Genomic DNA, 144,179 nt, shown 5'->3' on the forward strand with positions numbered 1-144,179 from the left:
CTCACATCCATACATGACTACTGGAAAAATCATGGCTTTGACTATACGAACTTTTGTTGGCAAATAGTGTATCTGCTTTTTTAATACGCTGTCTAGGTTTGTCATTACATTCCTCCCAAGGAGCAAGGGTCTTTTTGAGTATTACATCATTTAACTCTCACAACAACCTGGGGAATAAATTTTTTTTTTTTTAATGGATGAAGAAATGGAGGCTCTGAGAGACTGAGCAACTGTTCTTGAGCTCATGCAATAATTTTGGAGTGGGAAATTTTGGGGGACATGCAGTGTGTTGTGTGGCATGCAGGATCTTAATTCCAAGACCAGAGATTGAAACCGTGCCCCCTGCATTGGGAGCACATAATCTTAACCACTGCACCACCAGGGAAGTCCTGTCTCTGGAGTGGGATTTAAATCTAAGTTGTTACTCCACATTCAGTATTCTTTTCAGTCCACCGGAGTAAGTCTTGACTTAATTCCTGGTATGTTACTTGAGAGGAGTAATTTATTAAGCTGTAATTATTATTTTCTTGGTCTCCAAATCACTGCAAATGGTGACTGCAGCCATGAAATTAAAAGACACTTGCTTCTTGGAAGAAAAGTTATGACCAACCTAGACAGCATATTAAAAAGCAGAGACATTACTTTGTCCACAAAGGTCTGTCTAGTCAAGGCTATGATTTTTCCAGTAGTCATGTATGGATGTGAGAGTTGGACTATAAAGAAAGCTGAGTGCCGAAGAATTGATGCTTTTGAACTGTGGTGTTGGACACTCTTGAGAGTCCCTTGGACTGCAAGAAGATCCAACCAGTCCATTCTGAAGGAGATCAGCCCTGGGATTTCTTTGGAAGGAATGATGAAGGTGGGAGGAGAAGGGGACGACAGAGGATGAGATGGTTGGATGGTATCACTGACTCGATGGACATGAGTTTAAGCAAGCTCTGGGAGTTGGTGATGGACAGGGAAGCCTGGCATGCTGCAGTCCATGGGGTCACAAAGAGTTGGACATGATTGAGTGACTGAACTGAACTGAAGTGCTTATGGATATATTTTCAAGAATCATAAGCCATTAGAGGTGGGAAAATTAGCTGTTCTAATTCCACATTAGCAAAAACACTTACAGCTTTTTCCAGATCTCCAACTCTCATTTCTTCTTGTCTCTTGTATTGGTCTCATTGGCTCAGGCCCCTTCAGAAAGCAGAGCGTATGGTCACCAGGCTCCTATTTTTCCAGTTCCCTAGGGACCATGCATGAACCCCAGGGAAGGACTTTGAGCAGGCCATGGTCACGTGCCTGCCCCTCTCCGGAGGTGGTATTAAAGAGCTTGCTGTAGTTGAAAACGTCCCTGGAGCCACAGGAAATGGGTTTGGGGGAAATTGTCCAAGCTACTGAGAGAGCTGTTTCAAAAGATAGATAAAATAGTTTCTGAGCACAGACTGCTGGCCCAGGGTAGGTGTCTCAGGGAAGGTCTGTGGGCAGCTGGGGGACAGGAGGACCTCAGTGTATGATGGTTATCAAAGGAGTGAGGAACACAGAAAATTAACTTCACTTCTCTAACTCCTTTCCTGGGAGTCAGGCAATGAATGTAACCAAGAGCGAGTGTAGGAAAGACCCAAAGAGTCGAAGGGTGTTAAGTCGATCTTCAGAAATATCTTATAAGATACTTTTTGGCTACCAATATAACAAAAGCCAAGCAAAACTAAGAATTTTAACTTTTCTGGACAGTGTAGGGCCAGTCCTGCCAGTAAGGAAGGAGGTGTTGCAGAGAAGAGCCAATTCTGACTCCATGCTGCATCTGTTTCTTTGACTTTGACCTTTGCTTTTCCTTGCTTTTGCTATTATAATCATACATAATGACCTGCCTCAGAGCACTCAGACCCTCTGCCTGACTGTAAAACTAAAGTGCCTCTGTTCAGCTCAAAGACCCCGCCCAACTGTGAATGGCTGCAAGAAAGAAATGTGTGCTAAGTCCCTTCAGTCCAGCTCTTTGCGATCTGTCCATGGGATTCTCCATGTTGACTTAGGCACCGATTTAAGTATCTTTTGTTAATGATATAGGTGTCAGTTTTGGAACTTAAGAACACTTAGTAGATTCTTCACACTGTATTAAAATGCAAAGTAAGAAGCATTTCCTTAGGAAGTTATCCTTTTTCCCCATGAATACGTTGGGTTTATTCCAGAAACGTGCAGGTTAAGAAGTAACAGAACTGAACTGGTTCAAAATTGGGAAAGGAGTACGTCAGCGCTGTATATTGTCACCCTGCTTATTTAACTTATAGGCAGAGTACATCATGTGAAATGTTCAGCTGGATGAAGCTCAAGCTGGAATCAAGATTGCTGGGAGAAATGTCAATAACCTCAGATATGCAGATGACACCACCCTTATGGCAGAAAGCAAAGAGGAACTAAAGAGCCTCTTGCTGAAGATGAAAGAGGAGAGTGGAAAAGCTGGCTTCAAGCTCAATGTCCAAAATATAAGATCGAGCCACCACTTCATGGCAAATAGATGGGGAAAAAATGGAAATAGTGACAAGATTTCTTGGGATCCAAAGTCACTGTGGATGGTGACTGCAGCCATGAAATTAAAAGATGCTTGCTCCTTGGAAGAAAAGCTATGACAAACATAGACTGTGTATTAAAAAGCAGAGACATCATTTTGCAGACAAAGTTCTGTCTAGTCAGAGCTATGGTTTTTCCAGTAGTCATGTATGGATGTGAGAGTTGGACCATAAAGAAGACTGAGCACTGAAGAATTGATGCTTTCAAACTGTGGTGTTGGAGAAGACTCTTGAGAGTCCTTTGGACAGCAAGGAGATCAAACCAGTCCATCTTAAAGGAAATCAACCCTGAGTATTCACTGGAGGGACTGATGCTGAAGCTGAAATTCCAATACTTTGGGCATCTGATGCAAAGAGCTGACTCATTGCAAAAGACCCTAATGTTGGGAAAGATTGAAGGCAGTAGGAAAAAGGGACAACAGAGGATGAGATGGTTGGATGGCATCACTGACTCAATGGACATGAGTTTGAGCAAATTCCTGGAGATGGTGGAGGACAGGGAGGACCGGTGTGCTGTAGTCCGTGGGGTCGCAAAGAGTCAGACACTGCTTAGTGACTAAACAAAAACAACGCATTCCTCTACACTGTGCTGTGAGCAAAAAAGTGAGAGCCTGAGAGACTAGGTGAGTGCTCTGTCCCGGCCTTGTTCTCTAAACATTCATGGCTCTGGTTTCACATCTGCTTAAGGTCCCATGTGTGGACACTCAGCTTCACTGCCTTTCTCTTGCCACTTACTCAAGGATAAACCCAGATTTTCTGCTTCAGTGTCATCAAAGTTTTGCAAGTATGCTTGTATGGTGCTTATTATTTCTTTTTCTATTATTCCTTGCCATTGCTCTAAGCGGGCTTCTCAGGTGGCGCTAGTGGTAAAGAATCCACCTGCCAGTGTGGGGATGCCACAGACGCAGTTTTGACCCCTGGGTTGGAAGATCCCCTGGCAACCCACTCCAGTATTCTTGCCTGAAAAATCTCATGGACAGAAGAGCCTGGTGGGCTACAGTCCAAGGAGTTGCAAAGAGTTGGACATAACTGAGCACAACATGGCATTGCTCAAAGTATGAAATGCGAAGATTTCATCCTCCTGCCAATTTCTCTTCAAATGGCTTTGGATGAGAATGTTCTGGACTGATTTACATGATTCTATGTTCTGCAGAGGGTGGTTTCCAGACCAGTGACATCAGCATCACTTGGGAGTGTGTTAGCAATGCAGAATCTCCAGACTCTCTCCAGATTTACCAAAGCAGAGGTATGAAAAATATGGCCTTTTATTGCATTTTAACACACTGTATTGAAAATACTTGTGAAGCTCTTTCTTCCTTTCATTAGAATAAAATTTCAGTAAAATTTCAGTTTGGGAAGGAATCTGTATTGTCTAGCTTTCCATTGAATATCCAGGACCTAGCATAGTTCTTGGCAGATGGTAGGTGCTCAGTAAATGTTTGTTGAATGATAAATGAATGGATATCTGCAGAGTAAGTCTTGTTTGCTTAACCTAGTTGTTAAGTAACCAATGTGTTTAGAAGGGCTCAGTGAAAGAATAATGCTAACAGTGCAGACAAATGAGGTGTGTAATTAACACCTCTGGTCCTATTGTTTCCTAGAAGAGATTTTCTGCCCAGTTGACTGTGATTAAGGTAGGGTTGACAGTCTCTAAAGTGGGAAAAGGATTGGCCTGTCTGGCAAAGAAGATGACTCTTGCTGTCTTCTACTACTGTATCCTCAAATTATGAGACTGGTGATCCACTCCTTGGCAATCTGAAACTTTGCAGTATTTTGATTTCAAAAGGTCATATTCTAGTTAAATATACTGATTTGTCTGTCCTTCTATTTTACCTCTGAAATTGAACATCTCCCCACCTTCCCTTCCCCCTCACTTTTTTTTCTTCTTTGGTGCACACTTCCCCTCACCACTCTCTGACTATTCCAATATCTGTCTACCTAGTCTCCATTCTCTTCATTCATAAAGGCTTTCCAAACTGTGGGTCTGGTCATGTTCTCCTTTGGTTAAAATCCTCAGGCATTTTTCTGCTGCTTGTAGGATTAAATCCAGCATCCTTAGTGAGGCATTTGAGGCTCTTCATGGACCTGGCTGTCTGACCAGCCTCCTTTCCTGTCACTCTCCTTACTAACCTACACTCTGACCACCACTTGCCACTTCTCTAAGCCATGTCTGACTTTTGCGACCCCATGGACCATAGCCCGTCATGCTCCTCTGTCCATGGGATTTCCCAGGCAAGAATACCAAGTGCATTGCCATTTTCTTCTCCAGGGCATCTTCCCAGCCCAGGGATCAAACCTGCATCTCCTGCATTGGCAGGCAGATTCTTTACCACTGAGCCACCAGGGAAGCCCTGACTGTAACGGTAACTGCTGTTAAAAGAGAGACAGGAGTCTCTGGAACATTCTTAACGCTAAACCTCAAGGATCTGGAGTACAGTTTGGGGACCGGAAGGCTGTCAGGAATTGTAGGAGGCAGCTCTTGGTGACAGATGACACTGTTGGTTCCTCGGCAGCAGGAATTAATTAAGCTTCATTCATGTCCTTTGCCATGGATGCCAGTTGCCTACTTGTTTTTTTTTTTTTTTTTCAGCCTCCCTTTACTTATCTTTCTACTCCTGCTTCCCCTGACAGTGCACCGTCTCTTCATACATTTTTCATTCAAAGTCTTGAGAGGTACGACTGTCATCACTGCAACTGATTGCTTTCTGTTTGAGGGGAGCTTCTATACCAGGCCACCCTATTGAACATAGCCAGGTGGTAGATGTAGCTGCTCTTGGGTCAGGTGCCAGCTGGCTGGATCAATCAGTGGATGACTGATAGGGGTTAGGGTATCATGTGGTACTATGTGGTGGACTATGGTTCAAGAACGACCTACAGCAGCTTTTCTTAGCAGGGCCTGTGTTTTATAACCTACTTAGAAGGAATTTGTGGGCAGGGTAGGCATTCTAAGGCAAGATATCTTCCACATCGACATATTTTGAAAATTCTGATCATGATTTCTCCTAGGTATTCCCAGTGAGGCCGATATTCTCATAGCCTCCTTTTCCAATTTGTATTGTCATACACAAAGTGATATGTGTATAAATGGTGTACCTGACATTACAATATTATTTTGCCTCTTAAAATAGTTTACTGAAATTCCAGTTTCAGCTTTTCAAGATTGCAGGATACCTTCAGGATTGCTCAGTAATAGCTTCAGTCTACTCAACTTTGTGATCCTTCGTTTATTCATTTATCCATCAAACATTTCTGGAGTGCCTATACTAGGGAATGGTTGTACAGAGAGAAATAAGACACAGTACCCACCTTCAAGGATCTTACAAACTACCTAGGGAGTCTGACATATAAACTAAATTAATATGGTTATTAATAGCCTGTTACAGGAATTTGTTGAATGCAAAGAGACAAACTATCACTATTTTTTTTAATCACTTCTCAAAATACAGCGCTGTTCTGTCTTCCCCCAGTCTCCCATGCTCAGCTCATCCCATCCCATCCTCTCTTCTCTCATATACAACATGGTGTTTCTCACTGGACTCTTGTAACTATTCAACAAATGGCACATGCCTATATCAAACAAACCTTTGCTTTCCTTACTAGGGTTGAGGACATTGTTTTTCTTTCTGTGGGTATGCGTGTGTGATTAGAAAGGGAAGTCAGGCCTCAGTTCTTCGTCATTGAGAAACTGATATATAAGAAGTATTCAAGTAAAGTTGCCAGGCAAGAGGACGCACGCTGCCTCAGAGGTTTTAGAGTCCACGTCAACACCATTTACCGTATGGATATTCTCCTTGTTCTCTATGAAACACCTCTTGCCGCCCCCACCTGCAAAGTCCAGCTAGAGAGGGGGCTTTAGCTTGCAGCCTCAGCTCTTTTGTATCACTGTTTCATACCTCTGAATGTGTATTTTATATATTCCCTGAGTTGTTCTCCTTAGCCATCCAAATACCAACTCAGGCTTGATTGCTTAACTGAGTAACTGATTTATTCATTTGCTGGTTCCTTACTGAGTGCTTAACCATGAACTGGAAACAGTTGGGATCACTGGTCTGCTCATTATTAGGCTGCTCAGGAGTCTAAATTTTCCTCAGAGAACTGTCTCCATCCTCATTCCTTTGGGTGTCTTCATGAAGTAGCTTTGCCTAAATCATCCCTTGACATATGACTACTTGATACCATACAAAATGGACAAACATGCCAACCTGATTTCTTGTATCCATGTTGTTTATCCATTTTCTGAAGGACCATTCCTTCTCCTCCATTCTTCAGAGCCTCTGGTATGACCTTCCTTTCCCCTGAGAATCAGATGAGCAAATGCTCTCTGCTGCCTCATCCCTTCCTCATCCTCTTAGCAAAGGCAATGCTTAAAATCCCCTCTAAAATTCTGTTTTATCTAATGGAAAATAAATATGATCAGATTTCTATAAATCTGCCCTTAAGACCAGGGTCTCATACATATATTAAGTTAACCTCTCTCTTGGTAAATGTCACATTGCCCTTGAAAATATGTGGGCTATTTTCAAATATTTTTGATGTTGATTTTTTAACATAATTCCACAATGATAAGAGAACAGACTCTATATGATTTCAACACCTTGAGACTATGAAATTTTTGCACTTTGTTTTAAGTCCCTGTATATGTTCCACTGTTTATCCTAGTTTATGGGAACTTGAATAGAACTTCTGTCCTGCTGTTGTGTGAAAATTGTATAAATCTTAATTATGTTGAATTGGTTCATAGTGCCTTTCAGGTCTATTATATCCTTCTACTTTTTATATATTCATTCTATTAATTTTTGATAGTTTGATATTGAAACTCCAACTAAAAATTTTAATTCATCTAGTTAAAAAATAATTGCAATATATGGTAGAACTATATGTAACTTTGTTCTATATTTTCTAAGTCTCCTGTAAATGTGTTATCATATTTTAATAATGTAAAAAATAAAAAAGAGAAAAAGTGCAATCCAATATACAGTAGGTACAGATTTTTTCAAATATTGTTTGATTCTGCTTATATTAGGTACCTAGAACAGACAAATTCATAGAGTCAGAAAGTACATTGGTAGATGTCAGAGATGAGGGAATAGGATAGGGAGGAGGAATGGGGAGTTGATATTTAATGGGGACAGTTTCAGTTTAGGAAGGTACAAAATTCGGGAGATGGATGATGGTGAGAGTTGCACAACAGTGTTAATATACTTAGTGCACTGAACTGCACAGTTAAATATGGTTACAATAGTATGTTTTATATTATGCGACTTTTAACACAATTAAAAAAAAAAAGCTTTAAAGAAAAAGACCAGTGTCTCCTAGTTTCCCACCTGGATTATCTTCCCTCTTTCCCCTTTTGTTTTCTTCTTGCAGAGCTCCCAGCACTTAGGTAGATGTCAAATTCATGCCAGATTCTCACTTGGTGTTTGTGGACCCAAAACCAACACCAAAATTATCTTCTGACGTCTGCTCTTTCTATTGCTGTAGTCTTGCTTTCTTCATGTCACTGCTGTTGTCCCTTTTTCTTTTTCAATTAAAAGTTTCCATTATCTACTCACACCCATAGCAGGTGGTCAATCAATAATTTTGATTACCTAAGACTCTGTTGATATTATTTCCCAGCTCCTCTTGTCACTGTTCCTTTTGTAGCATCAGTGTCCTGATGCCTTCTTTTTTTAAATACATGTTTGACAATTCCACTTCCTCATGAGAAGGTACCCTCCTTACCCAGGACATAGTTTCTAAATTTCTTGAAGCCTGTAATCAATGTGTTCACTTCAATTAAGTTCAACAGACATATAAATTATATATATTGAATACTACTATGCACCACCCTCTGTTCTGGGTGCTGGAAGCTTCCAGAGAGGCAGCAGATTACTTACTTTCCTGAAGCAAAGGGAGTTTCAGAGTGATTCCCTTCTATTCTGAAGGGAGGGATTTCAAACCCATCCCCCACCACCCCACTTTTTTTTTGGCAAGGCTGAAACCTGCTGTGTACTTTCTGGAGTTTATGGAGAGAAAAGAGGATGATTTAGGGACATTGTATGATTTAAGTGTCCCAGGAACATCCAGTATCTTCCTTCCTACCATTTAAAATTAGCTCCTCCTACTGACAGGTATCTGAAGCCCTCTTTTAACTTTTTTTTTTGTTCACACCGTGCAGCATGGAGGATCTTTGTTCCTGGACTAGGGATCCAACCTGCATCCCAAGCAGTGGAAGTGTGGAGTCTTAACCATTGGACCACTAGGGAAGTCCTCTAAATCTGAGGTTCTTAGGTCAGTCTATATTTAGTCTTCAAAAACCTTTTCATCAGATAAAGACATGAGCCAGTTCTGTCAAATAACAATACCTCCTCTGTGATGATAGACATTTTATTGGGTCCCTCTTCTGGATGATCTCTATCACTGTCATGGGAAGCTCTTTACCCATTGTGTCTGTATTTGTTGGCCTGACCCTCACTTTGATATTGAAAAAGTGAAGATGAAAATGTTAGTTTCTCAGTCATATCCGACTCTTTGTGATCCCATGGACTGTAGCCCGCTAGGCTCCTCTGTCCTTGAAATTCTCTAGGGCAAGAATACTGTAGTGGGTAGCCAATCCTTTCTCCAGGGGACCTTCCTGACCCAGGGATCGAACCCAGGTCTCCTGCATTGCAGGTGGATTTTTTACCATCTGAACCATCAGGGAAGTCCCCACTTTGTTATTGGGCAGATTTAAATTGGTCTTAGCAGTCCCTTGGACTGCAAGGGGATCCAACCAGTCCATTCTGAAGGAGATCAGCCCTGGGATTTCTTTGGAAGGAATGATGCTAAAGCTGAAACTCCAGTACTTTGGCCATCTCCTGCGAAGAGTTGACTCATTGGAAAAGACTCTGATGCTGGGAGGGATTGGGGGCAGGAGGAGAAGGGGACGACAGAGGATGAGATGGCTGGATGGCATCACTGACTCTATGGATGTGAGTCTGAGTGAACTCCGGGAGTTGGTGATGGACAGGGAGGCCTGGCATGCTGCAATTTATGGGGTCGCAAAGAGTCGGACACGACTGAGTGACTCAACTGAACTGAACTGATGACTTACAATAAAATTCATAAGCAACACTTTCATGAGGTGTAGTCTTTAAGTTCTCAAATATCCCCAAGCCAACAGCTGAATTAATTAGGCTCCTGAGTATCCCGCATTCCTGCTGATATACCTGGGGTTTCCAGGAGGTGGTGATAATGGTATTCTGGGTGGCATAATTCTTTACTGAATGGGACTGTTTTTTGTTTTTAATTGCAGGATTTAGCCTCTTTTGTCTCCTACCATAAAATGTCACTGGTGTTCTCTGCTGAGATTACTACATGTGATCACACACATTCCCAGATACCTCTTAGAACTACTGTGCAATGCTGGGACATCTCATTAATTACTTTCCCTTATTTCCTGATAATTATAGTTGACAATTTAGGCACAGGGCCTTTTCACCTGTTGTTTATAGTGTCCCCTACAAACTCAACAAGATTTCATCCCATTCCCATATCCAATGACTGTCATTGTCTCAGCAATTTTAATTTAAAAATTACCGTTATTTGTATTTCTATTGTAGTCATATACTCTTTCTTGCTATTTTTTCTAGTGTTCTCACTGTTTTTGCAAATATTTACAGAATGAAGTTATCTGTAGGAGATCTTAAAAATTTAGCAAACACTGCAAACACACGAGTCGATTAAGATCAATGTGATAGCTGAAACTATTAACAAATGACTTGTGCTGGTAATCTGCACAGTTGCTGGGTGTTGCTCTGGGTGTATAAGTATCAGTTTGCAAACTGAAGTTCATAAGTGTGGGGTGCCTATAGAGTTATCCAAAGCTGATAGTAGTATTATATTCTTACTGACACTAGTTTCAAGCAAAGCATCAGGTCTCCAGTGGAGTGATATGTCCAAGAATTCTTTTACCAAGTACACAAGCCCCAAAGTCCTAATTTATTAGTTAATGGAGGTGAATGAAATGTGACTCCTGGGGTTTACTTTTAATCTGCTAATGTTTACCCTAGAAGCACCGACCATATCAGAAGTTACTATTATTTCACTCAAGCTTTAATTTAAGGGGGCAACAATGGTCAGTAGCAACTCACACTATCAGTTAAAGGAGTAAATTGAACAACAGACTTTTTTTAGCAGGTTTGATTTAGGCTAGGAAACATACATGGACTCTTCTTTGCTAAGAACAGAGGTAGGTATGAGAAAGCATATTTAGTTAGGATCTATCTAGTAAGCTGGAAATGAGTTAGTAAGTGAAAATTAGTTATGCATATATTTTTTGTGTTTTTATTTACTTAGACTTGTGAAAGTTTTAAACTCATAATTGCCAAGAATTTTCAATGAAGACTTATGGAGGGTGATAAAAAAAGCAAGCAGACATTACAGTCATGATAAATACTAGATTTTCAGCATAGGGACAATCTTAGTTAAATCACCCATAACTTAAACCTCGACATCCTGGTACATAGGTCACCATTGACTGGACAGCCATCTGGCTTGCCCTGTAATATTTGAGCTGCACATGCAGAAACCAATATTCTCTTGTAGAAGGGATGGCTCACTGGCCCCTGGTATCCATTCTCTCCTTCTTCCTTTTATTTTGAAGTGCTCATTTTTGGCAAGGCACATGGTTGCCCAACAAGAAATTCACTCTTAATTCTCTTTTACAGTTTGGTGTGTCCATGTGACTAGTGAAAGTGAAAGTTGCTCAGTCGTGTCTGACTCTTTGTGACCTCATGGACTATACAGCCCATGGAATTCTCCAGGCCGGAATACTGGAGTGAGTAGCCATTCCCTTCTCCAGGGGATCTTCCCAACCCAGGGGTTGAACCCAGGTCTCCCTTATTGCAGGCGAATTCTTTACCAGCTGAACCACCAGGGAAGCCCATGTGACCAAGTTATTGCCAATGGAATCCAAGGAAAAATGATGTGTATAATTTCCATGCAACTTACTTAAAAGGAAATTGCTTGGTCTCCATTTCTCTCTCCCCTTTTCTATGGACTGGAACACGGATGTGATGGGGAGTCAGCTTTGGCCATTCAGAAAAGGACCAGCCTTGAGAGGATGGCAGAGTCACAAAATGTAAAGACCCAAGTCCTTGAAGAACACTGTGGAGCAGAGTTTCCTGCTCACTCTGGGCTCCCTCCTACCTCCTGACTGTCATGTAAAAGAGGATCTGTCTTGCTTGAACTGCTGTATTTGGGGGTCTCTTCTTTGGGAACAGCTTAGCTTGAATCCTAACCAATACAGGACATTCATTTATGTTCAGCGGCATGAGAAATTAATTTTATTCTCATGTGGAAGCATTCCTAGCAGTTTTTGAACAAAGCTGGGATGAGAGGGTAAATATTAAAGAAAAAGGAAGTGTGTATTGCATCATGAGATTTTAAGTTTGGTTTTCTCACTGAGAGAACATTGCACACTTACACTTTTTTCTGGGGACATAATTTCATTCACATTAAGAGATATTTATTGAGTGCCTACTGTGTGTAAAACACTGTTGGAGTTCTTAAGGATACAGAGATAAAACAGACACAGTTCCTGTCCTCAAGGAGCTCACAATCTACTGGGGGCAGACAGCAGAAATACACAAATGCACAACAAGATAGGAAGCACTTATAATAACAGAGGTCCCCGTGAGGTTCCAGGGAGCACAGACCCCAGAGAGAGGAATTTTATGGTGATAGACAATCTTCTCACGAAGACTTTGCAGAAGAGATTGTGTTTGTACTCCATGATGAAGGATTGGAGGAAGAAAGATGGAAACTTATGGGGTCAGGTTTCTGAAGCAGTGGGGGCAAAATGTTAGGAAGGCTCAGAAAACACAGGAAATATCCAGATTTTTCTGGAATATGATGGGAGTGAGAAGAAGTGCTGAAACTTAGCTTTGGAAAGGTGGCTTGAGGCCACATGGTGAAGAAGCCTTGAACGTTATATTTAGGAATTTTAATTTATCTTATACTGATGGGAAAATAGTGGGGGATTTTGAGTGCTGTTATTAAAAATCAACAGGACATTCTAGGAGAGTGATTATTAAATGTTAGCATGCACCAGAGTCTCCTGGAAGGCTTGTTAAGACAGAGATGGATGCCCCATGCCTTGAAATTTCTGACTTGGTAGGTTTTCAGTGGGGCCCTAGACTTTGCTTTTCTAACAAGTCCCCAAGTGAAACTAACATGGCTGGTCTGGAGATGTTGCTTTGAGAACTATTGCTGTAGGAAGATGTATATCTGGAAGGTGAGCAGGGGCAGAGTTGTAGATGAGGAGTCCAGAGGTGGGTGGATCAGATAAGAAGATTGGTCCAGGGGAGAGGACCAAGTTATTGAAGAAGGAGGGTGCATATACAAACATTTCTACAGAGATAAATGGGTAATAAAACTTTTATACTGTATGGATGTGAAAGACAAACCGCAAAGAGAGAGAATCTCATTTATCTAATGTGAATGATAAAATGAATGGCAATTCTGTTGTCTGGGACTTCCCTAGTAATCTAGTGGTTAAGAATCTGCTTGCCAATGCAAGAGAAATGGGTTCAATCCCTGGTCCGGGAAGATCCCGTGGAGCGACTAAGCCCATACACCACAACTACTGAGCCTGTGCCCTAGAACCTGGGAGCCACAACTACTGAGCCCATGGGCCACAACTACTGAAGTCCACACACCCTAAAGCCCATGCTCTGCAAGAGAAGCCATGGCAATGAGAAACCCACACACCACCACTAGACGGTAGCTTCCTTCGCCACAACTAGAGAAAGCCCACGTACTGCAATGAAGACTCAGCACAGCTCCCTCCACCCCAAAAAAAGAAAACAAAAAGAAAAAACAAATGAAGAATCTTCCTTCCAATGCAGGGGATGCAGGTTCGATCTCTGGTCAGGGAACTAAGACCCCACATGCCTGGGAGCAAGTAAGTCCATGAACTGCATCTGGAGAAAGCCCATGTGCTATAATAAAGACCTAGTGCAGCCCCCAAATAAATAAAACAAAATCCTGTTGTCTGAGACTGAGAAGGTAGAAAGGAGAAGGTTTGAGTGCAGGAAAACGATCATGAGTTCAGTTTAGAAGGGCTGTGTTTGAGGCACTGACAGTGTTCACAAGGAGATGTCCACCAGACTTAATTCATGGGTTATGGTGTGAGAACGAGACAGATCACAATCAGAGAAACATATTTTAGAGCCTCAGGCAAGGAAATATTTGTGGAAATGATGGAGGTTGGAATGGAGTATGAATATACAGGAAGTAAGAACTGATGGTTAACTCGCAGAATGAAGAAAAGGAGGCAAAGAATGAGAAGGTAACTAGAGAAGTGAGAAAGTAAAGGATCCTAGAAGGCACGGGCTTAAACAAGAAAGGGATGGCTAACTGTTTGAACTGATGAGAACAGGAAGTTAGATAAGGACAGAGGGAAGGTCACTAGATTTGCCCATTGGCAAGTCCCCAGTAACCTTTGGGAGATCAGTTTTGGGGGAATTGGGACAGGCATACCCAGATGGCAAAAGAGAGAATAGGCAGTGGCAGGTGAGAACTGGAGGCAGAACAAATGGGTGGATAACTGGAGACTCAGGTGGGAGAACGAGGAGAGAGATGAAGGAGCATAAGGAGGTACTACAGGTGGAGGACTCTGTCCTAGTGCAAAAAAAGACTCGAGCAAATTGATGGCTGAGAGTAAAGAAGAGGGGGGAGAGGAAGCGGTGATGGGAAGGAGATTGAAAGGGAGAGGGAGAGACTGAGAGAAAGGGGCAAGATTATAGAAAAGTTGAGAGGGGATGGAATTAAGGAGTAAAACATGGAGGTGCAGATGGTTGAGAAACCAATGTCTTCTCAACAAAGAAGAGATGCAATCTGGGGGATGTGAAGAAGTGGGAGAGGTCGTGGATGAGAGGTGGGGAGCCCAGCTCTACAACAGTCACTTACTGAGGAATGTGCAAGAATTTACACACTTTCAGTCCCTTCTGTCAGCACTCTTGACTTAGCGGTGAGCTCCTCCAAGGGACTGGAGCCATTGGTCCTGGTCAACCACACATTGCGTGGCCTTGGGTCTTGCCTGCAGCCTCCTGGACCCACACAGCAGTCTGGCACGGAAGCCACTGGGGTTCCAGGAGACACAATTTCATACTCACTTCCTGCTGGGTGGTTTCTGCTATAAACATAGATGTTTCAGTGTTTAATTTTTTTTCCATATGCACAACTGATAATTTAATGAGTAACTTTCTCCAACAAAGTTCTTCAGGTAATGTATTCCCTCATCTGATCAATACATCCCTTAATGGGTACAGTAGCTTAATGTTGCTTTAAAAGTTCTCCAGTTTGGCATGTGCTCCCATTTTAATCCTGCTAGAATGGGAGAGTGTATCTGAAGTTTTGCTGTGATGCTTCTGAGAACTAGAGGAGGCCCGATGTGTCAACAACAAAGCGACCAGTTTTGATAATTGTTTCATAATATTATTTGCTTATGTTTCACATTCATAGTCAAAGGCCTAGGAAAGTATTAGCACATTCATTCTAGGTTCTTTTTAGAGAATGAAGATGCTTATTTAATCGTGAACTAAGAGCACTAAGAGGCAGCTATACTGCCAGAAAGGTGCAGGCCATGTAGTCATAAGGAATGACTTCAGGTCAGATCTGCAAGCAGTAGATGACACTGCACAACTTAAAAAAAAATCCTTTATGTTATCATGCAATACCCAATGGAATTTTTAAGCGTTTGGATCCATAACCTCAGAATTAATGCCACACACCAAGGCAGGTCATCATGTATTTGATACATAAGTAATAAAGAATTCTGCAAATGAAGATTTATTTTGGCATTCTTTAATTGCTGGGTTAACTGAAATGGCTAAAGAAATAAAAAGTATGTACTATTTCACCTTATTATTACTGCTATGAAATTTCTGTTTTTGTTTGATAGTGTTTATTTGAAATTATGTACCACAAATAAGACCAGAGGTAGAAAACAGCACATGAAATAACAAAACAGGAAAAGAAAAAAAAAAGACAAAACAAGACCACACGTACTCACAAACTCTCCTGAACCAACTATGTTCAAGAATTAATAAGCTATATCCCTTACCCTTGTGCACTCACGAGGCTGCTAAAAGTCAAGCCTTCTGAGTTTTTACAATCTAAGTATGTTCTCGGCACCGAATAAGCTTTTTAAAAGCCAGTTTAAAGTCTTCATTGAAACTTGTGTAGAGCAGAGGGTTGATCAGAGAATTCACATAACCAAGCCAGGTCAAAAAATCAGCCACTTCGGAGGACACAGCATAGGTGCTCAGACCTACGATCAACTCTTTGATGAAGAATGGCAGCCAGGATAAGATGAACGCACCCAAAATCAGACCCAGGATTCGTGCTGCCTTGCGCTCCCTGGTGCTGGAGATTTGTTGGCGTTCTCCTGGGTAATCTAGGTCATTGTCAAAGGGAGGAATCCTAATGGAGGTGTGGATCTTCTCAAACTCTGTGGTAGGGTCTGAGGTGGAGAAGTCAGACACACAGAACGTCTGTGTCAGTTTGCAACTGGCGAACGAATTTTGGCTATCTGTGCTTCTGTTGCTTAAATGCCGGCTTGAACCTCTTTTCTGGTAAAGGCTCTTGGCTGCATGGTAAATCCGGTAATAGAGAATCAGTATCAAAGTCAAGGGAATGTAGAATGCCCCAAGTGTGGAGTAGATGGTGTAGATGACGTGGTCGTGCCGGATGGTGCACTGACTGGGGGGCGGGCTGAGTCTGCGGTGGCTCCTCCAGAACAGAGGGGGCATGGAGATGAAGATGGAGATGGTCCAGACCGTGAGGATCATCAGCCCGGCCCTCTTGGCAGTCCTCTTCCTGGCGTACTCGATAGCATTGGTGATGGCCCAGTACCTGTCCAGGGCGATCACACAGAGATGAAGGATGGAGCAGGTGCAGCAGGTCATATCCACACTCAGCCACACCTCGCAGATGAAGTACCCCAGCTTCCAGCTGTCCATGACAATGTACATGATGCTCAAGGGCATGACAAGCACAGCCACCAGGAGATCCGTCACGGCTAGAGAACAGATCAGGTAGTTGGCAGGCTGGTGGAGCTTCTTGGTGGTGCAGATGGCCATGATCACGGCGGAGTTTAGCAGCATGGTCAGGGTGGTGATGATCACCAGAGTCACAGAAATGAGCATCTTCTCCGTAATGGTCTTGGGTCTCACAGCCACACTGGCTTCCGGGGTACAGTTAGTGATGTTCATTTTCCCCTGTTCTAATCTATGCTGTGGAGAAGCTGGTGGTTATTTGTTTCAGCTGAAAACTACGCAGACTTGAATGTCTTTCATTGGTAAAGACTCTGTAATTTCCTCAGCTGTGTCGTCTCTTGGGTTCCATTTTGTGTGGGTAAATAGAAAAACCACAGTACTGTATGCTATAGTCTGAATGAAAAAGCCATGTTCTTTCACCTGGAAGACAAATGACAGTATTTCAGTATTCATAAAACCTTTACATGTTTTTGATATATATTTTTTCTTCTCTGAATGTAAACTCCCTCTTTTTAAAAAATGGAAGTATAGTTAATATATAATATGTTATAAATGTACAATATGGTGATTCACAATTTTTAAAGGTTATACTCTATGTACAGTTATTAAAAAGTATTAGCTGTAGTCCCTGTGCTGTACAATATATCCATGCAGCATTTAAAAATTATTTATTTATTTATTTATTTTTGGCTGTCCTGGGTCTTCATTGCTGCATAGACTTTTTCCCTAGTTTTGGCAACCAGGGGCTACTTTCTAGTTGTAGGGCATGGGCTTTGCATTGCTGTGGCTTCTTGTGTTGCAGAGCACGGGGTCTAGGTGTGCGGGCATCTGTAGTTGTGGCTCCTGGGCTCTAGAGCACAGGCTCAGTAGTTGTGGTCATGGGCTTAGTTGCTCTGTGGCATGCAGGATCTTCCTGGACCAGGGATTGAACCAATGTCTCCTGCACTGGTAGGTGGATTCTTTACTGCTGAGCCACCGGGAAGCCCCCTGTAGCTTTTTTTCAAAAAGGATTAAAAAAAAAAAAAAGGACCATTTAAAAACTATTGAATTTGTTACAACATTGCTTCTGTTGTATGTTTTGGTTTTTTGGCCACAAATCATGTGGGATCTTACCTCCTTGACCAGGGATTAAACCCTCATCCCCTACATTGGAAGGCGAAGTCTTACCCTGGTCTGCCAGGGAAGTCCCTATCCTTGTAGCTTATCTTATATAATAGTAGTTTGTTTGGTATCTCTTAATCCTCTACATTGCCCCTCCTTTATTCCTTCTCCCCACTGGTAACCACTAGTTCTCTATATCTGTGAGTCAGTTTCTTTTCTGTTATGTTCACCAATAAACTTCATCCCTATATTATTATTCAAATGCTACTTTTTTAAGTTCCCAAACTCTTTCTGAGGGCGACATTACAGAATTTTAAGTCTATCTTGCCACCCAGATGACTTTCTCATTTATCTTTATACATCTTTTCACACTTGGAACCATATAGTCACATAATACCATGCTTTAAAAATTCTGGGACAATTACCTTTAAAGAAAAAATATACTGTTTATAATAAGCATCTTTCAAACCAGATTTTAAGGTTTCACAGCAAATATTCAACTCCAGAGATATTTTAGTATCACAATGGGATTGTGCAATTTTGTCTAATTATTTCTGACATCTTACATATCCCACTGTGCGTTTCTTTGAAGAAAAGAGAGAAAAAAACATATAACATTCCTTTGATGTTTATGGCTAATTATTCTCAGAGTAATACAGTAAATCAGCTGTGAAACAGCATTATCACCAAGCCCAGAGATGTCTATATTTAAAAAGATGTGTTTACTTTTGGTTAACATTTGTGTTCTCTATTTATCTCTTTGTCTCTCTATCTGTCATCTGTCTACTGGATAGCTGTCATTAAGCTGGGCAGTAAATAAGATAGTGACATTTATTGAATACATAGCTGTAAAGTTAAATATAAATTTGTATTCATGACAACAAGTCAATCAAAATCTGCATAGGAATATTCACAACTGATGACTACTGGTTAGAACAAAAATCAAATCCTCTGACATGACTCTATGACATTAGGTCCAATAAAAACCAGTGTTTCAGCAGTTTTAAGAAGGGTTGAAGATTGATGTGGATTAGACCCAACAGACATAATGATTTTAGCAGAGGACGAGGGCAAGAGCCGGTAAAGAGTGATGGTGAAGGTCTTTGGATGAAGTGGGAGTTGAAAGGCAGAGAACAGGAATCTAAATCTCCAGCTTGGATAAGATTTAGCTCTAAATTTACCTTCTCCTGCATATAGCACAAAAACCAAGAAGAGAGGAAATGAGCATCATTTATATTTTAGATACAGAAAATAAAAGGAAATGATAATTTCACTAACAATCAAATGGGGCAATTATTCCTAAGATAGTCTGTATCTTCCTTTGGCATGTGGGATCTTAGTTTCCCTGACCAGGGATCAAACCCACGTCCCCTGCAGTGGGAGTGTGGGGTCTTAACCTCTGGACCACCAGGGAAGTCCATGGATGTGCTCGCTTTTAAATGTCTTGTGTTTCTCTAGTTCTTCCAGGGCACTTGTGCCATCAACAACTCCCTGGTTTTTGTAAATCAAATGTTTTCTTACCCACGGGTACCTTACCCTCTTTGTATAATGTTTAAATATGAATTTATATTTGAGACCAGGCTATAATACTGAAAGAGTATGGGCTCTGGAATTAGACAGACCCGGGTTCAGATCCCAGAGGAACCATCTACTAGCTGCTTAGGGAAACCTCTCTACATTTCTCCCAGTGTCCCATGTGTTAATCTCTACATTTTGACCCCTTCCTCTTAAATAAAATGAAATAAAATTGTTTTTTTTCTTCAAATATTTATCCTTAGATATGTGTTTCTTGGGTTCTTGAGGTTTGTGAGATAGACCAAGAAAAAGGCTTTTCCATTCCAATTATAAGATTGGGAGCATGAACAAGCAACAGAAAACTTTAGAAATTTCAATCTGATTACAGAGACAATTAGGAAATGCATTAATTTTGCAAGTGTGCAATAAAAAAGTCAAAACTAATTCAGCTTCATCAAACTTTTAAGAGATGCTCTATTTATCTGAGTTTCCATAAGTCCCAACTGTCATTTCTCTGGCAACACCATTTGTTCCTTATTTTGTAACTATTTATTTTTCAACCCCCTCTCCCCCCAGCAAACTATACATTTCTGGAGGGTAAGATCTATACCTCATTTCTTTTTAATTTTAAATTAAATTTAATTTCTAGTTAAGTGAGTAAAAACATAGTTTTCAGGGACTGCATTGTTAGCTCTTTTTTAAAAAAAAAATCGATTTAATTTTTAACTGAAGGATAATTGCTTTACAAAATTTTGTTATTTTCTGTCAAACCTCAACATGAACCAGCCATATATATATACATATATATATATACTTCTATATATATATATCTCCCCTCTCTTTTGAACCTCCCTCCCATCTCACTCCCCATCCCAGTCTCTAGATTGATACAGAGCCCTGTTTGAGTTTCCTGAGCCATACAGCAAATTCCCATCGGCTATTTTACATATGGTAATTAAGTTTCCATGTTATTCTTTCCATACATCTCACCCTCTCCTCCCCTCTCCCCATGAACATAAGCCTATTCTCTATGTCTGTTTCTCCATTGCTGCCCTGCAAATAAATTCTTCATTAGAGCACAAGAAAAGCTCTCAAGGTGGAGGAGAACAAGGAGAGAGAATTCTATGCCACGACCATGTAAAGAAAATGTATTAAGTAAGACAGTGTGACCTAAATACTGGCTGGGCAATCTGGGTGACATCCATGGCCTTGACAAGAGGCGTTCAGGTGCAGAGATGGAGATGAAAGGCAGAATGCAGCAGTTTCAAGAGGAAATGGGAGGAGAGGAAATTGAGACATCCAATAAAAGCAATGTTTTCCAGAGTTTTACTGAAAAGGGGAGCAGAAAATTAAGGTGGTGACTGTGGAGGGAAATGTGGAGTCAGGGTTGCTCTCTCTTTAAGATGAGAGGTGTTTTTTTTAAACTGGGCTGTTTATAGTTTCCTTTACTGCTACACTCAATAACTTTTATACTGGGACAGGGAGTGTTTGTGGACTGAGTGGAATGTAAAAGAGGAAGCAGGAAAGCAGTCATGGAGGAGGTCGAGAGTCAGGGGGCCTGGGGACACGGGTAAGTAGCAATTTAAGAGATTACATTGGGGGTGGTGAAGAGGCTAGAGCCTTACTCAGGAAATGATCCAGCCTCAATTGTCTTGGCTTCCTTTACCTTCTTAAGAAAAATAACACCTGTTTTAGAATCACTACCAACTCCATCCTGGAGAAGGAAATGGCAACCCACTCCAGTATTCTTGCCTGGAAAATCCCATGGACTGCTGGGGATCAGCCCCAGCTGATCCAGGGTATTCGAAGGAGAGACAGCCTAGGCGACTATTTATATGCTAATTAGAGATATAGAGAACAATAGAATGAGGATAGCTCAGTAGGAAAATTCAGTGGAGAAAAGAAGCTGAGTAGCTTGGTTTACGCGGGAGACCAATAAAACTTCAAGACAAGAAGTTTGCACCACTTACGTAGGCCGCAGGCGCCCTCTCGAATAGCGGAAGGTGCCTCACCCTAGACACCTTCTCGAGTGGGTCTTAGAAGCCCAGGCATAATTAGTAAGCGTGGTGGGTTCCGCGCTCCAGATGGAGACTCAGCTGGAAGTTCAAGGGAAGAATGACATGGGGAGACCAAGCATTGGTGAACAAGGCCCGTAGCTTTATTTTTAACAGGGGCTTTTATACCCTAAGTTACACATAGAGGATAATAGGGGATGCAAAGTCAGCAGTCTTTGATTCTTATCAAAAACCAAGGTTTCTTTCCTGCAAATTTATCGTATACAAATGGTTTAGGTGATTTACATCATCTTCTGGCCAGAAGGCCTACTAACATTTTATGACTCTTGACAAGGACTTATCAACAAAGACTTATTTTCTCTAAGAGTAATTATTTTAAGGTTTGGCACCATCTTCCAAAGATAAAATTGCATTCCTATAGGGCGGATGTGTAATGGGTTTACAACAAAGGAAAGAATTTATTACCTTAAGGGTCTAAAGTTACTAACACCAAGGCCACTACTTATTTTTTACTATATACCAACTATTAATTAATACACATTCAAGGATACAATTCAGGGGATGTGAAAACTTGGCAACAAGCATTGACTCATCAATGAAATCCTTTACTAGTTTATTCTGACAGTTTTTAACTCTCTGAGAGGCTCAAGCTATTTGAATATCTTAAGCTTCCCGGGCCTCTGGAGGCTAGGAGACTGTAAACAATCGTATGCATAGCTGCAGGAGTCCGGGTAAACTTGTCAGGCGAGTTAGAGAGCCATCTGAGGGGTTTGGATTTAAACACTCCTAATTGCCCAGGAACTTTATTAATTGGAGCTGTAAGTTAACTCTTTGACAGAGAGAGAGCGAGATGGTGGTAGGGGACAGCCCCCAGTAAAGTCAGAGGTGAGAGCACAAAGCAATAAAGTAGGCAGACTCTGGTTTTTGGGGGGAAAATGCTCGAGAATATCCGGGCGGACTCCTGAGGCTCGATCCCGCCTTTGCGTATGCCGAGCCTCCTTCCTCATGACCTTTGTCACGAGCGGAATGCCTCACCGGCTCCCGGCATCGGACAGAGCAGCCTGGTGGGCTATCGTCTATGGGGTTGCGAAGAGTCGGACACAACTGAGCAACTGAGCACTGAATCCATAGGAGGTAGTACGATTTCTAATTAGAACAGAGCTGGTTAAATAGCATCTGAAAATCTATTAAGTAGCTTTAGCTTCACACCTAGTAGGGGAGGAGGGGCCATAGTAACCCTTAACTCAAAACACATTTTGCAGAACCAATGCAAATACTGATAGCAACATACCAAACTTATATTAGTCTTCTGGAATGGAAAATTGACTGCAATAATCATAACTAAAAACAGACATATCAGGAGTTGATGCAGGAACATCTTGTGGGTGGTTTTGTAACTTTGTTTCTGCTCTAATCATGGCATTGAAAATACCAGTGCAGTATAAATCCATATCTATTAATAAATTATTTTTCATTAGAATTACCAATAGAAAAGAATTAGTCTATACCAACTGGCTCAGTGCATGATGCTCCCATTCCCATTTACCAAGATACCTCAGAGCCTCTGGTTTATATTATCCCAGTGATGGTCAGAGCACCAGGCACCAGATGAGGTTATGAGCATACTTAAATATTTTTTAATTTCACCATCTTATCTACTATCCTATTGGTTTTCATAACTATTAATAATTTACCATAAATACAGTAAAGTCACCTACATACAAACCTTCAAGTTGTGAACTTTCAAAGATGAGAACATGTGTTCACATATCCAGTCATGTAAGTTAGTTCACATATCTGTAAGTTACTGTACTGTAAGATTAAAAATGTTTAATGTTTATTAAAAATGTTTAATGTTTTATTTTTTGTGTTGGTTTTTTATGTAATATTTTTGTGACAAGTATTATAAAGCTATTACCTTATATAGTACCATGTAGCCAATTGTGTTAGTTGGGTACCTAGGTTAAGTCTGTTTGACTTATGGACAAATTGGACTTATGAACAAATTGGACTTATGAACATACTCTCAGAACAGAACTCATTTCATGTTGGGGACTTACTGTATTCTTTAATCTCTTCTTTGTTTTCATTTTGCCCAAGTTTTTCTGAGCTGTTTTAAAAATGTGTGCCAATTTCTTCTTTTCATTATTGCAGGAGTGGCAGCTTGCCCTCATATTAGTAATTTTATCTCCCTATTTGTTAAATCCACTTCCTCAGTCTTCATAAAGACTGTTCTTTGCCTGTCAAGGGAAAGAAAGGGTGACTAGCAGTGTGTTTCTCAATGTGACTTTTAGTGGGAGCAGAGGTAGATGTAGAACAGATACTAGAGTGTGGGGTTCTTCATTCCCATTTTCTTATTTGTTGACTGATTGAAATTGTGATTGGGACATGAAATGTGGTCATTATGAGGTTATTATATCATAATAACAGGACAATATTATCATTGTAAAAATTCAAACAAAACAGGACATATTTTCAGGAGATGTTTACATACTCTAGACACAAGTCTTCTGTCAGAACAACGTTTTGTGAACATTTTCTTCCACTCTGTGGTTTGCCTTTGTATTTAAAAAAAAGATTTTTTTTTTTTTGGCCACACCACTTGGCATGTGGGATCTTAAATTCCCTGACCAGGGATCAAACCTGTGTCCCCTGCAGGTTAGGAACCACAGACTCCTAACCACTGGACCACCAGGGAATTCCTTGTCTTTGTCTGAAGGCTTTCGATAAAGCAGAAAGCTTTAATTTTGAGAAAGGGTAAGTGATCCATGTTTTCTTTGTGATTAGAGCTTCTAAGAAGATTTTTTTTTTTTTTTATAATCTCAAAGTCACCAGGATACTTTTCTGTATCTTCTTTTAGAAGCTTAATAGTTTTAGGTTTTATGTTCATCTTAGGGGAGGTCACCCAGAGGGCATGACTGCCAGCTGACCCATGAGCTGGAACAGAGCAAAGGGAGGCTCCTCCATCCCTCTCCGGTCTTTAGAACATATGTTCTGCTCACAGTTCCCATGGTGGGAGCCGTTTTCAAGGATGCAGCCTTGAGAAATTAAAGTATTATTGAGATCATCTGGACAGTATATGTGGCTGCATCCAGTTAAGGCCTCTACATAAACTTTAAAGATTCTGGCAGATGGATGCAAAGATGTATTCATCTGGTGGCTGCTTAAGACTAGCCTCAGATACAGGTTCCCTTGCTCAGTTAGCCTCCCACCTACCCATCTGGAGTGGTCTGCCTCTTTCTTTGGTCTCTCTTTGCTTTCTACATTTGAGGGCCAATTTCAGATTTCACTCTGGAAATTTCTGAATTTGAAAACCAAAAAAATTAGGAGATTGGAGAAGTGGGTTTTGGGAAAGAGATGTCCGTGGGAGAAGTCCTGAGTTGGCTATTGACCTTTATGTGGGGGAAGGGTGACCTATGTATTAAATGCTCATGGTCCTCTGTGTGTGTCTGTGCACACCCTGGAACCCTGGCTTAGTGAGCTTGTTTGGGGAACTGTACGTGGTGCACTGCAGCAAAGAAGGGAACTGAAGGGCTGGCAGTGGGCTAGTCTCTAGTGCGGGCAGGTGGGAACTCGAGTTAGAAGTTGTAAGAAGAGCTGAGGTTGGAGAAGGATGTCCGTGGCTCTTCCAGCCTGTGGGCTGACAGACAAGGTGGGAGAGCAGGGTAAGAAGTTAGAGACCTTGGTGCACTAGTTTGCAAAGCTAGAAGGCCACAAGCTGTTGAGGATTAAGGTCTAAGTGGCGGAACAAAGCCTGACTTGGCTGCTAGGACGTGGAATCCCTGGGAAAGAGATTCAAATGAAGAAGAGGATGTTATGGTTGACAATTAAATGGATGAAATGCTCTGTGCTATTTGACCCCAAATGAAAAAAGAAAACAACACCACCAGAGAGTGGGTCAGCCCCCGATTCAGGAAACACAGCGAGAGAATGTACTCCTGCTGAGCTTACTGATAAAGCTGCCAAGTTCCAACAAAAGGCCAGGGAAAATATCCCCACCTGGTTGGTATGGCTGTGAGATCCAGGGAGTGATGGTGGTTCTCTGAACAGTCAGGAAGCGGAGAAAATGAGCAACGTGATCACATACCACCCCCCTGCCCCCAGCAGTGCCTGCATAGCACCTAGGGGTTCAGGGTACTTACTCCCTTACAGGTTGGATTATTCTATCCTGCAGGGAGACCTGGCCCATTGAAAGGGTTCTCCTTGGGCATGTGGATCTAGGCAGTAGGTAAGTAAATTATTAGGGAGTTTGGTAAAACAGGCCACCTACATCCCTGTCTTTGAGTCCCGAATGGGTCACATTCACTGCAGGAATGAAAGCCAAGATACCCCAGTCCGCCCCTAGCACCTGATATGAGATACTGATATCCATGCTAAACCTGGTCATAAAATAAGACAATTCATGATGTTGGGCAACTCATTGATTGGAGGAAACTGACAAATTCCAGATACAGGTTTGGGCTGCAAGAAAGCCCCGAGACAGGGCTTCCCTGGTGGCTTCATAGTAAAGAATCTGCCTGCTAATGTAGGAGACATGGATTCCATCCCTGATCTGAGAAGATTCCACCTGCCATGGAACAACTAAACCTGGGCTATAGCTATAGCACACTGTAGCTACTGAGCCTGTGCTCGTGAGCCTAGGAGCAGCCCATGTGTCTCAGCTTCTGAAGCCTGTGCGTCTGAGAGCCCGTGGTTCGCAACAAGAAAAGCCCGCACACTGCAGCTAGTAAGCAGCCCCCACTTCCAGCAACTAGAGAAAAGCCTGACCCAGCAGAGCCAAAAACAAACAAACAAATAAACAAATAAATAAAATTATTTAAAAAATAAAGTCTGGAGACAGAGAAGAAGGTCAGAAAGCCGAAAGGCTATCTTACTTAGCTGGCTGTGAAAGTTACCTAGTAAAAGTAACCTGTAAACGTGGTTTTACCTCCTTGCTGCCAGGACCCCATCTAAAAGGATAGACCAGCAACCCAATGCTCCACTGGCTGGCCTATGGAAAGCCTTAAAACCTGAACAGCAGTTCAGACCTGCCCCACCTGCCCCAACCAGCCCTGGTGCCCTGCCAGCTCCAGTAGAGGCCTCAGGGATACAGTCCTATTTGGAATGGTGCCTCACTCCCCAGGTATAGCATGCAGGCAAGATCATATCCAGATCAGGGCCACTAGAGGCTTCCTGTTCTGCTCACTATTCACCGGTCCCCCCAAAATGAACTAAAGGAGACAGTTCTAGTTGATACTGGAGCCAACTGTATTTTAGTATACATGGGCACCCTCAAAAGTTTTCTGGCACCACCTTGGCACCACTGATGGTGGCAGGGGGCAAACAGTTATAGTCAGGAAGTTCCCTTTGATGTTTCAAATTGGGTCTTCTCCCCACATCAATAAAATGGGCCCATTCCATTCCATTCATGACTGAAGCAGCTGAGTATGGAGCAGCACATTGATGATATAATGTTAATAATATATGAGGATTTGCCTTGCTGCAGGACACTCTGTAGACTTCTCTGGAACGTCTGAGAAGAGAATAGATCAATGAACTCACAGAAAATTCAAGACCCAGGCACTGCCATAAAATTTTTGGAAGCCATTTATTTGGGTAAAATGTATATTGTTCCAGAAACTTTGACTGATAATGTACAAACCTAGCCAATCCCTAAGAACATGAGAGGCATTCAAGTCTGCCTGGGGACTTGGGGGTTCTGGAGGACTTTTACTTCCCACCTGGCACAATGTGCCAACCCTTATAGTGCCTGATAAAGAAGGGCATGCATGGGACATGGCTTCTTAAAGTCCAAGCCACCATTGAGAAGGTAAAAATGAAAGTGAAGCTGCTTAAAAGTCTGGGTATGTCTCAAACAGACCTACCACTGGACTTAGACATGCATACAAGTCTGGAAGGTAGAGGCTCGGCACTGTGGCAAAGACAACAGAAGGAAAAATACCCCTAATATATTTGTCCCAGTTCTAAAAGGGGGAAGAAACCTGACATAGCTCCATAAACCAAGAGCTCCTAGCAATATATTTATTTCTCAGGTAGAATCTCTTAGCACACATGGTAAGAACTTCTATTCCTATCAAGGGGTGGGTTAGGATACTGTGTCCCTTCTCCCATAATCCTGCACCCCAGTCCGGCAGAAGTGACTCCTGCAAAGAAGGGTGCTGAGAAGAAGGGCTGGTCCACCATCAACGAGGTGGTGACCAGAGAATACACTATCAACATTCACAAGCACATCCATGGAATGGGTTCCAAGAACTGTACCCTTCAGGGCATTCAGAGAAATCCTGAAATTTGCCAAGAGGGAACCCCAGATGTATACACTGACACCAGGATCAGCAAAGCTGTCTGGACCAAAGGAAAAAGGAATGTCCAATGCTGGATCCATGTGCTTCCTGGGTGGCGCAGTGATAAAGAATCCGCCTGCTAATTCAGGAGATGCAACAGAGGTGGGTTCTATCCCTGGGTCGGGAAGATCCCCTGGAGGAGGGCATGGCAACCCATTCCAGTATTCTTGCCTGGGAAATCCCATGGACAGAGGAGCCTGGAGGGCTACAGTCCATGGGGTCACAAAGAGTTGGACAGGATTGAGCAACTGAACACACACACACACACACACACACACACACACACACACTTCTATCTATGTGCGGTTGTCCAGGAAACGTAATAAAGATTAACCAAACAAACTCTAAATGCTGGTGACCTGTGTACCTGTCACCGCTTTCAAGTCTCCAGACAGTTAATGTGAAGGAGAACTAACTGCTGATTGTCAAATAAAGTTATAGAAACACCTTTACATCTTAATTTTTCTTTTCTAATTGCAGCATAATAGGCTTGTATGTCTTAAAGCAGTTCCCAATTATAGGATTGTTTGGAGAGCATTTCCTAAATACCATGCCTGGGCGCCTTCTTCCCAGTCCCTGGAATTTCTGAATATTTGGACAGGGCCTAGGCAGGTAGGTGTTCTAAGGTGGTTTTGAAGTGCAACCTGGCTTGAGAGTGACTATTTTGGTAGTTGGGACATTGAGGGTTTAATGTTAATGCTTTTACATGCATGTTTTGTTAATTCTAAGATAAATATTTTTCCAGAAACTGGAAAAAAGAAAGGGGAATTATTTTTTCCCCTAAAATATGGGATGTTTAGTTATTTCAGCCCTTTTTGTGGGACAGACTTCCTTTGCCCTTTGAAATGCTTTGGTGCCTTTGTCCAAAAACACAGTTGACTCTGTATGTGTCAGTCTGTTTAAGACTCTGTCTTCTGGTCCACTGATCTACATTTGTGCCAATATAACAGTATCTATACTACTTTAGATTTACAGAAATCTTCAGATCAGGTGGTATGAGGCCAACTTTTTTCTTTTTTTCAAGATAGTTTGGACTATTCTAGGTTCTATGATTTTCCACACAAATTTTAGAATCAAATTGTAAATTTCTAAAAAACCCTGCTGGAATTTTAGTTGTGATTGTATAGAAATTATAGACTAATTTAAGGAGAATTTAAATTTATCAACATTGTATGTCCTCCAGTCTGTGAAGAAAATAGCATTCTCCATTTATTTTGATATTTAATTTCTTTTGTATTAGTTGTAATTTTCAATATAGAGGTTTGCACATATTTAACTTGATCTCTATGTATTTTAATATGTTTTTGTAAATAGTATTTGTAATTCAATTTCCATTTTTATTGCTTATATAGAGAAACACAATGAATTTTTGGATGTTAATTTTGAATCTGTTATCTTGCTAAATACTCATAAATTTTGCAGCTATTTTATAGATTCTTATGATTTTTTTTCTAAGAAACAATCATGTCATTTGCAGAGACAGTATTCTTTTCCAGTTTTCTTGTTCAATTAAAAAAATCACTATATAATAAGCCTATTTGTATCAGCATTTTTTGCACCCATTTCCCAAGCTCAAGAGTGATGCACACTTAGTGAGTGTATTATAAGTTGCATACTGAACTAGGGAGCCCAAATCTTTTATAATGGGCAGTAAGCATCCTGCCCCCTACTCCGAAAGGAGGCATACTAGACTAAACATGCTTTCCTTTTCCAATCTCTATCATCCAAGGCTATTTTCTATACAACCATTCTTGGGATGATAGTCTGGAACAAAGGCAATCCCAAGACTTTCATCAAAGTGAGAAACCATACACCACCCACAGCAAGTGACCTAGTGGGAGAAAATCAGTCAGTTAAAGATATGGCTAAGTATCAACCTGAGAGTCAAAGCGAAGGATAAATGTGTATGTGTGGCAGAAAAAGTATATGTTCAAAGTTAAAAATAGAAAATTGAGAGCAGAAAATGTGAAAGTAAATTTGAAAAGTAATAGTGTCATGTAAATGTCAAGAATTCTTGGCATTTTTATTGGGCATCAATAATACATTTTTAAACATAATTTCCCTCAGACTAGAGGCTACTTCTCTTGGAACTGAAACATAAATATATGCACATAGCCTTCTTTCGGCCACCATAAAATTGTAGCATAAAACTCTAGGGTGTTAGACCTAATAGATGCTCAGAAATAACTAAGGACTAATTACAGAGACAGGGAAGTGGATGTGGAAGTGTTAGTCACTCAATCATGTCCAACTCTTTGCGACCCCATGGACTGTAGCCTGCCAGGCTCCTCTGTCCATGGGATTTTCCAGATAAGAATATGGGAGTAGCCATTCCTTTCTTCAGGGGATCTTCCAGACCCAGGGATCAAACCCAGGGTCTCATGCTTTGCAGGCAGATTCTTTACCATCTGAGCCATGAGGGAAGCCCCACAGATGGGGTAGGGAAACTGAGACCCAAAGGCATGGAGCATCTTTTCAGAGCCATACAACCAACCATTGATAGATCTGAGGTGCATTCACAGGACCTAGGCAACATACTATTTCTTGTTTCTCAACCTAAAGAATTGGGTTGGCCAAAAAGCTTGAGTTTTTTTCCATACTATCTTACAGAAAAACTAGAATGAACTTTTGGCCAATCCAATAGGTTGAGCAAAAAAAAAAAAAAAAAAACCCAACATGGGTACCTACCAGTGTCCCTCTTATAAACATGCCCTTGGGGGCAGCTGGAGTGGAGCCAAGTGGTCTGAGACAACAATACTTCTCAAGGTAGAAGCTCAGTAGGAAACCTTAGCTCAGTGGGGCAGCTTAAATGCTCATTTCCTTGAGTCTGGTACAAAGGCAATTGTGCTGCAGAAGATTTAAAATAAAAATATGTGCACAGAACAGGAAGGAGCCCAGATCATCTCTGATGAATTGAGTACTTCAGTTGTGTCATTAAGCTGGGTCAAAAAAAGTCATGTCACTTCAAAAAAAGTATGCCAATACAACCTCAAGCACCAGCTAGCTTAAATGACAGGCACTTCATAAAGTTCATTTTTATTCTCAGCTGAAAAGCAAATAACACTTCTACAGGTACCCTTCATATTAAAAGGCTTTATTTGCCTACAATATAAACTGTCTATTAACTAAAACCTTATCTATACTTCATAAGACAGATTGTTTTTCCCTATCATCTTTCAAAGAGATGTATCCAGTCCATAGAGGACAAGGGAAAATAGTCTGATAAAAGAGATGATTCAAGAGCCATTAACTGAAAGAGCTCCTAATGAGAATGACTGCAAGAGCTGGGACAATTTGAGCAGTAAAACAAATAGCGTAGTATTGGATTATAAACAAGAGAAGAAAAACATTCAAGAGTCCATACTGATATAAATAAATAACATATATAAGCATCAATAGCATTTTTTAAAAAATTGGAGTATTTTTATTACATATATATAATATATTTATTTATTTTTATCTAATTAAAAATTGAAGTATAATTGCTTTACAATGTTGTATTAGTTTCTGCTGTATAACAAAGTGAATCTGCTTATATATACAAACATCCCTTCCCTCTCATCCCCCTTTCCACCCCTGTAGGTCATCACAGAGCACCGAGCTGAGCTCCCTGTGCTATGCAGCAACTTCCCACTAGCTGTCTATTTCACGAATGCTGCTGCTGCTTCTAAGTTGCTTCAGTCATGTCCGACTCTGTGCGACCCCATAGACGGCAGCCCATCAGGCTCCCCTGTCTCTGGGATTCTCCAGGCAAGAACACTGGAGTGGGTTGCCATTTCCTTCTCCAATGCATGAAAGTGAAAAGTGAAAGTGAAGCTGCTCAGTCCTGTCCAACTCTTAGCGACCGCATGGACTGCAGCCTACCAGGCTCCTCTGTCCATGGGATTTTCCAGGCAAGAGTCTGGAGTGGGGTGCCATTGCCTTCTAGTATATATATGTCAGTGCTACTCTCCCAGTTTGTCCCATCCTCCCCTTCCCACCTTGTGTCCACAGGTCATTCTCTACATCTGCATCAAAGTAATTCCCCCCAAATGAAAGGCTACTGTCCCCTTAGGAATGACTTATGGGTATATACACATATAAATTGTTGAATAAGTGAATACATAGTGGAGAAGAGACAAATCTTCTTTAAAGAAGAATTCCAAATAATATATATACATATTTCCCCCTCCAGGAAGTGGAGCTTAATTCCCCACCCTTGAGGGTAGACTATACTTAATGACTCATTTCTAAAAATAGAGTAGAGAAAGGGAAAAATATTACTTTGCAGAGAATAATCCTGGCAAGCACTACCTTAACCAAGTGATGAAGGTTTATTCCCAGGGTTATTATGTAAATATGATATGCTCTGATATGTTGTCATGAGAAGGGCACTTCCTCATTGTATTCTTTCCCCAAACCCATAACCCCACTTTAATTATGAGAAAAGCATCAGACAAGAAGGTTGTGGTGGAAGGGTGCTTCCCTGGTGGTCCGGTGGCTGGAACGCCATACTCCCAATGCATGGGGCCCAGGTTCAATCCCTGGTCAGGGAACTACAGCCCACATGCCACAACGAAGATCAAAGATCTCTTATGCTGCCACTAAGACCTGGAACAGCCAAATAAATAAAGAAATAAAAGCAACAAAACTGGGGTTATTCTGCAGTATACCTAGTCAGAACTCCTTCAAGAACATCAAGGTCATGAAAAAGAAGAAAATGGTGAGAAAGCGTCACAGGCGAGAGGAGATGGGAAATGTGACAACTAAATACAATATGATGTCCTGGGTTGAAATGGAAAGAGGATATTAATGGAAAAAATGGTCAAATCCAAATAAAATCTGGAGTTGGCAACAGAGACAAGACTGGGGGGGACAACTAAGCCTCATCTCATGTACCAGTGGTTGCATTTTAAGGCTGCATCCTGGCTCAGTGTGATAATGCTGTGAATGGGAAGTGATATTTGCTGTGGGTGTGGGGAGGGGCTAGAGAGCATGTATCCTATGCATTTACCTTTTTTTGGTCATATATTTGTTTGTTTACTTTGTACTTGACTAACTTGCCTCAAAAAGGAAATGTTTTGATTTTCCTATAGTTATACTGTCTGACTCCCAAACTGATAATATTTGTCCATTTTTGCCTCCTTTCTTTATTCCTTCATCAATATTATGGTTATTAAGGGGCCAAGGGAACTTTGTGTGTTTCTTTTTACCCCTGATGAACCCTCTTAGTTGCTAAGCTATTATCTGCCACAGTCCCTTCTAGAACACAGTTAATTAGATTTCACTATTTTCCGGCAGTGTTGAAATTGTTTATAGGGATTAGTAGCACTAATTAGAATTTAAAAGGGCAGGATATCCCTGCAAATATTATAGGATTATATATTTTATTTTTAAACTGTTATAGGTGAGGTACTTCAGAGTTAATAGGAAAAGCAAGTAGCTTCACCTCATATAAACTCCAACTCATAGGTCCTGGCTGTGGGAGTTTGGGCTGAAGATCCAGAGGTTGTATCTAGACTCAGCAAAAGAAGATTATGACTGATTAGTAATCAGTCACTAGTAACTAGTCCAGATTGGTATCTGAAAAGCTAAGATTTTCCCCCCCTAGAATTAAAAAAATAGTCATTGTCCTTCCAAATGGCAGCAAATATCTTGAGGACTATCATTTTGAGTCAATCTAATTTCGATCCCAGTTCCACTTAGAGAAAAATAATCTCTTCTAACTGCCATGTTCATGAATTCCAGTTTTTATGAGAACAGTGATAGAAATGTGACCCTCTATGCTACTTTTAAAAAATTGTTTACAAGAAATACAGCAAGGTAGTGATCAAACTTTCCCCCCTTCTACAACTGCATAAATAATGAATAATAGCCCTCTAGATGTTAGAAATAATAATCATGACCAGAATTTCTTCTACAGCATGTGAAGAATGTCACCATGAATTTTTAACTAACAGTTTTCCCAATACTTCAGATGCTTAGGATGAATAGAATAGATAATGGTAGTTTTCTGGGATGAAGATTAAGTGACAAAACAGATCTAATATTTACTGCACAAAGAAAGAAGTGATGGCAGAAGGTGAAATGTACAAAGAAAATATTCCAGTAAATATAATTTGTGATACAAGTAAGGAGCATTCCAATCCTAGACACATAAGAGCACTCACCTTCCCATCTTGATCCAACAATATATGTTTTTTAAATTACTTTCATTTATTACTTAAAAAATTATGTATATATTTATTTTTGGCCATGCTGGGTCTTTTGCTGCTGCTCATCGGCTTTCTCTAGTTGCAGAAAGCAGGGGCTATTCTCTGGTTGCAATACACAGGCTTTCACTGTGGTGGCTTCTTTTGTTGCAGAGCATGGGCTCTAGACCCAAGGACTTCAGTACTTGTGGTGCACCAGCTTTCTCTCATTGTGGTGAGCAGGGGCTATTCTCTAGGTGTGGTGCACAGGCTTTCATTGTGTTGCAGAGCACAGGCTCTAGGCATGTGGCTTCAGTAGTTGTGGTACATGGGCTTAGTTTCCCCAGGGCACGTAGAATATTCCCGGACCAGGGATTGAACCTGTGTCCCCTGTGTGGGAGGTGGATTCTGAACCACTGGACCACCAGGGAAGTCCTCAATCTGACAATACATGGTTTTCAAAGTCAAGATGATTAAAAAGTCTCCCGGTATATGTATACCATAGATATGTATAGTTATGTCATCTATACCATATACAAGTGGATGCACATATTCAATTGTATTTAATTCTCCCAAGCTGGGCAAACACCTAGAACCGGATGGATACTACTGGAGTTAAAGGCTGACTATGGTTCTTGCCTTCAGGTGCTCACAGTTCACCAGGAAAAATAGACCCGATTTCTCGAAATCATAGCCTGAGTGAGCCTAGACTACGACAACCTTTCCTGCCCTCATGTTAATTGATCATTCCCAGCCATAATGGCGCCCCCTTAAAGCCCATCTCCTGACCAGCACTACTCAAGTTCCTTTGGCCTGCAACACCTTGCCTTGTTCGTCTACTTTCCTCATTTGAACCCTATTCTTTTTCCAAGGACCCAAATCCTATCCCATTTGTGAGGTCTTTTCTAAAGTGATTTGTTTAAATATTCAAGACCAAGTTGATATTTTAGAGGGCTTAGGCATTATCAGACCTAGTGAAGGTGATGGGATTCCAGTTGAGCTATTTCAAATCCTAAAAGCTGATGCTATGAAAGTGCTGCACTCAACATGCCAGCAAATTTGTAAAACTCAGCAGTGGCCACAAGACTGGAAAAGGTCAGTTTTCATTCCAATCTCAAAGAAAGGCAATGCCAAAGAATGTTCAAACTACTGCACAATAGCACTCATCTCACACGCTAGTAAAGTAATGCTCAAAATTCTCCAAGCCAGGCTTCAATAGTATGTGAACTGTGAACTTCCAGATGTTCAAGCTGGATTTAGAAAAGGCAGATGAACCAGAGATCAGATTCCCAACATCTGTTGGACCATCAAAAAATCGAGAGTTCCAGAAAAAACATCTACTTCTGCTTTATTGACTATGCCAAAGTCTTTGACTGAGAGGATCACAACAAACTGAGGAAAATTCTTCAACAGATGGGACTACCAGACCACCTGACCTGCCTCCTGAGAAATCTGTATGCAGGTCAGGAAGCAACAGTTAGAACTGGACATGGAACAACAGACTGGTTCCAAATTGGGAAAGGAGTGTGTCAAAGCTGCATATTGTCACCCTGCTTATTTAACTTATATGCAGAGTACATTATATGAAATGCCAGGCTGGATGAAGCCCAAGCTGGAATCAAGATTGCTGGGAGAAATATCAATAACCTCAGATATGCAGATGACACTACCCTTATGGCAGAAAGCGAAGAATTTTCTGATGAGCCTCTTGATGAAATTATCTCAAAAGCTTTTTTTTAGAGAAAAAGGAAATGGAGAAGTCTCTTTTCTCATGTTTCTGCAATGAAACCCTAAAAATGTACTTGATTTCCTTTGGGGGTATTCTAGAACTGCTCACCCCTATCTCCTACACAGGATTGGGAACACTACCCTATTTCCCTGGTTCACAGCCTAGCAAGTAGCACACAGTAGAAATTCGTCTTTTCCCTTTTTATTTATTTTATTTTTATTTTATGTTGGAGTATAGTTGATTCCTAGTTATGTGTTAGTTTCAGGTGTACAGCAAAGCGATAGTTATACATATATCAGTTATTTTTCATATTCATTCCCCATATAGGTTATTACAGACTACTGAGTAGAGTTCCCTGTGCTAATCAGTAGGTCCTTGTTGATTATCTATTTTATGTATAGTAGGGTGTGTATGCAGAGAAGGTGATGGCACCCCACTCCAGTACTCTTGCCTGGAAAATCCCATGGATGGAGGAGCCTGGTGGGCTGCAGTCCATGGGGTTGATAAGAGTCGGACACGACTGAGCGACTTCCCTTTCACTTTTCACTTTCATGCATTGGAGAAGGAAATGGCAACCCACAGTGTCCTTGCCTGGAGAATCCCAGGGACGAGGGAGCCTGGTGGGCTGCCGTCTATGGGGTCGCACAGAGTCGGACACGACTGAAGCGACTTAGCAGCAGCAGCAGCAGCAGGATGTGTATGTTCATCCCAACCTCCTAATTCATCCTCCTAAAAAAGAAGTTCAGTAAGAATTTGTTGAATGACTGAGTGAATAAACTGTAGTTAATTACTGTAGTTAATTATTGTCACTACACATATGTTGATTATTAATGTGGTGCATTTGGGCTAAATCACTTCAGTCATGTCTGACTCTGCAACCCTATGGACTGTAGCCCTCCAGGCTCCTCTCTCCATGGAATTCTCCAGGCAAGAATACTGGAGTGGGTTGCCATGCCCTCCTCGAGGGGGTCTTTTCGACCCAGGATATTAATGTAGTATCCAGAACAAAACAGGTGTTAGTCAATTGTTGTTCAGTGATGCTTGTGGTGGTAGTGATCAGCTACACATCAAACTTGTGTTTCTTGTTCTTTAGTTTAGGTTTATCACTGGCAAGTTGCCATCTAATCAAAGACTATATTTTCAACACTCCCCCTACCCCTGCTCCTGGGTTTGATTTTGTGATAATTTCTCATCACTGAAATGTGGGCAAAAGTGATGTGTATTACTTTCTGGGCCACACTTTAAAGAAGCAGGGGTGTTTCTCATGCTTTCTTTTGTCATTGGGTATAGAAGATTATGAGGCCTTGAATGGCAGGACCAAAAGACACAAGAGGCTGTCTAAAATCATCACATGAAGGAGGGCTACCACTCAATCAGGGGTTCCTGAGTTGGACCATTATCTGAGAATGAACTCCATTTCTGCTGCGTCAAGCCACTGACATGTCAGGGATTATATGCTATACTTGGGGTCACCCTAACCTGTAAAGGCATGTAATTAAGTACATAAAACTAGTGTCCCTGTCTTTTCTTGTTGGTGGCTCACTCTTGCCATCGGTTAAGGGCACAGTATTAAAGTTCAAGTCATGGGTGAACTCCTTGTGAAGGCCATATAATTGCTCTAAACACTGAAACTCAGGGCACTGTGGTTCAGTTTGAAGAAAGACTGGTTGAGAGACTGTGGATTGATCAAATTCATTTATCTACTTTGTGAAAAACATCTCAGAGCCCTGGATTTCCCGGTGAGAGCAGAATTATAGACCCTTTACCTTGGAAGACAGTTTTATATTTTACACACGTGTATACTGAAACTGGGCTTCTCCCGTAGTGGTGACAGTGGTAAAGAATCCACCTGCCATTGCAGGAGACACAAGAGATGTGTGTTCAATCCCTGGGTCGGAAAGATCCCTTGAGAAGGGTATGGCAAATAACTCCAGTATTCTTGCCTAGAGAATCCCATGGACAGAGGAGCCTGGTGGGCTACAAGCCATGGGGCCGCAAAGAGTTGGACATGACTGAGCAACTAACACACACACACACACACACACACACTGAAACCACCTCTGCTTTTGTTTCTTAAGTCTAAAGATGTAGCCTTTGAGTCTTAAAGACATTTGCCTGAGGCTTCCCTGATAGCTCAGTTGGTAAAGAATCTGCCTGCAATGCAGGAGACTCTGGTTTGATTCCTGGGTTGGGAAGATCCACTGGAGAAGGGAAAGGCAACCCACGCCAGTATTCTTGGGCTTCCCTTGTGGCTCATCTGGTAAAGAATCTGCCTGCATTGTGGGAGACCTGGGTTTGATCCCTGAATTGGGAAGATCCTCTGGAGAAGGGAAAGGCAACCCACTCCAGTATTCTGGGCTGGAGAAGTCCATGGGGTCGCAAAGAGTTGGACACAACTGAGTGACTTTCACTTTCAGACATAGGATGTATTAGGGAAGTGAGGCTTTACCTTAACAACTAAAGCCACTGAAGCAAAGGTTGCAGCAACCAAGATTCAACTATCCCCAGGAAATGGATCAAATTGGAATTTCTTACAGCAATAGGAAGGATGGACTATGTTAATAAGCCCAATTTGGAAAAAATTTTTATAGTCTTTCCAAAAAAAAATGAGTACAGGCCAATATAAAGTTGAAGTTAATCAGGGAGATTGATCAGGAAAAACATTCATTAAGTAAAAGTTAAATGACTCTAGAAGTATATATATTTAAATAACTATATTTTTGTTACAATTCAAGGTATGATCTCTGACTTTTTAAAAGTTTTATTATTGGTTATTTTTGAAAGTTAATTACTTGGTGGGATGAGTAGATTTATTCAATCAGAAACAGAGAAAAATTTCATTAGAAACATTTTTCATACTACTGAAATGCATTTCTTTGATGATTTCTAAGCTTTTACTACACTGGTTATATTGTCATGGGCAGTGAAATGATTTAGAACTATATGACTGCAATAGTGGATACAACAGTAAAACTAAACAAACTCACTGAAAACCAAAATTAAGGTGGGTGAGCAGAAAGGATGCTCTGGTTCTAGAAGGGTTAGTGGAAACAACTTCTGTTGATCTTAAACCCCAATATTACATACTTAAATCAGGTCTCTGAACAATAACCTTAACAACAGACGATCAAATAAAAAAAAGTAAGATTTCAAAGGACACCAAGGAAAATCTGTCCACAGGAAGTGGAAGACGTATGAGCTGGATGTCATTATCTGAAGTAATTACTGGCTTATTCAAAACTGAAATGATTTTTCTCATGATTTTATGAGGTCTTGAAGTTACTTAACCTTTTTAATTTTTTACTTGATTAGGAAGCATTACAGCATAAACAAAAGGTATTCGGCTGCCACAGACATGATAACAGTGTCCAAAATTGGCAGAACTTCTTGGGAAGAAGAAAGGACATTTTTAATTCCCTTTCCACTCCACATCTCAAAGTCTACTCTAATAAGTTATAGAATCTCTCATTATAATTGCGACTGGAGAGCTTATTGGCAGAAGAATAGTTTAAGAGATCAAAGGCTGAATGAAAGATTAGGTATTAAACTCTAAATTATCATCGTGGAGTTCTTAAAAAGAACTTTAGAAACACAGTGAATCATTCAAACTGGTTATTAAGAAACCCACAAAATAAATTACAGGAAAGACCTTCCTTAATGGCATTAGACTGATAAGACCTTTTCTTAGTGGAAACAGGTAGTCAAATTTATTCGGACTCTGCAGTTTAAGTCTGTTAATAGGCAATAAGGTAAATACTGCATGAACTAGCTCATATTAATTATGTGTATGTACTTACTGGTAAGTAAGCTAACAGGTGCTTTCATATTTGGATACCTGTTGAATGAAGACTGATGAAAATACATGTAAGAGAATAATGAGGCATCTGCTCCTGACTCTGATGTTTGCCAAAGCAAAATATTAGTGCTTTTGGCACAATTGATAACTCTCTAAACCGAAGATCTTTACTGTATTATTCAATATAGTGAGTACTTATTGAGTATTGGAAGTGTAGCAAGGTCAAAATGGGGTCAACTTTTAAATGTGCTGATGTAAGATGAAGCACAGTTAGATCTTTTCCTTTTTCTTTTTTGCTGTTCACTCCATCTCTTCACTTGGCTCAGAAAGAAGTGGTTTGAATGATATGTTTTCAGATCATGTGGCAAAAAGTTGTGGGAAAAGGAGAATCTGGTTAAGGCATGAGAGCGTTTCTAGAAGAGTGTTCAAGAGTTTTGCCTTTCAGGTCTCACCAAACTTATCTGAGTGGAAGGTTTCCAGTGTTCAGTAGAGCAACGCTCCTCAACCTTTTTGGCACCAGGGCTTGGTTTTGCAGAAGACAACGTTTCCATGGACCAGGGGAGGGGGAATTTATTAGGATGATTCAAGTGCATTACATCAATTGTACACTTTATTTCTATTATTATTACATCAGCTCCAGCTCAGATCATCAGGCATTAGATCCCTGAGGTTGGGGACCCCTACATGATGGGGACAATCATCAGAGTGCTAGGACTCAAGATCTGTCTTTGCTATTTGCCTTTCTTTGATGTGGAGGAAGCTTCTAAGCCTACTTGATCCTCAGTTTTCCTCATTTGGCTGTTGGAGATGTTGGGGGTAGGATAGCCTGGGACACTCACTTTCCTCCCTGCAGTTTCCCGTGGAGGCACAGAGGATATCTGCTTGACTCCCCAGGAGAGAACAGCATCATTTTCAGTAACAATTTTCTGACCACTGAAAAAACTTTCTAGAGGTGGGTGGAACTGAGGAAAGTCTGAAGTTTACATATTTAGGTTCTGTTAGTAAAAAAGACCCCAGGACACACAAGCCTATTGTAGCCAGACCTCAGTTCTGTCTGTTTCAACTGTACTGCAGGACACTGGGTGGAAAAGTGAGAGCAGTCATTCCCTGACTATCTTCAACTCAGGGCAGAGGGACAAAAATTGTAGTTTTTACATCAGATTGAAACTGAATTTGCCAATTCTTAATAACTTTAGTAAAGCAGATGCCTTGGTTCCTATTTGGAACCTTGTCGTTGTTGTGAGTGGGAAGTGAGTTAACATGTGAAAGCACACAGATAGTACTTGGCACAGAAAGAAATACTCTTTAGGTGCTAGCTATAATGATTATGTTCTGTGCTTAGTTGCTCGGTCATGTACGACTCTTTGTGACCCCATGGATTATAACCTGCCAGGCTCCTCTGGCCATGGAATTCTCTAGGCAAGAATACTGGAATGGGTAGCCATTCCCTTCTTCAAGAGATCTTCCCAATCCAGGAACTGAACCTGGGTTTCTTGTATTGCAGGCAGATTCTTTACCTTCTGAACCACCAGAGAGCACATTATATATTAATGATGATGACGTAGCATTTAGGGTCTTTATGTGACTCCACTGGGTGCAGTTCCTTACTTGCCATGTTCTCTTGTCTCTCCTGAATTTTTCAAGATCATTTCAATCTCTTGGTCTGATAACACAGTTAAGTATTACAATTAAATCAGTAAGTAATTTGTTGACTTCCCAGCATGAATAATTCATTTTAAAGATATTTCATAAGCCAGCTTCCTCTTAATTCTCTATTGAAACAAAATTGTCATGGTTCTGGGCTTATGCCTGTTGTTCTATTTTAAAAGATTTCAGAACTATGTAAAAACCTAAGATTGTGGAAAGAATTTGGACAGATTTCAATAGAGTGTTTTAGTGTTAATCCAAATCTGGATCGAATCCATTTGCTTTCAATACCTGCTAGTTCTCTTTCTAAGACAAAGTATGGTCACTGCATGGCCAGCGCCAGTTCTTGTATTTTCTCCTAGTCCTCACTAAACTTGTCCTAATATATTAATTCAACAGATATTCACTGAGCACCTATTCTGTGTCAGTTACTCTTCCACTTGTTGGGGACATGGTGTAAAAAACAGATAAAAAACTTTGCCTTCCACAGATTTATGTCCTATTCCTAGAATAATTTATTTAAAATGAAATATTAATGATGGCTCCTTTAGAAACAGACTTGGAAAGTGCTTTTAATATAATTCTTAGGACACTAAAAATTATGAAGACTATTTTACCTATATACATGCATACCTCTTTATTCTTTATATGCAAACATTCCTCAAAACTTTAGAGTAGTTATTGAGATATTAATGTATTTGATCATATTAGCCTAAGAGCATAATTTGCAATGTTTACTATTTCATCTCTTACTAGGACAAAAGTAAATAATTGTTTTTAGCATAGATAATACCACCAATGTGTTTGACTTGATACCTTTAACTTAGAGCTTTACATTTTCCTCAACATCTTTTAGTCACTGAAAACCCCTGATCACAGAATCTGAGGCATATATATATATATATTCTTTTTTTTTTGAAAGTATATCTTTAAAGTTTGACCAGAAGAACCTAGAAAATCTTGAAATCTATGTTCCTAATTTGTGTGTATGCTCAGTCACTCAGCTGTGGTCAACTCTTTGTGACCTCACGGACTATAGCATGCCAGGTTCCTCTGTTCATGGAATTTTCCAGGCAAGAATACTGTAGTAGGTTACCATTTCCTACTCCAGAGGATCTTCCCTACCCAGGGATTGAAACCCATGTCTGTGTCTCCTGCATTGGCAGGTGAATTCTTTACCACTGTGCCACCTGGGAAGCCCATGTTCTTAATTTAACAGCTGCTACATCAACATTTTGTATAAATTAATTATGTCTTAGGAAAGGATTTTCTTTTGGGGTTTGGCTACATTCAATTGAAACAACATGTTAAGTTAGATCTAAAAAGATGATTCTCTCTGTTACAAATTTTAAAATACTCAAGTTCAGGGAAGACGAAAGGGAAGGATATTCTTACTAAGGTTTAAGATAATCAAATCCTCTTTATTTATAGAAACCAAAAGATGAATTTGCATCATTTTGATCACATATTAAAGATGTTTCTGAATTTGCAATGCCTTCTGTCATCCTTAACTAAACTCTGTTACATGCTCCCCTTTGCCCCTGTCTCTCTCTCTGTTCTCTCTAATCAGATAACATGGACCTCACACAGGAAGTTTCATGGTATACAAACTGCATGGTAGATAGAATATAATTGTGTGGCTTGATGTTGAATCAGTAATATGCTATATTCCACATAGATTTGACTGACTTTCCTTCAAATCTTCCAGTTTCATTCTATTATTTTTAGAACTTTCATATTTTATAATCTTCCTTTGTTCCATTTATTTTCCCAAGAGAGAAACCCTTTGTTGGGAAGAGAAAGAGATAATTACACTGAAGACACAAATTCAGTTCTCCAGTCTGATGGGATGTAGTGAGCACCATGGGGCTCATCCCAGACGCCTCTTGAGAGCTGACCTACTCCTGGGTTCACCCTTCCTCAGTCCTTCTTTCTTCACTTACTTGCAGGTGAATCTCCTCAGAGGACTCCCCAACCAAGTCTGCACACAATTTTCCATCTTGGTCTGTTCTGAGGAGATCCCATTTAAGACAGAAAGGGTAGGGCAGTGTCTCCAATACTTTTTTATTCCTCCAAGACCAGTAAAGGTGTAACATCTTCTAAAGCACATTTAGAAGGTAGGTATTTTCTAGAGAGAACTGAGTCAGGGAGTAGGTTATTTGGACAATTGGGTAATTATGGTGGAAGTAGAGAGGAGGCAGATACTTATGGGAAAAATGTGGTCTATAATTAAGAATAAAAAGAGATAAGGCTTTTAATGCCTAAAGACAAGCCTCCTTGGTGAATCAATTGCCTCTGATACAGAACTTGAGTCTGTCATACAGGGTGAAGTAAGTCAGAGAGAGAAAAACAAATATCATGTATTAATGCATATATTTGGAATCCAGAAAAATGATACAGATGAACCTATTTCCAGGGCAGGAATAGAGACACAGACATAGGAAAGGGACATTTGGACACAGTGGGGCAGGGGAGTGGGATTGAGATTGACGTATGGCACCGCCTTGTGTAAACAGATAGTGGAAAGTTGCTGTAAAACACAAGGAGCGCAGCTTGGTGCTCCATAATGACGTAAGGGGATGGCATGGGGGAGTGGGAGGGAGGTTCAAGAGGGAGAGGATAATTATATGCTGCTGCTGCTAAGTCGCTTCAGTCTTGTCCGACTCTGTGTGACCCCATAGACGGCAGCCCACCAGGCTCCGCCGTCCCTGGGACTCTCCAGGCAAGAACACTGGAGTGGGTTGCCATTTCCTTCTCCACTGCATGAAAGTGAAAAGTGAGAGTGAAGTCGCCCAGTCGTGTCCGACTCTTAGCGACCCCATGGACTGCAGCCTACCAGGCTCCTCCGTCCATGGGATTTTCCAGGCAAGAGTCCTGGAGTGGGGTGCCATTGCCTTCTCTGGATAATTGTATACATACAGCTAATTCACTTCCTTGTACAGCAGAGATTAACACAAGATTGTAAAGCAACTATATGCACATCACCTCCCCCTCTCCCCTGGCAAAAAAAAATGAAGGTATCAGCTCTAGACTATGAGGGTCAAATCTCAGTTCCACTGCTTACTAGGTTGTCTTTGGTTAAGTTACTTGACTTCTCTGGGATCAGGAAATTGGACTTAATATCAAAGAAGAGTTGTGAGAATTAAATAGTATATGTGACACATAAAACAGCATGTAGTATCTTTTCATGTGTTTGTTAGCCATCTGTACTCATTATCAGAGAAATGCAAATCAAAACCACTATGAGGTACCATTTCACACCAGTCAGAATGGCTGCGATCCAAAAGTCTACAAATAATAAATGCTGGAGAGGGTGTGGAGAAAAGGGAACCCTCTTACACTGTTGGTGGGAATGCAAAGTAGTACAGCCACTATAGAGAACAGTGTGGAGATTCCTTAAAAAACTGGAAATAGAACTGCCTTATGATCCAGCAATCCCACTGCTGGGCATACACACTGAGGAAACCAGAAGGGAAAGAGACACGTGTACCCCAATGTTCATCGCAGCACTGTTTATAATAGCCAGGACATGGAAGCAAACTAGATGTCCATCAGCAGATGAATGGATAAGAAAGCGGTGGTACATATACACAATGGAGTATTACTCAGCCATTAAAAAGAATTCATTTGAATCAGTTCTAATGAGGTGGATGAAACTGGAGCCTATTATACAGAGTGAAGTAAGCCAGAAGGAAAAACACCAATATGGTATACTAACGCATATATATGGAATTTAGAAAGATGGTAACAATAACCCTGTGTACGAGACAGCAAAAGAGACACTGATGTATAGAACAGTCTTATGGACTCTGTGGGAGAGGGAGAGGGTGGGAAGATTTGGGAGAATAGCATTGAAACATGTAAAATATCATGTAAGAAACGAGTTGCCAGTCCAGGTTCGATGCACGATACTGGATGCTTGGGGCTAGTGCACTGGGACGACCCAGAGGGATGGTATGGGGAGGGAGGAGGGAGGAGGGTTCAGGATGGGGAACACATGTATACCTGTGGTGGATTCATTTTGATATTTGGCAAAACTAATACAATTATGTAAAGTTTAAAAAAAAAAAAACAGCATGTAGTAGGTGTTAAAAACAAAGTAATTATTTCTTTGCCTATGTAAAGAGTGCCAGCTTGCATGGAATACTTCAGCCTCTTCTGTTCTAGGACACAGGAGAAGATATAAAAGATATTAAGAAGGATTTCTTCAATGGAACTGAATGACAAAGCATGGATCATAAATGATAATTTATGAGAACATAAATTATCCTCTTCATTTCTCATAGCTTTGTGGAGTCATTACTTAGGCATGTAAATATTTACTTGTGAAATAGTAAACATAGTTTCTGCAATTCAGGGAAATGCCAAGGCTCATGGGAGGCTAGAGCTGTTAGACTCTCAAAAAGTCACTGAGGATTTTAATGTCATCTGTTTGTTTATCTACATTTTAATTTAGAGTATTTAGCATTCTTTATATTGGTTTAAAAGAAGCCCTTTCAGAATCCCACAATTTACATGGGAATGTAAATGTAAATTGTGTAGCCTCTATGAAAACCAATATGGATGGTCCTTGAAAAACTAAAAATAGAGCTACCATATGATCCAGCAATCTCATTCCTGGGCATATATCTGGAAAATATGAAAATTTTAACTAGAAAAGATACATGCACCGCAGTGTTTATAGCAGCACAATTTACAATAGCCAAGACATGGAAGCAACTTAAATGTCCATTGACAGTTGAATGGATAAAGAAGGTGCTATATATATACATATACACACACACATATAAATATACTTATAATGGGAATATTATCCACCTATAAAAAAGAATGAAATAATGCCATTTGGAACAACAAGGATGGCCCTAGAGATTATCATACTAAGCAAAATATGATATGAGACAAAGACAAGCTTGATATCACATATGTGGAATCTAAAAAAAGTGATACAAATGAATTTATTTACAAAGCAGAAATAGAACCACAGACATAGAAAACAAATTTATGACTACCTAAGGGGAAAGTAGGGGGAAGGATAAATTAGGGGTTTAGGATTAATAGATGAAAGTGAAAGTGTTAGTCGTTCAGTTGTGTCAGACTCTTTGTGACCCCATGAACTGTAGCCCACCAGGCTCCTCTGTCCATGGAATTTTCCAGGCAAGAATACTGGAGTAGGTTGCCATTTCCTACTCCCGGGGATCTTCCCAACTCAGGAATCAAACCCAGGTCTCCTGCATTGCAGGCAGATTCCTTACTGTCTGAGCCACCAGGGAAGCCCAGGATTAATAGTTATAGACTACTATATATGAAATATAAAAACATCAGGGATCTACTGTATAGCACAGGGAAGGATATTCCATATCTTATAATAAATTGTAATGGAAAAGAATCTAAAAAAGAATGTGTGTGTGTATATATGTGTGTAACTGAATCACTTGCTGTACACTTGAAAGTAACACAACGTAAATCAACTCTACTTCAGTAAAAAAAAAAAAAAAACCCTTTCACACTAAAGCTACCAATAAGCAGCAAAATGATGGTTCCTATTAGGTATGGTAATTATTCTTGCATGATAAGCACAGAATTTTAAGTGTCAGCTGGAACTGACATCAAGAGCCTCTGTTGTCTCATTTTTTTTTTTTTTATGGAAATAAAAAGAGAAGCTGGATGGGTGAAGGGAGTTGTAGAGCCCTACAGCTTGTTAGTGAAAAGACAGATGATAAGCAGTGCCTCCAAACCCAAAGTCCAGAACATTTTCCACTGAACCATATTACCGCAGATGGTAAAGAATCTGCCTGCAATGCAGAAGACCCAGGTTCCCAGACCCAGATGGGTCTGGAAGATACCCTGGAGAAGGGAATGGCAACCCACGCTAGTATTCTTGCCTGGAGAATTCCATGGAGAGAGGAACATGGCAGGCTACCATCCCTGGGGTCGCAAAGAGTCAGACATGACTGAGTGACTACACACACACACACACACACACACACACACACACACACCTTATACAATCAGTTCCTGAAAAGACAGACATGATGAGCTAGTTTTCAGATTGTCCGGACACATGGTCTCCCTGTTGATCAGTTCAGTAAATTATCTGCACATACCTATCCACACTTCTGGACACAATTTATGCTCACAATGACTCAAAAGAGAAGTATAAATCAAGTGTGAATGAGCATAGATTGGAGGTGGAGTCAAAGCAGATGATCTCACGTTTACATAAACACTTTGGTCTTTGACAATAATAAAGTACTGCCAAGATTATGGAGCTAGGAGAGTCATTCTGCATGAGAGAAAAAGGATTGGATTTACTGTCAGAAAGTTAATGATTATAAAATATGTATTTGTTCATATTCAGAAAGTTGCCAACATGAGAGGTATGTTGGCATACCTCTAAAAGCTAACATTAACAAAATGGAAAGGATTCAAAACTGTATACTTTAGCCCCAAATGTGTACCAAAGTTGTTATAGAACCAAATATGTTCATTTCTTTCTTTAAACAATAATTTTTATTTTTGAAAAATATTTTTTATTTGGCTGTGCTAGAATCTTTAGTTGAGACACGTGGGACCTAGTTCCTTGACCAGAGATCAAACCCAGCTCCCCTGCATTGGAAGGGTGGAGTCTTACCCACTGGACCACCAGGAAAGTCCCTCAAAACTCTTTAGATACATCTTATTTTATTTCTTCTTGTTCTTTCCCCTGTTGTGGTTATTTTTCTGACTGCCTACAATTATTATTCATTCTCTAGCAACAGTTTTAACTTCTTGAGTCATGACTCATTTGTGAACCAGAAGAAAATATAATTTTTTTCTCCCCAGAAAAATACATAAAACATATACATAACAAATTTACATAACTTATTTTACTCAACTGGAAATTGATTTTGACCAGAATAATTTTTCCATGGACAAAATCATGTAAAATCTAATAGTGACTTTCTGGAAAAATGGAAATAAATCTAATTTGTGAAAAACAAAACAGAACAAAAACCCTCCTAAAAAGTAAACATTAACTCTGCTCAAATTAAGACTTCTGATATTAAACTTGAAAAAGAATTTGACATAGCAGTGTGAAAGTTATCTTGAGCACTAAATTAATTATGACATTTTTATTTTGATGGAAGCTTGGGCTAAAAAGTGTGGCTCAAAGGGAGATTGTTGTCAAAGAACATCAAAATTTTCCAAGATTCTTTTGTGTTGAAAAACTCAAATCGATGAGTTTCCCTTGGCAAAGCTGGTATTACTGATTTTTCTCTATGCCAGAAAAGAAAGGATTATGAATTTACATTGAAGTCTTAAAGTTGTTTAAACAGGAGGAATCTCCAAAGAGAGTCTCCAGCATTTCCAATTATTTTCAGATTCCTTTCTGCAAGAAAACCGAGAAGACCTTATAACTCTTGACTCTAACCTATAAAAGCACTTTCCCTAGTACTGCAAAGTTGACATGGATATTTGCATGTAATTTTGGCTTTCAGACTGGAGCTTGGAAATGGTTTAATTAACTAGGATATTTTTGACTATAAATATGAAAGCCCAATTCAATGAAGAAGTATATAGTAAAGAAGTTTATTGTCTTCCATAACAGAGAGTCTGGAAACAGAGCTAGTTTTTAGTCAGGTTGGTGACTCAGTAATTACTGAGTCATTGGATCTCATTAGAGATCCAAATTCTATCCATACGTCTACTCTGTGTGATGGCAATGAATTTAGACCATCTTTGCTTGTGAGTGCAAGGTATGTATCAGGACTATCTGAAACAACAAATGTTTCTTGTTCACACCCTAATAGAGAAAGAATGTTTTGCCCCATCTATGATTGGACTAACAGAGGTCACATGACTTCTCTTTCTGCAACAGGAGCCAGAGCAATGCCACGTGATGACTGCAAGAACAGTCTTGCAAAATGAGGTCTCTTTACTCTCAGTCTTTTGGGGGAGATCTCTGAACAAAATTAGAATTCTATTAGGAAGAAAGAGAGTAGATGTTAGGAAGGCAGCTTATGTTCTCTACTGATACTTTCAGTTGTATATATAACATCACCTGTAGGAAGCGGGTGGAAAGTCTTACCTCAGCTAAAAATATCTGCTAATTAAACCAAACTGTGAATTAACTATCAAGTTATTCAGAGAATAGGTATTCCTTTTCTCTAAATCTTTTGCTTTGAGTTCTGTTGTGTTTCCAGAATACCTTTTGGAAATCCAGCAATCTTAGGTGTATTAGAAAAGAACTTTGTATTTTGTTACACTTTTCTGAACCAAAATTGTTTAAAAGGCAGTGGTTTAATACCAGGGCTTTGACAAGACCATAGCACTGGAAAGAAGATCCTCTGGGTGGTTGGTAGGGGATGTGTGCATACTCAGTCACTAAGTTATGTCTGACACTTCGCAACCCCATGGACTGTAGCCTGCCAGGCTCCTCTGTCCATAGAATCTTCCAGGCAAGAATACTGGAGTGGGTTGCCAGTTCCTCCTCCAGGGGATCTCCTCGACCAAGGGATCAAACCCGCATCTCCTAGTGTCTCCTGTACTGGGAGACAGATTTTTTACCACTGAGCCACCTGGGGACTCCCTTCATAGGGGATTTTGTCTGATACATTGATGCCATTTTGTCTTTGATACATTTTGTCTGATACACTGAGCTACAGGATACATAGTTTCTTTATCAAAGCAGTGAAATCAGTGTTATGTTAGGAGTTGCAGGCATTCCTTTCATGCATATCAGTCGGTCAGTTCAGTCACTCAGTAGTGTTCTACTCTTTGTGACCCCACGAACCACAGCACGCCAGGTCCCTGTCCATCACCAACTCCTGGAGTCCACCAAAACCCGTGTCCATCGAGTCAGTGATGCCATCCAAACATCTCATCCTCCATCGTCCCCTTCTCCTCCTGCCCTCAATCTTTCCCAGAATCAGGGTCTTTTCAAATGAGTCAGCTCTTCTCATCAGGTGGCCAAAGTATTGGAGTTTCAGCTTCAACATCAGTCCCTCCAGTGAACACCCAGGACTGATCTCCTTTAGGATGGATTGGTTAGATCTTCTTGCAGTCCAAGGTACTCTCAAGAGTCTTCTCCAACACCACAGTTCAAAAGAACCAATTCTTTGGCGCTCAGACTTCTTTATAGTCCAACTGTCACATCCATACATGACTACTGGAAAAACCATAGCCTTGACTAGATGGACCTTTGTTGGCAAAGTAATGTCTCTGCTTTTTAATATGCTATCTAGGTTGGTCATAACATTACTTCCAAGGAGTAAGCGTCTTTTAATTTCATGGCTACAGTCACCATCTACAGTAATTTTAGAGCCCAGAAAAATAAAGTCAGCCACTGTTTTCACTGTTTCCCCATGTATTTCCCATGAAGTGATGGGACTGGATGCCATGATCTTCGTTTTCTGAATGTTGAGCTTTAAGCCAACTTTTTCACTCTCCTCTTTCACTTTCATCAAGAGGCTCTTTAGTTCTTCTTCACTTTCTGCCATAAGGGTGGTATCATCTGCATATCTGAGGTTATTGATATTTCTCCCGGAAATCTTGATTCCAGTTTGTGCTTCTTCCAGCCCAGCCTTTCTGATGATGTACTCTGCATATAAGTTAAATAAGCAGGGTGACAATATACAGCCTTGACATACTCCTTTTCCTATTTGGAACCAGTCTGTTGTTCCATGTGCAGTTCTAACTGTTACTTCCTGACCTGCATACAGGTTTCTCAAGAGGCAGGTCAGGTGGTCTGGTATTCCCACCTCTTTCAGAATTTTCCGCAGTACATATAGTATCAATATTTTTTCCCATTAAAGTTTTGACCATGCCACAATGCCTGTGTAGTTTCCAAAAGTGACTCTCAAAATAGAAATTACTTACAGGTGTCAGTAAGCAAACACATGACAAAATCTAGAAACTTGCTACACTAATCTTCCAGATGCTAGTTTGATTCAGTTGTATAATATATACATATTTTTAAGTTATATTATTTTATTTATTGGCTGCACTGCACAGCATGTGAGATCTTAGTTCCCTGACCAGGGACCAAATCCATGCCCACTGTAGTGGAAACCCAGAGTTTTAACTAGGGTAGTTCCCAGTTGTACAGTGTATTAAAGGAAGTATGTGCTGTGCTGTGCTTAGTCACTCCGCTGTGTCCCACTCCTTGTGACCCCACTCTTTGCAGACTGCAGCCTTCCAGGCTCCTCTGTCCATGGGATTCTCCAGGCAAGAATACCAGAGTGGGTTGCCATGCCCTCCTCCAGGGGATTGTCCCAACACAGGACCCGAACCCAGGTCTCCCGCATTGCAGGTGGATTCTTTACAGTCTGAGCCACCAGAGAAGTCTAAGAATACTAGAGTGGGTAGCCTCTCCCTTCTCCAGGGGATCTTCCTGCCCCAGGAATTGAACTGGGTGTCCTGCATTGCAGGTGGATTCTTTACCAGCTGAGCTACCAGGGAAGCCCTAAAGGAAGTATATGAACTAACAACTCCTGCATAGCTTACTTAAATATATCAGTGATCCTGGGGTAGTTGATACTTTTTCATTTTGACAGTATCTCTGTTTTGGAGCTGATTATATGGTTGGAGTATCTGGGATTTGGTGACCAAGTCAGATCCTCCTGAATGTCACTGCACCACTCCCTTTCTACATTTCTCTTGTTCAGTCTCCCCCATCTGCCTTTTCTCACCTAGGTCATCTTTTCCATTTCCCTCCTTGTACCTTCCTCATTCCCCAATTTTCAATTTCTTATTTCCTCATCCCCTTTCTTCTGTCTTCCATAATATCTTCCTGTATTCCCTTTGGTGCTGCCATCATTCTAGCTGTACCAAAAGTATCTTTCCAGCAGCAGAATGTAATATGCAGTATTTTCCATTAAAAATATTAATTTGATTTTCCTTTGCAAACTTTTGATTCACAGAGGAATGAGTGAGAGTGAAGGAGACTCTCATGGTGACTGAGTGTGTACTTATAAAAATAAATGAATACATAAATTAAAAGTTTCAAAGTATAGCCCTATAAAATATTAATTACATAGGGGAAAATATTTGAGAAGTTGAGAAGACTGGCAGAAATCATCCTAATCAAGTGGCCAAAGTGAACATAACCAATAGTAGTAAAAATTGCAGTCATGTACTGTTTAATAGGACTACTGTATAGCTTCTGTTTTATTTTTGCTAAGATATATAACCTGGATCTAGTCATAAGGAAATACCGAACAAGTCCAAGTTGATAAATATTCTACTGGCAGAGACATTACTTTGCTGACTAAGGTCTATCTAGTCAAAGCTATGGTTTTTCCAGTAGTCATGTATGGATGTGAGAGTTGGACCATAAAGAAGGCTGAGTGCCAAAGAATTGAGGCATTCAAACTGTGGTGCTGGAGAAGACTCTTGGACAGCAAGGAGATCAAACCAGTCAATCCTAAAGGAAATTAACCCTGAATATTCACTGGAAGGACTGATACTGAAGCTGAAGCTCCAATACTTTGGCCACCTGATTCAAAGAGCTGACTCATTGGAAAAGACCCTGATGTTGGGAAAGATTGAAGGCAGGAGGAGAGGGGGATGACAGAGGACAAGAGGGTTGGATGGCATCACCAACTCAATGGACATGAGCCTGAGCAAACTCCAGGAGATGGTGAAGGGACAGGGAAGGCTGGAGAGTTGCAGTCCATGTGGTCACAGAGTCGGATATGACTGAGCAACTGAACAACAACAAACTATTGGCCTGTGATTTTCTAAGTGTAAAGGTCATGAAGGTTAAGACAGACCCTGCTCCAGGTTGGATGAGATTAAAGAGACATTGATTCTAAATAGGATCCTTCTGCTTTGGAAAAAAAAAAAAAAGCATGACTTGGGTGAGGAATAGATGGTATTAATATTTCAATATTACCTTTCTGATTTTGCTGGTTGTGATTGATTATGTAGAGAATGTCTGTTTTGGTAGGAAATGCATGAGAAAGTATTCAGGGCTGATGATGGAGCATTAGTTGTGTAACCTATTCTCAAATGGTTTAAGAAAGAGCTTTGTACTGTACCTGAAACTTTTCTGTAACTGGGGTTGCTTCAAAACACAAAATATGAAGGGTTTTATGGAGGAGGCATTTGAATAGTTGCATGAAGGAAGATCTGGCTGAGCAAAGATGAAGATCACTTCAGGCTGAGGGTACATGTGGGCTGGGTGGGCTAACTGAATCTCCCACTTAGCCACACACACTCACACACACACACACTGCCACTGCCTTGGTTCAGGGTAATCATTTCTGATGCAGACCATTCTAACAGCCCCTTCAAGGGTCTTCTTGCCTCCGGGCAAGAAGCACAAAACATACTATGCTTTTAAGCTAACAATTTTAAACTTTGTATATCATAGACCAAGCTGCAAACTATAGCTACAAAAAGGAACTGGGTAATTAGAAATAGCTGCAGTAAAACAAGCTCCAGTCTTGAAGCCTCTTTTGAGGAACCATCCTCTAAAATGAGGTGTATGCTTAACCTATGTACTCTGAGAACCTGGATCTAGTTACTGAAATAAAGCCCATACCTCTAAAGGCTACACATGTTTATTACATATGTTTGTGATGACACAGGAAGTTGAAATGAGAAGTAAAAATGATTCATCATCCCACAACCCTAGTAATACCTGCCAAATTTTCTATCGTACTCCCCTACTCCCCCTATACACACTCATATAGATGTATGGGATAGTTTTTTCTGTGTGGGTATTTTACTTAATAATTACACTGCAATCATCTTGTCTGGCTATGAAATAATCTTTGAAAACATGCTTTTTAAAATTACAGATACGTTATTATAGTTAGAAATTTAGATCTTTCACTCTATAATCAATAGTGCTGTGATGAGATGTTTTCTGTGTGTCATTATTTTCTTAAGATAGCTCCTTAAAGTGTAATTGACCCAAATGCTAAATACTTCAGGGATTTTTATACAAATTGGAAAACTGAACTATAGAAATAATATATTAATGTATACAGATACTGGCCATAATGTGAAAGGTACTAGAGACTTCCTTGTAAAAGTGCATCATTTCCTGAGTTTAGGTTATTTTTTTAAAAAAGGCTGCCCAAAGTATCTGAAGATACTTACTGTATCTTCAAATATTCTGCTTGGTCTTTACATCCTGCATAACCAAGAATATGAAGTGTGCTTTCTTAATAATTTCTCTTTTTGCGTGTTCATTATTAGTGTACAGAAATGCAGTGTGCTAAGTTGCTTCAGTTTTATCCAACTCTTTGTGACCCTATGGACTATAGCCCACTAGGCTCCTCCATCCATGGGACTCTCTAGGGCGAGAATACTGAAGTGGGTTGCCATGATTTTGTATATTTATTTTGTCCTTTGCACCTTTTCTGTGTTCATTTATTTTTTTAAAATAGTTTTTATTTTTTTTGGTGGAATCTATATCTATGAAAGAGGAGAATTAAAAAGCTGGCTTAAAACTCAACATGCAAAACCACTAAGATCACAGCATCCAGTCCCATCACTTCCTGGAAAATATAAGGGGTAAAAGTGGAAATAGTGACAGATTTTATTTTCCTGAGCTCCAAAATCACTGCGGATGGTGACTGCAGCCATGAAATTAAAAGATGCTTGTTCCTTGGAAGGAAAGCTATAACAAACCTGGACAGCATATTTAAAAGCAGAGACATCACTTTGCTGGCAAGGACCATATAGTCAAAGCTATGTTTTTTTGAGGAGTCATGTATGGATGTGAGAGTTGGATCATAAAAAAGACCAAGGGCTGAAGAATTGATGCTCTCAAGTTGTGGTGCTGGAGTAGACTCTTGAGAGTCCCTTGGACAGCGAGGAGATCAAACCAGTCAATCCTAAAGGAAATCAACCCTGAATATTCATTGGAATGACTGATGCTGAAGCTGAAGCTCCAATATTTGGCCACATGATGTGAAGAGGTGACTCATTGGAAAAGACCCTGATGCTGGGAAAGACTGAGGGCAGGAGGAGAAAGGGGCAGCAATGGATGAGATGGTTGGATGGCATCCTCGACTCAATGGACATTAGTTTGAGCAAACTCCAGGAGATAGTGAAGGTCAGGGAAGCCTGGTGTGGTGTCCCTTTCTGGTTTTGATATCTGGGTAATGTTAGTCTTGTTTAATGCATTGGCATCTTACATTCCCACCTTTTCAAATTTTTTTGAAGAGTTTGAGAAGGATCAGTATTAAATTTTCTTTGAATGTTTGGTAAAATTCACCTGTGAATCCATCCGGTCAGAACATTTGCTTTTTTGAGAGTTTTTTTTTTTTTTTTAATTACTGTTTCAAGTCTCTTTACTAGTGATTGGTCTATTCAGATTTTCTATTTCTTCATGATTCAGTCTTGGAAAATTCTATGCTTGATCCAAATAATGTATCCATTTCTTCTAGATTGTCCAGTTAGTTGGTATATAGCTATTTGAAGTATTCTCTTATGAATTCTCTTACTAATCCTTTCCATTTACATGGCAGCTGAAATTTTTTTTCCTCTTTCACTTTTGATTTTATTTGTCTAAGCCTTCTCTCTTTTTCCCTTAGTGAGAATAGCTAAACATCTGTCAAGTTTGTTTATCTTTTCAAAGAAACAGTTCTTAGTCTCACTGATCTTTTCTATTGTCTTTTTGGTCTTTATTTCATTTATTTCTCCACTGATCTGTATTATTTCTTCCTTCTGTCCCTTTGGTCTTTGTTTTCTACTTCCTTTAGGTGTAAGTTTAGAGTGTTTTTGAGATATTTTTCTTGTGTTTTGAAGTAGACCTGTATTGCTGTGAAATACACTCTTAGTATCATGTTTGCTGTCTCCCATAGATATTGGCATGTTATATTTTTATTTTCACTTGTCTTCAAGTATTTAAAATTTTCTCTTTGATTTCTTCATTGGCCCAATAGTTCTTTGATAGCATACTGTTTAGCCTCCACATTTTGGTGATTTTCCCTTTCTTTTTACAGTTGATTTCTAGTTTTATATTTTTGTGGTTGGAAAAGATGCTTGCTATGATTTTAATCTTTTGAAATTAATTGAGACTGGTTTGTCTCCCAACACATGGTCTATCCCTGAGAATGTTCCATGTGCACTTGTATTCTGCTGCTTTTGAATGGAATGTTCTATGTATATCTGTTAGGTCTATCTGTTTCAGTGTTTCATTTAAGGCCAATGTTTCCTTGTTGACTTTCTAGCCACTGATGTAAGTGCATTGCAAAATTGCCCTGCTGTTATTGTGTTGCTGTCAATTTTTCACTTTAGGTGTGTTAATAATTAGTTTACGTATTTTGGTGCTCTTAAGGTGCATATGTTCATGCTAAGTCACTTCAGTCGTGTCTGACTTTTTGTGACCCTATGGACCGTAGCCCTCCAGGCTCCTCTGTCCATGGGATTTCCCAGGCAAGAATACTGGAGTGCGTTGCCATTTCCTCCTCCAGTGGATCTTCCCGATCCAGGGATCAAATCCTAGTCCCTTACATCTCCTGCATTGGCAGGCTGTTTTTTTTTTTTTTTTTCCTTTTACCACTAGTACTGCCTGGGATACCTATTAATAAGTTTATGTCTTGATGGAGTCTCCTAGAAGCAGCGTCTAGTTGGGTCTTGTTTCCTAATCTAGCCAGCCACTCTGTGTTTTCTGATTGGTGAATTCAATCCATTTATATTTAGGGTGGCTACTGATAAATGAGGATCTAGTACTGCCATTTTATCTTTCATTTTCTGACTGCTCTATGTCTCCAGTCTTTCTTTTTCTTTCTGTTTCTGTCTTCTATTTTAGTTTGATGGTTTTCTACGGGTTTTTTTTTTTTTCTGAGTATCTTTTTTTTAATGTTTTGTGTCTCTGCTTTAGATTTTTGTTTTGTGGTTACCATAAACTTTGTATCCATGTCTCACAGATAAAATGTCAATTTTCTCCTGATAGCATCATATCTTCATTTGTCTATATGCTGCTACTGTGGCTAAGTCGCTTCAGTCGTGTCTGACTCTGTGTGACTCCAGAGACAGCAGCCCACCAGGCTCCCCCGTCCCTGGGATTCTCCAGGCAAGAACACTGGAGTGGGTTGCCATTTCCTTCTCCAATGCACGAAAATGAAAAGTGAAAGTGAAGTCGCTCAGTCCTGTCCGACTCCTAGTGACCCCATGGACTGCAGCCCACCAGGCTCCTCCGTCCATGGGATTTTCCAGACAAGAGTACTGGAGTGGAGTGCCATTGCCTTCTCCTTGTCTATATAGGTTCCATAATTTATCCCTTATTATTTATGGGCTCAATCAAACTGAAATAGCTGTAGTTGCTTTCAGTGCTTCCCCCTACTTTAACCTTTATGCTGTAATTGTGTTTAACAACCTATTCGGATACAGAGTTGCAATTTTTTGATTCTGTCTATCACCTGATCAACGTTTTATTTACTTTTGCCTTTTGTTTCAGGTAGAAGAGTTCCCTTCAACATTTCTTGTAAGGTAAGTCTAATGGTGATGAACTCCCTCGGCTTTTGTTTGTCTGGGAAAGTCTTTATTTTTTCTTCATATTTGAATGGTAACTTTGCTGCATATAATTTTTCAGTGAACAGGTTTTTATTTTTCAATATTTTGAGTATGCCATTGCACTCTCTCCTGGACTGTAGAGTTTCTGCTGAGAAATAGGCTGATAGCCTGGTGGATGTTCCTTTCTAGGTTACTGTCTTTTTATCTCTGGTTGCCTTTAAAATTATTTTTTAATCCTTGACTTTTGACAATTTTAATATAATGTGTCTTGGAGAAGGTCTTTTAAAAAATTATTTATTTATTTGTCTGCACAGAGTCTTAGTTGCAGCATGCAGGATCTAGTTCCTTGACCAGGGATTGAATCTGGACCCCCTGCTTTGGGAGTATGGAGTCTTAACTGCTAGACCACCAGGGAACTCCTGAGAGGGTCTATTTCACATTATTAAGTGCTGTATTAGCTTTGTGGACTTGTACATCCAGTTACTCCCCCAGGTTTGGGACGTTCTCAGCTGCTACTTCTTTAAATAAGTTCTCTGCTCCCTTCTCCCTCTCTTCTCCTTTTGGGATATCCTTATCTTTATGTTGCCTTTTCTAAAAGGGTCAGGTAGTTCTCAGTTTCTTCATCAAAAAATGTAGTTCTCTGTCTTTGTCTACCTGAATCATTTCTAGATTTCTATCTTTGAATTCCATATCTGCTCTATTTCCAATGATTTCTAATGCACTGAGTTTTTAAGTTCCAGAATTTCTGTCTTGTTCTATTTTAGAGTTTCAATCTCTTTGGTAAAATATTATTTCTATTTGTTAATATTATCCCTGAGCTCATTGAACTGCCTATCTGAATTTTCTTCTAACTTGCTGCGTTTCTTCATGACAGCCATCTTGCATTCTCTGTCAGTTAGATCACAGTCTTTCATGACTTTATGTGTGGTTGCTGGAGAATTGTCATTTTATTTTTGTGATTCTGTGTAACCATGGTTTTTCACGGTGCCTTGATGTGCTGCTCCTTTGCCGGTGCATTTGAAGTAACAAATGTGTTTTTTTCTTGAAAAAAGACTTTTTGAAAACTTGTAACAATTCAACAGGTTGGTAATTAGAGGCCGTTCTTCCACATTTCAGTAGGTGGCGCTACAGCACAAATTTTTGGTTTCTCTACCTGCGCTTTCTCTGGTTATACACTATGAATTGGCGCTTTCCGCCCCTGACTTGTCATCATTGCTTGTGTCTCTGGGGCTGCTGGGGCCTTGCTTCTTTCGTGTCCCTTCGGCTGCTGGTGTTGCCACTGGGGCCACCGGGATGTTGACTTCTCTGCCGCGTTCGGTGTTGCGGGCACCACTACTGTGGAGAGGGAAGGTTGGTGAACCAAGGTTGCAGGTGCCTCTGCCACATCCGGGATTGCCAGGTTAGCCAGGCCCACGGCCACTGCACCTGATACCCTGTGCTGCAGGGAGGCCAGAGTCGTTGTGACACCTCTGCTGCTGCTTCTGCATTCTCTGGAGTTGTGGCTGGAGGGGCTGGGATTGTGGGCACTGCCTCCATTGTTCCCTGGGTTCTGCTTGCTCTGTGTAGTTCCAATCCACTCACCTTGAGATTCACAGACCTGTGGATCCTGGTGTGTCCGGCAGAGGAGCCTTTGTTGAGTTATGGATGTTTTTTTTTTTTTTTTTTGAGATTTATGGAAAGATTTTATTGGTTTATTGATACTACTGGGAGGAACAAAAGATAGCATACTCATTTCTGTCATGTAGCACTCCCTCTAGTCAGAACCCAGTCAGTTTATCAGTCAGTCCAGGGAAAGTCTCAATTTGAAATTTCCAAATAATTATTACTATAGCTCACATTTACTGAGTGTTCTTATGCTCCAGGTACTTATTAAAGAGCTTTCATGATACTATCTCATTTCATCATCCTGCCAGTGTTTTAAAATATTTTATGTGTAAGATGAATATAACCTTTTATTTTAAATCTTAGGGCACGTTAATTTTTATAACAGTTTAATTGTTTAAGTTGAGCTGGATACTTGGAGACATCTTCTTGCTCTGGATGTTTTAAAAGTTGTAGATTGAAGGGAAGAGACCATGGGAGCATCATGAAGCCATGATGCTGATGTCACTATGGTGACAAATTGCTTTCAATGACATATAAAAAATTATTTATTTGTTTGGGCTGTACCAGGTCTTTGTTGCAGCATGCAGGATCTTTAGTTGCAGCATGTGGGATCTAATTCCTTGACCAGGGATCAAACCAGGCCGCCTGCATTGGGAATGTGGAATCTTAGCCACTGGACCACCAGGGAAGTCTGTTTAATGACATTTAAGAAAAGAATCCTCTAGCAATGCCTTGCACCTGAAAATCTCAGGAGGCATACCTCAGATGACAGTTCCCGGTTCAGTTGACCCTGCTACACTTTCACTGCAAACCAGTTTATGCTCTTATACTTCCTATCCTGGCTCCCCAATCATATTATACATGCATAGAGGAATCATTTTGTTCTCTAAAGCCCAGCTCCACCTACTGTGATCTGTGGATCAGCAGAATTCCATAAAGAATTTTTAATCCACTTCAGTCACAGAATTAAAAGAGCATTAACTTATGAATAGAATGAATAATGCTTCAACCATTTCTTGTGCTATTTTAAGAAGATGGTAATTGAAACAAGAGAGTCCTCAAGTGGTATTAAATCTTACAGTTAATAAAAGTTCTTCTAACTAAAGTAGCTGAAATTGTTTTTAGTTATTGCAAAATAAAAAAATATAATGCTATGTTTAAAGTCATAATGATGGAGTAAAAATAATTTCTTACACTCTGTTGACATTCACTGCTCTGCTTCCTTGGATTACCTGCTTTGAGGATTCCATGGAGAATTTTAAAACATTTAAAACTGCTTTCTGTTCCTGTCCTACCCAATGATTATCTTCTTTATCACCTGGTCAACAGATGCTTACACAATCCAAACTCATTTCTGTGCTGCTGTAGGCAAAATGTAATTAGGAAAGAAAATTTACTGCTGAGCTCATCACAGAACAAGGTCCCCAACTATGTATAAATGACTTTTGATTATCCACTACTTTGAATTCTCTCATCAGCAGAGACAGTTGCAAACTGAGTTAAAAATATAATTTTATTTGCAAAATTGGGATTATCTCTTATACCCATGATACCTTCATTTCAGAGTTTTGAGAGTTCTCACATGGATTTTTATAATTTGCAAAGGTTCTGAAGAGGATTAAGTCTACAGGAGAAAAAGGATAAAATAATCAGTTTAAGAATAAGTATTTGATATGTGCTATTCTTATTATCATCACTGTGTGTGTGTGTACATTCTGATAAGCCTTGGCTAATTCGCAGAAGCTCAGGTTTGACCAATGTGTTATAATTTGCTACCTACTATCCTTGAAGATGTTGAAGCTGAAGCTCCAGTATTTTGGTCATCTGATGTGAACAGCCAACTCATTGGAAAAGTCGGTGATGCTGGGAATGATTGAGGGTAGAAGGAGAAGGGGGTGTCAAAGGATTAGATGGCTGGATGGCATCACCAATGCAATGGACATGAACTTGGGCAAACTTTGGGAGATGGTGAGGGACAGTGAGGCTGGTATGCTGCAGTCTATGGGATTGCAAAGAGTCAAACACGACTGGGTGACGGAAGAACAACATCCTTAAAGATACTCAGAGATGACCTGGCTGCCCAGGGGCACCATGGCCTGGTCTGCTCCTCTGTGAGATGAGCCCATGCAGTTTCTGATCAAGTGGTAGGTGCAGAGGCCGGAAGGGGAGGGCTGTCCTGGAGTAGGCTGAGCCTTCCTCAGAAAAAATATTTTTATTCCAGGGACTTCCCTGGTGGTCCAGTGGTTAAGACTCCATGCTTCAACTGCAAGGGGCATGGGTTCCATCCCTGGCTGGGGAAGTAAGATTCCTGGGCTGGGAATGGCCCAGAGTGGTAGTTTTTTAGGAATCCAATGCGTCTTGCACCTGCATATCTGAGTTCTCTTGGTGAGGAAGTTTTTCATTTCCTCCTACAGCTGTAGCACCTCTGGCTCCTTGAGTTGTGCCCAGGCCTGCACCTCTTCAGCCTGGGGGGCCTTCTCTTTGGCCGGCTGTTGCTTCTGCTCCAGGTTCTTGGCCTGCTTCCAGGCTGTCAGCTCCAAGCACTCACTGCGGTCCTCCAGCATCTTGTACTCTGCCAGGACCTGGCCTGGGCTTGCTTCACCTTATCCTGCACCTTGGGCACTAACTTCAGCCCGAGGATATGCACAGTCTGGCAGTACTGAGAGTCATGCTGGGTCCACATGGAGAAAAGTCCGTGATGTTGGGAAAGATTGAAGGCAAAAGGAGAAGGGGGTGGCAGAGGATGAGATGGTTAGATAGTATCACTGACTCAGTGGACATGAATTTGAGCAAACTCAGGGAGATAGTGGAAGACAGAGGAGCCTGGTGTGCATTGGCTACAACTCAGGGACTGAAGAACAACAACCTCATGGAGAGCACCACATGCCTGGTCTTGAACTTGGCCTGTGGTGGTGTGTGGTGGGTCTTCCAGCCCTTCACCAGGAGCAGGTCGTATGTTATCATTTTTATGTCATACCTCAAAGCAGGTATTACTGTTGCTATTTTATAGATTAGAAAACCAAGGATTTTGACCCAAAGGAGCCGTGGATATGAATCCAGGCTTGGTTACAACCACTGGCTCAGTGATCTTTTGCAAGTAGAATATCAATATTGAAGGCCGCTGTGCTCCAGGCAAGATGATAGGAATACAATAACATTGAGATAATTCCTACCCCTAAGAAACTTAATTCCTGCCCCTAAGGCCTTAGGAAGCATCATTATGAACAAAGCTAGTGGAGGTGATGGAATTCCAGTTGAGCTATTTCAAATCCTAAAAGATGATGCTGTGAAAGTGCTGCACTCAAAATGCCAGCAAATTTGGAAAACTCAGCAGTGGCCACAGGACTGGAAAAGGCCAGCTTTCTTTCCAATCCCAAAGAAAGGCAATGCCAAAGAATATTCAAACTACTGCACAATTGCACTCATCTCACGCTAGCAAAGTAATGCTCAAAATCCTCCAAGCCAGGCTTCAACAATACATGAACCATGAACTTCTAGATGTTCAACCTGGATTTAGAAAAAGCAGAGGAGCCAGAGATCAAATTCCCAACATCTGTTGGATCATCAAAAAAGCAAGAGAAATACCAGAAGAACATCTACTTCTGCTTTATTGACTATGACAAACCTTTGACTGTGTGAATCACAATAAACTGTGGAAAATTCTTCAAGAGATGGGAATACCAGACCACCTTACCTGCCTCCTGAGAAACCTGTATGCAGGTCAGGAAGCAACAGTTAGAACTGGACATGGAAAATAAGACTGGTTTCAAATCAGAAAAGGAGTATGTCAAGGCAGTATATTGTCACCCTGCTTATTTAACTTATATGCAGAGTACATCATGTGAAATGCCAGGCTGGATGAAGCACAAGCTGGAATCAAGACTGCCAGGAGAAATAGCAATAACCTCAGGTACACATGACTAAAGTGACTTAGCAGCAGCAGCAGCAGCAGCAGCAGCAGGTACACAGATGACATCAGCCTTATGGCAGAAAGTGAAGAACTAAAGAGCCTCTTGATGAAAGTGAAAGACGAGAGTGAAAAATCTGGCTTAAAACTCAACATTCCAAAAATGAAGATCATGGCATCCAGTCCCATCACTTCATAGCAAATAGATGGGGAGACAATGGAAAGAGTGACAGACTATTTTCTTGGGCTCCAGTATCACTGCAGATGGTGACTGCTGTCATGAAATTAAAAGAGGCTTGCTCCTTGGAAGAAAAGCTATGACCAACCTAGACAGCATATTAAAAAGCAGAGACATTACTTTGCCAACAAAGGTCCATTTAGTCAAAGCTATGGTTTTTCCAGTAGTCATGTATGGGTGTGAGAGTTGGACCATGAAGAAAACTGAGTGCTGAAGAACTGATGCTTTTGAACTGTGGTGTTGGAGAAGACTCTTGAGAGTCCCTTGGACTGCAAGGAGATCCAGTCAGTCCATCCTAAAGGAAATCAGTCCTGAATATTCACTGGAAGGTCTGATGCTGAGGCTAAAACTGGAATACTTTGGCCACCTGATGTGAAGAACTGACTCATTTGAAAAGACCTTGATGCTGGGAAAGACTGAAGGCAGGAGGAGAAGGGGAAGACAAAGGATGAGATGGTTGGATGGCATCACTGAGTTAATGGACATGAGTTTGAGCAAGCTCTGGGAGTTGGTGATGGACAAAGAAGCCTGTTGTCCTGCAGTCCATGGGGTCGCAAAGAGTTGGACACGACTGAGCGACTAAACTGAACTGAAGAAACATAATCTTTAAGTTAAGACACTGCAGTTGGAAGTGATGGAAAATCCAAACTGAAGTGACCCGAGGAAAAACAGGAAATAATCCACGTCATTAAACTGTCTGAGGACAAGACTGATTTCAGATTGACCTAGGGCTTCAGGTGATATTCTATCTCTCCATTTTTTTGGCCCCACTTTATTTTTGGTTCATTCTGCAGCCTCCTGTTCTGCAATGGCTTTTGGCATGAGTCTGTATTCAGGCTCCCCAGTCTAAGTGTCTATTAGTTCTCCTTGGGCACATGCTCATTCCTGGACCAAGCGCTAAATGACTTTGCTCTAGATCAAGTGTAAGATCTCTGGGCTGGTTGGAGTCAGTGCCCCAGAAATATGGAACTTATTGTAAGAGATGGGACTGTCCCCCGGGAGAAATTTATTAACCAGGAGAAAGATCTTATAGAAGATGGGAGGCAGGGGAAAATGTTTGCAACAAAGGTGAAAGGATTAAGAGACTAGACAATTACACCCTACAAAGCACAAAATCCTGCAGAGACACATAAGAGGAATATCTGACTCAGTCCTGGCCAGGTCAGGGAAGTAGACCTGGGGAAACAGTGCTTAAGCTGAAAGCTTAAAGACAAGTAGGGGTAACAGCCTATCCTGGGCTGGAGAGGTAAGCAGAGGTGGATTAGACAGGTCCTGGATGGAGTTTCAATTTTTATCATCAGGGCATTTGGAATAGGTGATTGCCTATTTTATCAGGAGGGCACTTGGAATGCAGATCACCTTCTCTATCATAAAGTATTTGTTTTGGAATCTGCCCTAAATTTCCCCTCATATTTTATCTTTTCTCTGTTCCTATTTGCTATCTCCAGGCCAGCTAGGCACTCCACTTGTTTCCTACATGTCACTTTTTCTGTGTTCTATGCCACACACATCTACTTGGATTAAGGAGGTCATTCTTAGCATCAGCTCTGGTGAACTGACCCAGAGGAATTTCTAGATTCCTAAACTGAATAATGGCCTTTACAAAGCACTGCTGTCCATAAAGGAATTTGATATTTGACAGAAGTGGCCTTTACATTTAAAGGTGATTTATTCATGAAAGGAGTTGGGATCACCTGGTGGCCATCAAGAAAAACAAAATATTAGATGCCTACCTTACAACAAATAAATACCAAATGGATTAATCCCTTACATATAAAAATCATAATACCGGATGAAAACTAGGGAGTTTCTTAAAACATAATCTTGTATTAATAATGACTTATAAATATGAAACAAAATCTGCTGCTGCTTAGCTGCTCAGTGTCCGACTGTGTGTGACCCTATGGACTGGAACCTCCCAGGCTCCTCTGTCCATGGGATTCTACAGGCAAGAATACTGGTGTGGGTTGCCATGCCCTCAAATTCATGTATTTATTAAAAGTAGACAATTCTTTAAGACAAAAATTATCATTAACAGAATCAAAAGATAAATGTCATACTATGAAAAATACATGCAATTCAGATTATGTATTAAGAGTTCCCTAAAATCAATCAGAAAAAAGACAACCACCCCCAAAAGAAAATCTTATACAGAATATAAACAGAGTTCACAGAAAGGAATGCTAATGTTTTTTAAACTGTGAAAAAAAAGAAGTCTCATTTTTGGAAGGAGGGCAAATGAAACTACTGCAAGATTCTATTTTTTACTTATCAGATTATAAAAACCATCAGTTTTGATAGTACACGTTGCGTCAGTGACAGTGGAAAAACAGGCAGTCCTAATGCTGCTGCTAAGAATTTCTGTTAACATAGACGTTCCGGAGAAGAATCTGTCAACAGCTATCAAAATGACCAATTCATGTACACTTTGACTAGCAAATCCACTTTGACTAGCAAAAAACAACAAGGAAAGTTGTTTTTACAAGGGTATTATTGTCACTCTGCTTATTTAACTTATATGCAGAGTACATCATGAGAAATGCTGGGCTGGAGGAGGCACAAGCTGGAATCAACATTGCTGGAAGAAATATCAATAACCTCAGATATGCAGATGAAACCACCCTTATGGCAGAAAGTGAAGAACTAAAGAGCCTCTTGATGAAAGTGAAAGAGGAGAGTGAAAAAGTTGGCTTAAAGCTCAACATTCAGAAAACTAAGATCATGGTATCCGGTCCCATCACTTCATGGCAAACTGTGGACACAGTGGCTGACTTTATTTTGGGGGCTCTAAAATCACTGCAGATGGTGATTGCAGCCATGAAATTAAAAGAAGTTTACTTCTTGGAAGGAAAGTTATGACCAACCTAGATAGCATATTAAAAAGCAGAGACATTACTTTGTCAACAAAGGTCCATCTAGTCAAGGCTATGATTTTTCCAGTGGTCATGTATGGATGTAAGAGTTGGACTATAAAGAAAGCTGAGGGCCAAAGAATTGATGTTTTTGAACTGTGGTGTTGGAGAAGACTCTTGAGAGTCCCTTGGACTTCAAGGAGATCCAACCAGTCCATCCTAAAGGAGATCAGTCCTGGGTGTTCACTGGAGGGACTGATGTTGAGGCTGAAACTTTGGCCACCTGATGAGAAGAGCTGACTCATTGGAAAAGACCCTGATGCTGGGAAAGATTGAGGGCAGGAGGAGAAGGGGACAACAGAGGATAAGATGGTTGGATGGCATCACCAACTCAATGGACATGGGTTTGAGTGGACTCCAGGAGTTGGTGATGGACAGGGAGGCCTGGCATGCTGTGGTTCATGGGGTCAAAAAGAGTCAGATATGACTGAGCAACTGAACCGAACTATTGAATCATTGTAATAGCAGAAAGTTTGAAGAAACAAACAAAAAACTTAACCCTCCCAAATACTGTTTTATTTTAAATAGTACTTTATTTTTCTCCCCATTTCTAAAATTAGAGTATAATTGCTTTACAATGTTGTGTTAGTCTCTGCTGTACAATGAAGTGAATCAGCTATATGTATACATGTACCCCCTCCTTCTTGGACCTCTCTCCCATCCATCTAGGTCATCACAGAGCACCGATCTGAGTTCCCTGCTCTATATGGCAGGTTCCCACTAGTTATCTATTTTATATGTGGTAGTGTATATATGTCACCTATATATCCTTTATTACCACATTAATTCGGCTGAGTGCTGAAGAATTGATGCTTTCGAACTGTGGTGCTGGAGAACACTCTTAAGAGTCTCTGGGACTGCAAGGAGATTAAACCAGTTGATCCTAAAGGAAATCAACCCTGAATACTCATTGGCAGGACTGATGCTGAAGCTGAAGCTCCAATATTTTGGCCACCTGATGAGAAGAGCTGACTCATTAGAAAAGACCCTGATGCTGGGAAAGACTAGGGGCAGGAGGAGAAGGGGATGACAGAGGATGAGATAGTTGGATGGCATTACTGACACAATGGACATGCGTTTGAGCAAACTCCAGGAGATAGTGAAGGTCAGGGAAGCCTGGTGTGCTGCAGTCCCTGGGGTGACAAAGAGTTGGACACAACTGATTAACTGAACAATAAGCAACAACAACCACACTAATTAAGTAAATTATGGATCATTTATACATGAAATATGATGCAACCATTACAAACAATAATGCAGCATGAAAAAAATCTCCAAAATATAAGAAAAAGAAGTGGGTGCATAACCACGCATATAGTGTGACACCACATATGTAATCTGTATGCTGGTACTTGCATATGATATTTCTGGCAGAATACACAAGAAATTGATTTGTTCTATCTCTAGGATAAGAAACTGGGGCCTGAAAGACAGAGGTGGGGAGGACAGTTGCTTTGTGCATATATTAACGTATTTGAAAAATCTCTCTCCTCCCCAAGTATAGCTGCCCTTTGATGCTCTGAAAGGTCAGCTGACACCTCTAACTTTTTTTATCTTCTCCTGAAATGAAGCTCTCTCTTCTTAATGCTAACATCTCCCAAAGACTATGTACCTAGCTATCTAATGAGATATGCACATAAGACCCTCTAGAAAGCATAAAACATTAGGGTTCTCAAGTGGCTTAGTGGTAAAGAATCTGCCTGCAATGCAGGAAATGCAGGTTTGATCTCTGGGTCGAGAAGATACCCTAGAGAAAGGAAATAACAACCCACTCAAATATTCTTACCTAGGAAATCCCATGGACAGAGGAGCCTGGTGGGCTATAGTCCACTGGGTCACAAAAGAGTCGGACGTGATTGAAAGACTAAACAACAACAATAACAAAAAGTATAAAACGCTGAATATGGGTAAGGGACAACTGTTATAAATACTAGTCTAATATCTTGAATAATATTAATTTGACAAGTGAAGCAAGGAAAAGTTGGAGTAGAAAAATAAATTTCCCTGATCTTAAGTAGATTTAAACTTTCATCTTTTCTGTGGGTTTAGCCTCTTCTTGTCAGAGGAAGAACTATATCTTCCCAAAGTTTAGTACAGTGCTTAGTTCACTGTGGGTGTTTAACGAATGTTAAATAATAATAACATCTATTTATGGATCATTGCCCCACCTGATAATCCTTTTCCTCCATTGAATCACACCTTCTAGCAAGCCATTGTTAAGATGTATTCCTAACTAAATTAGGGTGCAGTAACTCACAGTGAGAATTGATATTTATATAAAAAGGAGAACTGGCACAAAACCAATGATTTAAACTGCAACTTTCCAATTCTTTCTTGGTGGCATTAATAACGTTGCCCTTTGGAAATGTCTTTTCTTCTTTCAAATACCATGTTATAATTGTGATAGGCTGGCTAGAGGGGGGAGTCCTCCCAGTGGCTGATTTTTTTCCTCCCCTTTGCTTTTATACTTTGTGATATGCCATGGGGGAAGGGAATCAAGGGGGAATAATAATCTAAGTTTAACCTTTAATTGTTCTTGCTTTTAACTACATCTCTGGTTTCATAGTCTTCCTGCTCTTTAAGCTATATCCCTCCATGTCTATGGATCATGAATCCACAGGGGCTGAGATAAATGATCTCTGAAGGTCTCTCCAATTTAGACACTACATGTTTCTTTAGAAAAGATGTATATTTTATGTGTCTCATATTGTTTTCTTGCGTGTGAAGAATTGTGTCTGCTGTTGTTCAGTCGCTAAATCATGTCTGACTCTGTGATCCCATGGACTGCAGCATGCTAGGCTTTCCTGACCTTCACCATCTCTTGGAGTTTGCTCAAATTCATGTCCATTCAGTCAGTGATGCCATCCAACCATCTCGCCCTCCGTTGCCGGCTTCTTCTCCTGCCCCCAATCTTTCCCAGCATCAGGGTCTTTTCCAAGAGTCAGCTCTTTGCATCAGGTGGTCAAAGTATTGAAGCTTCAGCTTCAGCATCAGTCTTTCCAATGAATATTTAGGGTTGGTGTCTGTTTAATAAACTTGAATAAAATATGAACTGTTTAAAAGGATCAAAATTCTCCATAGGTGCATGGAGCTGAGTTTCTGAAACTCTAGTGTAATAAAAATGCATATGCATATATCTAAGGCATCACAAAATTAATTGTTTTTACTTGGCATGCCTTTTCCCTGCCTGGAAACTCCTATTCAGCCTTTAAAAATCAGCCCAAATGTCATCTCCTTTCTGAATCTTTCAACAAAGAAGAGGCGGCAGCCTCTTCGGTGCTCGCAGACCACCTTCCAACCTTGCAGCTCCTCCCTTGAACTCTGTGCTTATCTGTCTTTGTGACTGTACCTCCCATCAGACTATGAGCTCCTTGTCAGCAAGAGTGTCTCCCTTTCATCTTTGAGTCCATAGTGGCCAGAGCATAGGAAGTGCTCAACAAATGTTTCCTGAAGGGAGGAATGAATAAAGGGTTGAAGTAAGGCGTTCTGGGTTCTAGTCTCAGCTCTGCTGCTAATCATATGTGGTCCTGAGCAGCTTGATGGAACTTTTCCAGATTTCAATTTCCTCAAGAATAAAATGAAGGAATATTTTGGACGTTCTCAGCTCTATTTGATGATTTTGTTTTCTTAATTATTATTAAGACTATTAACCCCTTTGGGCAGAGATTCTATCTTTTGTGTCATTGTATATAGCACACTGTTCCATAAAAACTTGTTAAACTGCTCAGAAAAAACATGAATCAAAAAAGTAATTTATGACTGAGTTGTTGGATAAATGACTGGTGTCACTTCAAATCAAGAGACTGGTCCTTCTGAACAGTTAGCTTTGAAAGAGCATCCATCATATAAAATTTTTTGTTCACATCCTGATGCCTCTTCAAATCTGAAGGGCAACTATGAAGTAGAAGCAGCCAGGTTTCATAGAGACAAGAGTTAATAATGATAACTGTTGTCATGAACAGATATCATTTATTGAGCACTTATTTTGTGCCGGTAAATGATATACATTAACTCTAATTTTCAACACAACCTTTCAAAACTTTAGAAAATAACCAAATCAGACCTTAGAAAAGTTATGTAACTTGCTGTTCCAATTATCTACTGCTATGTAACAAAACCTCCCAAACAGAATGTGTATAACAACAACTACGTCATCATGCTTCTGGATTCTGTGGGCCAGGCATTCAGACACAGCATGGTAGGTATACTTTATTTCTGCTTCTATTGGTAATCTTTCCTTGCGTTATTTACTTTTAGCTAGTCTGGTGTTTGTGTGTGTGTGTGTGTGTGTGTGCATGTTAGGAATCCTTAGACGGACTAGCCTGGCTGTTGGCACTGCCTGGGAAGGTGAGCCTGCGATGACACATAACACTTGCTAGGGCAGTGGTCCTCAACCCTGGCTGCACACACATTAGAAACATACACAAAATGCTAATAACTATAACTTACTCCAGAACTTATAAGTCAGAATCTATGGGGGTAGGGCCAGACAATGATTTTTTTTTTTAAAGAATTTCCCAAGAATAAAATGTGCAGTCAACCTTGAGAACTACTAAACTAGGGAATTTGAATGCTTTCAGTTGAGTATCATTGAGACTTCCTGGAGTGGGACTCCTAGAAGGTGAGAGAGTGGGGGCAGATACCATGACAAGAATGGGAGTATCACGATCAGACAGGGGGCCTTAAGTGGAGGGCGAGAAGACTCAGAGCTGCCTTGTCAGAGATCAACTCTGGTCCCATTTTGGGCCCGAGCAGCAGTGTGCATGTCCCAGGACTGACCTAGGTGCTCCTCGAACAGCTCCCCTTCAGGGATAAGAAGCCCAGGATGCTGAGTCCTTCAATGAAGGATTGGTTTGGAAGGTTGCATATGGGGCACGGAGGGGAACAGTGACCGGGGACTTGACTTATGGATTTCCCTGGTGGTTCAGATGGTACAGAATCCACCTGCAATGTGGGAGACCTGGGTTGGATCCCTGGGATGGGAAGATCCCTTGGAGAAGGGAACTGGCTACCCATTCCTGTATTCTTGCCTGGAGAACTCCATGGACAGAGGAGCCTAGCAGGCTACAGTCCATGGGATTGCAAAGAGTTGGACATGACTGAGTGACTTTCCAGTTTCACTCGGCTTATAGAGGCAATGGAAAGGAGGTAGAAGGTGATATTAACTGAGCAGATTTGCTTCTGAACCAACAGCTGGGCCAACACAGTCCATGGGCGGATGGAACAGAGCAAATTTGGAGAATATGTTTCTAGTGATGTGCGTTTTCATTTCTTTTAATGGTACTATATTGTTTCACTTGTTAATTTGAAATGAGCAATTGTAATTTTATGCAAAAGTCATCATTCGTATGAATGAAATAATTCTTCCTAATTGCAGGACATTAAAAAAATAAGGATACCAAAATTAATAAATATTTGTTATTTTAAAAAGTTTATTTTGCTGTAGTTTTCATTTAGTTCCTCAGCTCTGTGAATCACTGATTTAAGAGAATTCAAGATACTTTAAAGACTTTTGTTCCAACTGTAATTTGTCATTGTTGTAAGGAGAAGTCAAAGTAATATGGTGCAATCACACCATGTCCTCGTTTAACTTAGACAAATCTAACTACCCATGCTTGAAAAAAAAATACAAAGGGAGAGGAAGGAAGAAATAATTTAAATACTGCAAGTGGTTCTGCTCTATCACTAAATAAATATATCACATTTTCTTGTGTCTCTCACGTTGAAAGCATCTTGCTGATATCTTTGTGCTTGTTTAGATCACACATTTATGCATATTTGTTACTGAATATAGTTATCACATAAAACTGCAAAAACTCATGTACATAGTACTGAATGGGCAATGTGCAGGAAGTTTATGAATAACTGTCAATACATTTGATTTTTATCCTGTGTGCTAATAACCTACCCCATATGCAAGAAGCGATTCCAATGCATATTATTTTATTCCCACAGATGAACTTTCTTTATAATCACATGATTATTTAGTGTTTATAACTAGAGGGCTGGTTATCAGGGAGGATTTCCTAGCATGCATTGCCCCAAGTTAGATATCTCTCTTTTTACTCCAAAGCACCCAGTGCTTTGCATACCCTTTACTAGAGTTTTCTGGAATTATGTCCTGACCTATATAGCAAAATTTGCTTGCCTGCTTGTCCCACTCCTGAGACTATGAGTGCCTTGGAAAGAGAGTTGGTTCATTGTATTTCCAAAACTGGGCATAGTGTTTGGTGTATAGCAGGTACTTGGCAAGTGTTTATAGGACAAATGATGATATTATTCTCTCCATTTCTATATCTGACCAGTTTCACAGCTGGTTAAAATAATGTATATCCAATCCTTGCCATTTATGACCCAAGTAACTTCAGACAACTGTTTTTTTTTTTTTTTACCTGCTCCAGGGTTGAAAACTACACACCACATTTTATAAGCTGCTGTATTGTTCATCCCCAAGAAATCCTTCTTCACGTGCAAACAGAATGTCCCTGCTCTATCTTTGCCTACTCTTTGTGAACAGGTAAAAGGTACATGAAAAAAATGCTCTCAGGAAGGCAGTTCTTACTTAGAAGATTAGTCATGGGAATTAAAGGTGAAACAGGAGCATAAGGCATGGGTTGTTTATTTGCTTTTTCTGCGTGATTGACATCAGCCTCAGTAGTCTTTGGAGGTGATGGTGCCCTTCTGTATGGATGTATTCACTTTCATGCATTTATTTCCCTGCATGTTTTTCAGTACTTGCAGATGCTCAGAGTCTGGGACTGAGCCATGTTCCCTTCGGGAAGGACTTAATGAACCTACTGAGGGCTACAGTGGCGCCGGGCCATTTTCACACCTTTCAAGGATGGGGCCACACACACCATTTCTGATTTAATTTGTGTTTACTCTTAATTCCAGGAACTCACATCACATGCTTAACTTCCTAGCAGGTCTGACACTCCTCTCAATGCCATTCATGAGCATGGATGCCTGGAGCCTGATCTCACGCCACAAGTTCACACATTCGTTACTGATCTGCCCTGTTGTGCATGTCAACCTGTGACTTGGCTACGACAGCAACGTGTTAAGGGGATCTGGAGTAATTAAAGGGATCCGATTTAAAAGAGCTTACTTAGGAGAAGTGCTACAGAGAACCTGAATTTAGACTAGGGTAAAAAGTGTGGAATATGCCCTCATTTTTACTTGCTACCCATTTCTGACATGAGGATCCATCCAACGATGTATATTTGTGTGTATGCATGAGTGGACATGACAAAACCCACAGGCAAAATGAAGGTGACAGTCACTGCTCAGTGAAATGACCTCAACCCTCCTCTTTTGCTCAGCATCCTGCTCCTCATTCTTCTCCCAGAGTCAGAGCTTCTCCACAGCCATGGAGACACCTTTGGCCAACCATATCGCTCTGACGCAGTTGGCAAAAGAAGGGCGTGGAAATGAATCATTAAAACTGCTGATAAGGAGGAGAAAATTAATTAGAATAACCAGATGCTCAGGAAAAGAGTAATAAAATTTGATCCCAAGCTTGGGCAAATTAAATTCATATAATTGATTTTCGTCACCTCTTAGCCTCATTCAAGTGGGATGTGAAAGAATGGAAAAGAGTTCAAAGTCAAGTAGAAAAATAAACCAAGTCGGACAAAGCTTTCTCTTTTACTTCATATGTGATCTCAGATTGAAATGTTTAGCATTATAATTAGGTCTGAGTTTTAATTGTAAAGGCATGAAGAGAGGATTTGAAAACATGAAAAAAAAAATTGACTTCCATAGCAACAAGAGATTTTCTGAATCAAGTGAACAGCAGGAAGACTAAAAAAAGAAAAACCGACTTCCCAAATACTGGAAACCAAACCAGGAAAGGATATAGTGGTATTTGGAAATACAATCAGGCTCTGTTAATTGTTCCTTGCTTTGTTTTTATCACTGCTGCTGCTGCTGCTGCCGCTAAGTCGCTTCAGTCGTGTCTGACTCTGTGCGACCCCATAGACGGCAGCCCACCAGGCTTCCCCTTCCCTGGGATTCTCCAGGCAAGAACACTGGAGTGGGTTGCCATTTCCTTCACTTTCATTTCCTGAAAGTGAAAAGTGAAAGTGAAGTTGCTCAGTTGTGTCCGATTCTTCACGACCCCATGGACTGCAGCCTACCAGGGATTTTCCAGGCAAGAGTACTGGAGTGGGTTGCCATTGCCTTCTCCAGTTTTTATCACTGGCACAGTATTATTCTCTATTAGAATTAGAGAAACATATAGTATATGTATAAAGGAATTCCCAACCTATATTCTGACACACCAGTGTGGGGAAAAAGAAATGTTTTTTAATATGGGTTTTCTGTGACTCAAGTGGCAGAAATAAAATCAATATAGAACTTCCCTGGCAGCCCAGTGGTTAAGACTCCATGCTTCCAATGCAGGGGGTGTGGGTTCTATCCTGGTTAGGGAACTAAGATGTCACATGTCCCACAGCACAGACCAAAAATAAACAAATAAATAAAATCAACAGCATTGGTAGCAGACATCGAAGGCACATGGGGTTAGCATTAGGCATTAGGAGAGAGGACAGAGGACATTTTGGCCATCAGAGAGTCTGAGATTAGAAATCCAAGGAAATTATAGGGCTGGGAGAGAATCAGAGAGGAAACTGAGGCTGGAGGTTAAGTGATCGGTCCTGAATCAGCCAGAGAGGTGTTGAAGCGGATTAGAATCCTGTCCCTCGGACACCCTTTCATAAAGTCCCAGTTTCCTGGTGGAGTTGTCCCTGTTCCACTTCTCTCCTCACTGGCAGCTCCACAGAGCTTGATGAACATCTGTGACAACTGAACAACTCCCTGAGTTAAATGCTAAAGATAATCTCACTGGTGAAAGTCACCCCCTGGAATAACGGAACCCCCAAACATAAGCTTTTCACCCTTGCTGACAAAATCTTACCCTGACTTATCTGGACAACTGCTCCAGTGTGCCACTGAAGGTGCCTTGTTTAGACAGTCTGCCTTTCAATTTATTTATCTGTAGTTTGGCTAGAATTGGTTGGCTTTCTTGCTGGTACCCAAGAATGTAGTAATGCTGAGGTAGAAGGTCACCGCAGTCAGAGCTGGGTGCTCAGAGCTGCCTGGTTTCCACCAACAGCTTCATCTCTACATTTGGCTGAGATGGGACTGGAAGCCAGGGCTCCTCCCCCTGCTGGACTTGGCTCCAGCTTGGCTCTGATTCTCTTTCTAATCACTGCATGTGCTAAGTCGCTTCAGTAGTGCCTGACTCTGTGTGACCCTATGGACTGTAGCCTGCCAGGTTCCTCTGTCCATGGGCTCTCTAAGCAAGAATACTGGTGTGGGTTGCCATGCCCTTCTCCAGGGGATCTTCCTGACCTGCAAATTGAATTCGTGTATCTTACATCTCCTGTATTAAAAGGCAGGTTCTTTGCCACTAGTGCCACCTGGGAACCCCCAATCACTGCACAAAAGAGAGTTAAGACCTTAAACATGCATTCCAATATGCATTGGGTGCAGAAAAATATTGTTTGACTCTACTTATACAAGGTACCTAAACAGTCAGATTCATAGAGTCAGAAAGTACATTGGTAGATGCCAGGGCCTGGGGGTTTGGGGGTGGGGAGGGGGGGTGAGGAGTTGTTTAATGGGGACAGCATCTCAGTTTAGGAAGGTGAAAAATTCGGGAGAGGAAAGATTATGAGAGTTACACAACAATGTGAATGTACTTAGTGCCCTAAACTGTACAGTTAAATATGGTTAAGATAGTATGTTTTAGATTATGTGACTTATACCACAATTAAAAAATATAAACAGAAGGTTAAGAGAGGTTCAGCATCAGTCAGGAAGTTACATAAAACTTGCTCTTTCTTCCTCACACATGCCCTTGTGTCTAAGCTTTTCAACATAGGACTCTCTACTCACTTGCCTCAGCTGAAGCTCTGCCATCCTGCCTGGAATGATTAATTTTATGTGTCACCTTGGCTAGGACACGCTGCCCTCATATTTCATCAAATGCTAGTCTAAATGTTTCTATGAAGGCTTTTTTGGTATTTCTTAAAATTTATTTTATATTCATACACTGGATACTATCTAGCAATGAGAATAAACAAACCACAACTACACACAACATGAGTGAGTCTCTAAAGGTTCTGGTTACCCATTCCAATGTGTGTGTGTGTGTGTGTGTGTGTGTGTGTGTGTGTGTAGTGGGGTGGTGGTTGTTCCCTATACCAAGAAGAAATTCTCTGACACCACAAATTAACTCAGTTCTGACCTGTCTTTGCTGAGATAGCATCAGATCCCATAGGTTAAGGGGTCACTCCTTCAGGACTGCCCTCCCACTTCAGGTGCCAGTCTCAAGTCCAGACTGCCACCTGTACTTCTGACCTACCTGCTATCAATGGGAAACTGCAATTAACCCTTCTCCAGGTTTATTTAATTTGCTAAATTGGCTCACAGAACTCAGAGAAACATTTTACTTACAAGATCACTGTCTGTGCTCAGTCGCTCGGTCATGTCTGACTCCTTGCAACCCCATAGATTGTAGCCCCCCAGGCCCCTCCATCCATGGAGTTTTCTAGGCAAGAATACTGGAGTGGGTTGACACTTCCTACTCTAAGGGATCCTCCCAACCCCAGGGGTGGAACTATGTCCTTGTGTCTTCTGCATTGGCAGGTGAGTTCTTTACCACAGTGCCACCTGGGAAACCTACAAGGTCACTAATTTATTATAAAAGGCTATAACTCAGGATAACCAGATGGAATAGATACACAGGGCAAAGTATGGGGGAAGGGTGCAGACTTTCCCTGCCTGTGAAGGCATATTTAAAGATGAGATTAACACTTAAAATTCAGTAGACTTTGAGTGAAGCAGGTCACCCTTTACAATGAAGGTCAGATCAGATCAGATCAGTCACTCAGTCGTGTCCGACTCTTTGCGACCCCATGAATCGCAGCATGCCAGGCCTCCCTGTACATCACCAACTCCCAGAGTTCACTCAGACTCACATCCATCGAGTCAGTGATGCCATCCAGCCATCTCATCCTCTGTTGTCCTCTTCTCCTCTTGCCCCGAGTACCTCCCATCATCAGAGTCTTTTCCAATGAGTCAACTCTTCGCATGAGGTGGCCAAAGTATCGGAGTTTCAGCTTCAGCATGATTCCTTCCAAAGAATCCCAGGGCTGATCTCCTTCAGAATAGACTGGTTGGATCTCCTTGCAGTCCAAGGGACCCTCAAGAGTCTTCTCCAACACCACAGTTCAAAAGCACCAATTCTTTGGCACTCAGCCTTCTTCACAGTACAACTCTCACATCCATACATGACCACAGGAAAAACCATAGCCTTGACTAGATGGACCTTTGTTGGCAAAGTAATGTCTCTGCTTTTGAATACACTATCTAGGTTGGTCATAACTTTCCTTCCAAGGAGTAAGCGTCTTTTAATTTCATGACAGCAGTCACCATCTGCAGTGATTTTGGAGCCCCCCAAAATAAAGTCTGACACTGTTTCCACTGTTTCCCCATCTATTTTCCATGAAGTGATGGGACCGGATGCCATGATCTTAGTTTTCTGAATGTTGAGCTTTAAGCCAACTTTTTCACTCTCCACTTTCACTTTCATCAAGAGGCTTTTTTGTTCCTCTTCACTTTCTGCCGTAAGGGTGGTGTCATCTGCATATCTTAGGTTATTGATATTTCTCCTGGCAAACTTGATTTCAGCTTGTGTTTCTTCCAGTCCAGTGTTTCTCATGATGTACTCTGCATATAAGTTAAATAAACAGGGTGACAATATACAGCCTTGACGTACTCCTTTTCCTATTTGGAATCAGTCTGTTGTTCCATGTCCAGTTCTAACTGTTGCTTCCTGACCTGCATACAAATTTCTCAAGAGGCAGATCAGGTGGTCTGGTATTCCCATCTCTTCCAGAATTTTCCACAGTGTATTGTGATCCACATAGTCAAAGGCTTTGGCATAGTCAATAAAGCAGAAATAGATGTTTTTCTGGAACTCTCTTGCTTTTTCCATGATCCAGCGGATGTTGGCAATTTGATCTCTGGTTCCTCTGCCTTTTCTAAAACCAGCTTGAACATCAGGAAGTTCACGGTTCACGTATTGCTGAAGCCTGGCTTGGAGAATTTTGAGCATTACTTTACTAGCGTGTGAGATGAGTGCAATTGTGTGGTAGTTTGAGCATTCTTTGGCATTGCCTTTCTTTGGGATTGGAATGAAAACTGACCTTTTCCAGCCCTGTGGCCACTGCTGAGTTTTCCAAATTTGCAATAATGAAGGTGGACCTCATCTAATCAGTGGAAGACCTTTCATGAAAGAAAGACTGATGTCCCTCAAAGAAGAGGGAATTCTGCCAGCAGACTGACTTTGGGCTCAAGCTGAAACATGAACTCTTCTCTGGGTCTCAAGCCTGTTGGCCTGCCCTGTAGATTTGGACTTGCCAGGCCCTAAAATTTTGTGAGCTAATTCCTTAAACTCAATCTCCCTCTCTCATATTCTCTTTCTCTCTGTTGGTAGGATGTGGAATGATGCTTCTGAAACCAGTAGAACTATTGAATAGGACAAAAAAAAAAAAATAGTAAGAGAAAGGACCAATCTCTAACTCAAAATGTGCCCAAAGTTCAAAGTGGTACCCGAAACATCACAGTGACAATTTTGGAAGCAGCTTGGTTCTACAGAGCTGCTCATGTTAACCCCTCCCAATAGTTAGGACCTGTCTGTCCTGTGGTGCCATTCTTTAATCATACCTAAGCTCCAAAAGATGGCCACAAGCTTAAATTCACGCTACCTTAAAAAAAAATTACTAGTGATGAGTTACTTCACTTTGTTGCCTTCATGTCATTCTATATCAAACATCTTCTATTCTTCTAGAATTGTATTTCATTCACTACTTCAGGCCAGGTGACAGAGAGACTTTAAGCCCAATTCTGGGTTCTTTTGAGTAGTATCATTGCTTCACCTAAAACCTGTAATGAGAGTTACAATCTTATATGGGACTATCTCTCTGTACACAAGAGGGTGGCTTTAGTTATTTTTTTGTGCTCTCCCCTCATGTAATAAACATTCACTTACATTTTTACAGCATAAACACACACACACACACACACACATATATATCATACATATGCAAGTTGCTCAGTCACGTCCAACTCTTTGCGACCCCATGGACTGCAACCCACCAGGCTCCTCTGTCCATTGGATTCTCCAGGCAAGAACACTTGAGTGGGTTGCCATGCCATGAGGAGACTCCAGGGGATCTTCCCAACCCAGGAATTAAACCAGATCTCCTGCATTGAAGGTAGATTCTTTACTATCTGAGCTGCCAAGAAAGCCCTTTGAACAGAGCTATAATGTGTGTTTAAAAAAAATAGGTATAATGAGTGAGAGAGAGATATACACACTGTTGGTTCTTCTTTTCTGCAGAACCTGGAGTAAAACACTGCCCCGTACTCTTTGGGAGCCAGGTCAACAGCAGGTTGGCAGACACTTCCTTGTCACAAATCTGTAACTGCTGGGATCCTCTATTGGGCCAATTTTCTCTGAAGCTCTTGAGATAAGTGTCTCTAACGATGAAGCAAGGGGTAAATTGGAAGCAGATACAGAACTTGGGCAAGCTACAGCTCTCCCTTGCAGCTCCTGCCCCTCTGAAGTTGTGCAGCTGAGAACACAGAGTAAATGGGCATCTGCCTCATTCATTTCAACATTCATTCAAATATTTCCTGACTGACTACTCTATGGCCAGTTCTCTACCATACACTGGAGAATCAAAACTGAACAAGATTGATGAGACTTTTGCCATTACAAAATCTGCATTTTAGCTGGGAGAGGCCAATAAGCCTTGGTTTGATTTTGTTCCTTTTATAACAGATAATTTATTCCACTTTATCTTTACAACAATCATGTGAGTGTGGTACTATTATTTTTTTCACCTTTTCTTTCTTTTTTTTGGCTGTTGTAAGGGCATTAGAAGAAAGTCAAGCAGGAAGTTCTACTCACATACTCGTGGGTTTTCAGATCTACTATGAGTTCTAAAAGAACATATTGAATTGTTGTGTCCATGTGATTTTGTTCTTAGTTTATTCTTCTTTTTTGGAGGGGGGCATGCTGTGCAGCCTGGGGGGCTAGGGAATCAAACCTGGGCCTCCTACATTGGAAGCACAAAATTTTAACTACTGGACCACAAAGAAGTCCCAACAATTGAATTTTGCATTGTGACAAGAGTTTTGAGGGAGATGAGGGACTCAGGGACAGAGCGAAAGAAGAGAGGGTCCTTTAGACATAATGGTCAAAGAAGGTGATTTCAAGGAACCGACATCTAAACATAGGCTTGCCAGTGATAAGTGCCTCTATTGGTCAAAGTCTGCATATTCTTTTTAATTGAAAACAGCTTAAAAAATGAAATATTTGGCAAAACTAATACAATTATGTAAAGTTTAAAAATAAAATAAAATTAAAAAAAATGAAATAGTGAGTCTGTGTATGTGTGCATGCTCTGTTGCTTCAGTCATGTCCGACTCTCTCTGTGTGACCCTATGGACTGTACCCCGCCAGGTTCCTCTGTCCACAGGATTCTCCAGGCAAGAATACTGGAGTGGGTTGCCATTTCCTCCTCCAGGAGATCTTCTTGACCCAGGGATTGAACCCATGTTGCCTGTGTCTCCTGTGCTGGCAGGCATGTTCTTCATTACTGAGCCACCGTGGAAGCCTGAAACAGTGAGTCTATACAGCCTTACTGTAAAAAACTTAAATGATACAGAAATGGACATAATTAAAGGCGACAGGCACCCTGGCCACTTCCCATTCCACTCCCTTCCATGGGTGTGCAGTGGAACCATCAAACACCATCAAACTTTTGCCCATGTTTTTCCATGCTTGTGGGATCTGGCTTTGCATATTAGTCTTCATTCCATCACAGGCTTTTTTTTTTTTCTTAGCAATACATCTTAGAAATCTTTCCATGCAAATGCCTACAAATCTTTTTTCCCCCACTGGGAAAAGAATTTATTTTGTAAAAACTGTAAAACAAACAGAAGGAGCTAAATATTCAGATTAATTGATGAGAGACAGACTCCACTGTGCTTTTGCTCAGGACGGAGAAGATGGGGCTGATATATCCATGGAGAGTCCTTGTGGAGTCAAGAAGTAGGAAGAAAAATAACAGTGAGGGAAAGCTCACCTTGAATTCTGGGATTTAATTCTAACTATGCTTTATAAAAACACAGGTGGTCTTAGCCAGTATCGATCATGAAAAGAAACTTCTAAATATCCTAATAAATAGAGGTTGTTCACACAACTATTAAGAGAAGATGGTAGATATTTTCAAAGGTTTTCAAAGAATCTTTTCAAAGGTTGAAGTGAAAAATTCTTCTTCGATTAGGATTATTTGAAATACATTGCTCAAATAATTACCCCAGCAGGCAGGAAATAATCATCTTGAACAATGAATAACAATAATAACCAGAACAATGGTGTTCTGCTTATTGTTTTTGAAAAATTCCACAATGCCACCTCATTTAAACAAAAAACCCCTGGATTGGTGCGTAAACTTTTAAAATGCCCCCCAAAGCCTGCTCCCAAGGCTTCTCAGTTCTGTTGGATAGGCTTTGCTAAGCAGTCTCAGAGTCTCAGACAGACTTTTTGTTGGGTATCTGTAGACTGATGGTTTCAACAAGGATTGTTTTATATGCTGAGTGACAAAGTTGGCATGTGTTGGAACACAGCCATGGATCCCCTTGAACATCAATAAACAGTCAAACAAAGGTGTAAGCACAGACCTAATATTTATATAGTCTTCTACCCTAGCCAAACAATGCACTAAGCATATGTATATACTTTTATTATTTTACTCTCATAAAACTCTAAGGTTGGTAGTGGTAGTCTTATTTTATCTCTCTCTCTCACACACACACTAAAAAAAAAAAAATAATACATATAAAGTTATTTACTTACTTGCTTACCATAGGCTAAGCAAGTAGCATCTTAGCACTTTCTGATTCTTAAAAATGTATTTAATTTTTAAACGTGTTTTATTTTTCACACACACACTTTCTCTTGCTCAAGCCTACATATATTCATACGTACTTAGGATTCTATTATTCAAACTGCTATTTTACATTGAAGAGTGAACGCTGTAATAGTTGTTCCTTTCTGTATAATAAGGAGAAGGCAATGGCACCCCACTCCAGTACTCTTGCCTGGGAAATCTCATGGACGGAGGAGCCTGGTAGGCTGCAGTCCATGGGTCACGAAGAGTCGGACATGACTGAGTGAGACTTCACTTCCACTTTTCACTTTCGTGCACTGGAAAGGGAAATGGCAAACCACTCCAGTGTTCTTGCCTGGAGAATCCCAGGGACGGGGGAGCCTGGTGGGCTGCCATCTATGGGGTTGCACAGAGTCGGACATGACTGACGTGACTGACAGCAGCAGCAGCAGCAGCTGTATAATAAACTATCACACATTCAGCAGCCTAAAGCCACACTTATTTATTTTCTCAGGTTCTGGGATCAGAAGTCTGAGCATGACTTAAGCTGAGTCTTTGGCTTAAGGTCTTATAAGTCTGCCCTCAGGTGTCTGCCAGGGCTAGGTTCTTGTCACAGACCTGAATGCAGAAAGATTCACGTTCAAGCTTTCTCAGATTATTGGCAAAATGAATTTTCTTATGGCTGTAGGATTCATGGCAGCTTGCCTCTATAAACCCACAATGGAGAGGGAGAAAAAGAGAGGAAGATTCTAGAGCTTCAGGTTTGTTTGTTTTTTGCTGGTTGTTGGTCATATAATCAAAAGTGGGGTCCAGCTGACCATCATTCAAAAGTCAATAAAGAGGCAAGTTTGGTGGAAAGGAAAGTTTGCTTTATTTTGGATGCTGACAACCAGAGAGGGGGAGGTTGGACTCCTATCCGAAAGCAGACTACGCCCTCCCCACCGGCAATAGGGGATAAGAGCTTTTATAGACAGAAGGAGGTGGCTCCATGCAGAAACAGCACAGTCAGCTCTGACAGTCATCTTGAAATTGGTCATGTGGTGGTCTGACTGGCATCATCTTGATTGTTTTAAGTACAGTTAATCTTCAGTTCCATGGTTGGTTTTTTCCCATATCCTTGATGTTAGTTCTTGGAATTGTGGAGCTTAGTGCATGAACAGACAGATAGATGAGACTGAAGAGAAACTCCCCAAGTAGACTCAAATACAAATGGAAATTTTGATTATGATAAAAGTAGCTTTCCTCTAACATTACTGGAAAAATGATGGCTTGTAAATAAATGGTGTTCAGGCAACTGGACTGCAATTTGAAAAAAAATAAAACTAGCTCCATACAAAAATTCCAAATTAATTACAATTCTAAGTGTAAAAATACTATATAAGAACAGAAGAAAATACAGATTCATGCCTTTATAAACCAGGGAAAAGCCTTTATAATAAAAGGCATGAATCTGTATTTTCTTCTGTTCTTATATAGTATTTTTACACTTAGAATTGTAATTAATTTGGAATTTTGGTATGGAGCTAGTTTTATTTTTTTCAAATTGCAGTCCAGTTGCCTGAACACCATTTATTTACAAGCCATCATTTTTCCAGTAATGTTAGAGGAAAGCTACTTTTATCATAATCAAAATTTCCATTTGCATTTGAGTCTACTTGGGGAGTTTCTCTAACCAGTGTATGCTAAAGGAGATCAGTCCTGGGTGTTCTTTGGAAGGAATGATGCTAAAGCTGAAACTCCAGTACTTTGGCCACCTCATGCAAAGAGTTGACTCATTGGAAAAGACTCTGATGCTGGGAGGGATTGGGGGCAGGAGGAGAAGGGGACGACAGAGGTTGAGATGGCTGGATGGCATCACCGACTCGATGGACGTGGGTTTGGGTGAACTCCAGGAGTTGGTGATGGACAGGGAGGCCTGGCATGCTGCGATTCATGGGGTCGAAAAGAGTCGGACACGACTGAGCGACTGAACTGAACTGAAGGCCAGAGGAGATCAAGATGGTGGAGTAAGAGGATGTGGAGTTCATCTTCCCCTGTGAACCCATCAATGTACATCTACCTGTGGGACAATTCTCATGGAAAGCTAACTGGAAACTGGGAGAAGGACTCCTATATCATCAAGGTTGTAAGGAAGATGCATACTTAATTGGGCAGGATGGGAAGGAAAGCATTGTACACACCAGGCTTAGTGTGTGTGCTTAAGCCACACAGTGGGCATCCCAGTCCTAGTGTCCTACATGTAGAAGACAAGCCTCCTAGGCTGCTTGGAGAACTGCTGGGACAGGTAGAAAGGCTGAAGCTTAGCCCGCACTCATGAGGAGTTCACAGATGCTGTGCCACTGGGCAGGGGGGGAGAGCCATCTGCCCTAGAAGCTGCTGCCTCGCTGTGCTTCTAGCTTGAGCTGAGTGAACAATACACCCTTCTACTCCATGCCTGTGGATCTAAGGTTGCCAGGACCTGCTGATGGTGACATAGTGAGTAAGTGCAAGTGGGGAACTAATCTGCGTGGGGTTTATACCCCTCTGAATCACTTTCTACAAAATAAGCAGTGGTGCCAGCAAGAGATATTATTTATCCCAACAAGAGTACCAGGGAAAACTGATTCTCTGTGGGACCACCAGGAAGTATAGAAAAGTGTGGTGCAATCATAAGACATGGGCTCAGAGAAACTCCTAAAAATCACATTTGTTATCAGAAAGCAGATAGTCTATTTGCTATGGTTTATGCTGTGCTCATTTCCCAGATGGATGGAAGGGATACTATGATGGTGCTCTGCAATATTCCTTTCATCAGGGGATGTTCCCAAGATAAGGAGAAAAAAATCAAATGAAAAAAATATGCTGCAGACCAAATTTGACTTCCATTAAATACCGTTTATAAACTTTTTAAAAGAATAGAGAGTATTTACAGGAGCTTCAGATTCGGAAGACATAAAAGAAAATGACAAGCTTGTTTTCAATTTTTGTTGCACTTGTCTGCTACTGATGTGGTAATCGGGTACTTATTCCATTTGTCTTTTTTTTATAGCACACAGGCTTTGTCATTACACACTGTGACAGAAAGTGCCTCCTGGGTCTCTCACCTTTGAGAAAGATCCCAAAACTTTCCCTTCCACAGGTGGGCTCCCAGCTACCATGTGTCTATTCTGTGGCTCTCCACCCAGACACAGTGGATGGGCTGGGTCAACAGCTGCCCCTGGTCACTAGAACAGAAGACATGCACACTTCTGAATTGTGAGGTTATTCCCTCGGTTTTGTATACACCCACGAAAGAGGAGAAGAAAGTCACAAATTAAAGTCAGCTGCCTTATTGAGAAGAGCAGAGTTAGCTGTGATGAGAGGCAGACAACAGCCTGAATGAAAATGGAAATGTCCCAGGCTCTGTAAGCATTACAGTTCCCAGATCTAGTCACTGTGGTGTCTGGCTATTTGTATTATCTTTGATCTTGAAATATCACTTACTGGAGACTGCAGAAATACTAATAAGATTTTGCACTCCTTCCATCAAGGAGTAGATCTTTTCCCTTTTCCTTGAATCCAGCTGAATTTAGGAGTGACCGTGACCAGTAGAATATGGCAGACATGGAACTGTCTGAGCTTTGACTCTGGCTCTCAAGAGCTTTGCAGCTTCCTCCACTGCTCTTTTAGGAACCCTGTGCCCACCAATTGAGGGCACCTTGTCTAGTATCCCGAGTGACCCACTTAGATGCACTAGACAGTAAGTAGCCTGCCAATCACCACAAGTGCATGAACACACTAGATCAGGCTTCCAACTTACCTTCCAGTTGTGCAGATGCACGAGGAATCTCAGCAGAGACCAGCTGCGTTGGACCACATGAGAAAAGCTACCCAGCAGTCTCCAAAACTGAGTTAAATAAAGAGTACTTAAAAAAATTATTTGTTTGGCTGCATCAGCTCTTAGTTGAAGCGCACGGGCTCTCTAGTCATGCATGGGCTTAGCTGCCCCGAGGCATGTGGGATCTTAGTTCCCTGACCGGGGATCAAACCTCGGTCCCCTGAATAGGAAGATGGATTTTTAACCACTGGACCACCAAGGGAGTCCTCAGGGGTATGGTTTTATGTCTTTAAGTTTTGGGGTTATTTGTTACCTGGTAAAAGTTACCTGATATATCCTTTATCCTTCCAATAAATTTCTAACATTTTCCCCCTAAGCTGTGTGTTTTTGTGTCTGTGTATGTTTTCACCTTCAACCCAAAGAATCTTGAGTAAGAGAGAAATTGTATCAATAGAAGAGGCTACAGAGAGACTGAAGAACTCATTGGCTGAGTCACTCAGGATAGTATGCAGAAAGAAATCCCTCATTTGTAATTATGTTTTACTAAAGCAACTAACTAAGCAAGGAACTTACCACAACACTAATGGATGCCCATAAATATTTTTAGCCTTCCCTTTAACAATCTATTTCCTATGAGATGCAATTGATGACATTTTTGGTTTCAGTTGCTAGAGATGACTGATTGGATTATCTCCCTTCAGGAAGAGAGTGGGCTAGTCCAATGTAAGATGTTTTAAATCATGTATTGCATAATCAGGAAGAAAGAGTTGTGTGTGTGTATGCATGCCAGTCAAAAGGAAGAACAGACAACTTTTGGGGGGAGTATCTCTATACAACCCATATCCTCTGTTTTTGTGCATACTGTTTGTTCTCCTCCTGCTAGGACTAGATTCCCAGTAACCATGTTTGCATTTCCAGAACCTTACTCCCTGGCCATTGTTGACTAGGCCAAGGGTACACACTTAACTGGGCTTCCCTGGTGGCTCAGTGGTAAGGAATCTACCTGCTAATGCAAGAGACGTAAGAGATGTGGGTTTGATCCCTGGGTCGGGAAGATCCCCTGGAGAAGAAAATGGTGACTCACTCCAGTATTCTTGCCTGGTAAATCCCATGGACAGAGGAGCCTGACAGGCTACAGTCCAGGGGGTGGCAAGATTCAGACATGACTTAGCAACTGAACAACAACAACACATTTAACTAAAGCTGGGCCAATCAGTTTCTTCTAAAAATCTGAGCCCGTGAGTGAGAGAGGTTTATTGGTTTTCTCTCTGAGTTGTCTGAATCTGGACATTTAAGCTAGGGAGCTGCAGAACAACTACATTTCCCTACGTGCATGCAGAAGCATTAATAGCCAATCTGGAGACAGGAGAGGAGGGAAGGGGTTGAGGAGGGAGAGAAAGAGAGACATACATACATTGCATTCCAGGTGTCAGGTAACCTCCTAATGGCTAGTTCTGGATCTGGGGTTTCACCATATTATAGTCCAGCATCTTCTAATAAATTCCCTTCATGATTAAGCTAATTTGAAGTGGGAATCTGTTATTTGTAATCAAGAAAGCCTCAAATAAGGAAAATTCACACCAATAAAGAGGCAGTTATTTTAATCTCTTAACAGTAACATGAAAGGATATTTGCCAATGCCTAGCTGTGTCTTGGAGAAGGCAATGGCAACCCACTCCAGTACTCTTGCCTGGAAAATCCCATGGATGGAGGAGCCTGGTAGGCTGCAGTCCATGGGGTCGCTAAGAATCAGACAGGACTGAGCGACTTCACTTTCACGCATTGGAGAAGGAAATGGCAACCCACTCCAGTGTTCTTGCCTGGAGAATCCCAGGGATGGGGGAGCCTGGTGGGCTGCTGTCTATGGGGTCGCACAGAGTCGGACACGACTGAAGCGATTTAGCAGCAGTAGCAGCTGTATCTAGTTTCTATTTTATTTTCTGGTACTTAATGCCAGTTGGAGATGGAAATGGCAACCCACTCCAATATTCTTGCCTGGAAAATCCCATGGACAGAGGAGCCCAATGGGCTCCAATCCATGGGGTCGAAAAAGAGTTGGACACGACTCAGTGCCTAAATAACAATTTATGCCAGGAGTCAATCTGGGATCCAAAAATACTGTGTGTGCCACTTAAAACCCAGATGACATTCTTATTTGCATTATTGCCCATTTAAATTATTGGAAGAAAAACATTTTTTAGTCTCACAGGGTGTATTTATATATATTGTTTTTTTTTCTTCCAGTAAATCGAGTTGTGAGTATATCTTTCATCAATCTACAATTCATTTTTGGAAAATGAGCATAAATATCAGTTAACACACACAGTTTAAAATGTTATATCTACTTAACAGCTAATGCTCTTCTAGCTTGTCTTTTCTCCTAGCGGTAATTCTTTCTGGAGTTCACAAATCAATATAACTATGGTAATTCATATAGGAAATACCACTAGTTCTACAAGTAGCATCATTTAGAGAAAAAAATACTTATCAATTTAGATTTAATGATGATGTGTGAATGGTCTCATAAATCTACTTTGAAAGTAATGCTATTTAATTTCTTAATTTGGAGCTTAGGCTGGAAAAAAAGAAAAAAAAGCTATTCATGAGAAAGAAAAAAAGACTTCAAAGGCTGTGTTGGTGAAGCACAAAGTTAAGGGCTGATAAGGAGATTTTCAGGTTAGCTTAATCAGCGAAGATGGCTAGATAGTGTGCTTAACACTCACCCCACCAAAACAACTGGGAGGGAATAATCTATATTAGTGATCCTCATTAACCAAGCTAACCCTTGAATTGGTTAGTTTTATCTGTGCTATCTACATCATGCAGCCCTTTGATTATAATAAAGATTCATTGTGGACTTTTAGGGACTTCCCTGGAGGTCCAGTGATTAAGACTCTGCATTTTCAATGCAGGAGGCACAGGTTTGATCCCTGGTTGGGGAACTAAGATCCCACATACCACACAGCACGGTCAAAAAATAAACATAAACAACAATAAGAATAATAAGATAATCTTAAAAAAAGAAAAAAATTCATTATGGAGTTTGAAAGTCAATAATATTATTAAAGTTGTCATAATGAGGAAAGTTCTGCAATGAGTGAGTCATTCTCTTTCCCAAACAAGTGCTAAAAAATCTGAGCACTGGATGCAGAAAAATTCATGATGAACCTTGTTGAGAATGGGTGAAGCTTGATTTCACTGTGAAAGAACAGGTTTGAAAAAGTTCCCCCAACACTCACACTGTTAGAGATTTGGGGTTTACCCCATCCCTATGGGCACTGTCATAGCATTTGAAACCTGAAAGGCATTTTCTATTGAATCTGATCCAATTTACTTGTAAAGATGACAAAAGTGAGGCCCAGGAAGGTTTAATAATTTTCCCATGGTTACAAAGATGATTCTGTAAATTTTGGAATCAATAACAAAGCAGCGCGCATTGTTTTTGAGGGCTAGCTACAGCCTGTACTGTGCTAAGAGCATTGTGTGTGTGTGTGTGTGTGTGCGCGCGCGCGTGTGCGTGTGCACACGTGCACACATGTGTGCTTAGAGGTGTCGGACTCTTTGTGACCCCATGGGTTGTAGCCCACCAGATTCCTCTGTCCATAGGTTTTTCCAGGCAAGAACACTGGAGCAGGTTGCCATTTCCTACTCCTGGGGATCTTCCCAACCCAGAAATTGAACCTGTATCCTTGCATCTGCTGCATTGCAGGTGGATTTTTAAAAAATTTTTACCACTGAGCCACCAGGGAAGCCCCACATGCCTTGAGGTGTGGCCAAATAAATAAAGAGAAGTGTTTAAAAAATAATTAAAAAAAAGAACTTTGTGAGGCCTTTACAGAGAAGTTCTCCACTCAAAGGAGAATTTATATTTTAATAACAGGCAATGTAGCTGTCCGAAAAAATTTAATAATAAAATTTAAAAGGCAGCCCGTATTTGAATAGTGTGACAATAAATGCTAGGTAATATGGACTTTTTTTCAAGGAGGAGAGTGGGATTTTGTTATAATTCAAGGGAGTGACCTGACTCTTAATATTTAATGGTGACAATGAATTTGAATGTAATAGTCTTATTTAGAAAATGTTTTATTCATTGTGCATTTAGGTATTAGACTAATTCTCAGTGGAAAAATTCACCAGGCAGCTGTGTATTTGTTTTCTATATGCCACGTTCTCTCTGAGCCAGACATGATGAAATCTGATTTACATTTGGGAGAGACTAGCTGCCTTCCCAGGAAACACACTCCCCCAGCGCTCAGTAGTAATGGGAGCCTGCTAACTGAGAGCATTCTGTAGGAGCAACTGGTTTAGTGGGAAAGTATATTCTACTTAGGGGCTTCCCAGGTGGCACAGTGGTAAAGAATCTGCCTGTCAACAGGGGACTCAAGAGATCCGGGTTCCATCCCTGGGTTGGGAAGATCCCCTCCAGGAGGTAATGGCAATCCATTCCAGTATTCTTGCCTGGAAAATTCCAAGGACAGAGGAGCCTGTTGGGCTATATATTGTCCATGGGGTTGCAAAGAGTCAGACACAACTAAGCACACACACACACATATTTTACTTAAGAAATAAAAAGTTGGGAAAGGGAGCAAGTATTCCCTTTTCAGTCATTTGTAACAGAAATTACAATAAAATGCATTCTAATTTTAATTAAATATATTTATATATAATTAAATATATGTATAAATATATAATATAAATATATTATTATATAATTATATATAATTGCAAATACATTTATTATCAAATATAAATCCATAATTAGAAATATATTCACAATTAAATACATTTAACTACATTTATTTTAATAAAATATATTCAGTTATGGATTAAAACCTACAGTCCTAATGGTAAGGTCCAGTCACTGCTAGTAACATGAAGCTATTTTATGGGTCCTAGATTTCCCTCCAATGCTTTGACAGAAATATTCAAATACATACACAAAAACCCTCTCAAAGCTTAATGCTTAAATCTCTCTGGTAACGATGATGACATGGTTAACCGAGTGGAGAAAAGAGAAGACCTACGTTTGAATTTTAGGTTGACCAACAAAGCTCTGAGTAAAACAGGTCACTTAACTCCCCTGTGCTTCACTTTCTGCTTTCAAAATAACAAAAGCTGCAGCAGGGGCAGAGTTACATAGCACTTAGGAGGTGCCAGGCATAGTTCTAAGCACTTTTCACATATTAATATATTTAACTCTTCATTCTACTCATTAAAGCTGAGGTGACAGGGAAGGTTGTGTTAACGACCTTTCCCCAGATGGATGTACAATTAAGCTCCAAAATCTTCTTACCACAACTCAAAAATTTATAAAATATGAATTTATCCTATCTTAATCACAACTCCTCTCCATCAGTTGAGACTGTAAGATCCCTGGATTAATGAGAATCCTTTCAAACACACATGACACAAATCCTCTTTAACTGGTTTATGAAAAAAAAAAAAAAAAAGAGGTGGGGCAGGAGGAAACTGCTTGGGAGATTTTAATGTCCAAGGCAGATCCACGCACAGCTGGATCAAGAAAGTCAAAGAGTAAATCAGGAATCTTTCTTCATCTCTTCTTTCCACCATGTAAGATGTTATCTTTAGGGGTCTTTGCCTTTATATCAGGTCCCAGCAATTTATGCTGTTCCAGGCATAAATCCTCAAATCTGCACAGTGGATACAGGGGTTTTGGCGGCGCCGGTAAACCTCTGAACTGAGTTTCACCGGTTCTGATTGGTCCGTCCTGGATCACAGGCATCCCTGAACCAATCACAGTGGCTAGAAGTGCAAGATGTTGTGATTGGTCTGGGTTATGTGTAACTCTTAGAGCCAAGGGTGCATTCAGTTTGATCTGAGTGGGTCATACAAACAGAGAGTAAAGAGGAGTGGTTCTTCAAGAAAAATCAGGTCACTACTGCAGGATAAGGAGGATGGATGCTGGGGAGGGATAAAAAGACAGATGCCACTCCAATTAGACTGTTGCTTTGGCAATTTCCAGCACTAAAAGGCTACAAATTTCTGCCAAAGGAGGGGAGGAAGGGAAAGAAAAGGCTATGCTATGTATGATAGTCCTATCCATAATGAAATTACCCAACCTCATTTTCTACGTAGTGACTGCAAGAACTCCTCTGCTACAGATCACTTACTAAAATTACCAGAATAATAAAAGGCAACGATTTAAGTAAAAAATGTCACACTATGTTACAGTATTAAATTTATATAACTTCACACTACAATTTTATAGTGTTAAAAAGTGACAATCTAAAAACCCAGTAGTAATGATTGGTTAAATGTTACAATAATATCCGTACAATATATTATATACTTATTAGAAGAGATGTTTTATAACATATTTAATTATAAGTGAAACTATTGATATTAAAGATATAATGTTAATTGAAAAAGTTGATGGATACAAAAAACACAGTAGTTTTCCAGATGTGCCCAATCTATAGCACTTGACATAATGTCAGAAACTAAGCTAATTAGAGAAATATAATCCTTTCTATTGCAAAAATACTAATTACATTACACTTGCATTGTAAACATTGCATTGAGTTCAGTTCAATAGCTCATTCGTGTCTGACGCTTTGTGACCCCATGGACTGAAGCTTGTCAGGCTTCCCTGTCTATCACCACCTCCCAGAGCTTACTCAAACTCATGTCCATTGAGTCGGTGATGCCATCTAACCATCTTATCCTCTGTCGTCCTCTCTCTTACCGCCTTCAATCTTTCCTAGCATCAGGGTCTTTTCCAATGAGTTAGTTCTTTGCATCAGGTGGCCAAGGTATTGGAGTTTCAGCTTCATCATCAGTCCTTCCAATGAACATTCAGGACTGATTTCCTTTAGGATGGACTGGTTGGATCTCCTTGCTGTCCAAGGGACTCTCAAGAGTCTTCTTCAACTCCACAGTTCAAAAGCATCAATTCTTTGGCACTCAGCTTTCTTTATAGTCCAACTCTCACATCCATACATGACTACTGGAAAAACCATAGCTGACTAGATGGACCTTTGTTGGCAAAGTAACGTCTCTCCTTTTTAATATGCTGTCTAGGTTGGTCATAACTTTTCTTCTAAAGAGCAAGCATCTTTTAATTTCATGGCTGCAATCACCATCTGCAGTGATTTTGGAGCCCCCCAAATAAAGCCTATCACTGTTTCCATTGTTTCCCCATCTATTTACCATGAAGTAATGGGACCAGATGTCATGATCTTAGTTTTCTGAATGTTGAGTTTTAAGCCAGATTTTTCACTCTCCTTTTTCACTTTCATCAGGAGGCTCTTTAGTTCTTCTTCACTTTCTGCCATAAGAGTGGTGTCATCTGCATATCTGAGGTTATTGATATTTCTCCCGGCAATTTTGATTCCAGCTTGTGCTTCATCCAGCCTGGCATTTCACATGATGTACTCTGCATATAAGTTAAATAAGCAGGGTGACAATATACAGCCTTGACGTACTCCTTTACTAATTTGAGCCAGTCTGTTGTTCCATGTCCAGTTCTAACTGTTGCTTCTTGACCTGAAGACAGATTTCTCAGGAGGCAGGTAAGGTGGTCTGGTATTCCCATCTCTTGAAGAATTTTCCACAGTTTGTTGTGATCTACACAGTCAAAGACTTTGGCATAGTCAATAAAGCAGAAGTATATGTTTTTCTGGAATTCTCTTGCTTTTTCAATGATCCAATGGATGTTGACAATTTCATCTCTGGTTCCTCTGCCTTTTCTAAATTCAGCTTGAACATCTGGAAGTTCATGGTTCATGTAGTGTTGAAGCCTGAATTGAAGAATTTTGAGCATTATTTGCCTAGTGTGTGAGATGAGTGCAATTGTGCAGCAGTTTGAGCATTCTTTGGCATTGAGGTTCTTTGGGATTGAATGAAAACTGATCTTTTCCAGTCCTGTGGCCACTGTTGAGTTTTCCAAATTTGCTGGCATATTGAGTGCAGCACTTTCACAGCATCATCTTTTAGGATTTGATATAGTTCAACTGGAATTCCATCACCTCCACTAGCTTTGTTCATAGTGATGCTTCCTAAGGCCCACTTGACTTTGCATTCCAGAATGTCTGGCTCTAGGTGCATGATCACACCATTGTGGTTATCTGGGTCATGAAGATTTTTTTTGTACAGTTCTTCTGTGTATTCTTGCCACCTCTTCTTAATATCTTTTGCTTCTGTTAGGTCCATACCATTTCTGTCCTTTATTGTGCCCATCTTTGCATGAAATATTCCCTAGATATATGGAAACCCTTTCTGTGCATTTGAATTGCAGGTCAGATTCTAAAACCTCTATTTGCATCCACTTTTCAGTGCAGCATATCTAGTAATCAAAGCAGGATAAGATTGAGCCATATAAAATTACTGTAAAAATTGGGAGCAGCTGGATTTTATACATACACTTAAAACATAACTGATAAAAATCACACCTGTTCAGTTGAACTGTCAAAAAAGGACCAAGAAGCAGTAGCTGAACTATATCATCATTTTTATACTTGTTGTCATCATTATCATCACCGTCAGCATTATCATCATTGTCTTATTTTCTTTAGGTTTGAGCATAATTTTATCAATATATATATACTATCACATTTTATCCTGGCAAGGCTATTATTAATATTGCTCTTATAAGAGAACTAAAGCATGAAATAAATAAATGGTTATTCCAAGGTCATTCACACAGAAAGGTGTAGAATTCAGATCACTTACTCCTTGATTTGTTGTTTTTATATCACCATCTATAATCTGGAACTAGATTTTCAACATTATGAAGCTAATCAAACCTTGATTTTACATTGATGTTTGCATTTTACAAATTTCTTTTACATATATTATAATATATTACATTGATTCTAAGTTCAATCTAAGAACAGTACTGTGCTGTGCTTAGTCACTTGGTTGTGTCCGACTCTTTGCAACCCCATGGACTGTAGCCTGCCAGGCTCCTCTGTCCATGGGGATTCTCCAGGCAAGAACACTGGAGTGGGTTGCCATGCCCTTCTCCAGGGGATCTTCTCAACCCAGGGATTGAACCCAGGTCTCCTGCATTGCAGGCAGATTCTATACCATCTGAGCCACCAGGGAAGCCCAAGAATACTGGAGTGGGTAGCCTATCCCTTCTCCAGGGGATCTTCCCGATCCAGGGTTGAACCCAGGTCTCCTGCATTGCAGGAGGATTCTTTACCAGCTGAGCTACAAGAACAGTACTGTGTGGTTGTAATAGCAGTTTATACTGACCTGAGTCCTTATTAAACTTCTTTGCACATATCATCATATTGTGGTAGGCAACCTAAGAGGGCCCAGTGATCTGTGCCTCCTGACACTCATGCCCCCATGTAACTCCTTCCCCTGATATAGGCTGGAGCTAGTGTCTTGTCTGTAACAAACAGAATGCAGGCCAAGTGATGGAATGACACTTCTGAAATTAGGTTATAAAAAGAGTGTGACTTCCATCTTGGAATCTTTCACTCTCAGCCCTCACTCTGGGGAAAGCAAGCTGCAACATGTGGGAGAAGTAAGCTGTGCTGGTAATAGCCCTTTAGAGAGGTCCATGTAATCATGAACCTAAGTCTCCAGCCAGACAGGATCTGAGGCTTGTCAATAGTTACACGAGTGAGCCTGAAAGGGGATCTTCCTTCATTTGTGCCAGGAGATGTCCATAGTCCTGATTGACACTTTGATTGCAGGCTTCTGAGAAACCTGAGCCAGAAGACCCAGCTAAGCTATGCCCAGATTCCTCATTCACATAAAACCTGACATAAGTGAGAGTTCTGTTGTTTTAAGCCATTAGGTTTGGGGTAATTTGCTATGCAGCAGTGGATAATTAATACATATTTTAAATTCCCATAGGTAGTCCTATGAGGTAGGTCTATTATTCCAGCCCTAACAAATGAGGACATTAAGATTTAAAGAGGTAAGTAATTTTCCCCAAAGCAAACAGTTAATAAGTGGCTGAGCTGGGACCTGCACCTGGCTTGCTGAACTCCAGAGCTTGAGTTCCATGCTGAATTACCCCCTAGGAGGAAGATAATATGCAGTTTGACTCAACACAGGTGATCATGGAGAGGATGAATTCCTACAGCACATGCTGATTTGAGAAACTTTTCTAAAAGAAGGCTAAGTTGGCAGGGTATTATTGTCCTATGGTAATGATGATAAGGGCTTCCCTGGTGGCTCAGTCAGTGGTAAAGAATCCACCTGCAGTGCAGGAGATGTGGGGAGATGCAGGTTTGATCCCTGGTTCGGGAAGATCCTCTGGAGGAGGACGTAGCAACTCACTCCATGGATAATCCCGTGGACAGAGGAGGCTGGGATTAGTGACTAAACTTAGTGACTAAACTACCACCACCAGCAATGATGATAAACCATGAAGCTTAGAAGCCAGAGGCTGAGGCATTAATCCAGGTTCTCTGTCTTTGCTCCATGCATCCTCACCCTTAGATTCATGCTAATTTTTATTACACTGGCAAACTATATGCTACAAATACCACATATTTTAATATATATTAATAACAGTAATATGCAATAATAATAAAAAACCGTGAACAATAAAATATTCATTAAAGTAAGTAAAATATAATAATATATTAATATATTAATCACTATAATTAATTATTCTAATTAATTAATATAACAATATATTATATAAATATAATATTTATATTTATAAAATATAATATTGTGTGAATCATAAATTATTCATTAAATACATGCCAATGTTTGCTGGGAGAAATATCGACAGCCTCTGATATGCAGATGATACCACTACAATGGCAGAAAGTGAAGACAATCTAAAGAGCCTCTAGATAAACATGAAAGAGGAGAGAGAAAAAGCTGGTTTAAAAGTCAACGTTAAAAAACTAAGATCATGGCATCTGGTCCCATCACTTCATGGCAAATAGATGTGGGAAAAGTGGAAACAGTGACAGATTTTATTTTATTGGGCTCCAAAATCATTGTGGACATTGACAGAGACTGCAGTCATGAAATTAAAAGACACTTGTTCCTTGGAAGAAAAGCTCTGACAAACTGAGACAGCATATTAAAAAGCAAAGACATCACTTTTGCTGACAGAGGTCTGTATAGTCAGAGCTATGGTTTCTCCAGTAGTCATGTATGGATGTGAGAGTTGGACCACAAAGAAGGCTGAGCACCAAAGAATTGACGGTTTTCAACTGTAGTGTTAGAAAAGACTCTTGAGACTCCCTTGGACAGCAAGGAGATCAAACCAGTCAATCCTAAAGGAAATCAATCCTGAATATTCACTACAAAGACTGATGCTGAAGCTGAAGCTCCAAGACTCTGGCTACCTAATGTGAAGAGGCGACTCATTGGAAAAAGCCCTGAAGCTGGGAAAGACTGAGGGCAGGAGAAGAAGCCAGCAATGGAGGATGAGATGGTTGGATGGCATCACCGACTCAATGGACATGAACTGGAGCAAGCTTCGGGAGATAGTGGAGGACCGAGGAGCCTGGTGTGCTGCAGTCCATGGGGTTGCAAAGAGTTGGGCATGACTGAGCGATTGAACAACAACAACAAATTGCCATGGACGTGCTGGAGAAAACTGCTCCATTGGCATACCAGGAGCACTGCCTCTGCTACTCAGCTGAAAAACTAACCACATCTCATGAGCTTTGAGACTTCTGTTTCCTCTAGAGTCATTTTTCATGCCTTCTTGGTAAAACGTTTCATTTATATTTAAGCCACCAAACCTTGGGCTCAGCACATTTTGGTCTTCCAATGCCTTGGACATCAGGTAAGGCCTCAGGTGGCTTTAGAAACAGGCTTATCGTGTCACAGAAAGGGTGAGGACATTACATGACTCTATCAGTTTAGAATCTATGAAATAAAACATGCTTGCCAATATAAATGCACGTGTGAATTTATTTGCTAATAGCTAATTAAATGCCATATTTAACACTTGATTTTTTTTAGAGCATCTTTGTAAGGAACTGAATTAGGTTCAGAGCAACAGACTGATCTGGAAGTTAAAACAGTTCAAATGAAAACATAATGAAATAGGAAACCCTGCTTCTTTCCTTGAATGTTTACTTAAATTATGCTGGACTATACGGTAGGTGAGTATTTACACAGTACTAAATGTGCAATTCTCATGTCAGGTGATAACAATTCCCTTGAGGAGGACAGAGTTCAACATTAAAATCTGCACCCTGAAATAAACTTTTAAGATGCAAGCGACTAATCGTCAAAAAGAACTCAAAAAACAAATATTGGTGAGGATGTGAAGAAAAGGGAACCCTCATACACTGCAAGTAGGAATTTAAACCAGTGTCAGTTCAGTTCAGTTCAGTTCACTGGCTCAGTTGTGTCCAACTCTTTGCGACCCCATGAATCGCAGCACGCCAGGCCTCCCTGTCCATCACCAACTCCCGGAGTTCATTCAGACTCACGTCCATCGAGTCAGTGATGCCATCCAGCCATCTCATCCTCTGTCGTCCCCTTCTCCTCCTGCCCCCAATCCCTCCCAGCATCAGAGTCTTTTCCAATGAGTCAACTCTCCACATGAGGTGGCCAAAGTACTGGAGTTTCAGCCTCAGCACTGTGTAAAACGGTATGAAGATTTCTCAAAAAATCAAAAATAGAACTACCATATGACCCAGCAATTCCACTTCTGACTATATATCTGAAAAAAGTGAAAAAAAGATACATGCACCCCAATGTTCATAGCAGCGTTATTTACAATTGCCGAGATATAGAAGCAACCTAAGTGTCCATAAACAGATGATTGGATAAAGAAGATGTGGTATATCTACACACAATGTAGTAGTAGTCAGTCAGTAAAATCTTTTTGCCATTTGCAGCAACATGGATGGACTTGGGGGCTTCCCTGGCGGCTCAGCAGTGAAGAATCCGCCTGCAACGCAGAAACTGCAGGAGACATGAGTTTGATCCCTGGGTCAGAAAGATTCCCTGGAGGAGGGCATGGCCACCCACTCCAGTATTCTATCCTGGAGAACCCCATGGACAGAGGCGCCTGGTGGGCTACAGTCCATGGGGTCCCAAAGAGTCAGACACAACTGAAGCCACTTAGCATGTAAGCATGGATGGTCTTGGAGGGCATTATGCTAAGTGAGATAAGTCAGAGGAAGAGAAATACTGTATGATATCACATATATGTGGGATCTAACATGAGAATGACAATTCCTGCCTCAGTGGACCATTTGTGAAGTCCAGAGAGGAAATATTCTTTTTTAAAAAGAGAATATTTATTTTAATTGGAGGCTAATTACTTTACAGTATTGTGGTGGTTTTTGCCATACATTGACATGAGTCAGCCACAGGTGTACATGTGTCCCCCATCCCAAACCCCCCACCCACCTCCCTCCCCATCCCATCCCTCTGGGTTGTGCAGTCCCAGTCACTGCTTTGAGTGCCCTGTTGCATGCATCGAATTTGGACTGGTGATCTGTATCACATACAGTAATATACATGTTTCAATGCTATTCCCGAGAGGAAATATTCTTGCCCACAGGGTTCTGTGCAGTGGAATTCAGTCGGAAATCCACCACTTTTTACTTTCTACAAGGCCCACGCCACACTCTTCCCCAAATTTAGGTCAAGGTTATTTCCACAACACCCCCACAGGAATAGTAATGAAAACATTAATTGTAATAATACCTCCATTTCTTCACAGCCTGTGTTACACTGCCCTTTCTTTACTCCCTGCAATAGGTCTCTGAGGTAGGAATTGTCATTCTCATGTTAGCGACAGGACACCTGAAGTCTAAAGTAGTCCAAGAAATTGTTGGAGGTAATAAGGGAGGAGGAGGCATCAGATTGCCATCAAGAAAAGCAAACAGGAGAACTGCAGTAAGGGTATTAGAGAAAACGAATGCAACAGAGTCCATAAAAACTATTGACATTTTCTTAACAGACTGTTTCTTTTATAATGATGCTTTTGCAGGCACTAAAACTATTTTTGAAAGGAAACCAACCTGAGGGAAGAAAAGCAAATAGCACCCAGGAAAGGAGCTCAGATGGATGCAGACTGTAATTCTGCCCTTTCTGGATCAGAAAAGTGCTGTGGAGAGGCTCTTGCTAGGAATTCACTAAATACAGCTGTGGGAAAACTGAGAGCAGCAGTCTTGACATTAAAGGGAACGATGGAACACATCACGAGGTCAGAGGCAGAGTGTCCAACTCAAGGGCTGCTGTGTCTGGTGTGGGAGCAGGGTTTCCCCAGCAAAATCTGCTCTGAGAGGTTGTTCAAGCTGACAAATATTAGCCGGTGCCTTCTCAACAATGTACAGTCAACACCCCTTTGCAGCATAGCGTGTTACTGAGTTGAACAGGCAGAGATAGTAAGGAGAGGTTTTCATGGGTGATTTTTCCATTGTATTTGTCATCATGCAGGTCCAGTCACAAAGGAGCAGTTATAGCAACATCTTTCTCAAGCATTAAATACAGGTATCACCATTATGCACACACAGAGTTCCTTTATGATCATCTAAAAGGTTACTCCTGAAGACAGTTGGCAGTACACACTCCCCACCTTCTTTCTGCATCAAGGGGAGAATTTTATATTATAGGAGTCTGGCCACCCATCTGCCTTGAGTAGTTTAAGTGATGTATTTACTTGCCAAAATGGCGGGGAGGAGAACTGAGAGGCAAAATGGCAAATTAGTTACACTTTGGAAGTTCTTCAGTGGCTTAGAAACCTGGGTATAATGAAAAAAGTCAATGCAGAACTCACAGTTAGAAGGGGCCTGGAAAGTTATTTCGTTTAACCCTCTATAGATAGAGTCCATATAAAAAATGTCCTAAATGGATACAGACCCACACTGTTCAGATCCCTCCTTTGAGAAAGGGCTTGTACATTTACAGAAACATGGATGGACCTGGAGATTGTCATACTGAGTGAAGTCAAGTCAGACTGAGAATGAGAAATACCATGCGATACTGCTTATATGTGGACTCTAGAAAAAAGGGTACAAATGAACTTATCTATAAAACAAAATTACAGATGTAGAAAACAAATTTATGGTTACTAGGGGGTAAGCGGTTGGGGGGGTATAAATTGGGAGACTGGGATTGACATGTATACACTACTATATATAAAATAGATAACTGGCGCTAGTGGTAAAGAACCCATCTGCCAATGCAGGAGACATAAGAGATGCGGGTTTGATCCCTGGGTCAGGAAGATCCTCTGGAGAAGGAAATGGCAACCCACTCCAGTATTCTTGCCTGGAGAATCCCGTGGACAGAGGAGCCTGGCGGGCTACAGTCCATGGAGTCAGAGTTGGACACGACTGCAGTGACTTAGCACACCCACACAAGGAACTCTACTCAATACTCTGTAATGACCTAAATGGGAAAAGAATCTAAGGAAGAGTGGATATATGTATATGTATAACTGATTCACTTTGCTGTACACCTGAAACTAACTGCTGCTGCTGCTGCTGCTGCGTCACTTCAGTTGTGTCCGACTCTATGTGACCCCATAGACGGCAGCCCACCAGGCTCTGCGGTCCCTGGGATTCTCCAGGCAAGAACACTGGAGTGGGTTGCCATTTCCTTCTCCAAAGCATAAAGGTGAAAAGTGAAAGTGAAGTCACTCAGTCATGTCCGACTCTTAGCGACCCCATGGACTGCAGCCTACCGGGCTCCTCCATCCATGGGATTTTCCAAGCAAGAGTACTGGAGTGGGGTACCATTGCCCATGACATTGCAAATCAACTATACTCCAATAAAAAAATCTTTTAAAAATTAAAAAAAGAAAGGGCTTGTGACCTGGATGCTGGGTTTGGGTCAGGACAGCCTTGAGTGGTCAGCCTTTCAGGAATGACCTCAGCTGCAGACTGCTGAGTTGGGCCCTTCTCAGGGCAGCCACTCTTGGTTACTGCTGGAAGAAGAGTTGGGAAGCCTGACTCTTATGGCCCAGCTTGGGACAATTCTAATAGATCATTCTAGAATGCTCAGACACCCCTCGGCCCACCCTCACCCCACCCAGGGGCCCACACCGAAGTTCAACTTCTCCTCTTGCCTAACCCTGCTTCCTGCCCTTCCTTTGGTGTGTTCCCCTCCAGGCATTCCCTAATACATATTCTATACCATAAACCCCATCTCAGGGTGTGTTTCTTGGAGAACCCAGCCTAGGACATGCCCCTAGCAATGCAGAGTACAGCACACACTCCATCCATGGCCCAACTGCATTGTTAGATAGTGTCAGTCTTTTAAAAAGTGTTGGCATCTCTCTGCATTTTGTTAACTGGGTCAGTCTCCCTAAACCTACCAGAACAAGACTAGGCCCTCTGCATTCTGTTTCCTTTATTTCCATTCTCTTGCCCTGAATTCTGTCTTGCAAGAAAGTTTTAGCTGATTCATCATCTCCTTCCTTTTTTTTGTAATTGTGCTGCCAAAAGGAGGTAAAATTAAGGGGAAAAAAGCATATGATTCATAGGTCACCAGTTCAGGAAATATGAAGTAGTTCATGTTCCCTTTTAGGTGACTACTCATTACAATTCGGGGTGTGAGGGGTGCTGGGACAGAGGAAGGGACATGGGTGAGCTAGGGGAAAAAGTATCTGTGGCAGCAGCACAGGTTTGGGCAATTCTTTTCATCTTCTGAGAGCCAACAAATGCGCTCTAACTCATTCTCCTGTGTTCTCAGCCTTGGTGAAAGGAAACACTATTCACCAGGTTTAGAAACCTGGAAACAACTCAAATGCCCATTAACAGTAGAATAATTAATTAACCTGTGACTATTGTTGTTCAGCTGCTCAGTCGTGTTTGACTCCGTGACCCCATGGACTGCAGCACGCAGTCCTTCCCTGTCCTTCACCCTCTCTTGGAGTTTGCTCAAACTCACATCCACTGAGTTAGATGCTATCTAACCATCTTATCCTCCACTGCCCTCTTCTCCTTTTGCCTTCAGTCTTCCCCAGCATCAGGGCATTCATATAATACAATGCAATTTCAACTACAAGTAACCAAGCTACTGTTATCACCGTCCACAAGAATGAATCTCACAAATGTAAGACTGAGCCAAATTGCAAAAGAAATCATTCTGTGGGATTTCTGTATCTATAAAGCTTAAAATAATCTATGATGCTGGAAGGCAGGTAGTGGCTTCATTTAGGGAGGAGGGTGAAGGAGTGACAGGGTGGGGACAGAAAGGGGATTTGTGTAATGGGGATGTTCTGTTTCTCATCTTGGTGGTGGTTAGTTACCTGGGTATGTTTACTTTGAGAAAGGTCACTGAGCTTAATGCTTACGATTTGTACACTTTTTGTATGTATATTATTCATGATAAATTCATTAAAAAATCCTGTAATGATCTCCCCAGGCCTACAGAGTCAAGCCCAAATTCACTGGCCAGCACAGTTTTCAGACCTTTTCTCTAGTGGTTCCCCTTGTGTGTGTTCACTCTACTCTGGATTTTCGCAGCTTCCTGAAAAGGACAGTAGGTCTGGAAGTTGGATGACAAATGCAGTTTTTAGATGAATGAACTGTGGGGTTGATAATGCTTACACTGCAGTGTCTTTGTTAGCACTGAATAAAAGAATATAAGTGCAGTTCATAGCACAATTCCTGAAGCATAGCAGATACTCGTGATAGTTCCTTCCTCCTCTCTCCCTTCTACCATCTACGAATGGACTTATGAAAACTCTGCACATTATTAGAATATTGTCGCTGAAGTCATTTTCTGGAAGGTATTGCCTATGAATCTCATTATCCATTCAGTGGACTTTACTCCAAAAAGGTACTGTGGCTTGTCTTTGATTCCCAAGAATACAGATCTTGACACAAATTTGACATTCTTGGGCAAGCTGTCCCAACCAAACCCATTCTTTCATGTTTAAGTCAGATCCTTTCTTTGGAAACATCACCATATGCCCACTATGATAAAGGGATAAAAAATGGCTGCAGATAAGGAGAGACATTGTCCAGGGTCTGGTTTTACTTTACCTGGTCACTTTAGGTAGATGGGGTTGTTAGAAGGATCTGAGAGCTTTCAAACTGCTGCTGCTGCTATTGGTTGCTATTTTTCAAAATATTACCTTCTCACTATAAAAATGCTTTCCTTCTCAAGCCAGATTTCATAAAAGACCTTCCATCTGGTCTGTACTGATAACTTGAATCTTGAGATGCTCATTCCTCTTACAACATAAAATGATCCATGTGTATAAGGACTGGATTTCACAGGTTCTTCAAAAGGATTTTGTCTTCCTAATCCTACAGCTGCATGTGTTGAGAACTGGTCACCAGGAGACAGCTCTAACAACAAATCTATTACAAGTATTCCTCTGCTGATGTGCATTTTTCAGAACTAAAAGAACTAAAATCTATTAGCACCAGGACCATAGCGAACCAGTGGATGAAACAAATAAAAAAATAAATTAAAAATGAAAAATAAAATCAGAATCAAACTGGTTTAGAATTTTCAAAGATTTTTTCCAATTTATTGTGATTTAGGATGTGGTAATTGACTGAATGAGCTGTATAAATTCTGGTCTCAGTTTCCTAATCCATAAAATGGGGAGATGAACACCAAATTATGACAAGGTGATGGGATATGTTGATGAAAGTATTTTCATTCCTAGGAAGACAAGACTTTGGAAGGATGACTGGACCCATGTTTTAGGATCCCCAGTACTTTTAGAAAATAACTCAGGGGCAAAGTCAGATGCTTTAAAGAGCCACTGCCCATTCTCCCCTTTTCTCTTCTCTATCCAGTCATCTATACCCCTCCCTATCCTTATAGTATTCTCATCTTCAGTGTTTCCCTGCAATTCATGTTCATATAATTTCCCACACATAAAAATGTGGGAGGTGGAGCAGAAAGGAGCATAAAGCATAAGAGGCCCAGATTCACCTTTATCTTGAGATGACCCTGAAAACATGTGGTATGAACAGTAAATCCTTATTTGGTTGAAATTCACATCTTGAGTAGTCTCAAGCTTATTTTCTCATGTAAATAAGCCTCCAGAAATAGAGACGTCCCCTCTCTGTAAAAATATTAGACTATAATCTTCTACTTTTAAAGGATAGTATAGAAATAAAATTCCAAGAAAGACTACATAAAAATGAAAAAACAACCCATGTGTAAAGGTGAAATCAGATGCCTGGTTAGTGCCAAGATAACCCAGCAGGTCAGAGGCTTCCCTGGTGGCTCAGTGGTAAGGAATCTGCCTTCCAATACAGGAGACCCAGGTTCAATCCCTGGGTTGGGGAGATTCCCCTGGAGAAGGAAATGGCAATCTGTTCCAGTATTCTCACCTGGGAAATCCCATGGACAGAGGAGCCTGGCAGGCTACAGTCCAGGGGGTCACAAAGGAGTTGGACATGACTTAGCGACTAAACAACAACATCAACCCAGCAAGTCAGGGCCTGAGGTTTTCTACTTTCTATCTGAGCCTTGGGAGATCTTGAAGGTGATGGAGGGGGCTGTTAAAATGTCAATGAGGAGGTGCTTGAGACAGATGGGGACAAGGTGCTGTTAGTAATGTAGCTCACTTCACTGTATCTCATCAAATAGCAGGAAATGGAAGTAGTGCAATGTCACCTGGGCTAGAGATGTTTCCTAGATTTTTGTTTCTTCTTAGGTACCATCACTGAGAATCTCTGACTTGTCTTGACTTGGTTATTTTCCTCAAAGGGATATAATAGTATTTACATGATTGATGCTGACCAGGCATCAATAAGAAGAAATGGTGAGCAGACGTTTTGAACAGATACCAGAAAGGTTAACAAAAGTGACATCAGGGCCAGTTGCAAAGGAGGCTGTGGCTCAGGTTTCAACATATGTCCAAGGGAACAAAGTGCCAGGAGTACTGGTCTGGGAATACACCCTGTGTAAAGTTACCATGGGCAGGAAAAGAGAAGAGAAGGAAAGCTTGAGTTTTCTATGTTGATTCACATGGAATTTTAAATCTGTCAGCTGGTTGACATAAATGGCCAATTTCTGAATACTTTTTAGTATGAAAATAGTCTGTAAAGTCTTCATCCCTCAAAATCTTCCCCAAAGGAACAATGATCACCTAAAGGAATGTTTGGGTATGCATTTATGCCAAGACTCTGTGGATCTGAGCCTTGATTGCATTATTTTTGAGCTCCATTTCAGCTCTTTCATGATGTCTCAATCTATACAGAGGTCTGCAGCAACCCTTGGGCTTCAACAGCCACATCAGGTGATGATGACATAATAGGTAAGTTCGATCAACAACAATGAATCAGGATCTGAATGAACTTCTCTGTGTAGCTCTCTAGTGATGAAATACATGGGCAGAAGTACTTCTTCCACTCTTATGCATAAAAATGGTTAGCTGTGGAGGAGCTGTGCAATTTTAGAAATAAGCAAAATACTTAGCAATTCTAGCTGTACTTAGCAATACTACAATACTAGCAAAATACTTAGTTTTAGGCCTCCCATTTAGGAGGCCTGCTTCATTTTCACATTTCTGTGGTCTGGGGGCTGAAAAAGACAGGCAGATATATTTCCTGCATTTGCTAAGTTGGCTTCAGACACCTCCATTCGTTTGTTGAAGACAGTGTCACCTCATTTAATTCAGCAGGAAAACAAGTACACCAGTAAGAGAAGAAAGACTGGCACATAATCTCCTCTGTATTTCAAATATGTTTTCCATGGAAGATACTGCACAGGGAGCCAGACCCAGGCCCTTGCTTCCTGCCCCTGGAAAAGGGTTAATTCAGGGAAGCCCTGGATTCACAAGTCCACCTTGGGTGTTTAAGGTCAAGCACTTTGCATCTGAGTGTAGAAACTATGGTAAGTACATATTGTGAAGCAATGTCAAGTTCAGACCTGAACATATACTACTGTGGAGCTGGGAGTAAGATAAGAATGGTAAGAGGACCCTGAACTATTTGGGAAAACACCCCTCCCCCAATCCACTTGACCATCTATTATTCCCTCCCAGACTTAGAGATTTGATGCAGGAAGTATGGAAGGACAACAAGGAAGGTTAGGAGGAAGCATCCTGGGAGGCTGACACCTTCTGTCTCATCCTTCTAAGCCAAGGACAAGCAGGCTAAGGTTGAATACAAGGTCCTACCCCAAACTGGACGCAGACGGAAACACATAAAAAATGTATATGATATTTTAACAATGCAAAACCTTGTTTGATCTTGAGGTAGGAGCAGGAGCCCCTTCCATTTAGCCTCAGTTCCCTTTCATTTTCACTACGTAGAGGGCCAGTCTCTCACCTTGCAGAACTGGGTGGAAGTAGCTCAAGACTAAACTTCCCAGTCCCCACTTACAAGCTGTATTTGGTAATTTAAGTAAATGAGTCAGTCCCATCACCTCCCCACACGGGTATTTTCTTTCTCAGGATAGAGCACATCATAATTTTCTGACCGCTGGAGCAACAGTGCAGTCCTTTCTCATCAAAGGTTTTCCCATGAGCGTGGGCTCTGCACCTCCCTCGTGGTCTCGCGGTCCCCGCAGCACAGCCCTCTCCGCGGAATTTCCATGCAAGTTTTTTTCCTCCAAGCACCCCTTTCCCACAATTTATTTAATTTTTAAGCTGCTCAAATCCTTTTGCAAGGAAGTAGGATAAAATTCTCCAAGCATAGTTCTACACAATGTCGACATTCAGGTTTCACACATTTGGGGGATTGTTTGACCGAGAACCGTGTCCCGTGCAAAGAATTCTGGAGGCAGGCACGGCGCCCGAGCGACCCCAGTCGTTGCCCTCCCAACCCCCGCCGCCTTTGAACCAAAGACCAGGCAGAAATCCGCCAGCCCGCAACGGAGCCCCTGCCCGGAGACGGGGTCAAGGGAAAGCCGAGGGCGTTTCGGAAGGCGTGCGCCCCTCACCTTGTGGACGGAGCGCGCAGCCGCCGCGCCCTGGGCGAACCCGGGCGTCCTCTGGTTCCAGAAGTCTCACTCCGAGCCGCTCCTTCTGCTCCCGAGCGTTACCAAAGCGCCGCTTCTCACCGCACCCGGCTCCAGGGCTCGCCGAGCCGGTGCGCTGGCCCCTCGGCGCCCTTTGCCCGCGCGGTGCCCCCGGGCTGCGGCAGACCCGGCCGGGAGCGCGGCGCGCAGGGCGGCAGGAGCTGCGCTCCGCCAGGTCTGGGTGCCGGGACTGGGAGAGGCGGCGAGAGCGAGAGCGAGAGCGGGGAGGACCAGGAGGAGGAGCAGGAACAGGGGGCAGTCTGTTAAATCGACCGGTAGGTTACAGCCCTCCAGGACACCCTTGAACCGAGAACGGGGTGGGTGGGGTGAAAAGGTGGGCCGGGGTGCAATGCGGAGAGTGGTGGTGGAGGAGAACCAGGGGCTCGGAGCCCCGAGGTTCTTCAGGTCTTGCTTAGGCTGTAAAAGAGAAATTCTGGAGCTGATGGCGCCCCAGGGCTCCCACTTGCCAACGCTAGAGGGCAGCGCTGGCCACACTATAAACTTGGCCTATGGGGGTGGGGGAAGTGGACGAGGGTCCGGCCTCTTAAGCCCTTTGCTGGCGGTGGCTAGTGGGTGCCCAGGAGAAGCAGACCCCGTTCTCCCCTCCTGTGGCCAGACTGGGTTGGGAGACAGAGGAAAAGAAAGGAGTTGGCAGATTCGGACATTGTCTTTCTGCGGACATTGTCTCTCTCCAGAGGCAAACCCTCTGGAGGTGAATTATTACACAGATGTCCTCAAGGGGAAAATTTCGGTCAACATCTACAGGATGCTTTAAGGAGAGGGATGGGAAGAAGAGGGTGGGGAAGTAGTGGAGGCAAATTGGGATGGGGAAAAGTGGAAGGGGCAGAGAGATGGGGGAAGGCAGAGAAGAAAAGGAGAAGGGAGTGGGTTGGAGCTGACTTTTCGGGTTGGCAGGAGCTTTCGTGATCTTCATAATGTTCCAGGAGTACCCACCTGCCGCAAGGCCAGAGAAATTTACTTGGGAGAGACATTATGGAATCCTGGTGCTGCTGCTGAAGGAAGCTTCCCTAGGGCTAGTTGGTTATCTCCTGTCTGGAACCTTGGTGGCTCTGAACCCATGAGGCTTTATATAAGTTGATTCCATATTTCAGGGGTAAAATCAAATTATTTGAACCACAACCCTCGCAGATGGCAGAGGAGACAAGGAAGCAACGAAATGAAAGAGACAATTTTACATAGACAATGTGATTTGTGGACAGCTTGTTATAATCTTCACGTTGAAAGGATATTGGAACTTCTGCAGACAACCCTTGTGTTTCCCGAAATACTTGCCTTACTGCTTATCTTTCTTGTGTGTAGCCTCGTGGCTAAACGGAGAAGGCGATTTCCGCCCCCCAATAGCTTGGCATTTCTAAAACAAATGAAATCCTCTTCTTCAACTCAGAAAGCAAGCATGTGTACCCTTCTTCCTGCCTTCTGGAGTGCCTCTCAGGATCAGCAGGGACTGGGTGATGGGTAGGTAGGAGAATTTCACTGAGCAGGGGAAAGGAAAGTTGACAAACTGAAGTCTTGAATTGTGATTTGTTTTTGTCAATCCTGTTAAACTAAGAGAAAGGGCTTATGTGGACTAAAGCCTAATAGGAGGATTGGATGGAAGGATTTTTTTTTCTGCCAAAGAAGATGGTATTTATAAGTTATCATTTTAAAAATTAATTTTTTTTCATTTTTTAATTGAATGAAAGATTCTTTTAAAAATTTGATTTTATTTATATTTTGTATTATTAAAATTTTAAAATTATTTAATTCTTAAAGGTTGCCTTCCATTTGCAGTTATTACAAATTATTGGCAATATTTCCCATGTTGTCCACTATATCCCTGCGCCCATGTTATACCCAGTAGTTTGTGCTTCCCACCCCTCCAGCCCTACGTTGCCACTACCCCCTCTGCCCCTAACCACCGGTTTGTTGTCTACGTCACTGAGCCTGCTTCTTTTTTGTTGTTGTTGTATTCACTAGTTTGTTGTATTTTTTAGATTCCACATATAAGTGATATCATACAATATTAGATTCTTTAAATTCTGTAGTGCTTTACAATTTTCAAAAATTTCACATACATTATTTTATATAATCCCATAATAACTCCTCCCCTCCCCTCCTCTACTGTATGGTCCCTCCCCACTGGTAACCTCTCCCCACTGGTAAACAGTAGTTCTCTTTATCTGTGAGTTTGCCTCTTTCTGTATTATTTACTGGTTTGTTGTGTTTTATAGATTCCACATATCAGTGATATATACGGTATTTGTCTTTCTCTGACTGACTTATTTCACTCAGCACAATGGCCTCCAAGTCCATCCATGTTGCTGCAAGTGGCAAAATTTCACTGTATTTTATGGCTGAGTAGTGTTCCATTGTATATATGTGCCACATCTTTTTTATCCATTCATCTGTTGATGAACACATAGATTGCTTTCATAACTGGGAAGTTATAAGTAATGCTACTGTAAACATTGGAGTGTATGTATCTTTTTTAATTCAGTGCAGTTCAGTTTAGTTCAGGTGCTCAGTCGTATCCAACTCTTTTCAATCCCATGAGCTGTAGCATGCCAGGCTTCCCTGTCCATGACCAACTCCCTGAGCTTGGTCAAACTCATGTCCGTTGAGTTGGTGATACCATCCAACCATCTCATCCTCTATTGTCCCCTTTGCCTTCAGGCTTTCCCAGCATCAGGGTCTTTTCCAATGAGTCAGTTCTTCGCATTAGGTGGCCAAAGTATTGAAGTTTCAGCTTCATCATCAGTCCTTCCAATGAATATTCAGGACTGATTTCCTTTAGGATTGACTGGTTTGATCTCCTTGTTGTCCAAGGGACTCTCAAGAGTCTTCTCCAACACCACAGTTCAAAAGCATCAGTTCTTTGGTGCTCAGCTTTCTTTATAGTCCAACTCTCACATCCATACATGACTACTGGGAAAACCATAGCTTTGACTAGATGGACATTACTTTGCCAACAAAGTAATGTTTCTGCTTCTTAATATGCTGTCTAGGTTGGTCATAGCTTTTCTTCCAAGGAGCATGCGTCTTTTTATTTCATGGCTGCAGTCACCATCTGCAGTGATTTTGGAGCCCAAGAAAATGAAGTCTGTCACTTTTTCCACTTTTTCCCCATCTATTTGACATAAAGAGATGGGCCTGGATGCCATGATCTTTGTTTTTTGAGTGTTGAGATTTAAGCTAGCTTTTTAACTCTCCTCTTTCACTTTCATGAAAAGGCTCTTTAGTTCCTCTTTGCTTTCTGCCGTATGGGTGGTGTCATCTGCATATCCAAGGTTATTGATATTTATCACAGCAATCTTGATTCCAGTTTGTGCATCATCCAGCCTAGCATTTCGCATGATGTATCTGATGCTGGGAAAGACTGAAGGCAGGAGAAGAAGGGGATGACAGAGGATGAGATGGTTGGATGCATCATCACCAACTGCATCATCACTGAGTCCATCACCGGCTTTATGGACATGAGTTTGAGCAAGCTCTGGGAGTTGGTGATGGACAGGGTAGCCTGATGTGCTGTAGTCCATGGGGTTGCAAAGAGTTGGACATCATTGAGTGACTGAACAGTATTGAACTGAACTCTGCATATAAACTAAATAAGCAGGATGACAATATACAGCTTTGACATACTCCTTTCCCAATTTGGAACCACTCTGTTGTTCCGTGTTCAAGTCTAAATGTTGCTTCTTGACCTGCACACAAATTTCTCAGGAGGCAGGTCAGGTGGTCTGGTATTCCCATCTCTTGAAGAATTTTCCACAGTTTGTTGTGATCTACATAGTCAAAGACTTTGGCATAGTCAATAAAGCAGAAGTAGATGTTTTTCTGGAATTCTCTTGCTTTTTCAATGATCCAATGGATGTTGACAGTTTTGTCTCTGGTTCCTCTGCCTTTTCTGAATCCAGCTTGAACATGTGGAAGTTCTCAGTTCTTGTACTGTTGAAGCCTAGCTTGGAGAATTTTGAGCATTACTTTGCTAGCGTGTAAGATGCATGTCATTGTGCAGTAGTTTGAACATTCTTTGGCACTGGCTTTCTTTGGGATTGGAATGAAAACTGACCTTTTCCAGTCCTGTGGCCACTACTGAGTTTTCCAAATCTGCTGGCATATTGAGTGTAGCACTTTCACAGCATCATCTTTTAGGATTTGAAATAGCTTCCTGGAATTCTGTCACCTCCACTAGCTTTGTTTGTAGTCATGCTTCCTAAGGTCCACTTGACTTTGTACTCCAGGATGTCCTGCTCTAGGTGTTTTGTTTTTGTTTGGATGTATATCCAGGAGTGGAATTGCTGGGTCAAATGGTAGGTCTGTTTAAGTTTTTTGAGAAACCTCCATGCTGTTTTCCACAGTGGCTTCAGCAAATCCAAATCATCATTTTGAAATACGGTTGATGATAGAGGTGTTATGTAAAAATAAACAGAATAAGAATCATTCCTCATCTATAAAAAGGAACTCATAGAAACAAAGTTTTTTAGATACCCCTGGAGTAAGTAAGGGCATGGTCTTTCTTACTCTGGCAACTCTGGAGGCCTTTCAGGAGATAAAGGCAATTTGAGTTCATTCCATTTTTTAATTTTTTAGATAAATTAATTTATCTATTCTTTGATTATTGCAGTGTAGGCAACTATGGAAACATATCATACACTTGGAAACTCTGCTGCACATACCTCAGAACACCCCTGCTTTGGCAGATTTCAGCTTTGTGAAGCTCATGGTTATTTTCAAAGCTATTAATTAACTTCTGGAATATATTTTACCAGTTTTAATGAAAGTTAACATCTGCCTAATTAGGAGCTGATAATTCAATTTGTGGATTGCCCATTTGAATTTCCACGAGGCTCTGTGAGTGCTTTAACATTGTAGGTGTATGTGAATCACGTACTGATTTCACACAGAGAACTCCTTGTAAGTTAAGTTTAAAAAGCATCTATGAGGATTGAGTTGGAGCCCTGAGCCCATGGCATAACAAATTGATCAACTTGTAGTGAGAGCTCAAAAGTCATTATGAAGGAATTAACTGATCAAATTTATTCATTCAAAAATGTTGATGAATGAGTACCCTGTTCCAAGCATTGTACCCCCTGAGCCAACTTCTGGGGATACGATAAAGAATGTAGTTTAATTCACTGATTCACAAACAAGTAAATCCAGTCCTTAGTAATAGTTGGGCAAATAGGGAAGTCCAGAGATCTGTGGGAACTCAGAGGGGAATCTAATCCAGCTTGAGTGGTAGCTGGAGGTGGGGGTGGTAGCTGTGCATGTATTGGAGGAAGGTGGTTGAAGCAGTGGGGAGTGGGAAGAATGATGAACAATGCATTGACTCCTAGACACATCCCAGTCACATTTATTAGCTTTCCACATGGATGCTGAAACCTTACTTTAATATCTGAGGAAGCAAATATGCACATTTTCCTACCAGAAGCTCCCTAGAAGCTTTTAAAGGTAGGGACTGTGTATGACTTGTTCATCTCACCTGTAAAGAGAAAAGTTAAGACCCTGGTAGACATTTATCTGTAATTTCCTACCTCCACTGTGGAAGTAGGAATGAAGTGAGAAGGGAACAGGTTGTGGTGGGGAGGTGCTCACATTAAGTAAGCTCACAGAATCCTAGATGATTCCATACGTTGGCCCACCAGACAATTCCAACAGCTATATGACATAGTTCTTCTCTCTTTTGCTGTTGACTTAAAAAAAATGAGCTTCCAGTTCCTTCAAGATTTGTTGTTGTTTTTTAGTTGCTAAGTCATGTCCAGCTCTTCACAACCCCATAGATGGCAGCATGCCAGGCTTCCCTGATCTTCACTATCTCCTGGAATTTGCTCAAACTCATGTCCATTGAATTGGTGATGCTATTCAACCATCTAACTCTTTCTAGATTTATGGTGTGACAAAAACCAGAGAGAGAGTATGAGATGTGTACAGTTAACTTTCTGTGTTAGTCAGTTCTCAGGAAGTTCCACTGTGAACAAAGCATAACTTTGAAATTTCAGTGGCTTATTACAGCAAAGGATTGTATCTTGCCCACAGTACATATAAACTGTGGACTAGTGGGTTCACTCCACATGTTTGTCCTGAGACACAGACCGATGGAGCCAGACTATTCTTAGGCAGAGGGAAGGGTAATGGCAGAACATCACAATGGTTCTTAAAGCTTTTGCTTACTTATAAGGTTAATCATTTCTGCTCACATTCCATTTGCTAAAGCAAATCACGTGGTTGAGTCTGATGTCAAATGACTTTCTCTTAGTGGGAGGGATTCCAGGGAAAGGCTCTGTAAATGAGCCTGAGTGACAAATATAGTCAACAAAGTATTCAACTGACAAGTCTCCAGCCATGCTTTTGAATGCTTTTCTCTTTAACAATCTTTATTTATTGAGTCTATTGGCTAATGATGTTCACCAAACTTAGGATGGGGGGGGCAAAATAGTAAATCTAGGTTGATGAACTTAACTGATTAGGCTCTGTCATCAGAATCCAGACTTCATAGGAACAGCTGTCCTCGCACTATGAAAAAGCTCCATTCTCTGGCAACATACTGGCTCTTTCTCCATGTGTTGTTGTTGTTCAGTTGCTAAGTTGTAGCTGACTCTGCGACCTCACAGATTGCAGCATGTCAGGCTTCCCTGTCCTTCACCATCTCCCAGAGTTTGCTCAAACTCATGTCCATCGAGTCGGTGATGCCATCCAACTGTCTCATCCTCTGTCGTTCCTTTCTCCTGCCTTCAATCTTTCCCAGCATCGAAGTCTTTTCCAATGAGGCGGCTCTTCACATCAGGTGGCCAAAGTACTGGAGCTTCAGCTTCAGCATCAGTCCTTCCAATGAATATCCAGGGTTGATTTCTTTTAGGATTGACTGGTTTGATCTCCTGGCAGTCCAAGGAACTCTAAAAGTCTTCTCCAGCACTACAGTTTGAAAGTATCAATTCTTCAGCACTCAGCCTTCTTTATGGTCCAACTCTCACATCCATACATGACTACTGGGAAAACCAAAGCTTTGACTATATGGACCTTTGTCAGCAAAGTGACGTCTCTGATTTTTAACATGTTGGCACATCTTAATATCTGTTCCCGTGAAGAAATAATAAAGGCAGACTAGGTAGGTTAGGGCAAACCTAACAAGGATAAAACCTCAGGCTCCTGGGATATAGACAGGGACCTAATGGTCAGTACCCTTCTTATCAAAAATGATCATGAGAAGCAGCTCACTCAGTGATGAGCAGAAATACCATAGTTGATTTTTAATGAATATAGCTTGCACATCTCCCACCTAAAAGTTTGAAACATATATAGAGGACCTGGTGCCTATCCTCAAGGAGCTCAGAGTTAAGGTTGGTGAAGGAACTTCCATGGATGACTTCATAGAAGAGCTGAAGGAGGAGTTAGGAGAAGCCCGCATGGAGGAGTTAGGACTCAGCTGAATTTGGAAAGATGTGGAGAGAATGAGTGGGCTTTTTCAGTGTAGGACTGATCTCTCTACTTTGGTTCCTGTCTTCCTGCCCTTGGGAAAAGGAGGTGCTTGGGGTAAATACTTTGCTTAGGGTCATACAAGTGGTATGTGCTGAACTGAGGTTTGAACCCATGACTAACTCTAAAGCTTGTTTTTTTTTTTTTTTTTTCATTCTATTGGAGTGTGATCCCCAAGATGGGCTGATGGAGTTCTGAGGAAAGCTTAGTTATGGGAGTGAGTGGACTGTGGAACTCGGGCTCATGAAACAGGGACTCTTGTGGGAGTATTTGACTGTGGGAATGGTTGTGGGGGGGGATGGGCCACAACAGAGTGCCTTAAAATGTTTTTATTATTTTTATTTTTATAAGTAACATTATTACTTTGTGTAGAGAATGACAGCTTTCAAAGCACTTTGTTTTCAAAACTGAGCAATGTCAAATCAATTTTTAAGAAAGAAACAGGGTTTACAATATAACATATTAAGTGGCAGTAATGCCTTCACTTTGTATTTATTAGTTTAATAGCTTGATTGAGGTTTAATTTATATAACATAGCTTGCAATCACTGTGAACATACAATTCAATGGTTTTAGTAGCTTAATAGAGTTGTGCAGCCATCACCACAGTCCAGTTGTAGAACATCTCCAGTGACTCCCAAACTTCCCGCATGCCCGTTTACAGTCAATTTCCCTCCTCCCACACCTATCCTAGCCACTGATCTGCTTTGCCTCTATAAATTTGCAGATCAGTACATAGAATAAATATGCAATATTTTGTGTGTGGCTTCTTTTACTTGGAAAAATGTCTTTGGTTTCATCAGTATACATGTAACACTGCTGCTGCTAAGTCACTTCAGTCGTGTCTGACTCTGTGCGACCCCATAGACGGCAGCCCACCAGGCTCCCCCGTCCTTGGGATTCTCCAGGCAAGAACACTGGAGTGGGTTGCCATTTCCTTTTCCAATGCATGAAAGTGAGAAGTGAAAGTGAAGTTGCTCAGTCTTGTCTGACTCTTAGCGACCCCATAGACGGCAGCCTTCCAGGCTCCTCCGTCCATGGGATTTTCCAGGCAAGAGTACTGGAGTGCTGCTGCTGCTGCTAAGTCGCTTCAGTCGTGTCCGACTCTGTGCGACCCCATAGACGGCAGCCCACCAGGCTCCGCCATCCCTGGGATTCTCCAGGCAAGAACACTGGAGTGGGTTGCCATTGCCTTCTCCAATGTGTGTGCTAGTTTCTTTCAATTGCTGAATTATGTTCCATTGTATGAATATGGCACATATTTATCTTAAATTTAATTTTTTATTTTATATTGGAGTATAGTTGATTTAGTGTTGTGTTAGTTTCAGGTGTACAGCAATATGATTGAGTTATATATCAGTCACTGAGAGAATATTGAGTCGAGTTCCCTGTGCTATAAGTAGGTCCTTGTTGATTATCTGTTTTACACATAATAGTGTGTGTATGTTAATCCCAACCTCCTAATTGATGCCTTCTCTTCATGTTTCCCCCTTGGTTACCACAAGATTGTTTTTGAAAGCTGTGTGTCTGTTTCTGTTTTATAAATAAGTTCATTTGTATCACTTTTTTAGATTCCACATATAGTATCATATGATGTTTGTCTTTCTTTGGCTTACTTCATTTATTATGATGGTCTCTATCTCCATCCATATTGCTGCAAATGGCATTATTTAATTTTTTACAGCTAAGTAGTATTCTTTGTGTATATGTACCACATCTTCTTTATCCATTCATCTGTTGATAGACATTTAAACTGTTTCTATGTCTTGACAGTTGTAAATAGTGCTGCAGTGAAAATTGGGGTGCACACTTCATTTTGAATTACAGTTTTTTCTGGATGTGTGCCCAGGATTGGGACTGCTGGATCTTATGGTAGTTCTATTTTTTTTTTTTTTTTAAGGAACCTCCATAGTCTTCCCCATAGTTGTTGTATATGGCACATATCTTAAAAATTCAGTAACCAGTAACTGAACATTTGGATCATTTCTTCACTTTAAATAGCACTTTTAAATTTAAAAATCACTTTGATATACAATACCTCAATTGGTCCTTGTGAATCATGGCAAGAAATCAAAGCAGGTGGTTATTCTCATTTTATTATGACAAGGATGATAATAATAGCTGACATTGATTGTGCTCTTACTATTTGCAGCACTTCTCTAAACATGCTAAGTATATTAACTCATTTAATCTTTGCAATGACCTTATGATGAAAGAGCCATTATTATCCTCATCTTTTAGTTTGGTTAACTGGTTCAAAGAGGTTAAGTAATATTCCCAAATCTTTGTAGCCAGTAGGTGGCAAAACTGGGGTTTAAAAATCAGACAATTTGACATCAGTAATGAGGCCTGGTAGGGCTTCCCTGGTGGCTTAGACAGTAAAGAATCTGCCTGCAATGCGGGAGACCTGGGTTCAATCCCTAGGTCGGGAAGATGCCCTGGAGGAGGGCATGGCAACCCACTCCAGTGTTCTTGCCTGGAGGATCCCCATGGACAGAGGAGCCTGGCAGGCTACAGTCCATGGAGCTGCAAAGACTCAGACGTGACTGAGTGATTAAGCACAGCACAGTGAGGCCTAGAGAAGTTAGATGACTTGACTTACTGAAGGCCGTTGCTAATAAATGGTTGTGTTTCTCTTCCTCCAGGTATGGGCATGTTTGTTATAAATTTATTTACTAGATCTCAGAGAATTTTAGACAAAATTGGACACCTTAGACATATTTGTAGCATACCTCTTTTTGTATGGATGATGACATGACTGAGAAAAGAAAGTTGTATATGACCTTCTCCAAAGTCACACATCTGGTCAGAGGCAGGCCCTGGATGAGATCCCAGTTCTCCTGAACCCAGGTCCTTTTGTCATTAGCCTCTTCCTTAAAGATCAGTACAAAGCCAGATGTGGTGGAATTTAGGATCCTCGGAGATAGAAGACGAATAACCTTGTATTGAAGAGGGGGATTCTGAAAGGGAAGTAAAAGCTGAAGGAGACGTAACTGTTTTTCTTTAAGTTTGGATCACAAAGCATGCATGTCTGACAGGGCCCCAGACCTACTCTAGTTCCAGTGAATTCTTGCATTCACAGGTGACTGAGGCAGCATGAGAATTCCATGCGTGTTATGTGTCTGGATCTACTGAATCAAAATCTTGGAGGCTGTGGCTGAGGAATCTGTTTTTTGAAACTTCTCCAGATGATTCCCTAATGTGTTAAAAAGAAAACCAAAATATTGCTGGAGACTCAGATACAATATATTTTCATGAAGGTAATTTTGTCTTAGAACAGGTTTTCTCAAGCTGTTCATACTATGTAACCCTCCTTTTCCTGGCATCTATTCAGTGATTGTCTAAGTTGTCTCAGGCTGCAGTAACAAAATAACATAGACTGGGTGGCTTAAACAAACAAAAAAATTATGCCTCACAGCTCTGGGAAGTCCAAGATCAGTGTTCCAGCAGGGTTTGGTTTCTGGTGAGAGCTTTTGTCCTAGCTTGCTGACAGCCATGCTCCTTTGTGTCCTCACATGGTGGAGAGAGAGAGAGATCTCTGGTGTCTCTCCCCTTTTATAAGGATACCAGTTCCATGGGATCAGGGCTTCCCTTTATGATTTTCTTTAACCTTATATGTCTTCTTAGAGGCCCTTTCTCCAGTACAGTCACGTGAGGGTTAGGGCTTTGACATACGGATTTTAGTGGGACAGTTTGGTCCATTGCAGTGGCACACAAAGCCAGTCTCGTTGTCAACAACAGTGACATAGGAAACATATAGAGTTTTCTAGCTTCCTTTCACTACAGTTTTTTAACACTTTGTTTCCTTTTTCACTTTTTCAATTGCAAAGCAGAAATTTAAAAAAAATCAGTGACATCAAGGAATAAAGTTCTTTAGTAAGTGTCAAAGTGATACAATCAGTTATTTGATAGGACATATCAGAGTAGTCCTCGTGTCCAGAATAGCAGAATATATAGTCCCATTATTTTAATTTTTGAAACACTTCCTTGGAATAACACACATTTATAATTTGTTCAGCGATTAAAGTAATTATTTTATAATTCAAGTAAAATTTTTTTAGTTAACATATAATTAAGATTCTTATGAATTTAATCTTAGTGATAATAAACATGATATACATATAGCAGGGTTGCGTTCTCCCTTCCCTTACCTCCTGCCATTTCTCAGGCTTGAAATATACCAAAGTAAAAATAACTAAGAAGGGCCTTGGAAAGCACCTTAAAAGGTGCCGGAAAAGAGACAGAGGCTTTAATTTGTTTTGTAGCACAATAGTAAAACAGGGGGTATGTCAAAAAAAAGGTCTGCTTTGGCAATGTGGAAGTTCAGTTTGTCTTATAGATAACCCAGCCTGACTCTAATGGGGCCTTTCCCCTCACTCCATCCCCCCTTCCTCCAGCCACATCTAGAGATCCATAAGAGAAACCAGATGGGCATGACCTACTTTGAAAGTTGGGAAGAAAAAGAAACAGATTTGGCTTGGGCACAGTTGGGAAGCAAAGAGGAAGTGAAGGAAGGGGAGAAGAGTAAGAATGTAAAAAAGGGGTGTGTTGAAGAAAATGACTGGCCATTTGAAGTGAATCAGAGGAACTAAATGGAAGACCTTCTCCTTACACTGTGCTAAATCGCTTCAGTTGTGTCTGACTCTTTGTAAACCTATGAGCTATAGCCCGCCAGGCTCCTCTGTCCCTGGGATTCTCCAGGCAAGAATACTGGAGTAGGTTGCCATGCCCTCCTCCAGGGGATCTTCCCGACCCAGGGATCAAACCCACGTCTCTTAGGACTCCTGCATTGGCAGGAGGGTTCTTTACCACTAGCGCCACCTGGGAAGTCCCTCCCACTGTACCTGTAGAGCAGTTTTTCCATTCAGATCAGAAACAATGCAAAAATATCTCCTCTCTCCACTCCTTTTCAAAGTTGTACCAGAAGTCTTTCCTAATGCAATAAGACAAGGAAAGAAAATAAAGGATACATTATTTGGGAAGGAAGAAATAAAACTGTCTTTGTAAATAATGCAACTGTCTATATAGAAAATCCAAAACAATCAGCCAAAAAAGAGAAAAGAAAAAAATCCTCCAGGAATAAGAGCAATTACAGCGCAGTTGTAGGATACAGGGTGTTATATGCAATCCTTTTCTCTGTGAATAACCCAGTGCTGGTGGGACTCATCATTCCCAATAAACAAGGAACCAAAATGATCTAATATCATGATATTTTAGTTTTTAAACGTTAGTTTTTGCTGTATTATAGACATTTTGATGGGAATTTGGTTAGAAGAATGCAAGTTACATATATGATTAAAAGCAAGCACATCTTGGGGTATGGTGGCTCTTTGTTCTCAGTTGAGTGAGAAAGCAACTGAATGACTGGTGGTGACAGTACTTACCTGATACTCACAATCATCATTCATTCAAGGGAGCTCAGAGTCCTTCAGATTGTGCTGTTTTTCAGTACAAAAATTTAAGTAAATGTTTTGCCTACTGATTTTGGAAAAATAATGGAAACAGTAAACATGGCTCTCTTTAAGGACATGAAGCCCCAGAACAACTGCATGCAAGGGAAAATGCTGAGCCAGTGAAATTTGTCAGTGTGATACTTGCAGGAAGACAGAGGGTTGGCACAGTGGGAGGCTGGAGATTCGTCATCAGTCATGAGAAATAAATTCTCAGTCACTTAGTGCTCAGGGCAGGTAAAAGAAATATCAACCACTGCAATGAACACTTGCATCTAATTGTGTTCACCACTTTACATGGATTTTGTTTTCACTTACTCTTTTCAGGGACACCCAGAAGAAACCTTCCTATCTTTATCTTCATTTCATAGCTAAGGAGACTAAGGCCAAGGAGGTTAATACATTGCCGAAGGCTACAATGCTAGTAGAGAGGAGTCGATTCCGAAGCCAAGTACCGTGACTCTAGCATATGGGTTTTATACTTCCACACTCTCCATTTATTATTTGATATGTAAATGGAATGTCACATTGTTTTGAATTCATGATGTGCCCTGCAAAGGGCCTGGGGCAAGTTCCAGCTTGTCACTTGGTGCAGGCTGGCACTCATGAGCAGGTCGGTGGCTTACACTCACCTCTTGTGTCTTCAGCATTCCGTGCTTGACCTGGGCACGGTGGCACTCATCATGGGGCTGTGCTCCAGCAGCAGAACTCCTCCTCCCTTTGCTCAACCTTTTAATGAGGGGAGAGTAAGAGCACCTGGTAAAACAGGAGACAAGTACCTGTTTAATGCATGTTGGGAAATGTCAACTGCCCAGCACCTACAAGCTATATGGTGTCTCTGTTCTCTGAGATGTCAAGTTCAGGTGCAGTCCCTCCAGCTGGGAAAAGGGGATGTCATTGCTCCCAACTAGCTCATTGCCCTGAGTACGAGCTTCCTATAATATTGTAACAAAGTACCACAAACTGGATGACTTAGAACAGTAGAAATGTATCCCTCACCGTTCTTGAGGCTAAAAGTTCAAAAATCAAGGTGTTAGCAGAGTACTGCTTCATCTGAACCTTTGGGCAGAACTTTCCCTTGCCTTTTCCTAGCTGCTCATGGTGGCCACAGTCCCTCACGTTCCTTGGCTTGTAGCTGCATCACTGTGGTCTCTGCCTGTGTCATCACATGGTGTTGCCCCTGTGTGTCTGTCTCCACATGACACTTTCCTCTTCTTGTAAGGACTCCAGTCATTTTAGGCTACAGCCCACCATAATGACCTCATCTTAACTGAATTATATCTTAACAAATGTTTCTATTGAATGAAATCACATTCACAGGAACAAGAGCCTGGGACTTCAGTGTATCTTTTGGGGGGACACAAATCAACCCACATTATCTGGTAACCCAGTAAGAGCTTTAGGTTTCTGTGACAGACAATCATCTTTATCTCCACATTCCACAGTGTGTTAGTCCACTGAGGAACATTCCATAATTTAGAGAATGTTATTAATTAAAAAAAAAAAACTTTGGCAAGAAAATATGTAATTAACTTCTGATTGATGGGTATGCATTCATTTTAGGAGTAGAAAGTATGATTTTATGGAGAGAAAAAGATCATCAGAGCTGTCACTTTATAAGCTTACATCTAGCTAGTCAAGTGCCTGAGTTCAGAAGGATTTTTTTTTTGTTTATGAGATCACAAATTCTGCATTTATGGAGTTAAATTTTTTATTCTCATTATAACCAAGGACACTGATCTTGATGGTACCACTGAAAGTAGAAGTAGGATTCTTATTTTTTGAGTTTTTATCAAGCCTGCAGGATGCAAGGTTTCCAACAGTACAAATAAGATGCTGTCTACCTTCAAATGACACTCACCCTTGTTTCCCTCCAGAGATAGGAAAGTACCAGCAAAAACTGTTTGCCCTTGGCAACATGTAATTTAAAAGAATGTACTGTACCAAACAGGAGAGAGGTAAAAGATAAACAGAGAGAATGAGAGAGAGAGAGAAAGGCAAACTCAAATAGCTATATTGCTGCTGCATTCAGTTTGGATAATTTATTCTGTTGTGTAGAGAGGCATTGATAATATGTATTTTGGTTTCATAATTTTTTAAATACTCTTTTACACTAGAATCCATCTTTGCTGCTAATCATTCCCCTTTCAAAGCAAGGCCTGATCTGTCTTCCGAGGGCCAGCTTCATGAGCAGATAGAGAAAATTTATAATCTGGAGCTGACAGTTCAGAGGCTGAGATGACTGCACTGATGTGAGGACAGTGGGTGTTCACCAAGTAACTTGAGATTACACCACATTTCAGGACCACATTGTCTAGAATGCAGAGAAATCCTTAGATACTGCCAGAGGGAGGTAACACAATTGATTGATATAAATGAGACCAAAGAAAGACAACGTTTTGCATCCTGTATCCTAGCTCAGTTAAGGCTTGTAGAGAGTGTACTATAGAAATTGATGCAAAAAAATCAAGATTGCTTAGAAAGCCTAGAAGAACTTCTGTCTCTTTATTTAGGCAGTTCTGACATATTTGTAAATGGTTTTTTTTTTTTTTTTTTTAGATTTAAGAGAAACTTTATTTAGTTTTTTCCTAAAGCAACCTAGTTTAAAAACGAATTGAAAAAAGACGTCAATAGAGAAGAAAAACCTAGACAGACACACACACACACACACACACACAAAGGGAAGACGGCATGGTCAGGGCTGCCGCGTCAGATTCTCTTCATCTTGGAAATGAGGTCGTCACAGATCCTGGTCAGCTCATCATTCTCTTTAGTCTTCTGCTCCACCACCTTCTCCAGGGAGTGGACACGCATCTGCTCCTTCCTCAGGACCGCCTGCAGTGCCATGTCATGCCTTTAGACAGATTTTAATCTAGATGGGTGAGTTATAAATCTCACCCTTTATGCTCCTAGTTTCAGTAACAATGCTGATCTCTATCAAATAATGCTGACCTACTATCAAATTATGATGGAGAGAAAAAAGGCAAGACTTACAAAATTTCAATTGGCAAAGATAATGTGTCATAGGCTACTGAAGTTCCCAAATTGGTTAGTCTCATTCTGTAGAAGTACAGGTGGAATAGTTTTTCCAAATACGCAGAGTTGACCTCATTTCCCCTCTGCTATTGCTTCCTGGGCTGGGGAGCACTAAAGGGACTTGCTTGTTTAATGTGGATTCACTTTATTTTGCTTATTCACTCTTTCAGTTGAACTTGTGCTGTTTTTCTTTGGTCCTTGCTGACTCCTTGAACGGTGGGCATTGCTATGTAGCTTGTAGAAAAACAGTGTTTGTAAAATCCCCCATTGTTTTCTATGTTACCTACATAGAAAATGTTTCTGTGTTACCTGCATAGCATTTCACTTGTTACCTACAGGACAACTTTCAAATGTCTTAGCTTTGCACTCAAGGCCATGTCCAAATATATCTTTTCACTTGTACCTGAAGCTTCAACCAAATACGTCTATTCTTTAGACTGACCCTGAGCCTTTTCTCCCCTAATCCTTTGTGCATGCTGCTTATTCTGCTTGAAGTAAGTCAGAGTTAATGTATTTCAACCCATATTTCAAGTTTCGCTTCTTCATGAAGTCTGTAAGAGATATCTTTTCGATTTAATCTTATGATGATGTCACCTAGGGGACTTGTTTGAAAGAGGCAAAGTAGGCTTTAATCTTGGCAGAGATGTAGTTTTTTGCATATTTTTTTCCCCTTCCCTTGGAAAGAGTCAAAGACCAGCATTCAAGTTTTTTGGCTCAAAAGGAATTAGGGATTATGAGTTGACATTGTATGGTCAGCAAGACCCAGGTAGAAGAATGTCCTGACTGAATGAACTTGTCGTTAGTCCATCCGATGGTAGTCAGAACTCCTGATCGCCTCTTGGTCTGAGGAGGAAGAAAGCCAATAACACATTTCCTCCCTTGCAGCATTTCTGATATAACTGCTTTAGCATTTCTGATATAACACTTGAGCATCAAGAGCAGCTGGTTTTCCTGTGGAAGACAGAAGTCAAGGAGGCAGAGACAGTTTTCATGGTCATGGTCCAGGGCTGCAGCAGTGGCAATACATCCTTTCTCAAAAGGATGTACTATTCTAGTTCTCTCATTGAGACATAATTCTAAAGCCTGAGAGTTTCATCTTTTAGTTGTGGCTTTGGTGTTCTCTCCAGTGCTGTCTTTCAACTTCAAGGCTGATGTCTGGAGGACACTTGGAATAATGGGTCCAGTGGGAGGGTGCACCCTCGATCTTGTCTTTCGCAGCAGATGCACTTTCCATCTAAAATCTTGTTAAGGCTGCACTTTTACAGACACATCTTATTACTGTTTTGGGTTGAAAGTACAGAAGCACTGGTTGCTCCTGTACCTCGGAGGCCTCAAACTGTGGGTCTCTAATTAAACTTAGATTACAGAACACAGGCAGGGAACAGTTCCCTGACTAAGACAGGGTTTCCTTTAATGTCAGGTTGCAGACTTGATAGCTCTGATCTGAGTTATTTCTCCCTATTAGGTTTTACTGAAAGTGACAGGAAAGAGCCAACACATGGATCATTATGAATATCCCAACCATTTCCCCTAACACTGGAGTCCATCAGCATGTGGACATTCTGCCAAAGCAGAGGCAAACATTTGCCTGTTTTGCTCTCCCATTATAAAGATCATCAGTTTTCCAGCTGGCTTGCCTCTGCTAAGCCTTGGCATATTTTGACTCAAGTTCCTAAAGTCACTCTGCTATCAGGTACTGGTTTCTATATCACTACTATTTTATTTGGCTTATTATCAGAAAAATCCAAACAAATAGCTCCAATGATAGAGAAGTTTATTGTTCTTTCATGTAAGGAAATCTAGAGGCAGGCAGTTTTGGGCCAAAACTCAGTCTCTTATTTATCTGCTATGCCATCCTTTGTATGTAGATTGCAGATTTTGAAGTTACTTCACAATCCAAAGGTATTTCCCTGATGGATCATCAGGTAAAGAATCTACCTGCAATGCAGGAGACACAGGAGACTTGGGTTCAATCCCTGGGTTGGGAAGATCCCCTGGAGAGGAAATAGCAACCCATTCGAGTATTCATGGACAGAGAAGCCTGGCAGGCTACAGTCTAAAGGGTTGCAAAGAGACATGACTGAGCGACTAAGTACATAGTCCAAAATGGCATCTGGACTTCCAGACATTTTGTTCAGATTTTACACAAAAAGAGTGCAGGGTACACACTGCTATTAATATACTTAAAATGGATAACCAATAAGAGCCTACTGTATAGCACAGGGAAATCTGCTTAATGTTATATGCAGTCTGGATGGGAGGGGAGTTTGGGGGAGAATGGATGCATATATATGTATGACTGAGTCCCTTTGCTGGTCACCTGAAACTATCACAATATTGTTAATCAGCTATACTCTAATATAAAATAAAAAGTAAAAAAGAAAAAAGGGCAGATGAGAGAAGGGCAAAGGACCTCCTCTCTGTTGAGTCTGCCTAAGAGTGGGTGGAGAATATAGTATTCTAGTTGGCACACTGAGGTCTATAATTCAACCAAGATTCTGTGAGTAGAGAGAAGAAAATGGATTTTGGACAGACAACTACCACACTGTCTTAACGATATCTCTAGCATTTAACCATCCTATGTGGCAAATTCTCAAAATATTTTTAAGCCTCTGAAGGTACATCTTAAATATAGAATACAAAATGCCCCAAGCTACTCATGGCAAAATGATTTGTATTAGTAAAATGTTGCAAACAGCCTAAATATCCACTCTAAGAGCTACAAAATGGAATAATTTGTCATCATGAAATGACAAAGATCTTTATGAAACTATATGGAATCATTTCCAGGATATATTGTTAAAGAAAGCAAGGTGCAAAAGAGGGTATATAGTGCACTATCTTTGTGTAATAAAGAAGGAGAAATAAGAACACACACACACACAACTTGGTTTTTCAAATAGAAATACAGGAATGACAAGCTAGAAACCAATGGAAGTGGTTATATAAGCAGGCAGGTGAGAATTGAGGAAGGTAGACATGTGGGAACTGGAGTTCCCTGAATAAACTTGTAAATGGTTTTGACTTTTGTGATGTAATATTCATGTAAATATTTTATATATTCAAAAAAAGCAAACAAAACAGGTGAAATAAAAAGCAAACATTGAAACTAAATACAGACACAAGCGTCCTTACTTTGTGTAAAGTTGATATCCTCCCTAATACACCAAAGAAGAAATTAATCAAGTGATTTTTGAATACAGTACTTTGATCATGTACACTTAGAAGAAAGTATTTCAAGGCTAAAACAATTACAAACACCTTTGAGCTCTTATTAGATTTTTTTGTTTTTAGTGATATTGGTGGTATAATTTTCAAACTATTTTGTGTAGTAGGACACAGCTAATGAGTGAATATATAGATGTAGGGGGGAAATAATGATTTTCATTGTGGGAGAAGGGAGCTGCAAATATGGGTTGGGAAAAGTTAAGGTAGAACCCTGGGATGTAGATTTGAATTGAAGATAGTGGTATAAACTAATTGTGTATATATTTTCCTTGCTATCTTCATTAAAATGTCTCAGAAGCAGTTCCATCCCAGGAGCAACAAACATACATCATTGATTTTCTTAGGTGAAATAATGGTATTGTGGTTAGCTAAGAGAATATTCTTATTCTTAGGAGATACGTGCTGAATGAAGTAGGGATCATGATGCTTATAACATAGTTTCCAATGGCTCAGAAAAAAGTTAAATAATGTAGATCTTTCTGTTTCTGTCTTTTTCACTCCTTCCCTCACTGGAGAAAGTAAAAGCAAGCAAATGCATAATGTTTTTAACAGTTGAATTTAGGAAAAGGATATATAGGTGGTGATTATTGGCCTCTTCTTTCAACTTTTAAGTAGCTTTAAGCATAGCAAGAATCTCACATTTGGGAAATATCAGGTTGATGAAGGTATGAAACTATTAAAATATATAATTAATTCAAAATTTACTATGAAACTACTATGCTCCCATGCTTATTCATACTGAAACTCACCATGCCTGACACTTTCTATATTTAGTAGTTATATTGTCTGTCCTCTGTACATGCAATGAGCTCCACAAAGCAAGAATTTGGTGTTTGATCACTGCTCTAGACTCAGCATCTAGAATGATGCCTGGCATTGCTAGATGCTCAAGAAAATTACCTATTGAGTAAAAGAAAAAGAAAAGAAAATGTAGGTTAGAAAATTAGCTGGAATCAGCACACACTTTTTGGTATCCATGAATCTTCTCTTTAATCCTTAATGATGCAACATTATACAATACTATAAGCTGGCACATATATATTGCCAGGTGATGTACACTTTGAGGGTGTTGTCAGTATGAACGTGTCCAGCACTCATTTTCAGGACATTCTCTACTATTATTTCTCTGATTTTTAAAAATTACTTTTAGGAAGTTATCATTTTTATTGTCTTTATTTGCTTTATTTTCAGTGGTTGTTTTTACTTACAGTGATATGCTTATACTATTATATTCTTATTAATCAAGTTGAGAGATTACCTACTGACTTCCTGTTTTAATTGATGAGGGTTTATATCTTTTAGGATATCTACCTCCTCTTCTCCAGTATTCCCACTATGGATATAGTCCTACTCTAAGTGACTAAAAGTCAATGCTTGTAAGAATGTATTCATTTATTGTAGAGTTAAATTTTTTCAAAGTGCTCTTTTTTCTTTTCCCCAACTTCCATTCAGTTATGTTTAATGTTTCTAAATGTTCTGCTGTATTTGTATCCCATTTGTTGCCCTCTCCTTTTTTCCTTGGGGGCTTTGGAGTCCTCTTGGTGTCCTGTCTTCTTTGCTCTTGATTGTTGGCCTGATTGTTCTCCATATCTGCCCTTTGGGAACTCTGATTCACCACTTCCTTTAGGTTGAAACCAACAATTTGGGTCTTATTCCATTTCTTTTTCTTGGTTAGTCCTCTTATTTTTTTGGAGCGTCTTGCCAAACAGAATCCTTAGAAAAGGTGCACCTAAGGAGAATTTATTTGAATTAATACATTTACTCCAATACTTTGGCCACCTGATGCGAATAACTGACTCATTGGAAAAGGCCCTGATGCTGGGAAAGATTGAAGGCAGGAGGAGAAGGGGACGACAGAGGATGAGATGGTTAGATGGTATTACTGACTAAATGGACGTGAGTTTGAGCAAGCTCTGGGAGTTGGTGATGGACGGTCACTAACAGTCACGGGGTACTGCAGTCCATGGAGTCGCAGAGTTGGACATAACTGAGTGACTGAACTGAATAGAGCTGAAGGAGAACTTATTTGAATTCATGCCTTTACAAACGTATCTTTTATCTCACACTTGGCTGATAATTCTGCAGAGAATTAATTGCTGAAAATAATTTTTCCCTCATATTTTTGAAGGTTTGGTCTAATGTCCTGTAGCATATAGGATTATGAATGAGAAATGCCATATCATTATTATTTTGGGTAGATAACCTATATTTTCTCATTTGTTTTATTCAAGTTTGGTGTGCAAAATTTCAAATAATGTGTTACAGGTCTATTTTTTTTTTAATTCAGTATATTGGATAGTCAGTGGGAATTTGCAGTCTGACAACTTGTACTTGTTACCTCTGGGAATTTCGCTAGTATTATTTCTCTAATAATTTACATCTCCCAGTTATTCTTTTTCACCTCTGAAACTCCTGTTAATTGAATGAACCAATATTGAATTCCTGTCTTTTGGATGCCATTTCTATTGATTATACTTGAGTATAGTCAACTCTCTAGGTCTATAATCTACTGTCTCAGAGATTATGTTTTCTCTTGGACTTCTCAGTTTTCCTAGAGAAGGTGCCCTCTAGGGAATGGACATCTAGTTCCCAGGATTTCATATTTAGGGTGTGGAAAGCAATGGAATAAATGAATGTTCCACATACACATTTTTTAAAAATATATAAATTTATTTATTTTAATTGGAGGTTAATTACTTTACAATTTGTATTGGTTTTGCCATACATTAACATGAATCCGCCACAGGTATACACGTGTTCCCCATCCTGAACCCTCCTCCCTCCACATACACACTTTTAACCAAAGCCTCTGTTTTAGACTTATCTCTCAGTTCTACCCCTCCGTTCTGTATCTTGCATCTCTAAGGATTGAGCCATCATCAGCATTTGATGAGGGAAATCATCCCTCTTTTCATCTCTATCCCTCCTGTGAGCAGTTTGGTTTATGGTTTTCTCCATCTCAATTAATTGATTACCAGAACATTCTGACTACTTTCCTTTTTCCAGAAAATGTTTTTGAAGTATATTTTTGCTTATGTCTACTTTCTTATTCTGTCATTTTTATTCCTTAAAATTTTAGTGGAATCTTGTGTTTATATTTTATTCTAAATTGCAATCTCATGCTATATTATTTATTTTGTTGCTTGGGTTGTTCCAGCTCTGGCCACTGGAAGCTCTTTCATGTTGGCTTCTGGGTCCAAGATCAGGAACTGAATGTGGTAACAGCCCCTGGGGTGTCATTATTCTTGGCCATCTCTGCCAAAAAAGTGAGGTAATATATTTATGTATACTAACCCATATGTATATATAATATGTGTATAATATAAATATGTGTGTGTGTCTATAATTGTTATTGTATCTTTCCATTTGTATTTATATTAAGCTAAAACATACATCCTTGATTCTAATCCAGGACCATAGGGCTCATTCTAAGGCAGTGTTTCAATAGTGCTGAGTCCATTCAATTCTTCAGAGAACACTAGAATTACTACTGATAAGCTGTTTGAAATGAATCATAAATGAAATGAATCATAAAACTATTTTGTTATGTGATAGACTTATTAAATGTGTTTCATTTTGTTGTGAGTACTTGGTGTGCACAAAAATATATTCTGATATTCTAGGATTCAGGGCATATTGACTTATTTACAGTTATCAAGGAAGTTCATAGTTTGCAGTTGCTTGAATTGTTAAGTGAGACACAGATTCTTAACCCCTTTGTTTAAGCAAGGAATATCGCAGTCAGGTTTTAAAATCTTCCTACTTTGAGGTGAAGAGCTAAATGCCAATCATTCTTTTCTGGCTTTACAAAGAAAATTTGCATGTATTTATACTTTCCAGAACACAAGGATGTCAATTAGTCTGACTAATGTCTGGGTTTACCCGGGACTGAGAGTTTTCCTGGGAAGAGGGACTTTTTAGTGCTCAAACCAGGAAATGCCTGGGCAAATAAGGAAGAGTTTGTTTAAATAGTAGCACCTGGAAAGCAGGCTTTTTAGATAATCAATAACATATAGGTTTTTTTTTTTTTTTTTTAGATGTTAGAGGTTACTTTTATAGGGCATAGCAATTATCTTTGAAGTTCAGATGTTTTACAAGACTTATGTGTTAGAAATTACAATTATAAGTTCAGTTTTATGTCACAAAACTAAATCTACTTCTCTGTAACTGTAGAGGAAAAGGGAATAATATTTTCTTTTTATCATTTGAAATTTTTTATTAGAAATGGAAATGGCCTACAGTTTCCAGGCTAAGTTCTGAATTTCCATAAGGAAACATTAGAGGAGAGAAAGCTGTCCTGAGAGGCTCAATCATGTGATGTAGAAAGGAAATGTGGCAGGCACCACCTCGCATTAGCACCTTCTCTTCATTCCATACAGTTGATCATGTATATGACTGACTTCATGCTAATTTCATGATGGATACTGAACACCTAATTATAATCTTGTTTCTGAAATGACAACTTAAATTTTGAGATTGTTTAATAACGTCTTTTCCAGGGTCACACCACAGCAGTAGTGACAAATATTAACATGTTGTATGTTAAAAAATGTCTTCAAATGGTATTTTAATTAAAAAATTGTTCCTTGTATCAACCTTGAACATAGTGGTGAGTTAACTGCTGTGGGTCATGGTGAAATAATTGAATCTCTTAAAACGGTTGGGGGAAATCAGGTGTGGGAGAAAGCTCAAGGAGTTAAATGTGGGAATGGTGTCCCCATCTTCTCTCTAGAAGGACAGGAGGGCAGCACTGAGACTCAGAGTCCTGATGAGCTCTTATAGATTCAGTTTCATGTGATATTCTGGTTTTACTGCCTTCTTACCACAAAGTCTTTACTAAAACGTTGGTAAGGGCTTTAGAACTTTTCCTCTTCTGTGCTTGTTGGTTATTAATGGTTGTCATTGCCAACAAGGTGGTAGCAAGGAGGCTGAAAGGAGACTCTTGAGATAAGAGCTGCCTCCCCACCAAAGAAGAGATTTCCCCTCAGTTGTGAAGTTTCCAGTAATGATACTTTAAAGGAAAGTAGGAAACCATCAGTCCAGATAGATGTGGGTGAGCATCGTTGGCTTACTCATGTATATGGAGCTCAGAAGAGATGTGCATATCTATTTTGAATACAATTTAAAAACTGAACAATTGAAAATAAAAGTTGGTTTTGCCATATATCAACATGAATCTGCCACAGGTATACACGTGTTCCCCGTCCTGAACCCTCCTCCTTCCTCCCTCCCCGTACCATCCTTCTAGGTCATCCCAGTGCACCAGCCCCAAGCATCCAGTATCGTGCATCGAACCTGGACTGGTGACTCGTTTCATATATGATATTATATATGTTTCGTGTATACCTGTGGCAGATTCATGTTGATATATGGCAAAACCAACACAATATTGTAAAATTAAAAAATAAAATAAAGAAGAAAAAAAAAGAAAATAAAAGTTGGGCTTCTGTTGCTATAGAACTATAGTGTTCTTTGAAAAAAATTCTTTTAAACATTCTTTTATACCAGCAATAATGAATGGTATGTTTTGTGAAATTAGATTCATGCCAAACAGCCAAGTTACCTTGTGATTAGAGAGCAGCTTGGCTGTAATTACTTTGACCTAACCATTTCTTCTTCTCTGCTGTACAGACTTTCATAAATGCTTCCTACCCAAATCAGAGTATGTTAGAGAACATTATGTGAATTCACTATTAATTTCTTTAGACATAGTTTTCAAGATCCTTGACAACAAGAATTAAATAAGACAAAGCTAAATACAATTATAACAGTTTGTATAGAAAGTGATATTTTAAAAGGACAAGATTATTATTATTTTTTAAACATCTGAATTAAAAACCCGTGGTTTCCAGTAAATATGTAAAGCACTTTAAAGATATAAAAGAAGGTAAAATTTCAAGGATGCAGCTAATATTTAAGTTCCAATTCAAAAATCATCTGCTTTAGGATCTTCTGTGAGTCTCTGTACTACACAAATATTAATGTATCTCCTAATAACTTAGCATATTATCTTACCCTGTACAGCACTTTTCACTGTCTACTTGCTAATATGATTATATATATATATATATACACACACACATAGATATATACAGTCCATGGGATTGCAAAGAGTCGGACACAACTGAAAGACTAAGTGCACACATGCGTGCCTGCATGCATGTGTGCACACACACACACACACACATGTTAGTTCTTCTTACTAAATCTTAGGTTGCTTGAAAATGGAATCCATGTCTTAATCACCTTTATTTCTCCCTTCATAGAGCTGGCACAAAAAAAAATTGTATGATTGGTTGAAGAGGTCATTCAAATGATCTGTTTTGTAGAAGAGAGGTCTACAAACTTTTCCTATGAAAGGACAAACAGTAGATAATTAAGGCTTCTGTGGACCATAAGGTCTACCTCTTGACCACTCCACTTTCCTGCTGTAGTATGAATGCCACCATAGGCAATGAGTGAATGAGGGGCGTGGATGTGTTTCTATAAAATTTTATTTACAAAAACTGTGAGTGAGTAGGCTTGATTTGGGCCCAAATGATGGGCCATCATTTGCTGACCCCTGTTGTAGCACATATACTCAGTGGATCTCCAAACAGGAGGTATGTTAACAATTTTATAAAATAGTATAAGTCCTGTATTTCTGTCCCCTCAGTTGTGATGGGATAATTCTCTCTGACTCTCTTACACCTGCCCTGTCACCACACACACACACATCTCTCAGATGTCTGACGATCTCTGAATGTTTCATCATGTTTATCTATTTATTAAAGATTTTTTTGATGCTGACCATTTTTAAAGTCTTTATGAGTTTGTTACAATGTTGTTTCTATTTTATGTTTTGGTTTTTTGGCCTCAAGACATGTGAGATCTTAGCTCCCAGACCAGTGATCAAACCCACACCCCCTGCATTGGAAGGCAAAGTCTTAACTACCATAGGGAAGTCCATGTCTCCTCATGTTTAGAGGAGTTCTTTACATCTGACTGGAGGCTGCATGCATGTGGGCAGCCATGTTAATAATGCCTTTTATTGTAGGAGACTTGAAAGTCTGGGCCATTTCATCAGGGAATTGGGAGTGGTATCTTTAAGTTTTTCTGTTTCTCTGATCCGATTCCCCAGAAAAGAATCTTATAAACAATTTCTTACACAAGGGGTGGCAGGAGGTGGGGGGCAAGTAAACACAATGAGGAAACCGTGGCAGAAGGCTCAAAATGTTCTGACTGAGTTCATGGAGGTGAAGGAGCCCCTGTTCTTATCTTTCTTGACTATGAGATTTTGCCAGCATAAAGTATGTCTGCTTTCTCTCATGACACCACTTAGCACAGCATGTAACTCAGGGAAGGTGCTCAACAGATGTTTGTTGAATAATTGGAGACCAGAAGGCTAGGAAGGATATTCCTCTGTTCCTGATCATGGAGAATCTAGATATCTGCTCTTCTAATTCTCTCATGTTTTCACATCTTTTTTAGTTGTAATTTGAAATGTAAAGGCTGATGGATCCATGCTTCTTACGTGTTTATTTTCTAGTGGGGCTTATCATAAAAGATAGCTAAGTCTATGAGAATGGGCAGAAATAACAACAGAATTATATTCAAGCAAAAAGCTGATTTCTATTTATTCTTTCATTAATTTGTATTTATTAACTGTTATTTTACTTCTTAAATGACTGGTTTGTTAAGAAACACTTACAATTATTACTTGGAATGAATTTAGGGTACTGTAAATTTACTTTAGCAGTTTCTCTCCTATTATTGAAGATTACTTAGTTCAGTTAGATTTTAACTATGTGTCAAATAAGAATGGTTACTTAGCAACCAAGTTTGAATATTTTCTCCACATTGGTAAATGGTTAGGAGACACAATCTCCAACTTTCTTGAAATAATAACAAATTAAGAACAAAAGCCCTCTTAATTAATACTCAGTTAATCATTTAATTAATTCATGTGAGAGAGGCCATTTATGCTTGTGATCTGATTTTCTACAACAAATGATAACTACATTATTCATCTGAATGCATCTGTTTAAAGCATGGGCTAGATAAGGCAGAGTCTGGGAAAGGTCCTCTGTCTCTGCTCTCTCCTTTTTAAAATAATAGAACCCCAAGTTTGGCATGTGACTGCCCAGCTTGAGACTATATTTCACAGACTCTCTTGAAGACAGATGTGGCTGAACAACTAAATCCTGATGACAAGACCTGAGCAGCAGTGATGTAGGCAGCTTCTGGGTTCTGTCCTTTAGAAGGAAATTGCTTGCTTCCCCTTTCTTTTTTTCCTCTACTTTTTGAAGTTAGAATGTAGACACAATGCATGGTGACTAGACTGTCAAAAGGAACTTCCTAAGGAATGGAGAAGAACTGTACAAAAAAGATCTTCATGACCAAGATAATCATGATGGTGTGATCACTCACCTAGAGCCAGACATCCTGGAATGTGAAGTCAAGTGGGCCTTAGAAAGCATCACTATGAACAAAGCTAGTGGAGGTGATGGAATTCCAGTTGAGCTATTTCAAATCCTGAAAGATGATGCTGTGAAAGGGCTGCACTCAATATGCCAGCAAATTTGGAAAACTCAGCAGTGACCACAGGGCTGGAAAAGGTCAGTTTTCATTCCAATCCCAAAGAAAGGCAATGCCAAAGAATGCTCAAACTACCGCACAATTGCACTCATCTCATACGCTAGTAAAGTAATGCTCAAAATTCTCCCAGCCAGGCTTCAGCAATATGTGAACCGTGAACTTCCTGATGTTCAAGCTGGTTTTAGAAAAGGCAGAGGAACCGGAGATCAAATTGCCAACATCCGCTGGATCATGGAAAAAGCCAGAGAGTTCCAGAAAAACATCTATTTCTGCTTTATTGACTATGCCAAAGGCTTTGACTGTGTGGATCACAATCAACTGTGGAAAATTCTGAAAGAGATGGGAATACCAGACCACCTGACCTGCCTTTTGAGAAACCTATTTGCAGGTCAGGAAGCAACAGTTAGAACTGGACATGGAACAACAGACTGGTTCCAAGTAGGAAAAGGAGTACATCAAGGCTGTATATTATCACCCTGCTCATTTAACTTCTATGCAGAGTACATCATGAGAAACGCTGGGCTGGAAGAAGCACAAGCTGGAATTAAGATTGCTGGGAGAAATATCAGTAACCTCAGATATGCAGATGATACCACCCTTATGGCAGAAAGTGAAGAGGAACTAAAAAGCCTCTTGATGAAAGTGAAAGTGGAGAGTGAAAAAGTGGGCTTAAAGCTCAACATTCAGAAAACGAAGATCATGGCATCCGGTCCCATCACTTCATGGCAAATAGATGGGGAAACAGTGGAAACAGTGTCAGACTTTGTTTTTTGGGGCTCCAAAATCACTGCAGATGGTGACTGTAGCCATGAAATTAAAAGACGCTTACTCCTTGGAAGGAAAGTTATGACCAACCTAGATAGCATATTGAAAAACAGAGACATTACTTTGCCAACAAAGGTCCATCTAGTCGAGGCTATGGTTTTTCCAGTGGTCATGTATGGATGTGAGAGTTGGACTGTGAAGAAGGCTGAGCGCCGAAGAATTGATGCTTTTGAACTGTGGTGTTGGAGAAGACTCTTGAGAGTCCCTTGGACTGCAAGGAGATCCAACCAGTCCATTTTGAAGGAGATCAGCCCTGGGATTTCTTTGGAAGGAATGATGCTAAAGCTGAAGCTCCAGTAGTTTGGCCACCTCATGCGAAGAGTTGACTCATTGGAAAAGACTCTGATACTGGGAGGGATTGGGGGCAGGAGGAGAAGGGGACGACAGAGGATGAGATGGCTGGATGGCATCATTGACTCGATGGACGTGAGTCTGAGTGAACTCCGGGAGTTGGTGATGGACAGGAGGCCTGGCGTGCTGGGATTCACAGGGTTGCAAAGAGTCGGACATGACTGAGCGACTAAATTGACTGAAGGAATGATGGGCCAGTAAGACAAGGAGTCTGTGGCACTACTATGAGAGAGAGACACCAACTTTCATCTCCGTGAGGCAGTTTTTAAGGAGAGAGTTTCCTATATCATAAATTATAAACCTAGATACCAAATCTCGTATGTCCTTAAAAATTATTAAAAAATTTAATTAAAGTATTATTTATTTACAGTATCATGCAGTTTCAGGTGTACAGCACAGTGATTTAGTTACACACACACACAGACACACACATATTCCTTTTCAGATTCTTTTCCCTTACAAGTTATTATAAAATATTGAATATTTTATAATATCCTGTACAGCACAGGGAAATCCTTGTTAAATCCTTGTTATTTTTCTATTATATATATAGAAGTGTGTGTATTTTAATCTCAAATTCCCAATTTATCACTCCCTCCCTCTCTTTCCCCTTTGGTAAGCATAAGTTTGTTTTCTATGTCTGTGAGTCTATTTATGTTTTATAAAGAAGTTAATTTATGTGTTTAGATTCCACATATGAGTGATATTATATATTTGTCTTTCTCTATCTGACATTTCACTTAGGGTGATAATGTCTAGGTTCATCCATGTTGCTACAAATGGCATTATTTTGTTCTTTTTTATGGCTGAGTAATATTCTACTGCAATATACATATATATGTACTCACATATATATATATATATATATATATATATATATATATGAATGAAAGTGAAAGTCACTCAGTCGTGTCTGACTCTTTGTGACCTCATGGACTGTAACCTTCAGTTCAGTTCAGTTCAGTTCAGTCGCTCAGTCGTGTCTGACTCTTTGCGACCCCATGAATCGCAGCATGCCAGGACTCTCTGTCCATCACCAACTCCCGGAGTTCACTCAGACTCACGTCCATCAAGTTAGTGATGCCATCCAGCCATCTCATCCTCTGCCATCCCCTTCTCCTCCTGCCCCCAATCCCTCCCAGCATCAGAGTCTCTTCCAATGAGTCAACTCTTCGCAAACCTTACAGGCTCCTAAATCCATGAAATTCTCCAGGCTAGAATACTGGAGTGGGTGGCTGTTGCCTTCTCCAGGGGGTCTTCCCAACCCAAGTATCAAACCCAGGTCTTCCGCATTATTGGTGGATTCTTTACTACCTGAACCACCAGGGAAGCCCAATATTGGGCACATCTTCTTTACCCAGTCATGTGTCAATGGACATTTAGGTTGCTTCCATGTCTTGGCTATTATAATTAGTGCTGCAGCCAACATTAGGGTTCATATATCTTAATGTCATTTTAAAATCTTTTGTCATTCCTATTTATGTTTATATAACTTGATTACTATCTCCACCACTAGGAGACTTTAATCTCTATGAGGATAGGGACCATGTCAGTGGTATTTACTCCTGTATGCACTTTGCTTGTAGAAGGAATTTAGTGTAATTTTTTGAATGAATGCCTATGATGGGAAAAACGAATTGGTTGTACATGTGAATGGAGTTGAGGTAGAAAACTTTGAGACCTATTTGCTAACAGTTTTTGAGGTTTTTGTTTTATAAGCAGTATGACCCACAGACTACAACTTATAATAATATGTTCTATATTTTAAAAATTCTAAGTTGTTATTGGAATTTGAGGAAATTTCTGATCTTATTACGATTATACAATGCTTCCTATTTGCAGTGTTTATATTAATCATGTTTGGTAAAAGTATTAATATTTATTTGCTCAATGGAGGAATTATTGTATTAAACTTAAACACAAGCTGGAATCAAGATTGCCAGGAGAAATATCAATAACCTCAGATATGTAGGTGACACCACCCTTATGGCAGAAAGTGAAGAGGAACTAAAAAGCCTCTTGATGAAAGTGAAAGTGGAGAGTGAAAAAGTGGGCTTAAAGCTCAACATTCAGAAAACGAAGATCATGGCATCTGGTCCCATCACTTCATGGCAAATAGATGGGACCACTGTTTCCAAACAGTGGAAACAGTGTCAGACTTTATTTTTTTGGGCTCCAAATCACTGCAGATGGTGACTGCAGCCATGAAATTAAAAGATGCTTACTCCTTGGAAGGAAAGTTATGACCAACCTAGATAGCATATTGAAAAACAGAGACATTACTTTGCCAACAAAGGTTCTAGGTCTAGTCAAGGCTATGGTTTTTCCTGTGGTCATGTATGAATGTGAGAGTTGGACTGTGAAGAAGGCTGAGCGTCGAAGAATTGATGCTTTTGAACTGTGGTGGAGAAGACTCTTGAGAGTCCCTTGGACTGCAAGGAGATCCAACCAGTCCATTCTGAAGGAGATTAGCCTTGGGATTTTTTTGGAAGGAATGATGCTAAAGCTGAAACTCCAGTAGTTTGGCCATCTCATGTGAAGAGTTGACTCATTAGAAAAGACTCTGATGGTGGGAGAGATTGGGGGCAGGAGGAGAAGGGGACGACAGAAGATGAGATGGCTGGATGGCATCACTGACTCGATGGACGTGAGTCTGAGTGAACTCCGGGAGTTGGTGATGGACAGGGAGTCCTGGTGTGCTGTGATTCATGGGGTCGCAAAGAGTCAGACACGACTGAGCGACTGAACTGAATTGAACTTATATTAAAAACACCATAGATTTTGAGACTCCAGTGACCTAAAATGGCATGTAACATAATTTTGGAGTGGCTCAGAGACAGGAAGAATGAAGCTTATTATCTGATACCAAAGACTGTATTTTTAAACTCTGACACTCGAGAAGGAAAATACAATATATGAGGGAAGAGAATGCTGGTCTTTTCATTAAGTAAATTAATCTTGCTGAGAACTTTGAAAGTCATTAGCTTTGCAAAAATCTACTTAGCCTATTAACTTTCTGTAACATTTTATAATAACCTTGGGGATTTGTTTGCCTGTTTGTGTTTTGCAGAGAAAGAAAAACTAAGGTTTACTCTCTGTGGCAAGCATTTTTATATGTGCTGATCGTGTGTTCCTTCAGGTGCTGGCATAAGTGAAATTCATTTCCCATGCAGAACAATAATTCAAATGCATGGACGATCTGAATCAAGCATTCTTGTCAACTTTCATTAAGCACGAAGTGGACACAGATTGTTATATACTGAACTCGATAGGAACTGATGTCTTTCTTAAAGAACTTACATAATTGTTTTCTTTCATATATGAGATGGATGAACCATAAGGCTGGATTTAAAGACATTTGAGAATGCATGGCTAATAGAATTAAATGCCTTTAGTAGCAAACCTGTTTTGTATTTGTGTAGGTGTGATTGTTTTTTTTGTGTGTGAATGGTTTTTGTCCCTCCAGCCTTCTGCTCACACTGGAGCCTTCCTTCTCTGTCCTGAGAAAGGCTAAGTCTATAACATCAGATGTAGTATATTTGTCTTGGAAGAGACTGATTCTTCTGGGAGCTAATTTTAAAATTTGTTAGGGCAGATTTAACATATCCTTTAGGGGCTAATTTACTAAGGCAATGCCCTTCCAAGGATGCTATCCAGTGGCCTATTAGTTAAAAAGTCTCTGCACTCTGGTAATATAAACTATTCCCAGGCTTGTGTGAGCTCTGGTAATTGTTCAGTCTTTTGTTTTCTGGAGGCTCTTTATCAGCCTCATAGAGTTTCATTATGTTCATGGATAGATAAGAATTCATTCAAAGATTTGATTGGGCCCCTCTGCAGATCTCTGGGGCTTTCTCTTCATATAGCTCATTCCTTTATGAAACGATGCTCCACAAATTATAACCTAGGTGGGAGTGGGGTAGGATATGCACACGGTTGCACCAAGATGTGATCATCTTCTGGCTTCCAGCTCAGTTGTCTTTGGACATGTGTCAAGAGGGAACTGTACTAGAGAGGGGAATAAGTTAAGGTATGTCATGAGAGCTTTTATTTAAAACACAACAGGACACATAACGATGCTGCTTTGAGATCTAACATGGACCAGAAAAAGCACCCATTAAAGAAGTCCCGAGCTCTCATTTTGGTATCAGGTTGGCATCCTTAGTGAGCTTGGATTTAATAGGCATTGGAAGCATCTTGTTTCTCAAATACATTGAGAAAGATTGCATTCCCAGGAGCCAGGAGAGACATGGGTGTGAGGAGAAAGACTTCTTTCAGGACTTTTTTCTTTTTTGAGAGAGGGGTTTCTCTTCTTGGAAGAGAGGGTCTAGGATCTGAGTTATCTGAATTCTCTAGAAGGTGACTGAATCAGAAATATTGCTGTGTTACTTTTTGGTAATTTTACAGGCTGGTGGTTTGTGAAGTACTGTGTGATCCATGAGATTCCCATTGGTCAGAACATGGGCCAAAATTGAGAGACTAACAATGATCTAGATGCTGCCACATTAAGAGCTTAACTCTGATGACCATATATCAGAAGGCAGAAGAGTTATTTCAAGGAAATATTGAATCAGCATAACTGTGGTGTGTTGAGAACGGAGTTATAGGTTATCTTACTTCAAAAGTCTCAATTTACTTTCGGCACCAATTCTTGCTCACAATTATCTACAAAGGAAAAAAGTAGAAGTCCAAATATATGTAAAATAAATGGCCAATTTTAAAAATTAAATTTAAAAATTAATTTATATATAAATTATAAATAAATTATATATTATATAAATAATATATATTTATAATTACTTTATAATTTAAAAAATTCTGTTTTGTTTTTCTAACAAATGTTATTGAACTGAATGATCTCAAGCAAAATACTTTGACCAGGAAAGCCCTTTCTTTGCTTTGCTATGCTTTGCTGCTGCTGCTGCTAAGTCACTTCAGTCGTGTCCAACTCTGTGCGACCCAGATGGCAGCCCACGAGGCTGACCCATCCCTGGGATTCTCCAGGCAAGAACACTGGAGTGGGTTGTCATTTCCTTCTCCAATGCATGAAAGTGAAAAGTGAAAGTTAAGTTGCTCAATCGTGTCTGGCTCCTAGCGACCCCATGGACTGCAGCCCACCAGGTTCCTCTGTCCATGGGATTTTCCAGGCAAGAGTACTGGAGTGGGTTGCCATTGCCTTCTCCGTGATATGCTTTAGGAGTATGTAATTGTTTTCTATTGTTAAAGTCTGAATTTTTTTTTTTTTTAAGAATTATTTATTTATTGTTTATGTTTATTTTGGCTGTGCTGGGTCTTCATTGCTATGCACTGGCTTTCTCTAGTTGCAGAGCAGCGGTTACTCTTCATTGAGGTATGCAGACTTTTCATTGTGGTGGCTTGTCTTGCTGCAGAGCACGGGCTCTGGGCATGGGGGCTCAACTAAGCCCCCAGCCAGTGAACTTTGTTGCTCCGAGATATGGTGAGATCTTCACTGACCAGGGATGGAACTCATGTCCCCAGCATTGGTAGGCAGATTCTTAACTATTAGTCCACCAGGGGGGCCCTGAATGGTGTTTCTGAGTGCAAAAAATGGACTGAATTTGGAGGATTGAATTTAATCTGAAATATCTGCTTATCATATATGAGTGCATCATGGCCATATAAATTATAAATTTTGAGAACCAATATGCAGAGATAATTTAAGAAACAACAAATTGTGTAATATAGATTATGAGGTTTTTTTTTCTGGGAAGCTGAGTTTTGTTAATACTTATTTTCCCTTTTTTCCCTTTATGTCTCCTTTTTTAGTAGAAATACATGATCTTTGTAATGTTACAGTTCTGTGAGGGTTATAATTAAAAAAATCTGATTTATGCAAAGATAGTAACATTGTTTGGGCTCCTCTGGTGGCTCAGATGGTAAAGAATCTGCCTGCAATGCAGGAGACCTGGGTTCGATCCCTGGGTGGGGAAGATCCTCTGGAGGAGGGCATGGCAACCCACTCTAGTATTCTTGTCTGGAGAATCCCCAAGGACAGAGGATCCTGATGGACTGCAGCGCATGGAGTTGCACACAACTGAGCAATTACGCTCAGCACAGCACAGGACATAGTTCAACCCATAATACCTCCACCCTTTCATTTTTTTTTTTTTAAATTTAGCCCCTCTCCCACTTTACATTGTTTCTCAGCTCCAGCATACTGTCTCTCTCCTAAATTCTTAAAATATTTCTTTTGTGTACAGGCTTTTCCTATCATTTAAAAATTGTTCAAAGCTTTCTTATGGTAAACAACAACAACCCCCCTTGAGCACAGAGATGCTCTTCTCCACCTACTGTAGTCTGTTCACTCTTTCCTGTTCAAATTTCTTCTCTAATTTCAAGCCTCATCACTACTCAAGCCTTAACTCTTGAGTTAAGTGAACTCTTCCTTAAGTTACCGAGGCAGGAAAAAACCTCTCATTGACACAAACACTGACTAACACTAAGCCCACGTGCCTTAGTCCTTTTTTACTTTCCACCTGACAATCTTTTAAACCACTGAAGCTCTTCTTGTTTTGGAGTGCTTGTTTCCCTTGTTTTCCATGGCCCATTCCTATTCCAGGCTTCCTTTAACTCTCAAGCCCTCTTTCTCACTCTCCTTTGTAAGCTGCTTCTTCTGACCCATCCCTATGATCTTGGTGCTCCTTTCTTGGATCCTTCTCACCCTTCACACTACACACTTGCCCAACTTTCACTACACTTCTTTCCATAGCTTCAACTACTGTGTTTATGCCAGAGATCCTCCCACTTTGATTTCTGGCCTTGACCTTTCTCTAGAGCCATAAACCCATATGCTGGGGTCCAGCCCCTGCTGATCCAGGGTATTCGAAGGGGAGACAGCTTCGGTGAGGATCAGGATACAATAGCTTCAATTAGATATTAATTAGAGATATAAAGAGTAATAGAATGAGGATAGCTCAGTAGGAAAATTCAGTGGAGAAAAGAGGCTGAGTAGCTTGGTTTACACAGGAGACCAATAAAACTTCAAGACAAGAAGCTTGCACCACTTACGTAGGCTGCAGGCATCCTTCCGTTCTCCCGAAGGAGAGGAGACACTGAGGCCTCCCTGGTCGGATTTTAGAAGCCCAGGCAAAATTAGTAAGCATGGTGGGTTCCACGCTCCAGATGGAGACTCAGCCAGAGTTTGAGAGAGAGAGAGAGACATGGGGAGACCAGTCTTTTGAGGAACTGATCCCCATTCTTTATTTTCCAGAGTCTGTTTTTATACACTGAGATGTTATACAAAAGTCACGTGGGGTGAGCAGTCCTGACTTTATTAAAAGTCAGGTGCTTCATACAAATGTATACAGAGGTCTTAAGGGTGTTTCATCATCTTCTGGCCAGGGGGGCCTGCTGACAATTTATGACCCTCTCCTTGTGACAGCGGTCAGTCAACACTTATTTCTCCAGGGGTGATTATTCTTAAAACAGATGCCACTCAAATAAAGTTACATTCCTGTAGGGTGAGGGTGTAGTGGGTTTTAGTTAAGGAAAGAATTTACTTGGCCTAAGATCTAATGTGATTTATATCAAAGGTTAATACTTATTTCTTCTATATATTCATTAATGTGTACAAGGGCAGGGGATGTG

At 40.6% G+C, this 144,179-nt stretch overlaps 1 protein-coding gene across 2 annotated transcripts; it reads right to left on the reverse strand.

The window, feature by feature from the left end:
• Positions 1-10,832: 10,832 nt before the first annotated feature.
• Positions 10,833-107,932, reverse strand: HTR1E (5-hydroxytryptamine receptor 1E). 2 transcript variants are annotated; one of them, XM_086317830.1, is made up of 2 exons: positions 107,558-107,932; positions 10,833-16,996 (listed from the first exon to the last, which is right to left on the reverse strand). In XM_086317830.1, exon 2 carries the CDS (start codon positions 16,790-16,792, stop codon positions 15,695-15,697), a length of 1,098 nt encoding a protein of 365 aa, XP_086173956.1. In that variant the 5' UTR covers positions 16,793-16,996; positions 107,558-107,932; the 3' UTR covers positions 10,833-15,694. The 2 variants fall into 2 exon arrangements, with proteins under 2 accessions (XP_086173956.1, XP_086173957.1); XM_086317831.1 differs by lacking the exon at positions 107,558-107,932 and adding an exon at positions 21,163-21,232.
• Between the last annotated feature and the right edge of the window lie 36,247 nt (positions 107,933-144,179).

The sequence above is a fragment of the Bos grunniens genome, chromosome 9 (genome assembly GCF_055505025.1).
Source record: "Bos grunniens cultivar Pamir isolate PY7600 chromosome 9, Bosgru_T2T1.0, whole genome shotgun sequence".
Lineage (NCBI taxonomy): Eukaryota > Metazoa > Chordata > Mammalia > Artiodactyla > Bovidae > Bos > Bos grunniens.

What these genes read in the sequence shown, in the direction of transcription:
- HTR1E (XM_086317830.1), bottom strand. Translation starts at nt 16,792, where the DNA reads ATGAACATCACTAACTGTACCCCGGAAGCCAGTGTGGCTGTGAGACCC.